Here is a 116,090-nt window from a genome sequence, read left to right as displayed (position 1 = left end):
TTTCTCCATTCTGCATAATCCCATGAAATCCAAGAATAAAGCTGTGGACTTCATAACTGAACATGGGTGATTTTTATCATGATCAAGTCCTAAACCATTGACAGAAATCTCAGCAACAACAATGCAAGTGCCGTTTACAAGAAACCCGTTTTTGCGGTTAAGAACTAGTTCTGAATGTACTTTGAAGTAAACAGGTTCAACTCCTTTTTTGAGCCGATGAATATTGATATTCTCACTCTCTGGCAAAATCACAAATCATAGGTCAAAATAAAGTTTGATCAGAAAAAATGACGCTAAATGATTAATCAAAAGGACAGAGGATATCCATCAAAGAATATAATGATACCATTTATTATTGTGGATTTGCCTTGAAACTGATCAACTAAAGAGAGCTTGAAGTTAAGAGATCTCCATCCAACAATGTCCACAGCATACAATCGATCTACCAATAAGCCTCGTAAAATAATGTCGGTGACACTTGGAAGTATAGCTATCTGCCTAAGAGAATCCAAAGGTAACAGAATTTATATAAATAAGTAAACATGCAAAATCACTCATATTCGTTCGTCCATTATTATATTGTAAGCAGTTAAAGTTTTGAACTTTGTGGAGTCAAGGTCCAGAATATTTTTGACAAATCGAAAACATTAAAAATAAAATGAAACGAAAAGTTAAAAGTAATATTTTGAAAGAATGAGAAATGCTTAGAAGAAAAAGGTATCGCTGTAAGTACATACCAGGAATAGGGGCCGACGAAGAAGGTGTCGGAGTAGAAGAATCTGGTACTAGAAAAGAAGTTGTTAATGGTCCATGTGAACTTGCTAGTTGTTAAAACCTTTACGTCTTCTTTCTCCTTTTCCATTCTCCTTCCACCCGCCAAGTATTAGTGAAACCCCAAAGTAATCAACACAATGCTCGGAGTTCTACTTATATATCAGCAAATATTTAAAGTAAAAATTAGAAATCAGAAAAAAAACCTTACCAACAATCTTCTCTTTTTCTTAGCCTACTCTTTCTTACTACCAAACTTTTTTTTTCCTTTTAAGTTGACGGGGTGAGACCCCAATGGGCGGGAGAGATAGATTACTTATATTATAAATAAATTTTAATAAATGTTATATTAAAAATATTTTAGAGAATATAATATAAATAGATTTTGAATTTTTTTTGAAAAAGATATAGATTATTTATATTAGAGTTATATAAAATTATATTTTTTTTATTTGTATTAATTGTTTTTTTTTTCATTTTTAGATTTGTATTAATTGCTACGCTTTGTTTTTTTTTTTGCGTTTTTTTGTAAATAATTAAAAAATGAATGAATGAGAATGAAAAACATACAAAAATGTTAAATTAAATTTAAGAAATTTTTGACAATTAGAATGAGAGATTAAGAAATGAAGAGTAGTAAGAGTCTTAATATGTATAAGTTATAGAATTTGAATATTTGTAACTGAAATTTTTTATAATTATTATTATTAAGACACTTTTAATGTATGTTTATTACATTTAATTAGTATTTGATGTTTCAATTGAATAATAATAGATAAGAATTTTTTGTTTTAAATTTTTTAAAATATTTTACTAAATAGTGATTGGTTGATTTTCATCTTTTGCCAAGTCATTAGAATTGCTGATGTGGCACCATTAGCAAAGAAAAGATGGCGTAAACTCATTGTGGAGAAAGTTAGTATCAGCTTTTATATATTATAAAAATGTTAAATTAAATTTAAGAAATTTTTGACAATTAGTATGAGAGATTAAGAAATGAAGAGTAATAAGAGTCTTAATATGTATAAGTTGTAGAATTTGAATATTTGTAACTGAAATTTTTTATAATAATTATTATTATGACACTTTTAATGTATGTTTATTGCATTTAATTAGTACTTGAATAATAATAGATAAGAATTTTTTATTTTAATTTTTTAAAAATATTTTACTAAATAGTGATTGGTTGATTTTCATCTTTTGCCAAGTCATTAGAATTGTTGATGTGACATCATTAGTAAAGAAAAGATGGTTTAAATTCCTTGTGGAAAAGGTTAGTATCAGCTTTTATATATTATAAATAGATAGATAGATTTAGCAAGATTTGAGTGGTGGATTCTAAAATTTTGCCAAGTAAGCGATGGTGCTGACATGGCGTTAGTAGAAGAAGATAAATAACTTAGAAGTAATGTGGGTAAACCTAATTTTGGTTGTGGCTGTTGAATAGAACAGTTTAAAAAAAGAGGAATATATAAACCTGTGCTACTTGCAATGAGTTCACAATTAAAATGTTCTTATTTATAACAAATAAATAGGGCTATTAAAAATGATATTGAACAACAGAATGAGAAGAGTAAACGACAAAGTTGAAAATTTTTAGGAAGATACTTGGGACGAATTTCCTACGTTGGCTACGCCGAATGGTAACGTTGGTCTGAGACCCAGAATCGAGTTCCGACAGAAAAACCGCAACAGAAGGAATGGAGTTTGCCCTAGTTTCTGCAATTTATGCAATGCGGCTCCGCTGGAGATGGACATCGTGATGGACAATTTATTTTGAGGAAAAAAAAATGGCTCATGGGACCGGAAGAGAATGGAGGAAATAGGATCTTGATACGGAAAGGTGCTAAAAAGAAGAGAGTTTCGAGAAGTATGAAAAAGGTAATAAGCTCTTTGGTTTTCAGAGCTTTTTTTGGGGTAAATGTTAACTTGTGTTTTTTTTTTTAGAAATAAGGATTAATTTGAAAAAAGTTAAGTTGTTGGTTTTTATTGTATTTTTTAGTTGTTTTTTGAGTTTTTTTTATTTGAAAATAAAAGTTGATTTGGCAAGATTTGAATAGTGGATTCTAAAATTTGTCAAGTAAGCGTTAATACTGACATAACGTTAGTAAAAGAAAAATAACTTAAAAATAATATGGATAAACTTATATACCTACTTTTATATATTAAGAATAGATGACTCAATGTCTTTTAAATAAACTATTATTAATAGAGATCAATAATAGCCACTTCCACTTATTGTTTTGAAGTACTTGTTAATTAATTATAGTTTTTTTTAAATATTATTTTCAATTTTTCATTGCATCACATTTATTTCAATGCCCTAAAAATTAATTTAACTTAATCTTACTATAAATAAAGATTTATATTCTTAAATTAATTAATTAACTTAATTTTACTGCCTTAAACCCTTTTTAAGAACAATAAAAGTCTGATTATTATTATTTGGGAATAAAAAAAGCACACATGCATGAGTATATGAAGAAATGCCCTTTTTGTTTTATAATAAATTGAAAATTTATATCATCAATAGAAGTGGCTAATAATTAAGTAGAGTAATTTTTCCGTGGTTCAAAACTGAGATCTTAATCATGGTCCATGCATTAGAAACTACACTACAGCACAACTTGTGAATTGTGATTAATTAATTATTAATCTATACAAATTCCTACCCAACTAGTCATTGAACATTGGAAATATACAGGTCAAATGTATTGAAAGAATAATCCAGAATTGGGTCAAATTCAATGTTTAAGTTTGAACTCAATACTAGCTAGCTACTTCAATATAACAACATATTAATTAATAATAACAATTGAAAGGGAATAAAGAAATTAAACCCCATGTTATTATAGTTGTGAATTTCGAAGAGGTTATGACTTATGAACGTCTTTAATACCATTTTGACACAAGTTTACGATATGCGAGAATTACTTCCCAATATGTCTGACGTGATAATTTCTATCTTTATTATTATTAGATGGTTTATCAAAAGTATTAATAAATCATCAAAAGCAGAAATTCACTGTGATTTCGAATGCATTCAATTCAATACATTGAAATTCCAATTATTTTTTTTCAAAGATAATAGAGTGGTATTATTACAATTTGACAAAATTACCACTGATCCAAATAGTTTAATGCATATAGACGTAAAGGTAAATTGGGCCTCTACTGAAGAAGATATGAATAAAAGACAAAACACCAACAAAAAAGTTAAAATTAGACGAAAGAGTGGAAAGACCTAATTCTTCTCAATTAATTAGCAAAGTTCAATAAATTTAATTGTTAACAAAAGTTTGTATTTTTTAATTAATTTCTTTCCAATATTACACTCTACTTAATTAGATTATTAACAAAAACTCATTATTTAAGAAACTCAAGATAAAAAATAAAAATATAAACCAATGTCAAAAAAAAATTTGATCAAAACAGTCCATCCTACTAAGAAACCAACTAGAAAGCTAAAACAGAATTAACTAGTTAAAAGATAAGTATATTATAAAAAAAAAAACAACCCTCTTTATCCTAATTTTTTAAATTTTAAAATTAAGAATAAAAACTATTTTTAACTAATTGATTTTAAATTGGCTATATATCCTAATTAGTTTTTTAGACTTTTATTATAGTAAGAAAATTTTAAAAAAATTGATTCAATTATAATTTTAAAAATTATTGAGTTTAATTTTAAATTTTGGGGACAGAATTGTAATTTAACTCAACAGAAAAGAAAAAAAATAATAAAACCTATAGAAAGTCAAAAATGGAAAAGAAAAAAATAATGGAACCTATAGAAGGTCGTTCATAAGGTAGGGACATTAAAAAATAAATGAATAATATAATTCAGAAAGACAAAATCACAATAAGGAAATTAAAGGATGAAATAGCAAGTTGTTTAATTTCATTAGAAGAACATACATTAGAAGCTAGAAATAGCAATGTTCTAATTTCGTTTCAACCAAGATAGTAAGCCAAAAAAGTCCATAATTTGTGTCATACATTACAGATAGGATATTCCATGAGCTAATGCATCATTCAAATCTCTCTTATCAAAGTCTTTCTCAGCAATTTCCAATTCCCTTTTTGCCCTCTTTAACCTGTCTTCAAGATCAACCACATTTCCCTTCAGCTTTGTCACTATCTCTTCTCTCTGAATATAATCTTTCATACTCAATGCTGATCTAACATGAGGCTCAAGCCATGTCAAATCATCAAATCCAACTTTCTCAACTTCATCCCATAAATCTTGAAGCTCTTTACGAGCAGCATCGTCATTCATCATATCCTTCATTTTCTTAGTCTTGAGAAAATGCAGAACTCTTCCCAAAGCTGTGAATCCCCCTTCAATGAACCTTTGGCTACTCTTTATAAGGCTTTCAATAAGAGAAGGGTGCTTTGAACATGCTTTATCGAGCAATTCAAGATGAACTTTTCCGATTTTCCCTCCACCATTTAAATCTATTAACCTGCTCCCAAGCGAGGCATTGTTATTCACAGAAGCTTCGGCAACAATGACGCACGAGTCGTTTACAAGAAACCCATTTTTGGAGTCGAGAAATTTGTCAAAAGTTATGAACGATGAATAACCCATTCTAACATGGCTTTTTAAGAAATCAATACAGATATCATCACCTGGAAAAATGACAAAACAAATTAAAGGTAAGAAATTCTTTTGATGACGATAAATTGTATTAAGATTATTGAATACTATCTCTTCATAATGTAGTAATGAAAATGACATTATGAATTAATGGGAATGCATGCTATGGAGTTCGGTAGGTGACAATGTGAATTAGGAAGAATAATATAAAATTGAATGTAGGTTATGAGAATAAATACTAGATTAATCAATATTATTTGTGTAACTAAGCTTAAGTAGATTAATGACTTAGTCTTGTAGTATTTAATGTATTATCAGTGTGGCTGATAGGGTTTAAAGAAAACTAAAGTCATATCTTAACACAATATATCACAATTTCAAGCAATATGATTTTTAACTGGGCCAAATATAGATATATTAAAATTAGTCATTGATAAAATATAAAAATATAAAATACATATTAAAAATAAATTAAATATAATATGACTGATTTTAGTGATTAATTTTTAAAATATAAATAAAATTTTTGTATAATTTATATTATTTATTAACAAATAGTTAGTTCTCCGGCTATAAGGTGACCTTTTTAGTTTGAAATTTTTGATAATGAAAAAAGAATAATAAGATATGATTTTTTGAATGATCATCGTCGGAGCATCTATATCGGTGCATGATTCCACGATATTCTTATAAGCAAATTTTCATACAAGTTTTTTACACTCAATCAAATAAACATGCCCTTCATAACAATAAGGAAAAGTATATGGATGATGTGTTTTTAAAAAGGAAAAGTTTAGGAGGCGCTAACTTTTGTGTTTTGTTGTCAACATTTAACCATCAAAAGAAAGATGAGTGATCTTCCACCATTGGATGTAATCTCTCACCGATGACCAATTGATGATTACAAAATATAAAAGTTGCTGGCTAAAAAAAATAAATTGACAATCACAAAATTAAAAAAAAAAATGTTGGTCACTTACTAGTTGTCTTGGTTCTCGTCATTTTGCAATCAACTTGATTAATTAAAGACAACTTGAATCTTGAACAATATAGGATCCGCTCAACATGAATAGCAGAATCCACAGCAACAAAATAAATTGACAATCCTTTTTCTTCTTCTTCTTCGTAATCTTCGTCCTCGTCGTCGTCACCTTCACGGTATAACAATAGCCTCCTAAACATGATTAAAAAAAAAGTAAAAAAATTAAAGCACTCCAAATATTAAAGTAGGAGTTAATTATTCAGTTGCAAGCACCGTACCATGGATTAGCACCAGCGAAGAACGTCTGAGAATAGAGCATCTTGCAGTTCTTCAGTTCTTGAGAGAAGTTGTTTATAGTCCATGTGAACTTCACAACTGTTTCCAGGTTTGCTTCTTGATTCAACATTTCCTTATAATTAAGTAAAGACTTTTGTTAAGAAGCGAAGCTTCGGGGTTATCTTGTTTTATATATGTGAGTGGAACAACCTAATAAGCTGCGTAACTTGATACTTGAAATGTAACGTTTTTTTAGGTAAACTTTTAATTTCTTGTTCCTTTAATTAATGGCAATGCCTTTTAGATAAACCATTATTAAAAGAGAATAATTGCCACCCCCATTGATTTTTTAAACATTTTTCAACTAATCATCAAATTTTCTTTTTCCTTTAAAAAAAAATGAAATTATGATTTCCGTTGCATCTTATTTAATTTATTGCCTTGAAAAATTAATAAATTTAATTTATTTTAATTTTACTATAAATATTTATACTCTTAACTATTAATAATTCTATTGAAAATATGACTCTTGTTTTTTTTTTAAAAAAAATCTGATGAATACAGGAAGCAATTATCTTTGGTTTCATCGTAATTGAAAACTTGTAATAAATGAAAATGCCTTCAATAGTTAAGTAGAGTAATTTTCTCGTAGTTCAAAATTGAGATGTTCATTTCCCATGCATCGAAAACAACTACACTACGGCACTACTTGTGAATTGTGATTAATTATTAATCTTACATATTCCTATCAGATCTAAACATTTGAAATATATATAGAATGTTGTTTTATATATATATATGAAAAGTAATCCAGAATTGGGTAAAATCCAGAGTTTATTTGATGTTTGAACTCCGTATATATATATACGATTACGAGCTGCTTCAATGAAACGACATATAATAATTAATTGGCCGCTAGGGAGACAAAATAAACTGATTTTTGGGGTGGGTTCACCAAGAATCGAACTCTTGACTTTTCGGATCTAGCGCTCTAATACTATATTATGATACCACTCATCCCAAAAGCTTCAGTTAATGGTAAAAGGTAACACTAATATCTCTAATATTCTATAAACCTCCATTGTGCATATTGTATAAATATTCCATTAGCTCCTCATACTTTCCCTAATTAATAACAATAATAGAAAGTTTTTCTCTTGGCACTTCAAAATAAAGTAAGAATAGTAATATTTTTATATGGAAAAGTTTATATTGGCTCCTTATAAGTGATTCTTTTTATATATAGGGGCTAGTGTGTATAAACTAATGAAAATAATGTGATCAAAACTGAAAAAAGAAACAAAAAAAAAGAAGATGCGGCCAGTTGTTTACTATGAGAGGAAAAAATAAGGGACATAAAATAGTGGAGGACATGGGAATAGATATATTATATGCGATTAGAGTATTTCACATGCATGCTAGTTCATCATTCAAATCTCTAGCTACAAAGCCTTCTTCCTCTTTCACTAATTCACTTCTTGCTTTTTCAAGATCTCTCTCTGCAACAATCATTTTTTCTTTGAGGCTCTTCACCTCACCCTCTAGAGCAACTACATTACCCTTAAGCCTTTTCACCTTCATCCCTCTCTCCATATGATTCTTCATACCCAATGCAGATTCAACATGTTCCTTCAACCAACTCAAATCATCAAACTTAGCTATCTCAAGTTCCTCCCACAAATCTTGAAGCTCTTTACAAGCATCATCATTCATCATGTCCTTTACTTTCTTAGTCTTAAGAAATTGTAACACTTTCCCTAATATTGTGAATGACCATTCATTGAACTTTTGACTCATGTTCCTCTTCCTATGGCTTTCAACAAGATTTGGACGCTTTGAACATACTTTTTCCAACAATTGAACAAACTCTTTCTCTATTCTGCATAGACCCTTGAATTCCACTAACACAGTATCCTTAGGAGAGTCATCATCATCATCTTCTTCTTCATCATCATCATCATCATCATCATCATCATCATCATCATCATTAGTATCTGTATTTTCATCATCATGTTCGTCGTCATCATCATTAGTATCTGTATTTTGATCATCATATCCAAAAACCTCAGCAACAATTGTGCATGTGTTATCCACAAGAAACCCATTGTTAGGACTTAGAAATTCATCTGAAGATATAAACGATTTGTAACCAAATTTAACGTTCTCTGAGCTGAACAAGTGCTTGTTCTCTGCAAAAATAAAATCATACGTTAAAAGTAGTAAAAATAATGGTATAAAATAATGACAATAAATTTGGAGAAAATTAAATTAAATTCTATAAACGCACGGTGTCTAATATATGAATCCTCTGGTAATAAATGCTAGTATTTGCAAATTAAATCATGTAGAAATATAATTATTTATACTTCAAATGAAAACCCTATATTCATAAGAATAGTACACATAATTGAAGCTGAACAGCAACATGATACCACATATTTCAAGCAATTGAAAGTGAAGAGGAAAAAAAAATTAAAAATCAGCAATTTTTAGTATATTTAACTATTATTTAATCAAAATAAATATTAAATTATCTTTAACAAATAAATTTAATAATTTATGCATATAAATTCTAAAAAAATATAGCCATAAACAATATCGATTTATGCCTGCAAAATTTTGATAAATATAAATATAAACTACATCTCTTTCGTGTAAAAAATAATAATAATAATTACTTAGCATTGCTAAAAAAAATTAAGAAAGATACTTGTCCTAGTTTTGGTCTTTTTGCGACAGAATTCATTAATTAGAGACAACTTGAAACCAGCATATCTGGTTTTGGCATTAGCAATGTCCACAGCATCCAAATAAATTGACAAGCCTTTTCCGGTGTTGGCAGCTTTTGGGGTTATCATAATCCGCCTACAATAATCAGATTTAAAGGAATCGTTAAAAATGGTTATTGATAGATTAAAAAAAAAATGAATGAAAACTTTGAAAGTGCATGCATGCATATAAATTGAAATAATATATACCATGCATAGGACCCAGTGAAGAAGGTTTCGGAGTGGAGCTCCCTGCATTCTACTAACTCGTAGAAATTTTCTATGGTCCATGTGAACTTCACAATTGTTTCAACCCGAAAGTAAACCTCCATTTCTAGAACCTAACTGTATTTCTCATTTGCTGATTCAGTAACTTAAAGCGACAAGGTAGAACTTCGGTCTTATAAAACATGCTTAATTACCCAAATCGTTATCTTAAGTGGGACATTTTAGTTATCCAGATTTTAAAATAGGGTTTATTTATTACCTGTCTTAAGTTTAAGGCGCATGTTAAATTTATAAATTAATTTTTTTTGAAAATATAAAAAATTTAAATTTTTAATATAATTTTTTTTGTATTTATTAAATGAAATTATTTAAATTTTTTTATTAATAATAAAGATACATGTTAGATAAATCCTTTAAAATACCAAATTTTTAATATTTATTTTTGTCTGATATTATTGTTTTTTTAGATTTGATTTATTTAATTGAAATTACTGTTTTAAAAATTTTAAAATTTTAAAATTTTTTAAAGATTGATTTATATATCACTTTTTGAATTAGATTAGAGAAAGACAAAATTGTAACGAAAATAAATATTAAAGGTAAACTTATTTTGTGTATTCTAAAATATAAGAGATCAAACTGTCTAATTTTAAAAATTTTAAGGGTGAACTTAAATAATTACTCTTTATCTAAAGTATTTGTCAATTAATAATCTATTTTTAAAAAATAATAGAAAATAGAAATCATTATTTCCATTGCATAAGTTAATTCACAGCCTTGAAAACAATAAATTTAATTTAATTTAACTTTATTATAAAGATTTATTTATATTCTTTAATGACTTAATTTATTGAAAATATGACACTTGTTAAAAACAATAAGACTGTGTTTGTTTCCAAGAATAGGACAAGACATTGAGAACAAGACAAGACAAGATATTGATGGATAGAGACACAAAATTTTGTGTTTTTGTATTCTGTTTGGTAATAAACTAGAACAAATTATGAAAATTCAATTTATTCTTATTTTTTTCCATAAAAAAATTTGAGATGAAAAATATAATAATAAAAAATATAATTATGAAAAATTAACAAAAATAATGAAAGAAAAATAAAAAATAAGTTGTGTCCCTTGTTAGTGTTTCTGTGTTCTTCCTGTTAGGATGGACACAAAATATACTAATTCAGTGTCTCTGGACATATTATCTCTGTCTATGTCTCTTCTACCAAACACAATTTTGTGTCTCAATATCCCTATTTTAATGTCCTGTTTCTGTAAACAAACATAGCTTTTTAGGCTGATTATTATTTGAGGATGAAAAGGCACACATGATGATGAACTTGGTTTCATCGTAAATTGGAAATTTGTAATCAACGAAAACGGCCAATAATTAAGTAGACTAGTAGAGTAATTTTATCTCGTAGTTCAAAATTAAACTGAGATTTTCATCGTCCATGCATTTAACACTACACTAGTCACAACGCGTCAACGCGTACAGCACTACACGCATGTGAATTGTGATTAATTATTAATTATTAATCTCCACGTATACATATATTCCTACCCTCATTGAACATTGGAAATACATAGGCCAATGTATTGAAAGAATAATCCAGAATTGGGGTAAAATTCAAAGTTTAAAGTTTGAACTCTATGAAGAGATAAATTAAACGGGCATGAATGATATTTTATATAGTAAAATTGAGTAGAAGTGATTAGTAAAAAGAGAGAATAATCAGATTGGCAATACATCTTAATTACACATGTTAAAAATAAAAAACATTTAACATTAGAGAAAATATATAGTAAAACTCAGTAAAAGAGATAAAAATGTCAAGAGTAGTAGATAGAAAAGTGAGAATCAATTTAAATTTTATGAGAATCAAATCTTAAATTTCTCTCTTATTATTAATTAGTTTATTACATCTACAATTATATAATTTTTATTTTAAATTAAAATTTTAAATTTTTATATCATTAACTCTAAAAAATATTTTTAAATTATCACATACAATACATTTTATAAAAAAATCTAAAATCTCAAATTTGTTAGTCTCAGCTTATTAAAAATAAAAAATATAAAAATATTGTTGGTTTATGACTTACAAAATAAATAATAACAAATCAATTTCAATTTATAGATTATGAATGTTATAAGTTTAAAGTTATAAATGTTATACATATAAAATTATGCATGTTAAATTAAATATAGTTTAATAACTTTTACTATACAATTTATATATATATATATATATATATATATATATATTATGTATTATAAAATAATAAAATATGAAAGAAAATTATGAAATGAATTATTAAATATAATTATTAATTGATTAGATTAAAATCAATAAATAAATATACATACAAATATCAAGTAAAAAATTTTAAAATTATGATCTATTAACGCACATATAAAATAATTTTAAAAATACATATCTTAAAATTGGGTAATATTAATACTAAAAATTTATTGTTATAGACATTGTATATATAAAAATATGAATATTATGAGTATGAAATTATAGATGTTTGTTACGGCCCGGCCCAAAACCAGCTTTGGGCCGACCCGACCCATGTAACACCCGACCCGGGCACGCGCCCTACAACCGACCCGGACACACTTCCTGTACGGACCGCACACGTGCTGCAGGACAGCGTCCTTGGGAATATGGGCCTGTCACGTAAGGGGCCCACTACTGACATGTATATAAGGGGAAGATTGGCTCTTCCCCCGAGGTACGTCACTTTCTACATCACTCCCCCTGCTTGTACGATTTCTGACTTGAGCGTCGGAGTGTCTTTGCAGGTGGCACCCCCCCTCGTCCGTTCACCAACTCAAGTGCTCGCCAGCTCGGCAGACCCTCGATCAGCGCACCCAGGACTAAGACACCCTCATCTATCCACCTTTGCATCTTCTGTCCACCCGACCTGTTCAGGAGCCGACCAACGAACATTGGCGCCGTCTGTGGGGAAGTCTAAATGGAAGCTGTACTGGGTCTTGGCGACCAAGGCCGGGCTGCCGGAGCGGAGGGGGCAGCCTCCGTCGCCTCGCAAGGGGGGCGGCGAAGGTCCCCCCATCGACGCACGGGGACACGACCATTTGGAGGAACAGGCGGCGATAGCGCCATAATAATGCAAGAGCTGCGCCACCGAGTCCAGAACCTGGAGCGGCAGCTTGCCGACAGGGAGCGGGACGGACGCTCTACCGATCCGAGCTATACCCCGTCTCCCGGAAGCGAGGAGGAAGACTCTTACCGAAGCCGCCCGCGGACGGAGGCAGAGAGTTCGCGGGAGGAGTCACCCATAATGAGGAGACGAAATGACACGATCATCTACTCTCGAGGCAGACCGACCCATCGAGCGACAAGAGGTCGCGAAGACGGAAGAACACGACAACCTGTGATAATGGGCGCCACCCCGTTCCACCGATCTATCCTCGAGGTCCGGCTGCCGAAACACTTCGACAAGCCAACGGACATAAGGTACGACGGAACTCAAGACCCTCTAGAACACCTGACGGCCTTCGAGGCCAGGATGAATCTAGAGGGAGTAGGCGACGAAGTGAGATGCCGTGCCTTCCCGGTGACCTTAGCAGGACCAGCGATCAAATGGTTTAACGGCCTCCCTCAAGGTTCTATCTACAATTTCTCAGACATCAGCCGCGCATTCCTGGCTCAATTCACAACGCGAATAGCAAAGGCCAAGCATCCTATCAACCTTCTCGGGGTAACCCAAAGACAGGGAGAGCCGACCAGGAGGTACTTAGATCGGTTCAACGACGAATGCTTGGAAATCGACGGCTTAACCGATTCGGTGGCCAGTCTCTGCCTGACGAACGGCCTCCTTAACGAGAACTTCCGAAAGCACCTTACAACGAAACCGGTTTGGACGATGCATGAAATCCAAACGGTGGCCAAAGAATACATAAACGATGAAGAAGTCAGCCGAGTCGTGGCTGCCAATAAGCGGCAGTCCGGTTACGGCCAGGCTCGTCAGTTCGGTGGCGACGGGGAGAGGGCGAAAGAAAAGGCCAGGGAGGAGGTGCCAAACAAAGCACCTAGACCGTTCCCTCGAGTGGGGAAATTTACTAACTACACTCCACTCACCCTCCCCATCATGGAAGTCTACCAACAAATTGCGGAGAAAGGAATTCTCCCGAAGCCCCGACCACTCAAGGACCGCACAGGCGGAAACAAGAACCTTTATTGTGATTACCATAAGGGATATGGCCACCAAACGCAGGACTGTTTCGACTTGAAGGATGCATTAGAGCAAGCGATAAGGGAAGGAAAGCTGGCAGCGTTCTCCCATCTCATCAGGGAGCCGAGAAGGCGTTATCGCGACCAGGACGAGGAAGGCAAGACACGCCCGGTCAAGCGGCGACAAGAGCCTGAAGACAGAGACCACGGCCTCACGGTGATAAACGTGGTAACGGCAAAGAACACTGCACCAAAATCCCGGTCGGCACACAAGAAAGACGCCAAGGTTCTGGCGATCTCATCTTCACCAGTGCAGAGTACCAAAAAACCCCCGTCCATTTCTTTCGGCCCAGAAGATCAATGGTTCAGCGACGCCCCGGAAAACCCTCCCATGGTCATCACGGCCAGAGTAGGAACCGGCCTCGTCAAACGGATCCTTGTCGACACTGGGGCCGACTCAAACATCATGTTCCGAAACGTGTTCGACGCACTGGGGCTGAAGGATGCCGACCTGACGACCCACCAGCACGGGGTTATCGGGTTAGGCGACCACTTCATCAAACCAGACGGAGTCATTTCCCTACCGATCTCGGTAGGACAGATGCAAGGCCGAAGATCGGCGATGGCCGAATTCGTGATCCTCCGAGACTCCACAGCCTACAATATCATCTTGGGAAGGAAGACAATCAATGATTTTGAGGCCATAATCAACACCAAGCTACTAGTTATGAAGTTCGTCACCGATGATGGATCCATAGGGACCATAAGAGGAGACCTCGAAACGGCGGTCGCCTGCGACAACGCCAGCCTTTCCCTCAGAAAGAAGTCCAAGGAAGCATCCGGCGTATTCCTAGCCGACCTCGATGCCAGAGTAGAGGACAACCCGAGGCCGAAACCAGAAGGGGACCTGGAGAAATTTAGCATCGGTGACGAAGGGGAAAGATTCACATTCGTTAACAAGAACCTCCCGCATGAGTTGAAGGAGCCTTTGATTGAAATGATAAGGGCCAACAAGGACCTGTTCGCATGGACGCCAGCCGACATGCCGGGCATTGATCCACAAATCATTTCACACCACCTAGCCGTCAAGCCGGAAGCACGCCCAGTGGCTCAACGAAGGAGAAAGATGTCGGCGGAAAGAGCAGAGGAGGTAGCCAAGCAAACGGCCGGCCTCCTAGAAGCAGGCTTCATACGAGAAGTGGACTACTCGACGTGGCTCTCAAACGTGGTATTGGTGAAAAACACAATGGCAGATGGAGAATGTGCGTGGACTACTCTGACCTCAACAAAGCATGCCCCAAAGATTGCTTCCCCCTCCCCAACATAGATGCACTCGTCGACGCCGCGGCGGGGTACCGGTATCTGAGTTTCATGGACGCCTACTCCGGTTACAACCAGATACCGATGCACCGACCAGACGAAGACAAAACGGCGTTCATAACGCCAGGAGGAACTTTCTGCTACAAGGTAATGCCGTTTGGCTTGAAAAATGCAGGGGCGACATATCAAAGGCTGATGAACAGGATATTCCACGACCTCATAGGGAAAACGGTCGAAGTCTACGTGGACGACATCCTGACAAAAACAACACGACCTGACGATCTCCTAAACGACCTGGCAAGTGTGTTTGCGTCCCTTCGTCAACATGGTATGAGGCTGAACCCCCTCAAGTGCGCCTTCGCCATGGAAGCCGGCAAATTCCTGGGATTTATGATAACTCAGAGAGGGGTAGAAGCCAACCCGGAGAAATGCCAGGCAATACTTCAGATGAAGAGCCCAGGCTGTGTCAAGGATGTCCAGAGGTTGGCAGGGCGATTGACATCACTTTCCCGGTTTCTCGGAGCCTCGGCGACCAAGGCCCTGCCATTCTTCAACCTCATGAAGAAAGGGATGGCGTTTGAGTGGACACCCGCGTGCGAAGAAGCCTTTCAACACTTCAAGGAAATCCTAGCGGCACCTCCCGTTCTCGGGAAGCCAAGGGATGGGGAACCACTGTACCTGTACCTCGCTATAACAAGCGACGCCCTGGCCGCAGTACTAGTGCGGGAAGACGGGAGGACCCAACAACCAGTCTACTTCATAAGCAGGGCCCTACAAGGAGCAGAGTTAAGATATAGCAAATTGGAAAAGCTAGCCTTAGCACTCCTGACTTCCTCGAGGAGATTAAAACAGTACTTCCAGAGTCACCAAGTGGTCGTCAGAATGGACCAAGGGATCCGGCAAGTTCTCCAAAAACCCGACCTGGCGGGAAGAATGATGACTTGGTCCATCGAACTCTCCCAATATGACATACGGTACGAACCCCGGCAAGCCATCAAGGCGCAGGCCATGGCGGATTTTTTGGTTGAAATAACAGGAGACCCAGGCGAAGACATGGGTACACGGTGGAAGCTCCATGTAGACGGAGCCTCCAACCAGACCTTCGGAGGAGCCGGGATCATCCTAGAAAGTCCAAACGGGGTCGTATACGAACAGTCGGTCAGATTCGAGTTTCCCATCTCGAACAACCAAGCAGAATACGAAGCCCTCATAGGAGGCTTGACCCTAGCAGCAGAGGTCGGCGCAAAAAGGCTGGAAGTATGCAGCGATTCCCAAGTCGTCACTTCCCAAGTAAACGGCAGCTACCAAGCCAAGGACCCCTTGTTGCAGAAGTACTTGGAAAAGGTCAAGAGCTTGAGCCAAAAGTTCGACGAGGTCACGGTCCAGCATGTACCCAGAGAAAGGAACACACGAGCAGACCTCCTATCAAAGTTAGCCAGCACGAAGCCAGGGGAGGGAAACCGGTCTCTCATCCAAGGCATGACAAGGGAACCTGCAATTGTACTACACACAACAACCCTAAGTTCTTCATGGCTAGACCCCATCACAAACTACCTAGAACACGGCCAAGTCCCTGCTGACGAAAAGGAAGCGGTGAAATTAAGGAGGGAAGCGGCCAAATACGCCGTCATCCAAGGACAGCTATTCAGAAAGGGGCTCAGCCAACCCCTACTGAAGTGCCTGCACCCCGACCAAACGGACTACGTCCTCAGGGAAGTCCACGAGGGCTGCTGTGGGCACCACATCGGAGGAAAAGCCCTAGCAAGAAAGTTGATCCGAGCTGGGTACTACTGGCCGTCGATGATGGCAGATTCCAAAGAGTTTGTCAAAAAGTGCATAAAGTGCCAACAGAACGCCAACTTTGCCAAGGCACCGGCAAACGAGTTGAGCTTGCTGACGACCTCCCGGCCGTTCGCACAGTGGGGAATCGACCTCTTGGGGCCCTTTCCCGTCGGCCCTGGGCAGGTCAAATATCTCATAGTGGCAATTGATTACTATACCAAATGGATAGAAGCCGAACCATTGGCTAGCATATCCTCTGCCAATTGCAGAAAATTCATGTGGAGGCAGGTGATAACACGGTTCGGGATACCAGAAGTCGTCATCTCGGACAACGGCACACAATTTGCCGACAAAAAGTTCACAGAATTTCTCAACGGCCTAGGTATAAGGCAAAAGTTCTCTTTGGTAGAACACCCTCGGACGAACGGACAAGTGGAGTCCGCCAACAAGGTTATCCTTTCAGGGCTAAAGAAGAGGTTGGACAACAAAAAGGGTGCTTGGGCCGACGAGCTGGCATCAGTTCTCTGGTCTTACCGAACGACCGAGCAGTCCTCCACCAAGGAAACCCCTTTCCGGTTAACGTACGGGGTGGACGCGGTAATACCCGTAGAAATCGGAGAACCGAGCCCACGACTTCTTTTGAAAGGGGTGGAGGAAGCCGTAGAAAAGGACCTGATAGAAGAAGCCCGAGAAATGGCCCACTTGACAGAAACGGCGCTAAAACAAAGAGTTGCGCTCCGCTACAACACCAAAGTGCTCAAAAGGGAATTCGAGCCAAACGACCTCGTCCTGAGGCGAAATGATATCGGCCTGCCGACCCCCGGAGAAGGCAAGCTGGCGGCTAACTGGGAAGGCCCATATAGAGTCAAGAAAGTGATGGGAAAAGGAGCATTCAAACTAGAAAGGCTCGACGGCAAGGAAGTCCCGAGAACTTGGAATGCGGACAACCTTAGAAGATTCTACTCCTAGAGGACGGAGCGACCTGCCGACTAATCTAGCTAAGTAGTTAATTTGTCGTTTGAACTTCATAGTAACTTGCAAGTCTTTTATGTGGATACCGAATAAGATACACTTGTGCAAATTCTCCATTCTATTTTACCTCCATTTTTTCAGATAAATCACCTTGTCACGACTGACAACGACGTGCGACCCGGGACTGATCACCCCGGGAAGCCGTCAAACACCGTTGTAACAAACAACTACACGAAAGGCCATGGGCCGCCGGTCTAAGCGACTTCAAACCAAAAACGGTTAATAGGAACGATAACGCAAGCATGCCGGAAAACGACAAATATAAACCAAAACGGTTAAAAATGATAACGCACTCAGATAAGTAAGATTTATATCGACAACACGGGCAAACGACCAAAAAGGTCATTGTTCACGAGCCAAAAGTAAAACGGCTAACATCAAATAGTTCACAAAAGCCAAAAACGGCAAAGACTAAAATAGTTTACAAGTCAAAAGAAAGCGGCTAAACAGGAACTGAAGGGTCATTTCGTGGAGGCATCAACAACCTTGCCGTCATGGATGACCTTGCGGACACCAATCGCCGACGTATCGAACTCAGGGGCAATAATTTTGACTTGTGCTTTAAGGGCTTCCTCGGTAGCCAGGATCGCGCCCCTGCCCTGTTTGACGACGTCCTTGTACTTAGCCTTCCATGTCGACAGTTCGGCCTCCACGGCCTGCTTCTCTTTCTCAACTTCGGCCACGCGCTTTTGCGCCTCGCCGACCTGACCCTCCAGAGCCATTTCGCGCTCGGTTAAACGTTCAACCGTCGCGACCGACTCTTTCAGCTTCTTCTCGGCATCCGTTGCCTTCTGTTCGGCGGCAGTAGCTTTCTGCTCGGCAGTGGTGGCCTTCTTCTCGGCAGCATCCAGTTTTTCCGAAGATTGAGTCAATTGCTGCCGGAGAGTTTCAACTTCACCTTTTAGTTCATTATTTGCTCTCCCAGCAGATTCCAACCTTCGGCGGAGGGACTCCATCCCGGTTAGCTCAAACTCGGCCTTCCGGGCTATCACGGCACCGCGCAAAAGGGTACGGTACATCCACCTCGCCTGCGCGGCAAGAGAAGACTCCTGGAAGTACTCCTCGGTACCAGGGATCAACTGGGAATCTATGAAGTCGCTTGCATTAAAATTCCTCTCCATAACAGTAAGGGCTCCCTCAGGGCTAGACGACGCCGTGGAAGCCTTCTTTCTTTTTCTTGGGTTGGGGACCTCTTCCACCTCAACGTCCGGACCAGGAACAGAACCTTCAGTTCCTACCACCTCGTGGACAGGGGAGGCATGGACGGCCTTACCACTCTCGACCGCGGCACCCTGAGACGAGGTACCGATCCCATCGGTTGCGGATTTCTGCTCGGGAACGTCTTTGTCCTCCGGAGCATCAGGTCCCTCGGGGGCAGGTTGCTCGTCACTCTCCTCATCACCGCCGCCGAGGAAAGTCTGGAACAAGTCGGGAAGACCCGTCACGGACGCAGACATATCCACTGCAGGAAAACACGGAAGGTCGGTTAGTCGTCACATAATACCAACAAGAAGGAAAAAGAATAAAGGGTAAAGTAAAAAGCTTCTCACAAATGTAATTACGACCGGAATCCCGATCACCCATGAGGAGGTGGGGGTTTACTGGGTTCTTCCCAAAAACTGCGTTTAGCACCTTGGCAATCTGCTGATCTTCTGCCGACATGTTTTTATAAACTACCTTAATAAAACTATTGGCTCCTGCCCCGAAGCTCCAATAAGTCGGGATGAGCCGTACCCCTTCCAGGGACAACCAAAAGGGGTGACGACCTTTGGCCGGACGGACCTTAAAATACTTGTCCTTAAACCCGTGGTAAGAATCTTCGAACAAGCCGAAAATCTTCCGACCCTGAGCAGCCCGGAAGGACATGAACCCTTTCCTATGTTTCCCCTGCTTGGTAGGGTTTGTAAGGGTGAAGAAAAAGAGGAAGACATCTACGGAGACCGGCAGGTCGAGATATTCACAAACCATCTCGAAACAGCGGATCGAAGCCCAACTGTTCGGATGCAACTGCGACGGTGACACAGAAATTCGGTTTAAGAGCGCCATCTGAAAGGCTGAGAACGGGATACGAACTCCGACTTGAGTGAACATGGCCTTGTAGAACCAAATCCAGTCGGCGACCTGGCGGGGTTGGAAGTTGATTTCATACAACCGCTCGTGAGCAGCCGGGACGAAGGCGTCATAATTGGCCTCCTCGTCAGTCCCGCCACACAAGTACCCGGCTTGTCGGAACTCGGTGAGCTCCTCTTCGCTCATTTGGTTGGGTGAATCCCTTACATATGAGACGACCCAAGCATACTGGTCGTAAGCCGCCGGGTTAACGGATGCTCGGGAGACCGTGCGGGCCATACCTACATGGGGGTACCATCCAGTTAGTCTAAGAGATCGGTTGCTCAGGCCGAAAACAAACACCACCCCCCACGACTTCCCGACTAACGACAAACAAGACTAAAAGACTAAAGGAACGAGAAAAAGCCTACCCTAGAATGGTACTTTCCCCCCTAACACGTCTACTCGCAACTAAGGCTATGCAGTAACATCAAAAGAACCAAATAACAAGCATGCAGAAGTAATGCATAAAAGGGAGGATGATCAGAAAAAATTACCTGAATTGGTGAGAGGAAGATGGGGTTGAATCTGGCAAAATGCAAGAAACCCGAACGGAGGCACCACAGCAAAGCCTTGTAGCAAGGAGGGAGAAGGGAGAATAGAGGGTGCGAAAAAAGTACATAAAATGAAGAAATACCAAAACCGCTCGTTTAAAAGCTGCCTCCAGAGCGCGAAACGCCTGGGGGCAAAATGGTCTTTTCAAACGGGGTTTTTCACCCCATTATGAGCATTCAATGCCCGGCGCAGGAAACGAGGCGATGAAACGGTTGTTTGAACAACCAAGAGACGCGCCTTGGGGGCACGTCCTCCCCACGAGCAACCGACTAGACGAGATACGAGACGACACGCCATTGGTAGCTCCCACGACCACCATTGGCGCGTGGGGGCACTGTTACGGCCCGGCCCAGAACCAGCTTTGGGCCGACCCGACCCATGTAACACCCGACCCGGGCACGCGCCCTACAACCGACCCGGACACACTTCCTGTACGGACCGCACACGTGCTGCAGGACAGCGTCCTTGGGAATATGGGCCTGTCACGTAAGGGGCCCACTACTGACATGTATATAAGGGGAAGATTGGCTCTTCCCCCGAGGTACGTCACTTTCTACATCACTCCCCCTGCTTGTACGATTTCTGACTTGAGCGTCGGAGTGTCTTTGCAGGTGGCACCCCCCCTCGTCCGTTCACCAACTCAAGTGCTCGCCAGCTCGGCAGACCCTCGATCAGCGCACCCAGGACTAAGACACCCTCATCTATCCACCTTTGCATCTTCTGTCCACCCGACCTGTTCAGGAGCCGACCAACGAACAATGTTATATGTGAAATTATAAATATTAAATTAAGAGTAAAATATCGTTTTTGTCTTCAACATTTGGGGTAAGTCTCAACGTTGTCCTTAATGTTTCAATCGTCCTATTTAAGTCCCTAACGTTTCAAAATTGACTAAATGTTGTCCTGTCGTTAGGGATCGGTTAATAGAATTGACGACGAGACAAAATTGAGACGATTTTAAAACGTTAGAAACTTAAATAGGACAAAAACGTTGGGGACAAAAATGATAAATAGAAATAAATTTTAATTTTATCCTTCAATAATATCAATTTTTTTACATAATATTTAATTTTTTTTAATCACATCTAAGTAAATTACACTTCACATTACTTTTATTCTAAATAAATTTATATTTTTATAATTTTACACTTAAAGTAATGTATTTTTTTTATAAATAAATAAATTTTACACTTTCATTCTAAATAATATAATTTTACTTTCATCATTACTTAATCACATTATTTATCATTTTTTTATAATTTTATACTTTTATTTTAAATAAATTAATTTTTGTAATTTTACACTTAAAGTAATGTAATTTTTTTATAAATAAATAATATTTACACTTTTATTCTAAATAATGTAATTTTACTTTCATTACTTAATCACATTACTTATATTTTTTTATAATTTTACACTTTCATTCTCAATAAATTAATTTTTTTTATAAATTTATGTTTAAAGTAATGTGATTTTTTTATAAATAAATAAATTTTATAATTTTATTTTAAATAATATAATTTTACTTTCATTACTTAATCACATTACTTATAATTTGTTTTATAATTTTACACTTTCATTCTAAATAAATTAATTTTTTTATAATTTTACACTTAAAGTAATGTAATTTTTTTATAAATAAATAAATTTTATACTTTCATTCTAAATAATGTAATTTTACTTTCATTGCTTAATCACGTTACTTATATTTTTTTTATAATTTTACACTTTTATTCTAATCACATTACATTATTTATTTAGAATGAAAGTATAAAATTATAAAAAAATAAATTTATTTAGAATGAAAGTAATTTGATTAAGTGTAATTTGTTTAGATGTGGTTAAAAAATAATTGAATACTATGTACAGAAAAAATTGATATTATTAAAGAATAAAATTAAAATTTATTTCTATGTATCGTTTTTATCCTCAACGTTTTCGTCTTATTTAAGTTCTTAACGTTTCAAAATCATCTCAATTTTATTTCGCCGTCAATTCTATTAACAGTTATCTAACGGCAGGACAATATTGAGTCAATTTTAAAACGTTAGAAACTTAAATAGGACGATTGAAACGTTAGAAACAACTTAAGAACTTACCACAAACGTTAAGGACAAAAATAATACTTTATTCTTAAATTAAAAATATTTTAACTATTTTTACTACATAGAACAAAAAAATAAAAAAATAAAAAGAATTATGTGTATAATAGACTGAAAATTGGTAAAGATATGATACTAGAGAATAACAGATAATATATATCTTTGCCTTAATAGTTAGTAAAATAATTTGAATATTATTAATATACTTTTTACTATTATTAATTTATTATTATACAATTAATGGATATCTTATTCAATTATTATTATTTGTCGTCATGGTATATCAATAACAAAAATTAGTCTATTTTTGATTAATTTTTTTTATCAAACATTTGTAATATTTATATGACACACATTTCTTGAATTATAAACTTAAATAGCATTTATTAACATTATATATTATTCTAGAAGCTTTTTGAAGAAGGTTTAGCAGGGTTGCGTGGTACTGAAACAAAACAAAATCACTTTCCTCTACACTGAGTCACTAATAACCCACTTGGCGCCACTTTTCTCACTTCTTGTTGACTTTCTTTATTTCCTCTTATCATACCATCTTTAATTTAATACTTCTGAATTAGTATTCTCTTATTTAGAATTTTTAAAATATAATGGTAATTTTATGAAAAGAATATAATGTACTAACATATATTGTAGAGAACCTTTTTGTGGAAAAAATTTGAGAGATCAATATATATTCAATGAATTGATCTTGGTAGCCAAGACATTTTAAACGTGAAGAATCACTCTTGCCGACAAAGTCAAGTCAAACCCAAAGGCTTCAAGTTTCTTTTCCAATGTAGGAAAGAAATTTCCCTGAATGTCCATTCGAAAGATCAAAGATAAATATATTTATATTACGAAAAATAAAAGCTGAAATTTAACTTGAATCTAAAAAACCTAGAATCGATAAAGGAAATAAGTTTTACGATTTAAAAAAAAAAACGGTGAGTATTTTCGATAGAGATATAATTATTTAATTTATGTGTTTTATATTAGTTTAAATTTTAAAAAAATAATTTTATAATATAATATTAAAATTTTTATGATCTAAACATTTAGATTTTAATTTTTGTTAATTTAAAAAAAATTAACATAATTCAAAAGTTTAAGCTAATCATAAGAGATAGATGAATAATTATATTTCTAAGGTATTTTTAGTTGACACTTTTAACAATAGAATGTTATAGATTGTGGAGGCAAGTATTTTTAGAAAAATATAAGTATATGTACAAATATATGTGTCCCATCAAAAGATTATATTTGTCTCATATTAAAAAAATATTAAATTTTGTGTTAAAATATTTATTTTATATATATATTTTTTTAGAATTAAATTTTGATATATTTTTAGTGTAAAATAATTTTACACATACATTTAATTACGTATAATCTTATATCATAAAAATTAATTACCTTTTATACTAATTACGTACATTCGCGTAAATAATCATCCAAAAAAAATATAATGTAATTAGATAATTGTGTAAAATATGTTATATTGTCAATACATTAAAATTAAGTTTTAATTTATATTTAAAAATATAAGATAAAAATATATATTAAATTAATTTAATAAAAAACAAAATATTATTGTAACATTATTTAATTAATGAATTCATTTAGTTGAAGTTTATATGCTTACATTTTTTTACTCAACTTTAATATTTACTGATAAATTAAAAAATTTATACTGAACATCTATTTTGATAATTAATTCTCAAACATAAATTGAAATAAAAACTAATAGAAATAATAACACATTTTATACTTTTATCTATCTAAATAACTAACTTTATTATTATTATTATTATTATTATTATTATTATTATTATTATTTAAAATTAACTTTTATTAAATAATTAAATAATTATTAAGTAATTTATAAAATATATAATAAAGATATGAAAAATTTGGTGCATAATTTTTTTCTTAAAATACTATTTATCGTACATAATCCATAAAAAATATGTTTCACTTTTATTATTGATTAAAAAAATAATATATTTATCATCTTGATTAATCTCATATTATTATTATTATTATTATTATTATTATTATTATTATTATTATTATTATTATTATTATTATTATTATATATATTTAATTTATAAAAAAATGAATTAATAATCACATTATTACTTATCAATATATCATTATTGATAATAAATAAATAAAAAATTATTTAATATGTTTACATTATTTATTTTTCATATGCTTTTAGTTGATATGTTTATAAGATTTTTTTTTGTTCTTTTATATATTATATGTTTGCCCTTATTGCTTAAAATTTTTGAATTTATTATTGACTATCAACTCATTTTTTTTAGTTTAATAATCTAATAACATATTTAATTTATATTTTTAAACATAATTAACTTATTACTAACAAAAAATATAACATTTTCTATCTCTCGCACTCTTGTTCGTTGTTATATCTCTAACAATTTCTGTATGCATATGTATTATTGTTTCTTTAAATGTTACTAGATAACATCTTGTTTTTGATATATATTAACTGATGACCACTAGTCAACCAAATCCATTTTATAATCTCCATGAGCCAAACAAATTAATTATCATCTGACTTTTCTCATTTTGGCAGCAAGTTATATACTACATGCGAGATGCGACAATTACTTCTCCATATGTCGGATGTGATAAAATTAAAAAAACTATATTGTAGCGAATTAAAACTAAGAAATCAGTACTAGCTAGCTTCCGTTATTGATCCTTAATTTGTTGTACATGAATCGTTAATTGCCTTGTTGCATTGTCACATCTCTAAAGTCTAAACCTCTTTCTATGAACATTGAATAGTTTCATGCCACGTATTCAATGTGAAAATGTCGGTGCAAACTAGCAAGCCTAGTTGGGTTTAACACTCTTGTCTTTTTCACAACATGCATAATGAGTTATTTGATTGTACGGATTTAATAACTAACCTATGCTCTAAGTATACAAATTAAAGTTGTTAGTAATATAAAACTTTAAATTTTATATTATTTTTTATAAAGAATTTTTTTAACTGATAACTTTGTCATATGTGCTAAACTCTAAAAAAAATAAATATATTATTTTATATCACTAAACTTTTTCCGTAGATATTATAAATTAATTCATTTTTATTATAAAAAAAAGTGAGATATTCATAATATAACATAGATAAAAAATGAGTCTATTCATCATTAGTATAGAAAAATAAGTTAAAAAATGTTTTCACCATGAATTATTTAATTATTTTCATCAAGATTAGAATTCATCAAAGTATCTTACAGGTATAAGTTGCTGCACTAATTAAGACATACAATAATTGGTTTTGGAATCAAAATTGGATTCTCTTCAATTAGGATGGGTGGTGGCACCCCATGAATCCATGATTGAGAGCGAGGCTAACAAATAAGTCAATAACTAACTCATGCAGAAGAAATTAAAACATTATTAGAATGAAAATTCAAACCTTGCTCTGGACGGACCAAGTCATTAACCTTATCACAATATTGATCTCATTATTATTATATATATCTTATGTACCATGATATATTAATATTTTATCATCTCCCCATTTTTTTCCACATCAAATGGGGAAAATTTAATGTAAAATGTATATATTTTTAACATGAAGGTGTGTACTATATATAGGGGATATCTTTTTCGTCTATTTTTTTTTTCTACTTTACCCTTATTTTTAATTTTCATATATCAAAATTACTTAATAAGAGAGTAAAATACTCATTAATTTGATTAATATCATATTGATTATAATTACTGACATTTTTCAAGAATAAGTTAATCTAGATAAAATAAATACATTATAAATTTTTTTATAAGATAAATTAAAGTTAATATCTATCATTACAATAATAAAGTACCAAAAGTACTGTACCTTACATATATTAGCTATGAACATGAAGTAATCATATGTTGCAATTTCTAAGATCAATAACTCTAGGTATGTTAAAAATGTTACAAGAGAAATGACATATGATTAATAATAACAAATTCATTAACCACATGTTAATATATAATAACAAATTCATCATCATTATTATTATTGATTAGAACATGGCATAACCAATAGTAGCATTCACATCCATCTTTTGAAACCCTTTTCTCACTTGAGACAAGTCTTTTCTTGCAATCTCAAACTCAGCCTCAGCAGCAGCAAGTTCCCCTCTCAATTTCTTCATCTTAATTTCCAAACCAACAACATGATCCACCAATTTCTTCAATTTCTTTGTTTTTTGCAAGTGAGCCTTCACACTCAATGCAGCTTCAACACAAGGCTGAAGCCAAGCCAATTCAAACCCTGAAGACTTCTCAAGTTCATCCCACAAACCTTGAAGGGTTTTTATGTCATTGTCATCAATGTCCTTAACCTTCTTTGTCTTAAGAAAGTGAAGAACTTGGCCTAATGATGTGAATGCCCATAACCTAAAAGCTTGAGTCCTATTCTTTTGGCTTTGTAAAAGTGAAGGGTGCCATGTGCAAACTTCTTCTAACAATGGAATGTAATCTTTTAAGAATGTTTGCAAATCTATTAGGTCTCTTAGTCTTAGTTGTTTTTTTGATGATGAAGGTTGGATTTCACTATTGTTATTACCTAACGATTCATTTGGACTAGACCTTGATGATGATTGTGATGATGATGTTGAGGGGCTATTTGTAATTTCATCACATGAGGATCGAAGATTATTAGCATGATTTGTTGTTGGAGGTGATGGATTATTATTAGTGTTATTATTTTCTAAGATGGAATCATCATTGATTGGGTTAATAATGTTGGTGTCTAGAGGTGGTGGAAAATTGGAGACACAAATGTGTGCTTCAATGATGCATGTGTTCCTCACAAGGTAACCTTGTCTATGGTCATGGAAGTCTTTTAGATTCATGAAGAATGAACCCCAACATCTATGTCCTCCATTGAATTTCTGTTGTGTCTCTGCAATTCATAGGTAAAGGAAAAAAAAAAACCTCCAATATAAGATATTTTATTTACTGTACTACTAACAGATCAGTATATTTTATGATTTATAATTATTAATTAATTAATATTAATATTTTTAATAGTGTAAAATTATATCTGATGGTATAAAATTACACACTCTTTTTTTAATGATTAAATTCTAATTAGATTTTAATAAAAGTGTTGACCCTTAAAATTTTTTTTATTTATTTATATATAAAAACATTATTTTAAAATTTTCACAATATCATTATTCTATTGTTCAACATCATTAAAATAATATTTTAATATATATTTTGTGTTAGTATCTAATTTTGATATATATATATTTAACATGATTATATTATAATACATATAATAATTTCATATGACAAAATCAATAAAAAAATTAAGTATGTTTAATTGTTTATCTATGTTATTTTTTTGAACAATCTAGCACACTTGTTTGAGAATATTAACTGTTTGTTTTATCACTCTAAATCTTATGATTATTTTTATTGGAAGAATAAAAATCACTCTAAATTTTATGTTTTGCAATTTTAAATAATGTTACACATTTGCTATGCTAATACTATATATACAATAAAATCAACAACAAATTAAGAAAATTAAACAACTAATAAATAAGATTAGACATGGGTAGGTGGCTTACCCTTTACAATTGACTTTCTTCTATCAACTTGATTGATTAGAGCCAACTTGAAGAAAGTGTTTCTTGTCCATCCATAAGGAGGTAAATTATCAGCAACCATTAAATACAATGAAAAATGATTCACATCGTTCCTCAGTGGATGCACAAGAAGCTTCCTATATCACATAAAAATCCAGACACATACATACTTTAAGTTAAGATATTAATTAATTAAATTTCACAAATTCAATAGAAAATAAAGAATAAAAATTTGATACATGTTTTTAATTTACTAGTAATTATATAATTACCATGTATAGCCACGTATTTTGAAAGCCTTGGAGCTTAATTTGGTGATATCTTTCTTCGTGAAATCTTCAATTTTCCAAGTGAATATCTCAAAATCAACACTACTATTTCCCACCTTATTTCTCATTCCGTTTGGTGCATCTGGCGGCTACTATGACAAACTAATTTATGACAAATAAAAAAAACACAAGAAATTAATTAGTTCAAACTAATTTAAGAAAAATAATTAAAAAACACATGAAAAATTGAAAATTACTTAATTAATTTTCCCAAAAAATAAAAGAAATAAAAAAAATTTGGGGGGAGAGGTGTTACCAGATGTTGGAATGAACATGAAGATGAAGGTAGAGCTTTGAGTTTTAGGTGGTGATGATGAACATGAATATGATAGTTTGGAATGAAGGAAACTGTTGAGAGAATAATGAAAGAGATCAGAAAGAAGTGATTGTTTAATGCTAGAGTGGTAATATATTGTGAATCAATTAGTCAAGTCAACGAACAAGATTCTTATTATGCAAGGAAGCATGTTAGCTAGCTTAGCTTGTACTATATTTAAATTAATTAATTAATTAATTAATTCAAGGTGTTATTAGAAATATCAAGGAAAGAGCATGAGCAGAATTTGGACGTTAGGGGTCACTTCTACTGTTCCACAATAGTATATTCTGACCCTTTTATATATTAAAAAGTACAAAATAAATTTTTAATAATTAATGAGTGATTTGTGAGAATCCTAATAGGTAATTAAAAATTAAAAAATATTCAGAACTTGTCTTCATAAAATAACTAATATTAAATCTACTTAAACTTGTTTAACAGATAAATACTTCAGGGATGTTTTAATTATTTGATGTGTAATCTAGAATTTGAATAAGCTAAGCTTAGGTATACCTCCTTACCTGGATAATAATAACTTTTTTTAACAGAATGAAAATAAGTCAACAATAAAATATGTAGGTTATTTAATTTTTAATAAGTCCACACACCTAGCTAAATAAGATAAGAGTAGGGATACTATTATATATTTAATTTTAATGTATTGATTTTATAAAATTATTTAATTATATTTATTTTTTACAAATATTTACATAATAAATATAAAAAATAATTATTTTTATTAACATAATGTTATATAATTAGACATTTATTTAAAATTATTTTACACGAATTGTACACCAAAATTAAGTTCATTATTATATTATTCTTTTTCGTTTGATCGGTTCCCATTTCAATAAACAGGTATCCGATATGAATCTTTATATGTATATTTTTATTAGCAAATTTATATTTTCCAAATAAAATACAATTATATTCTTTAACTACTTGATGCGGCTGTTCTGTTTTATATGCATTAAATCTTTATCATTAATTTGTGTGCTAACAATGACATACAAACAGATCGCAAATTATAATAGTTGTGGTCCATTATTTCGTGTTAGATAGTGACCATTATAGCCTATATTCAATTCTCTTTTCTGTTTTTCAAAATAAAATAAATTATTTTCGATTTATTATGTGGTGATGTGTATTATACACAAACACTGATTTAAATAGGCATTAGAACTGGTCATAAGTATATATATAAATTCCAGAAGAATGCGAAGTTAGAACTGGTCACATCGAAAAGTAGACATTCTAATTCGCATAATAATCATGTCATTTGTTTAAGGTTTTGCATATGTACGTCATGCATTATATCATATAAATCATTTAATTTAGATTATTCATGAACTTCATCATAATTAACGATCAAACTGCAAGTAGTAATAAATTTACATAAATAATGTGCCCATGAAATCAAGCAAATTAAATACTAAGTTCAGTCTGTTGTTAAATTTAATTTGACTTGAAATCTGATAAAATACTTGATATATATAATTTTTACCAAAATAAAAAATATTTAAAAAATATTTTTTTAAATATTTATATGCAATATACTAAATTCAATTTTTATAATAATATTTAAATTTTTAAAGTATTTAAAATATAAAAAAATATTTATAATAAAGTATAACAAATTTAAAATTTTTAATAATTATTTTAATTATAAAAAATTATTTTTATATTTATTTATATTTTAACAGATTTATAACAGAACGTGATTTATTAATAAATTAAATCAGTTTAAAACTAAAATTATTTTATAACAAATCAGACAAAACCAAATATAAACCAAATTATAAATCCTAACAGGCTGCCTCACCTATTTCTACTCTTAACCATAAGTCCATAACTACGCATGAACCCTAATAACCTTAATTGCTTATTTCTATAAATACTTGAAAAATAATTGCCTAAGATCAATTATTAGTCGAAGTATCTTTATAGGTATCACCCAACTTTTCATTTTGGAGCTTGTTGCAACTTATGATTTCCAAATTCTTAATTACGGAACAAATATTCATTTGTAACTTTTTTGGTGACTACGTCCATATAGAATTTGTGATAGCAGTTCGGAATCTTCGTATTCATGTAGTAGTTGTCACGAATCGCGATTAATATATATTACGTAATAATTAATATTATAATATATTTATTGTTGTGGAATATACCAGCATCGTTGCTTATAGTATTCCTTCAATTTCGGATAATATTCAAAGTAAACTAAATTCAGTCTACATATAACACTTGCACCAATTTATGGTTGTATGTCTCAATATTTAATATAACTAGTCAAGGTAAAGAATACATATCTTCATATAATGACCAGGATCCTTCTCTTAGGGGTAAGTATGGTTTTGGTCCCTAAAGTTTAACGCCAGAATCGAAACCGTCCCTCATCTAATTTTCGTATTAAAATCATCCTTAACGTTTTTTTTCGTATTAAAATAGTCTTTTTTAATAACTTTTTTATATTATTCTTAAACTACCTCTATTTTAATAAAAAATTGTAAAATTTAAAAAAAAAATAAAAAAAAACGTGTTGTGGAGAGGGGAGGGGAAACGCATCCGGGAAGGGGGAGGGGAGGGGAGGGTGACGGGGTGGGGGGAAGGGGGAGAACGAGGAGGGGGGAGGGGGGAAGGGGAGACGGGGACGGGGAGGGGGTGGGGGTGGGGGGGAAGGGGAGAACGGGGAGGGGGGAAGGGGTGGAGGTGGGGGGTGAGGGGAAGGGAAGAATGGGAGGAGGAGGGGAGAAGGGAACCGGGGTTGGGGGTGGGGGTGGAGAAAAGGAGAAAGGTATTTTTGTCCAAAAAAATAAAAAGGACGATTTTAATACGAAAAAAATAATAAAGACAATTTTAAATCTAAAAATACAAGAGGAACGATTTCGATTCTGACACTAAATTTTAGAGACCAAAATCGTACTTATCCCCTTCTCTTATGTTGAATATTGTTACAAAATTGAGAATTTAAGGATTTAATTAATTAACTTAACTAATCTTTGTCGGTTAATTAAATTCATAAAAATAAATAAATAAGTATTTATACAAGCTTTTGGGGGGTCCTTATATATACTCATTGAGTCCACAAACCAACTCTTAAGTATTTTTTAAAAGGATATATTTGGGTTGCGTCATATAGACATGGCAAATAAAGGATGTATTTTAATATCAATTATTATTATATGTTTTTTAACGTTTGTTCTGTTGTGGAACGCCATTATTGGCAACACTTTTCTTCAATGTCTTACACGTGGTGAATCTTCATGCATGCATATGCCTTTGCTGCTGCCAGGTATCAAACAGTCTTCAGTAAAGAGACACACACAAACAAACAGAGTCTTAAGTTTATATCTTTTATTTATTTGGAGCTACACAGTTCTCCAATTATATTCATGAACCTGGATATGTTTGTTTTGAGTTTGGGGATAATTATTTTCTAAAAGCATTAAATTTTATTTGAAAGACAATAACTAAGAAAACATATCATATCATTTATGAATAATAATAATAATGTTAGGGGTGATTATGGATCAAATCATTTCAGGAGATTTGCAGTAAATATTCGCATCTGATCTAAAAATTGCGGATATGATCCGATTCACAGAATAGTTGAATCGGATCGCGGATATCTGCTCTACATCTGCATATTCGATCCGCGGATCCGCACAATAATAATTAAAAATAAATAAATATACATATATTTATTATATTTACTTGTTTGTATGTTTTAGTTAGTAATTATTATTCATATATTGTATTATTTTATTTTTGTTTTTTAGAAAAAAGTTTGATAAAAAATATTTTAGGAATAAATAAGTTTAAAAGTGTGAAAGAAATATTTTTATTGAATTGTTTACATAGAAATATGATTAAAAAGAGAATGTTCAATTATGCGGATATATCCGATATCCAATTCGATCTGCACATTTACAGATCGAATTCGACACTAAAAAACGTGGATATTATATCCAAGGAAAAGTCTAGGGGGCCAGCAGTTTTATTGAATTTTGGCCAGCATGTAACCAGCAGAGGAAGGTGAGCCATTGGATGAAATCTCACACCAATCTCACACCATCAAATCATCATTGATGGCTAGTTGATGGCTAACAATCACAAAAATTGCTGGCCCCTAGCATTGCTCTATATCCAATCCTATCCGATGGAAATGGTGCAGATTGGATCGAATTTTCGGCCATATCTGATTTGATTTGATGTGCGTACACCCCTAAATAATGTAGAACCATTATATTATTTTTTTTCTTTTACATGGGATCTAAAAGAGGGGAAAAACTGTCACAATAGCATATGAAATAAAAGAGTTGTAGTAGTGTTATTATTGTTCACATATGACATACACAAATTAAAGAAAATGTGGTGGAGAAGAGAGGAGGATGAAGATGAAGGCGATGGTGGCCATAGATGAGTGAGGGAAGCTTCTATGATCTAAAATGGGCCCTTGATAACTTCTTCAGCAACATATCCATTGACAATAATAACAACAATGAAGAAGGCAGCATAATGGTGTATCTTGTTAATGTTCAACCCAAATTCCAACAACATATCTACCCTGTTGGAGTTGCTGGAGCTGGTTTCTACCCTAATCCTTATCTCAATCCTTTTCATTAGTTTAAAAAAAATGTAGCATAACTTGTGTTGAGATATATTAATTAAACTTGGTTTTTCATTATGTGTATTATAATTAGGAAACATAAGTATCAGAGCCAAAAGAAAATGGAAAATCGGAATCAACTTTATTATGCTAAAAGGAGTAATCACATGGAGATGCACAAAGAGGCATTACTGAATGCAAGAAACACCATCATATTAGTTGCTGTTTGATTGCAACTGTGACCTTTGCTGCTGGTAATTGGTAATTTGGTATTGCTCCTCCTGGTGGTGTATACCAAGAAGGGCCAATGAAGGGGAAGTAAATGGTGAGTAATACAACAGCTTTTAAGGTCTTTGCAATAAGCAACAACATAGCACTATTCACTTCTCTATCTATAGTCATTGTTCTTGTTATGAGACTATTGAGTATAGCCCACAAGGTTATGTGGGTGGCTATTGCATTTATGGCAAGTGATTATGTTACAGCAACATGGGTGATCTTGCCACATAGTGAAGGGATGCAATGGTTATCTGTTATGCTGATAGCACTTGGTTGTGGCTCTTTTGGGACAATCTTCATTGGTCTTAGTGAGATGCTGGTTGAACATTGGCCGAGGAAATCCAAGTGGAAAAATACAAGAAAGGAAGGTGCAAACTCTGATGGAGAGAGTCAAAACTCAGATGTTGAGAGCACTTATTTACATGGCTACCATTCATACTGATTAATTTAATTTGGTTCATAATGAAAATAATGTGTCACCATCCCTACAATAGTGGTCAGTTATGTATACATTTCATACAAGAATTCCTAGAAAGCTACTTGATCAGCTGATCTTTAATCTATGGGTGAATACTCCATCCCGGCCCTTGATCATTTTTTCGAAGGGCTACGAGGCCCCAAACACATAAAAAAAATATCCATTTCATCCCCTGATCATGATATAGGACTGTGTTGTTTGCCATGACAAGGAGGTGAAAAGGAACTCTCAATAAACTAATACAATGCATTTTTGTATTTGGTCTATGCAGGGCTTCAGTTTTACTCCTTCCTAGTCTTCAAATTTATTTGCTTAAAACTTTCTTTGTTTTGAGTCACATATATAATTATATACTGATATACACCTCAAGCAGTGGAATATTCTGTGATTGGAAGCACCAAGTAAAGTCGAAAGCTGAATGTTCTAATTAACCAGCAGTGTCTAAGCTAATAAAATAGTTCAGCACAAAGAGGAAAAAAGAAACTTGAATGAGAGAAACTCGAGGCATGATCATAAATAAATAATTAAATACAATACAAAATCCATATAACTTGAATGAGTCACTTGCATCGCAGTGAAAGTAGTCCCATTTCTCCACACCTAGAACTGACTCAACTGAGTCATTCTCATACTCAAATACTGCAAAAAACAAAGCAAATTAACATTCAGAAGTTGCATAAGTCTATGTGCAAATTAAATGCCATAGATACTCCCTCGCAGCTGTGGTACACAGCATGATGAACAGAATCACACACTTAAATAGATGTGACATGCTTTATTAAGAATGGATGTTGAAGAACCATAAAGTGGTGGTAAATCAATGCGAAGTGTACTAACGTGCGGTCATTATTGGCGGTTGAGTTAAGTTGGTCAAAGAATGGTCGACAATCAACACATCTTTGCCGGTTTTCGAATATGGCCGCTGCTATAGCTAACGTTCCTTGCTAGTATAAATAATAATGAAAAAGGTATTAATTATACGATGTTTCTTGTCTGATTTTATTTTTGTGACAGATTCTTCTGTCTGATTATGCTGAAACCTTCAAATTATATTTCCTACGAAATTTAGATTTTAGAATATGAAACTAGAACTAGAGCAATTAAAAATGGATGCAGCATCTATAATGGGTTTTCGGAAGCCATATCCTGTTGACAGAAGTGAGAAGTATCCATGCAAAACAAGCGCAAAAGATTTTAACCAAAAGAGAAAAAAAAAAAAAACAGCTCCAAAGATTATCTAAGTACACTTTCCATATTCTGTTGACAAAAGTATTCGACTCAAAAGGATCACAGAAATAATGAAACAGGCTCACATACAGCATCCTCTTTGATTTTAGAGGCTACAATTTTCATTCCTTTTACCATTTAACAGGACCACCGTAATCTCAAATACCTAGAGTATGGCCAGCTTTACAGAACCATTGATGAACCTGTAGTTAATATATGATATTCCAAAAACATAGCTACAAAGACTTTGACCTATAGTTATCCAATAAGAATGAAACATTATGAAGAAATAAATTCCAATCACTAGCATCTAAAGAGTAAACATTCCAACTCAAATCCAGAATCCATGCCAAACTTCTTAACAACATTTGTATAGCCGAAAGAGTCACCCATTGCTAAAAACAAAACAGAATGATATAGTATGATCCACCATTACAGCTCATCTAGACTCCAAACATCAAATCCATGATCTTGGACACCAATGATTTTGTTGGAGAAGCAATGGCTCCTCCAGTTTGCCGGGCACTTGAGTTGCCATTCTGCAGATAGTAGGGTCGAGAGGGAGCTTTCAGCGTACTTGACTCTGAATTTCTAGCAGACGGTAGAGGTAAGGGCATAAATCCCTGATGGTTAAGCCGTTCATCCAATGCTTGACGTTGCATGGGATCCAAGGGTTTCACACCAACTATTAGGACTCCATTGAGCTGCACTCCATTCTTGTTAAGGGCTTTCTGGGAATCAGAACGATTCTGCATATGCATTGATCTCATCAAAACCGTATGTATGCATAGTTTTGATTGATTGATGCACAACTATTGCTATTTAATCAATAAGTTCAAGTAAGGGAAAGATTGCAAACCTGATATAAAATATGCATCCAATTAGCATCTCTAGGACCAGGAACATGTTTCAAAATTTCACCACATTTTTCAAACTCCCTTAAAACCAAATTAGTATCACCTGGAGAAAATCTGCAGGAGGAACTTGTTAACAAAATGATATCAGTATATACAATATAGAAACTAGATCTCATCATATAAATGAAATGACATCCAAAACATAGTTGCAAATTTGACAGGCCTCGTTGAAAGGTGCAAGAGCATATTCATTCTTTACACCGAAAGCATGGTCATTTTGTGGAAGGTATATTTCTTACACAGAAATAGCTGCACATCTTACTTCTTACATTGTTCAAAACTCTTTCCCACTCAGTAAGCTTTCTTTGTGTGTCATAGGAAAATTTATGTTATTTTATTCACGCTTTCTTTGCATACATGGCAACAGCATAAGGTGCATAATCACAATGCAATATATATAGTGGAATAGGATTAAGGTTAATAACTCAATGCAGTACTACAATCAATAGTCAAAACTTAAATGCTGAAGTAAGATAGGCCATTACCCATAAACAGTCACCCACTCTTCCTCATTGAGATTCCCAGCTGGCAAAGAATTCCGTTGAACCTCTGGCCTTGCTACTTCCAGCTGCGGAGGGAGAGTTATAAGAGCACCAGGCTGAACCACACCCTCAACTGGTGAACTCCTTCCCTTTTCATCTTGTTCTCCGGCACTCTTTGCAGTTGTGGGTGACCACCAACTCAACCCTGGTGAGCTCTGCTGGCTTTGTTGCACCCCTCTTAACACATAAGATGTGCTAGCCTCGGATTTGCTTTTCAATGGAGTTGAAAATTCTCTATTTGAAGCTTGAACTGGAGTCCTAATATTGGATTTAGACTCCGGAGATATTTGGTAATCCGGTAAGCCTGATTCAGGAGAAAAATCTGACCTGTCTTCCAAGGTGAAAACAGGAGGAGGTGGAAGGTCCGAACCACCAAAATTCTCACGCCACAGAGCAGATACTGCAGCTGCCTGTCCCGGACTTGAAAACTTTCCTCTCCTGGCAGAAACGGGCGAAGCTAAATCCTGGAAAAACAAAGTCTGTCTACCAGACTTTGGAGTTTTGTGCACTGTGGTGCTCATGTTATATTCTTAATCTAGCAGAATCAAATTACTAGCTGCAAAAGCAAACAAAGAAAACGGCTGCATTAAAACAAAATTCGCTGAGAAATTCATGATAAGGATATGGATTCCCAGAATTCAATATAACTAGTAGATTTACCTTGCACCTAAGGTAGCTAAAATCATAATTTATGAAGGTACAGGCAAGGGCTTAGTATTTGAAAACCCTATTATTAAAGTACGTATCAAAATTTGGTTCATTTTCATCAGAGAGCTAGAATTCTTGAAGAAGAAAGAAGCATCCAAATGCAAATGACACAATAAAAGTGTCATGTAAAGTGTAAGAAATCAGAGAATAAAAGGAGGAAAGAATTGTGTTGAAATTAAAATTTTCAGCTAAGAATCAGAGACGAACACTTTGACTTGAATGAGCTATCTGGAGCTGCAATTAGGCATATAAAAGGATCGAAACCGCGACAATAAAGAGATGGAGATGAATTCAGAACAAATAAAAAGTAGTTGCAATGAAAAAGGATCTACGAGGAAACGAACAAAGGATTCTTAATCCAAGTTTGTGCTGAGAGAAAGAAAGAAAGAGTACCTGGAAATATGGGAGCGAAGGTTGAAGAGCGATGCAATGGATTCAGATTTCAGAAGCGACGAGATTTTGAGTCCAATTTTTGGGGGGTTTTAGAAAATTTCCCTCCCAAAATCAAACCAAAGCGCTCCTTAGCTCAACTCAGCTGCTCCGTTGCAATAACGTCTCAACTCTTTTCTATTATACTGTTTTGTAGTATTCATTATTCAATTCAAAACCCTAATCCACCTCTCTTTCTTTTTCTTTCCACTTTTAATTAACTTGCCGACAAAACAGATTCAAATCATAGTTGTTAAAACCGGTTCAGTGATTGAACCGGTCAAATTATTAAATTTCTGATTCAATTGGTAAATCACGAATTGAACCGGTTAATTCAATTTTATTTAAATAAAAATATAAAATAATCAACAACTTAAAATTAAAATTGAAATACATATTTTCAGTGATATTTAAACAACAATTAAATCTCAAACTCTAAAAATAACTAATATAAAAATAGACATAAAATTAGTTAGTATTGTTAGAATAATATTTTAATTTGACACAATAAGATTAACAACCCTAAATTAGAAAATATATTATCTCAATTTTTTTTAATAATTGAGAGAATAAAGTATGATCTCTCACCATTAATTTTATAAGTGGGACTAAGAATAAATATGAAAGAGAGAGAATAATAAAAAGTTAAAAATTATATTTTACACTCTCAATTTTTTTTAACAATGAGAGGATCCATTCCCTATAAACTATGTCCAAGAAGTAGTATCTATCTTCATATGATGTTTTTGGGATGACAGTGTTTCTAATGAAGCCATCTTAAAATCTTATAAAAAAAATTCAATCAACTAATAACAAAACAAACCAACATCATTACAGCAACAACAATAAACAATCAACAAAATTTATAATCAGTGAAACTAATTCATAAACCGATTCAGCAATTAACAAAACCATTGTATATTTAACAATCAAACCACATTCATAATTAGCAAAATTTCTGCATATTCATATTCATAAACTAATTCAATATTTCAATTTAACCATGGCCAAATTTATTTCTAATCAATTCATAAACTAATTAACAATAAAATTCACAACAATAACATCAATGAAGCAAACCTAAAACAAAAACTAAATCATCACTTGTTGCAAGGACAGAAGGTAGACGACGAGCAGCTGCTCAGGAAACAAACAACCACGAAAGAGAGACGAGAGAGAGATGAAGGCGTGGCACGACGAAACGCGAGCACTCACCAGAAAGCATAACTGCAAGAAGAAAGGCAAGATACAAGCAGTGGAGCACATTAGACATTGGTGCTGTAATGGCAGACGACGACATGCTACATGGCTACAGGAAACACAGCTCGAGCATTCAACAGCAGAAGCGCAGCGATATGCAAGCGACTGAGCACACAGCAAAGACGGAAGAGAAAGACGAGACACGACTCGTGAGCACACAATGCTGAGGATCCGACGAGAAACGCAGCGAAGACGGCAAGTATGCAGTGGCGATAAACCAAAGTGAGCGGCCAGCGCCGTCCATATTTCTCAAACTCGCCGGTTTACCGAATTTTTACAAAACGTAACCGAGTCAAAAGGGTTCTCACGAGTTTGTTCCTTATCCACTCCAATGTCCAGACCGGACCGACCTAGAATAGGGTCCGTTCGAAATTTTTTCAACTACGATTCAAATTGCAAGTTTGCAACATTATCATATATTAATTACCCAACATGGTTTTTTATTTAATCCCCAATCTTTTATTTTTTGGACATGAAAAATATGGAATCCTAGTCTCTTCTTTTTTTTTTCTATATAGACACGGGTGTGGCTAATCACAAATTATTGGGCTCAAAACATATCCATCACCTGTTTGGATTTAATTGGACCATTACATTTGGGCCCATTCAATTTCGTGATACACAACTCTATAACACATCAAAACACACGCTCTTCTCCACTATTTCAAATAAAAAGCGCCGTGTGGCCGAGGCATTGCACCAATGGCCAATATGTTGGCCTCACAGAAGCCACATCTCAGGTTCAAATCCCAGCTACAGCTGGGTAGTGATGGAACCTTTAGTGTGTGTGTGTTATGTAACCTAGAATTGGGAATTGTCCAATCCATTGACCAAAGAAAAAAAAAATAAAAATAAAAATAAAAAGCACCGTTAAAACCCGTCAATACACTTTTTTTCCACAATACTGAAACAGAAAATAATAACGATAAAAAAAATAAATCAATCAAACTAAATATACCCTAATTTTCTTCAACCCCAATCTTGGATAAGCTGGTCTGAAAACATTATCATCGATAGACCATACCTGGAGTCACAATCTATATATTATGTAAACAAATAAAAGCAAAATAAGAAATTCGTAAAGTACAATCATCGATATTCAGATAGCAATACATCTGTACAAACTAGAGTTACAAGATTAACTACCACACTAGCAGTTATCCGAAACCACATGCACTAACAAAAATATAAGAGAGTTCACCTGCATTATGAGATGGGATAAAAATGGTCAAAAATGAAAATTTAGGTCTATCATCCTTGGATGCAATAGCCCAAAATTGACACCTTTCATCCCAAAGTTCAAAATTATAATACTAAATCAATAAAGGGCTCAAGCGTCCAAATTTAGCATCCTATCCAAACTCCATTTCCTAGTGATGCAACTTGTTACTGGCCTGCAAAATTGTGTTCCAATAAGCAACGCTACATCTACTTCACTTGCTACTCCTGAGCCCTGAGAATGATAATTACTCCTTTGCCTACCACTGTTTTATGCGTGTTCCTTAATCCAAGACAAAAAAAAAAGAAAGAAAAGAAAAGTGAGTTTGTCACTATTACTACCAAAATTGCCACCAAACCAACAAGCAGAAGTTAATAAAGATAAAAAAAAATGTTGTCACTATTACTACCAAAAAACCGAAGCATTGTCATTCAAATTTGCCGCTTGAGTGCTTAACAAAACTGTTAAGGATATAGAGATTTCATAAGGTTCAGAGCAAACACGCAAAAGAATATTCAAATAAAAGGGTTCAATACGAGAGTATGACGATGACATTTTCGTAAGGGGGATGATGAGGCTACTTCTATTAAATATGCCATGACCCAATAACCAAATACTCCCTTTCATTGTCTGGAAACATTGATCTTCTAAATGTACCGCTCCAAATCGACAGTATTTTGTAATATTTTGTACATTAATCTTCTCATGTACCACTCAAACAGACAATTTAATTGTGAAAGAGAGAGATAAGCAGTTAATACTACTTGTAAAACACACATGGCATTAGAATATCGTACTATTTCAGCAGTATGCATTAATTTAACTAATCCAAGTGACATCCACAAACCTAATTAATTAGAACCTCTCAACAAAACAAAACAACACACACACATCAACTCCTGACATCTGGCAAGATATTGTTGACAAGTGTTTTATCAAATAAGATGATCCCATCAAACATTCAACTAGAAGTTTAGCATATGGCAAAGGGAAAAGCAATCTACCTCTTCATTCTCTACTGCTATCTAAATCAGCAGCCCCTGCTGGTTTGACATCAATGGAAAAAGCATACTCCTGATCACAGCCCAGGTATGAATCGCACATGAAGTAAAGGGTATAGGATTTCTTTCCAGCATCAGCAGGAGCAGCAAACTCCAGTTTGGCTTTTAGCTTCCGCTGAAGCGAAACCCGTTTAATGGCAAGCAACAAGTTGTTTTTGGTGTCACCAACAACAAGCCACCATCCCTCCTCCTTGGATTTTGGATACCTGGGAGCATCAACAGGTCCTACTTCTGCCTGATCCCGTTCGAGAGCGACTTGTATTGTGACATCTTCCCCAGCCCGCACGTCGTCACTGTCTATCACCTCATATGACAAATCAATATTGGGGAAACGATTACAAAATCTGGCAATATCAAACAACTGGGAATCTGACATGCCCAACAACTCCCGCCTTTCATCATCGTCCATCTCTAATAAATCAAACACAGTTTCTATACTCTTCCCTGGGTTCTCCTGGCATTTCTTAGCCAGATCCTTAGTAAAGTGAGGAAGTTGTAATAGCATGGAGTCACGTTCCCACATTCCTTGAGTAACCATTTGACTAACTTCCATGGCCAGAAGAGCCAAACTTAGCCAACCATTACTTGATATTACATCTACCATTGACTGAAGCAATCTATTTGCACAAAGAAGAACCTCCCTCTGGTCCAGTGCAAGATTTCCCCCGACAAATTGCCTTGAGAAGTGGGCCTGCAGCAAAGCATTAGCTTTAACATGTGGGTCTGTGACTCTCGGGTTTTCAAAGGAAAACCTTTGGTGATTAATTAATCTGCGAACCACCTCTTCCTCCCCGGGTCGTATTGGAAGCTGAGCATACTCAGAAGCTGAAGACAGAACCTCCAAAAGACCCTTCATTTTTGTCTTTGAAGTCAATGATGACGAGAACCGCTCAATTGTTGTGTAACTGATGTAATAATATGAAGCAATCATACCAAGATTGAGTGGAGAAAGATCCATGTCATCCTCGATGAGAACACACTTGCTCGCTTCCAAATCACTTAATGTATTTTCCACAAGCTCTGAAAGGTGATCAGAAAGATGTCTGTGACTAACTCCTTGTAGATTGTAATAGTTGGGATTTTGTGTGAGACGCCTGTACATGAATGTCCATGTGAGATAATCTACAGCATCTTGCTTATTCTCAATAACCCCAGCAACAATTTCAGCATTCAGGTTATCATGCAAGAAGTGATGAAGGTGGCTCTCAACAGGGAAAGCTTCATATAAAAATTTCTTGTAGTATTCTTTCCGGGGTGCATGACACAAGATGACACATTTCCCAGAATTATCTACCAAAGGCCGGCTGGCATGACCCATCATCTGCAGAAGATCAGTAACAGGGTAATCTGACTGTGCATTTTCACGCCCATCGTAATACTGTGTACCCATCACAACTACCAAGTGAGCCGACAATGTCACTCCCCAACACATAGAACTACTCAAAACACACACCTGAATCCAGCCAGCTTCAAACAGTTGGGTCACAATATCATAATCCAGATTGTTTAAGCCCTCATGCAAGTATCCCACTCCGCCTTGTAAAGTTTCTTTCAACATTGCATCACTAATCTTGTCAAGAAAAGGTTCAAGCTCTTCTTTGGACCGCAATAAGAATGGCTTCTCTGCACCGTCTGCACTCGAGTATGTAATCAGATCCACAGCTGTCAGCTGCACATGCTTCCTTGTAGGCACAAATACAAGAGCAGGTTTTGCATTCTTGGCGTGCTGAACAATTGCAGTATAAGTTGGTTTTGTCATTGCTTGCATCCTTGCCTCAAAATTAGCAATGTCTACACCTTGAATGTGTATTTCCAAAGGTACAGGACGAACGCCGGGGGGAAAATTGAAGAGACCATGGGAAGTAGCTCCAATCCATTCTCCTAGATCCTTGGCATTTGCAAGAGAGGTAGACAAGGCCACAATACGAATCTTGTTTTCAACCTGACTAGCAATATATCTCATCCTCGAAACAATGACTTCTAAAACAGGACCACCTTGACCTCCAATTAAGTGGAGTTCATCAATGATGAAAAGGCTAACCTGCTGCACATGTTTCCTTTGTTTCCAGCGGCGGGATAAAGCATCCCACTTCTCTGGGGTGCTAATGATAATCTGACCTTTCTCAAGTAGCTTCAAGTCAGCTGCTGTTTCTCCAGTCAATTGAACCACCTTCAATTTAAGACCACCTCCAAATTTCCTCTCCCAATCACGATACCGTTCCTTGGCCAGTGCTTCAATAGGTGCAATATAAACAACACGCATGACACTATCAGGCCCTTTTTGATGATTCCTCAAAATAGCGAATTCTGCACAGATGGTCTTGCCACTTCCTGTCGGTGCAGCAACTAATACATTGTCATCAGAATTATACAGAACTGTAAATACTTGGGTCTGGACAGGATTGAAATGCTTGAAATCCTGATAAAGTGCTTCATACGATGGATTTCTCAATGCAGTCACAGGCAGTGGTTGCAGGTCCAAGAGTTCAGTTGGGGGAGGGTACTTTTCAGGTAAGATAAGGTGCCTGAAGGAAACAGGTAGAACAGTTTGTGATCCAAGCCATCTATCTGAAACAACATGGATGAAGTATTGAGGAGGAAGAGGTTCGTAGATTGGAACTGTGAAATTCAGCGTATGATCCTCATCAATAAACTGCTTTTTCAGCATAAAATTCTCATGATGAAGGATATATTCCCCATCATTGTCCTCAACAATCACCCAAAAAGGCTCAACATAACCATGAATTCTGTCATCCCATGCAAAATCCGGAGTTATCGTGAGTTCAACCCTCAGAACTGTCCGAGTAATAGGCTGCACATGAGCTGCAAGGTTCAGTTTTGGAAACTGATGGATATATTTATGAAGCATCCTTCCCATCTTTGGAGCACGAATGAGTTCACCTATCTCTTGTGATGATAGGTCATAATACCTCTCCCAAGCCAAATCTTTCTTCTCCAACTTCGTTAATACATCACTAGGGATACCATTGAACTGACGAAGGGGTGTTTGGACACTCCACATCCTCTTGGTCACCATCTTGCACAAGTTCAGAGCCTTTTCAGCCAACTGTGCCCATCCACGTTTCAATACAATCTCAAAAAGAGCCCGCAAAAGGCGTCCAGCACTCTGAAAGAACAAATAATAAAAATCAGTAAAATACTTGCAAATTACAGAAGTCAGCAAGACAGGGAAATTTGGCGTTTTTTGCTGTGTTTTTCTGTTTTCATTTATAAGAATTTTAGAAAACAATTTTCAAAATTAAATTTTGGAAAACATGGAATTTGCATTCTTTTTAAGTGTTCTCTAAGAAAATTGACAAGAACTGAGATATGAAAACATGGTGGCATGCCCCATAATTAAGCTGAACTTCTTTCTTTTTCTTTTCAACCTTTCTTTTAAATAGTCCCCGACCCAAAACCCCTTTATCACTTCATCCTCACAACTGCAAATGTTGCCCACTTTGCCTCACTGCTTCCAACCCTTGCTGGCACTGCCTCCTGCTCCGTCGCCAGCACCACACATGCCCCAAGCGACCACTGTCAAGCATTGTTGCAACAGTTCCCTTCTTCCTTTTATTCTTCATATGCATTAACAGTAATTTCATGAAATTGTAATTTTGAGCCTTTTGGTATTTTTGTCATTTCCTCCCTTTCAACTACTTGTAGTTGCATTCATAATGAGGTTAATTTTCTGTTAGGGAATTAATAATGGATATGAAAAGAAAAATCAGTTTGTATCTGGGTTTGCATTCAAAAAAAAAAAAGAAAAAAGAAAAAAGAGATCAACTTAACTGTACTCAGTTATAAAATACAGGCATGTACATACAGGGAAAATTAAACGTATTCTAATATCACAATTTATTTTGAAGTTCATATAAAATATTTTTTAGTTCATAATTTTTTAAAACAATGACACGTAATATGATGCATAATAAAATTAAGTTACTTTTTTAGTTACTTTAAGATATTTCACGTTTAAATTATTTTTAAATTGACATTTACTTTTATTTTAAAAGTTTTAACAGATTGAAAATTGGCAAATCAAACAGATTTTCAACGTTCCCAAGTTTTTAAAGACAACAAAATATAGTCAAACCAAACATGTTTCCTAGAACTTGAGAATATGAAAATAAATCTGTTTCAGAAAATGAAAAAAGAAAATGTTCTTATTTCTTTAACAAAACTGACCATTAATATCTCAATAGTATAGAACACATTCTCACCTGAGTTATGAAAACCATATCAGATGTTAGTGAAAGCCCTTCAAGCTTTAACTGTGAAATGTATGCTTGAAGCAAAACATTGATTTTCGCACTTGGCTCTTCCAAACTCTCCTTGATGGGAATGGGAACACGGTCCAAAAGCTTTGCTAGCTCCATCTTCTCATCCTGCCGTACCGTCACATACTTGAATTCTTCACTCAGTGAGAACAATCGGCATAGCTCTATGTCTCCCATCGTAGGCTTCAAATGCTCGTTATATGTGGAGATGGTTCCATGTGTTATGTAGTAGTAACTCGCAATGCGACCCAAATCAGTGACCTGAAAATACCCAGTCTTCCTGTCATACTTCACCAAATTATTCCTATCCAAGATGGTTGCAGCTGTATGAATCTGCAAGATTTCAATCAGAGATTAAGATTAGCCAATAAACCAGTAAAATATTGGAATGGGCAATACAAGGATACACATCCAAAACATCTGCATTAATATCACCCAAATTCATCCACCATATTATCGAAAGAGAAAATCCCAATTCCAGGTAAAGGAAACAGGAAATTTTAGTAGTGAAAACAACAAATTTTTCCTCTAAGTGAAAAATAGAATGGAAACCATGTGCCGTCTTTGTAACTAATTCTGGACGCATGAAATAAAGTAGAAAGCATCTTCTGAAAGTAAACAAACCTTAAGTTTCTCAGCCAATAATGAACTAGTAACCACTTTAAACAATTCTACACAAACCATTAATTGACAAGCATAAATATGACTAGAGACACAGTCCATACATTTCACACACAAAAAAAACAGATATACAATTAATCGGAAGAAAAAGAAAACCCATAATAAATAAACTAGTGTTGGGTTAAAAGATAAAAAATAGCTAAATAAAACAAACCAAATAAAGTCAAAGAAATCAGTTTGGTTCAGGTAAATGATGCATAACGACACAATGAAAGCATATATTGCAGCGCGAACTTCAAGTTTTTCTTGGCCGATGAAGATCTAGTACCCTTTAAATAATTCTAACATGACTACAACGCCCATCCATATATATGTCGCATGCACGCGCTCACACAAACAAATGAAAAACCGGGGGGTTTTTTTTTGTTGTTTTTTTTTGGGGGGGGGGGGGGGGGGGTCCTTAATAAATAAACATAAAAAGGAAGTGTCAAGTCAAAACTTATAAAAACAAACCAAATAATGACATCCATCTTTTTGGTTCATGTAATAATGCATTATGATACAATTAAAATTTATATTGCAGTGATACTTACCAAATCAGCTCTTCTTTCCTCCAATAATACATCTCTTGTCAGCGCATCAGGTTCTAAACCATAAAGTGAAGGATTCCGCACCATGCGGACATACAAGTAAGTATATCCAAGCCAATGACAGGCTTCTCTAGCATTTTGGACAGTACCAAGTACAATTTCTGCATTCAGCTGATCAGCCAACTTGGACACAAACTGGCTCTCAATAGGAAGTTGCTGATTCATAAGTGAGAGGTAATACTGCAACTCACTGTGGCCAGTAACAATTATTCCTTCACCATACGAGTCATACTGGGGCCTTCCAGCACGACCCAGCATCTGCATCACATCAAGAGGGCTCAGTTCAGTCCATGCTCCCTTCTCCGGACTGTAAATCTGTGTTCCCTTAATTATCACCGTGTGAGCTGGAAGATTCACACCCCAGGCAAGGGTTGCGGTGGATACCAAAACTTGCACATGCCCATCAGCAAAGAGATCCTCAACAAGCTGACGATCTGTCCTGTTCATACCGGCATGATGAATTGCAAAACCGTATGGCAGAAGATCCTTAAGATCATTGCTCTTCACAAGGTCCGTATGAGTATGAAGAATCTCCCGACTTGCACTATCTTCTTTAAGGAATCTAGCAAGAGTATCTTTTGCAAGAGCAGTATCTCTGATGGCTTTAGCTGTTTTAGCAGTTTCTTTCCTTGAATGTACAAATATAAGAACTTGATGTTTTCCTGCCACAGCCATAACTTTCTCATAGCAAATATCATTCATCAACTGGAACCTCTGAAGTGGCTTCTTTACTGTGATTCCAACATACTGTTGAGAAAGGGGAACAGGCCTATAACTATTATCAAAATAGAACAACCCCTTATCCAGTTTAACTCGTAAGAATAGTGCCACATCTTCATAATTAGGAAGGGTAGCAGACAAACCCACCAACCGAATATGCTCTTCTGTGGCTTCAATCTGCCTCACTGTTCTAGCAACAATGCTTTCAAGAACAGGACCTCTATTATCATGAAGAAGATGGATCTCATCAATGATAACTAGTTTCACAAGCTGTGTGTAAGTGCGATCTCCTGACTTCCGAGTGATAATATCCCACTTCTCAGGTGTTGTTACAATAATTTGAGTCTCCTCTATCTGTTGTCGGGTTAGCGATTGATCTCCACTGAGCTCCCTAACTTTAACATCATAACTCTGCAGCCGATTGGATAAATTCCCAACAACCTCAGCTACAAGGGCTTTCATAGGTGCAACATAAACAATTTTGTATGCACTATGATCAATTGAACCATCATTTGGATTTCTATGCAGGGCAATCTGCCGGAGAATTGTGAGGACCGCCACATTAGTTTTACCAGCCCCAGTTGGAGCACAAAGAAGAAGATTGTCAGGCTTGAAAAGAGCAGTCTCGTAAACCTGGCTCTGAACCCTATTCAACTGTGTCATTCCTTTAAAGGCTGGTTGTGCCCAGTCAGGCATAGAAGATATCTTAACAAGCTTCTCATTCTCCTTAAGTGGTTTAGCCTTCAAAGCTGGCACATGAATTTCTTCATAACCCTTGCTGAGATGCCTATAAGACCCATCTGGAAGGTCACACTTCTTTTTTGCCATAAACAAACCACCTTGAGCAAAAGCAAGGTTATCTAGATCAATCATCTGACGCTGACCTTTCAACCATCCACTCTCTGCATCTCTATCAGCAAGCCCCCTCCTGCTCCTCTCCCTGTCCGTGTTCCCCTCACCACCAGTATCGTCCCTCAACCGACGTGCCTCTTCCCTTATACTCTTCTCCAAGTTCTTCTGCCTCTCCTTCGCAGAGGCCCTTGTTGCGTGCAACTGTTCCAAAATAGGCTGCAAATCTGTCCCCTTCATTTCCTCCTCAATCTTCTCTCTTTCCTCCTGGTCCTGTGCCCTTGCCAACTTGGTACACCACACTATCTTCAGTCTGTTCCTTAAAAGGAACTTAATGAGACTGAACTTATCAAACTCAAGATGGATCAACAGCTTGTTCTCAACTTCTCTGTCATCACCTTCAGCCAGAATCTTTAGAACCTCTTCAGCGAGTTTCTGGCACTGCTGTGGATCAATCTGCTGCTCAAATGCCTGTGAAATCTTCCTCTGCAGCCAATAGGCATCTATATCCTGTACATTGAGACTCATTCCCTCATTTGCATCCTCCATATCTTCATCGTCAATACCACCACCCATTTGCATACCACCTGATCCATTCGGTTCGGCAACATCATCCTCATCCTCTTCCTCCTCTTGCACCTGATCAAGATCACTCTCATCATCGTCATCCTCATTCTCCTCAAATTCCACTGCCACACCAACATCATCATCAAGGCCATCATCGCCATCCATAGCCGAGGTACCATTGGCAGCATCAGACCCCTCCTGAAAGTCTGTAATAAGCTTCCCAATAGAAACCAGCTGGTCAAATACTTGATTAGGAATAGGATTCAAAAGCTTCTCAATTTCCTTCTTCTTGTCCGGATTCTTAACAGCATCATTCTTGAGCACTGCAAGAATCTCATCAGCCGCACCGCTAACAATGCTGAGCGGCTGCCCGCCAAGCTGCTGTTGAATGACACTCAGCATGGCCTCATAGGCAGCCCTAGTCTCTTTGGTCTTGGGCTGATACACGCCTTCCTCCGTGGCAGTGAGGACACTCTCTTCCTGGAGGCGGCGGCGCTTGCCCTGTCGAGGCAGGGGCTCGGTCAAAGGGTCACGCTCCTTTTTCTTCTTCTGCTTAGCCTTCTCAAGTTTCTCATCCAGCTCGGCGGGCCTGCCACGGTAGGCCCGGTCACCAAAGCTCCTCGGGTCGATCTTCCCCCACAGTGACTCGGGTTCACCAGTGGGCTCGTGGGTTTCCCGGGGACGCGAGTCGGTGGTGAGGACCAAGCTCGAGTTGGCACGGTACTCATACTGCTTGAACCGTGCGTGTGCCTCCGCACCACCACCAAGGTGCGACATTTTTCTCTACTCTCTTTAAATCCAAGTTAAGAGAGAGAGAGAGAGAGAGAGAGAGAGAGAGAGAGAGAGAGAGAGACCCTAACCCTGCAAAATCAAAATTGAAGGCAAAAATGGATCAGAAAAGTCTTAGATACGACCAATTGAAACAAAACCAGGCAACATAAGAAAGACAATAAGATTGAAGTAATCGAAAGAACAAAAAAGTAATAACAAAAGTGTCCGACTATGGAAACGGTAAAACCCTAATGCTGAAAAGGTTGAAGAGAATAGAAAAATGTAATACCTATATTGGAAGAGTGAATATCACAGATCAGCAGAGAGATATGACCGGCAGCGAGAGAGTACAGAGGTAGCCACCGAGACCCGGTGAGTAGAAAGCAAAGCAGCAACAGAGAGAGGGACAGAAAACCAGAGGAGATTAGAGCAGATAGCTCAAAGGTAGTAGCCTTGTTGGAGAAGGATGGAGGAGAGAGAACACATAGAAGTAGCCGCAGTGAAGAGAGGGTCGAATTGGTAGAGGGCTGTATGTGTGCGTGACAGAGCGAGAGACGGGACTTTGGAAAATTAGGGCTTTGGCAATGGCAAGTAAGTGAATGGGGTGGTGCGGTCGTGTTTGCACGAAGATGGTGATGGAGTAAACAGTGAAAAGAGTCGGTTTATTTGGATGGTCGGTCGTGAGCAGTGTAGAAGCAGAACGGGTTAAAAAAATCTAGTGTGTTTGAGAAATAATAATAATAATAATAATAATAATTAATTGGGAGATGCTAGTGTGCTGAAAGAAAGATCCTTCAGCAGGTGTGGGTGTTGCATGTCTGAAGATGGTGAAAACACGTGTCCCGTTAGAAGAATTACTTCTTTTGCATGTGTTGAAGTGGAAGGCATGTGGTGCAGCAGAAGGTCCCACAGTCAGTGATAGTATGGGAATCGAAGTTGACTAATTAAATAGATTATATAACAGTATGGAAGTTAATTGGAGATTAACTCCTATAAAACGGAATTGGTTTTATGTTTTTTTATGATGAGGCCTCAGTTAGATGGAAGAAGTGATGGGCTTGGGTAAATATTATACCCAAAGGAACAAAAAAGAAAATGGCCCAACCCGTCAGTTTTCCCCCACTTCTCCGTCACCTGTGAAGTGCCCCCAACCGTTCTGCATGAAACTAATGAAATTTAATAAGAGGAATGCTAGGGGCAGCAACTTTTAGAATTTATAGCCATCAAATAGTCATCAATGAGACTTTTAATGGTGTGAGATTAATGTGAGATTTCATCCAATGGCTCACTCTTCTTTGATGGTTACATGCTGGCCAGAATTTGATAAAATTGCTGGCCTCCTAGACTTTTTCATTTAATAATTTATAACAAAATTGAAACCCTAGCCGTAGCTCTCGTGGAGGTTATAGTGCGCCGGCGTTCTGCATATGTAGCTTCGGTGGTGATCGAGGTGTCGAAAACGTCTAGGATCGCAACTCTGAATTGTAGCTCGTGCTCCGACGTACTTGTCTCCTCAGCCACGTTGAAGCCGTCGTGCGATTGCCGATCTTGTTCGCGTCTTCTGTCGGAGCTCTACGTCGTGCACGTCTCGTCCGGTGACGCCCGGTGGCTGTATTTTAAACGACTTCGCATTCCCTGGTTGCCCTGAAGCCAACCCTTTCTGTCGCCTCCCAACGTTGGGACCTAAGCGAGAGCCACACCCGGCGGAGAAACCGGTGTATTGTGTCGCCTGGTTGAGTTTCCCAACGCCCGCCAGAAGAGAATACACCCAGACTAGAAGAGTGCTCTGATTCAAAGTCTGCCACGTCTTGAGTTCTATTAAAACAAGTAAGTCTTTGAATCAGTAGTTGGTTGGATATTTTGAATACAATGAAATAAAGTATACCAAAGATATTGTGTCTCCTGTTTGAGGTGGTTGTTTAGCTGTGAAGTATGTTATTATAGTTATAATTTTACTGCACTCGACATGCATGATGAAGTGGTATTACCATGTGACCGGGTGGCTTCATAATTGCTAGCAGTTGGATAGTTAGTAAGTTAATTGTGTGAGAAATTAAAGTAAGTGAATGTTACTAGTTACGAAAGTTAACCTGCACAAATAGCATGCTTGCAGAGAAGTTAATACCCTTGCAAGATGACTCCACTGGCATTAGTATGTTCTAGAAGATGTACCACTGTTTTTGGGAAGTTCTGGATTTGGTAGTTGTCATGTTGTTGTTGTTAGTAGGTTAATTTCCAAATTTTTATCTTTTGTTTTGATTTTCTTTTTGTGAAGTTGCTAAGTTGAAACTTTGGTAGATTGTAGGGTTGATGAGATGTAATTTGCTAAGTTAAAACTTTTGTTAACTTCGGACTGCTACTTAACTTTCTTATAACCCTAGAGCCTTTTATCAGCTACATTCGGTCTATCAGTAAGTTCATATTACAAGAGACTCTAAACATTGTGCAACCAACCACACATTCACAATCGACCACTGTCCCGCCGATTTCCACCAACACAAACCATTATCAGCGTCGGATTCTTGACATAACCTCTTTGTGATTTTTCCAGGGTCTAACAACCGCAAGGAAACCACGATCTTTGGGTTTGGTCTATTATTTGATGAGAGTGTCAGTTCTTACAAGTGGATGTTAGAAAATCTGCTTGAGGTGATGTGCAAGAAGAAACCGTCTGTGGTTGTGTAAATGAAAGCAATTTGGGTCATGCCTTGGGCCTATGGTTGTTTTTTTGTTATGAACATTGATGATTGAAGTTGTTTGTGAACTTTTAATATTAAATTATGGATAATTTATGATGTGAAAGTGTGAAATTTATATATTCAAAGTTATATAAAGATTTTTTAATTATTTTATTTAATATTTAATTAAATCTGTTGAATTTCGGTTAAACTCCAGGCGAACCAATAAACCATTGAACAAGTAATTTCATCGATTTATTGATCGGTCCGGTTATCGCAACCTTAACATAAACTATAAATTCCAAAATGTAACTTACAAAACCTACTAACTCTAAATCATAACTCCTAAATCGTACACCGTCAAAGTTTAACCATGTTTGTCCAACTCTATACCATAAACCCTTTCTCATCAACCCTAAACTCCAACCGTATCTCTAGTTGGTTTACTAATTTATAGTTTTTGAAAAGTAAGTAATTTGAGTGCATGCGATAGTAGAATAATTCGATCTTAGTAATCAGGATAATATAGCTACACAAATAGCATTTTTGCGAAAAACATATTATCATGATGATTCTACTTACATCAGTTTCTACTGATAAAGTTCAACTGTCATCCGTTTACAAAAATATTTAACTTAACTTTATTACGTAAATAAATTTTATTAACTATAATTTAACTTAACACTAACAAAAATATTTAATTTTGATATAGTATTAATTATGTATATTAATTATTATTTAAATAATGAATATACGTCATTAATATAAATTTTTTCTTAAATAAAGATATACATATTTATAATAATTAATTGTTATAATTATTAATAAGTTAAACATGAATCAATTATTCAATATCTTCAATAGATAATTAAATTATTTAATCATGTCCATCGTTTAAAATAATAACATAAATTATTAATTAAGTATACACATAATTAGTGTTTATAATTATTAATAAATTACTTGAAACTTAATTATTTCACATAATAATTTCTTTTTTTTTTTTTGGTTGCAACTCACATAAGAATTTCAATCCCATTGTTTTTTCCTACTAAGGCCCATTAGTTTTGTTAGGGTAATGTAACCTCCATAAATTTTGCGGAGCCCATGATTATATCCATGGCGTTTTTATCACTTCCCATAACCCACCAAAAATCCAACTTCCAAGGCCCAGCGGACCAATAACACAACTCCACCAAAAACCAAATATTACATTAAAAAAAAATTTACTTTTGTAAACTTAATTAATTAGCCTTTCTTAATGATTATCTACACATCTATCAAGTTGCGACAATTTCTGAAAAGCAACATCCCCAGTGCTGCAGTTGCCAGCACCAAATGCAACGGTTCAGGCCATGCCATCATTCTTGAGGGACACGCGTTTTCCTTCATCTTTTGACACATAAGCTTCAGCATGTGTTGAGGAATCTTTCTTCAGCATCACAGAATTTTCCTAATTAATTTTGTTATACTAGCTCATAAATATTATAGTATCAATTTTTCGATTAAATAATAAAAATTATTGAATAATTGCTAAACAGGAAGAAAGATAATAATTTCATTTACCTATATATAAAGATATAAAGAGAATTGTAATGGTTGGAGTGAAATTTTTGTCCAAATAACATCACAATTTTTATTTTATTTTATATTATTTATTTTATTTATTTTTTTTATCTTTTATACAATTATAATACAAAATCGAACTTGGTTCACACAAAGTTTATAATCTATATAGATTTTTAACTATTGAGCTATAATTATTTTATGTTTTATTTAAAAAATAATTAATAAAAGGGTAAAGTATATTTTTTGTTCCTGATATTTGATAAAAATTTTAAAAATATCTCTAAGTTTTATTTTTGTTTCAATTTTGTTCTATAAATTTTCGATTTACATCAAATATATCCCTAACGATTAATTTTTTAAAAGTTTTAACTTTTAAGACAAATTCAACAACAATTTCATAAAAATAATTCTTAACTCAAACAAATTAAGCATAATTTTTATGTATTATTATTAGATTGTTCTTAAATATTTTAAAAATTTAACCGTTAATGATATATTTGATATAAATTAAAAACTTAAAACAAAATTAAAATAAAATAAAATTTAAAGATATTTTTAAAACTTTTATCAACTTTAAAAACAAAAAGTATACTTTATCCTGAAAATTGTAAGTCCTTAATATGATTCTTAAATTGTTTGGAATTTACGAAACTCGAGAATTACAGTTTACTTCTTTTTAACTAGACAGACCCATATCAAAAAAAGGTTTTTATTAAAATATTTATTTAAATGTATCGAATAAAAAACTTTTACTTATATTTTTTATCCGTTTAACTTCATCAAAATATTTTAAAGTTAAGATAATATATAATACCAATATTATTTATACTGATATAATTATTTACTTGTTCTGATAAAGTACAAAATAAATAATCAAGTAATTACTATTTACTATTTTTGGCAATTATCCTTCGTTTTCTTGCCTTAATTTCTTCTATGTTGTTACCGTGTGCCTCGAATTTTCATGTAGGATTCATGTTGTCTCCTTTTTTTTTTTTCCGTGTAAATTATTTTTTAGTCAACAATTGGATATTGCCACTTTGAATTTAATCATCCTTTCCTTTGTCGTTTTTTTTAAATGTGTTATGTTTCAATTTATTCATTGTTCTTCCTCGGTTAATGAATTTGCGCTATATACTTCTATTTTCTTTGATTTCTGTCTAGTGGTGCTTGAAATATGTAAAAAAAAAATATTGTGTTGGATTTCAGTTTCGAAGACTACAACAAATAAAAGTTTTCGTAACGGTCAAAAATCATTTTCATAAATCAAAAAATCGTTCCTAAAATTTTAGGTAACAAATTGACGATAGTTTTTGACCTGTAATATATGCGGTCATTGTCAATACTTAAGGCAACAGCAACAAAAAAAATCATTGCCATAATTACTAATATAAACAATGATTTTCGACAATCATCTTTAAAGAACGATTTAGAATCGTTATTATATAGAAAACGGTTTAGAACCGTTCTCTTTCATGACGTAAAAATTTAAAACCATAACTGGATAGGCAACGATTTTAAACTGTTATAGTTTTGTTGTTCACAAAAGCAACGGTTTTAAGTTATTGTCTTCGGTGTTATTTTTTGTAACGGTTTTAATACCATTATCATTTTGTAGTTGCCTTTAGCAACGATTTTAACACTATTACCTTTTGTAACTTTTGACAATGTTTTTTTATAATTGTATAATTCTTTATTTACAATAATTTTTTTATGTTGCATTGAAATTAGTTCCAACTATTTTTTTTTTTTCATTTAGTGTCAATAAATAACCTTAATCATTTGAATCAAATTACTAAAAAAAACTAATTGAACATTTACCATCAAATTTTATATATAAAGTATTATGTAAGATCCACAATCTCACATTACATCATCATTGCAAAATATTATAATACTATTCTAAGACATAAATACTTCTAATTATATCATTATTATTTTTCTAACTACCATAATACTAATCTAAGTCATAACAACCTCAAACTATAGCATTTAATTTTGCAAAAAATACAATAATAAAAGAGAGTTAAAATAGCTAAATAACAAGTAGATTTATCATCATCATGTCCATAAATTCATAACTTTTACTTTCTAACATTTGCTCTTTAAATTGAAAACTCTAAAATTTAATTAAAAAAGTACTTTATCTAACTTTTGAAAAGAATCACTCTAATAGGGAGCCATCCATGAAGAGCTTCACCAGCAGTAACTGTGAGCCAACTTGAAAAAATCTCCTCCTCTTACTTGTACTGATATTGTTTCAAGGGAAAGTATGATGCTACCTACTTCTAGTGACATAAGTCAGAGTCATCCCTTACTTCCTATGATGCAAAATTCTGGACCCAATTATGATATAGAATAATCATATGCATTCACATTTTTAACTTATATATATCTAGATTGGAGGAGTGGGTTATTTTCTAACTAAAAACATTGATATAAATAGATTCTATTAACAAAAGAGAACACTGTTATAAAATCATGCTATAAAAGAGAACATAGATAAATTCTAATTTAAAATCATGCTATCAATATTATATTTTTATATATAAATATAAAAATAACACACATACAGGGATATGACTACTACTTTCCCTTTAATCTTGATTTGAAAGTGAGAGCTCATGAAAGCTCGTAGAGGACCCTTAAAACTTAGAACTTACAAAATCAAAATTCTTAATCCCTTGCTTCCATTTGGGTTATGGTGGTCCTCTAAGATATCAAGTTGGGATTGGGACATTTATTTCAGATCCAGCGAATTACAAGGTTAGTTATTAATAAGAAGAGACTTAAGTTACCTAAACTGAGGTTGAGTCACAACGAGCTGAGGAGGCAGAGGATTGCGAGACAGGGCGCAATTCAAAAGCAGCAACAACGATAGGGGCAGACCACACATTGCGAGGAGCGGCTTTAGCAATGATGGCCAGAAGAAAACCAGCAACAACCACGCACGCTGAGAAGAAGAGAAGGGTAGACACGACCCATGTCATGTACGCGGCAAGAATAGCAGCAAAGATGACCCACGTATGCGCGGCGAAGATAGAGGCAGAGACGTAGCGATGGCACACCACGAACTGCTTCCTTCAACGGTGGGTTGGGGCTCGATGGTACAGTGAGGGTTGCGTAAAGTTCTGCGACGATGGCTAACGTACGATGATGAATGACGGGTTATGGTGGTGGGTTAGGGCTCGCTAGTAGAGGAAGGGAAGATGATGAATGGTGGGAGGAACGAGCGGAAAGTCTGTTGGGCTCTGATTATTTTTTTGGATTTTTCTTTTAAGTGTCAAAACAATATTATATGTTAAATTTTAGAGGAAATTGAATGAAACAAAAATTAATATTTGTTTTAAATTTATTTTGTTCATAAATAATATTTGTTAAATTATTTAAAGAATATTAAAAATTTAGTTTTTAATAAAAAAATTGATGTAATGATTGTAAAACCGTTTTTTAAAATAGTCAAAGAGAACGGTTTATTTTGTTACTATAACGTAGTGAAAAATTGAACTTCAACAAATGGAGTCGCTAAGAAATAAATTGACAAAGAAACGGATTCCTTTAAAATTATAAAAGGCCACAATCGACGGCTAAAAAAAATCGAGATCGAGTACAATTAGAGTCAAAGATAGGCACAACTTTTGTTTGCTTTCAAACCCAACCTCCATCTTGTCGGTTAGAACATCATCTGAATTGGTGCGAACTAACACAAAACAAAGATAAAAAAATGAATGGATTAATAATTAATGATAGAAACTAATCCAGAGGAAAAAAAATCCAAAAATATAATTTAGAAACAAAAACAATGAATTTAAAGAAAATATTTTTATTGAAAATCTAAAAATTATATTTAACTATCTAAAAATCACCAAATATGAGCACACACAGGAGATGATAACCTGAAACTAAAACCCAACACAGTATTTTTCTACATATTTCAAGCACCAACAAACAGCGATAAAGAAGAATAGAAATATATAGTGCAAACTCATTAACCGAGGAATAGGGCTGGAAGTGAGCCGAGTTGAGCCGAGCTAGACCAAGTTCAAGTTCGGCTCACAAAAATTGAGCTTGATTCACGGCTCGGCTCATTAATAATTGAGTCTATTTCTTAAGTTTAAGTTCGACTCACCGAAAGCTCACGAACTGGCTCAAATAATAGAAATATAAATACATAATTTATAATTTTATATTAATAAATTATTATAACATCCGAGTTTTTAAAATTAAATTTTACGCTTTGAATTTAAAAATAAAATTTAATTTAATTATGATTTATTTTATTATTTTAAATTATTTATCAGAAACTATATTGATGGTTACCGTCTAAATTAATTTTATAATTATTATTATTATTATTATTATTATTAATGTTTAAAAGAAAAAGAAGAAGTGGCCGAAGCCATTTAGAGAAAAAGAAAGGAAATGAAACATAGCTTTTATATATATATAACCAATGCCACCAAATCACCATTTATTATATTCATTACCTTAGTTCTATATATATATATAACCGTGAGCCTTTAAGGGAAACAAAGAAAAGAGATTGAAACGTGGCTTATATGCTGTTCGGTTGTCGGGTTCCGGACAGATCGGGTAAGCAAGTGTGGGAGTAAGGACGCCTTAGCTTTGGTCGCGCTGTTTGTGGGTTGTCGAGTAGTCGAGCACTTGTCTTGGAGAGATGATGAGGGGGGGTGCCATCTGCAAAGACACTCCGACGCTCAAGTCAGCAATGTGTAGGCGGGCAGAATAAAGAGGTGAAAGGATATGACGTACCTCGGGGAAAGAGCCAGCTTTCCCTTTATATACATGTCAGTCATGGGCCCCTCATGGAGTCAGGCCCGTATCCCAAAGGACGCTGTCCCACAGCCGCGTGTGAGCCGTACAGGACGCGTGTCCGGGTCGGTTGGAGGGCGTGCAACCGGGTCGGGTAGAGCTTGAGCCGGGTCGACCCGTGCGAATGCCGGGCCAGGCCGTAACATATGCGTACATCTACACATATAACAATGACAATTCACCATCCTCACTAATCAAAATATCTACCTATCTCCTTTCGTTAATTCATTATCGCCACGGACAGGGAGAAGAAAGAAAGGCCGAGAGAGACCGTGGGTGAGGGAGGAAACCATGACTCCCTTTGATCTTTCGGTTTTGATTTCTTGAGATCCGTAACTCCAATAAAAGTGTTCGTATCTTTCTTCTCTACATGTTGATGTTATTTTTATCCGGTAGAAGTCGACAGTGACATAACTCCCCTTCTTCTTGAGTTCGGCCAATTGGAGTTCTAGGAGGCACAGACGATTCTTGACGTTTTTCTCTTCAGCAGTTCGGTCAGAAAGTTTTTCCGAAACTTTTGTTGATTTTGATTTCATACGGAGGTAGGGGATTTTGTTTTGAAATTAACTGTTTTTAAACTATGAATGCCATGGAAGTCTAGTGGATATTTGTAAATAATTTATGATTGTTTGAAATGATTGAATGATGAGTTTGAGTTGTGTTTGTGACTGAATTTGATGAATATGTATTTAATTTCTCGATTGAAAAGAGGTTGAAAATTGTTCAGTTGGGACCTGAAAAAGGATGGCTAGCTCCGAATTTTAGGGGAAGTGCTGCCGAAATTTTATAAAAATCTGAGGTTTTATTTGAAAAGTTATTTTAAAAGATTTGGTTTTCGAAAATTAAATTATTTGAGATTTATTTAGTTGAGAAAAGGTGTATTCTATTTTTAAACTAGATTTATTAAGAAAAACATAATGTTTTAAATCCAATTTTGTAAAGAGAGATTTTGTTCTAAGTGTTGTTTTGAGTTTGGTTTTTTTTAAGAAAATGAATCTCTGTCACAGGAGAGCAGAAAATAAAGATTAAAGGAATATATTAATTAATGAAGCGTCTGCCACAGGAGAGCAGATGTGACATTGTTCGGGCCTTAGTGCCAAATGTAAAGTGGGGACGCCCACACACTGAGAACTGTTTTCCAGATGTACGCTTATTGATTTGGAAAGTCACACTGATGCGGCCTAGCCGTACGACTTATAAGCACACTGATGCATCTGGAAAGCCATATCTGGGACTTGTGCCCGGGTAATATCGGGAGCGGGTAGGCAACCGACACATGAGCTCATGGCCTGCGTTAGGGATAGACATGCATCATGTTGTTTGCACATTTGTATTTGGTTGTGTTTGCTTGTATTACTTCTCTGTGATTGTGCTGTTTGACTTGTTTGTATGTTGGTTTGAATCTCTTGCTTGCACTATTTGTTTGTGAGTGTATTAAAGTGATTACGAGTTGATATTTGACTGAGGATTAACTATGTGGCTGAGAGACAGAAAATGTGACTAGTTTTATATTTAAAATTTGTTTTGAGTTTAGAAATTTAAAGAAAAGTAATTATTTATCTAAAGTAGAAATAAAAGTATTTCCAAAAGGGTTAACAAAATAGTTTTACTAAGTAAGTTAATTATTTGCATTAAATTCATTACTTTTACGGCATTCCCATTCCCTACTGAGAACGTGTGGTTTGTTCTCACCCCAAAATCTTCCACCCTTTCAGTGACACAGGTTCGAAGATTCAGTTAGAAGATGCAGACGACTAATAGATTTACTTGTGATTCCTGTTATTTTTATAGAGTCACATCGCCCTTGTTGCTTTAAGTTTTATTTTATCCAATAGGTATTGTATTTGAGTTTTATATTGAATTCATTTGTATAGCATTTATTATTATTAATAATTGTGTGATTTTAATTACTACAAACAATTTTCTGGTATTTTCTTATAAACTGAAACGCGATATCGACCTAAAGGCTCAATATTAAATAGTAAATAAGGAGAACAGGTTAGTAACTCCTTACTTTTGGCACGATCATGACGTGCTAAAGGTTAGGGTGTTACAATTATAACTTATATATTTTAAAAATATTTAAAAAGATCAATTTTATATATTGTTATCTATCAATAAATTATAAATTTTTTATTTATGTCCTACATCAAAATTATATGTAAAAAATAATATAAAATTTTAAATAATTAAGATAATTAATATATATATATATAGGGTAATTTACTTAAATAAATAGAATAGAAAAAACGTTTACCCAAATGTGAAAAACTGATTCTTGTTACCTGCATGTGCAAAAAGCCATTTCTATGTAATCCGTGGCAACCTACCACGGTTTCAAAACGTGCATAAACCGTGGCAGGTCCTAGCGGATTATAGCCAAAAGATATAGAGTGTAAACCGTGGTAGGTCACCACGGTTTACTAAGGAGAGATGGCGTGCATAAACCGTGGAGAGTCACCACGGTTTATGAAAAAACTTGTTTGCACATAAAACCTTGTGGGTCACCACGGTTTATGTGTGGTAAATAATGGCCAGAAAACCTTGTTAATTTTATGTCCAAGAGACACAACTTATTTTTTATTTTTTTTATTATTCTTGTTAATTTTTTATAATTATATTTTTTATTATTATATTTTTCATCTCAATTTTTTTTAATGAAAAAAATGATAATAAATTAGATTTTCATAATTTATTCTAGTTTATCACCAAGCAGAATTACATGAACACAAAATTTTGTGTCTCTATCCATCAGTGTCTTGTCCTGTCCTATTTTCAGTGTCTTATCCTATTTTGTTGTTGAAAACAAAGGCAGCCTAATAAATACACACTATATAGTACATTTTATAAAGAAAAAAAATCATCTATTTCTATTGAATATTTATAATAAAATTTTTTCGTTCTCTTTATGTATTATTGAGTAATATATACTATAAAATTTTTACATGTATTATCAATTAGTTTTTCATTATGTTTATCCCTATTTTTTATTTTACACTATATTTAAATATTTATTATACTATAAAAAATATTAATGAACATAATAAAATAATTACTTATTAATATTTTTTAGAGTACTCATTAATATTTTTATAATATAATAAATATTTTTTATTTTAAATTTAACAAATACTAATGTATCAATATACACTTATATGTGAAAATTTAACAAATACTAATGTATCAATATACACTTATATGTGAATTTATTAAATCTATATAAAAAATTTAATCAATAAGCATGTTAATGAATATTAATATACCAATATTAACAAGTAATTATTTTATTGTACTCATTAATATGTTATAGTGTAATAAATCTTTATTTTATAAATGAAAAAATAAAGATGAATATAATGAGAGAGGTCACCTTAAGCTTAAACGAACTTTTGAGTAGTTTTTATAAGTTCGCCTAAGATTTTGAAAACTTCATAAAAACTCAAAATAAAAAATAAAAACACAGATTCCAAACATTAATGTTAGTGTAATTTATTTTTAAAAATATTTTTTTATTTTTTAATAGAAAAAAATCCAAAAATTTCATGGTGTTTATTATTGGAGTCTAATTTTTTTCTAATTTATTTTACATAACAAATTTTAAATATTTTAAATTTATTAAATTTCATCATTTTAAATTAAATATTAATTTTTTATTTTTTAGTAAATAGACATCAATTTTTTAAGCACTATAAAAACCATTTTCTTAGTATTATCTGATTTTTTTTATTGTACTCTTTCTATTATAAAAAGCTGTTGTTGATAAGACATAATTTAAGATTCTGTAAATAAATTTATTGTGCTAATAAATTCATTTTCTATTGGACATTTCTGGCCATTATTTACCACACATAAACCGTGGTGACCCACAAGGTTTTATGTGCAAACAAGTTTCTTTATAAACCGTGGTGACTCTCCACGGTTTATGCACGCCATCTCTCCTTAGTAAACCGTGGTGACCTACCACGATTTACACTCTATATCTTTTGGCTATAATCCGCTAGGACCTGCCACGGTTTATGCACGTTTTGAAACCGTGGTGGGTTGCCACGGATTACATAGAAATGACTTTTTGCACATATAGGTAACAAGAATCAGTTTTGCACATTTGGGTAAACGTTTTCTCTATTCTATTTATTTAAGTAACTTGCCCATATATATATATAATCGAGTCAGCTCACGAGCTAATGAGCTGAGCTTATCCAAGCTCAAGTTCGGCTCATTTAATTTATGAGCTCAATTTCAAGCTCAAGCTTGGCTCACTAGCTCACGAACTTAACTTATCGAGCTATTAACGAGTCGAACTCGAGCTAGCTCATGAGCTGGCTTGACTCACTTCCAGCCCTACCGAAGAAGAATATCGAATAAATAGAAAGATAACATATTAAAAAGACCAACAAAGGAAAGGGTGATTAAATTCAAAGTGCCAATATTCAATTGTTGATAGAAAAATAATTTATACCAAAAAAAGAAAAAGAGACAACAAAAATCCTACATGAAAATTCGAGCCACACGGTGACAACATAGAAGAAATTAAGGCAAGAAAATGAAACAACAAATAGATGTGATGAAAATAACAAGGCACAAAATGGATTTGAGATCAAAGAGAACCCATAATATATCATCAAACTTAAGAGTTTAATATTAAAAAGTAAAAACACAACTTCCGTAAACATTGGCCAAAGTAGATACTCAATCAAGGTTATCGTGTATATAAATATAGACAAACATAAGACAAACTTGGGAAAAAATATTACACTACGAAAAACAAGTATAAGTCACACAATTCGGGTTCAACAAAAGGCAGAAGAGGATAAAAACATGGGTCAGTTATACACGCAGAAAACCAAGATACAAAACCAATCGCTCAGAAGTACCGTAGAAAATATTTGAATACGTCATTATTTTCGATTTATATGGTGACGTGTCTTATACACATACACTGATTTAAATAGACATTAGAACAGGTCTTAAGTATATATGTAATTCGAGAAGAAAGCGAAGTTAGAATGATTCTAATTCGCATAATCATGTCATTTGTTTAAGGTTTCGTATATGTCATAGGGAGGATATATCATATAAAATCGTTTAGATTATTCATGAACTTCATCATAATGTCAAACTGCAAGTAATAAAGGTACACAAATAATGTGCCCATGAAATCAAGCAAATTAAGAAAAATGCAAACATGCACTAAATATTAATAACAATACATTGTTAAAAGATTTTTTAAACGTAAATAATTAGTTTTTTTAAACATAAAATATAACCTTTATAAGTTAAAGAATAGAAATTTGGATTAATTCTATCTTGCATTCTTGCACACAATAACCTTAATTGCTTATTTCTATAAATACTTGAAACTATTATATATAAAGATCGGGCCTTGGGCCCGTCACTGATAAAAAAAATTATATATAAAGATCAAACTCCAAATTAAAAAACGAGGAGTGCTATACATATAAGTCATTTTGGCTTACAAATCTTACAAGTTGGGCTAAATCTAACACGCGCGTCACTGAACCATATTCGCGTGTTTCATCTTCGTTTCCTTTTTTGAGTTTTTTGTCAAATTTGTTTGATCACCGTCGTGCGTTCTCTCTTTGCCTTCGATCTTTTCCTTTTTTTTTTTTCGATTTTCATGATTTCTGAAATCAAGTTTTGAAATTGTTTTGAAGATGATGGAACTTCAGAAATACATCCGAACGATTACAAAAATACACACAAACAGTTACAGCAATAAACCAAACGATTACAGAAATACACCAAAAGAATTACAGAAATATACCCAATATAGGAGAGAGACAATATATTTTTTCTTGAAATCTTTTAATGTTTTGCTGGTTAAGGATGAGGCACATGACAGAGACAATCTAAAAAAAAAATATAGAATAATAGTAAAACATTATATTGAATAATGTTCTTCGTTTTTTCTGGTGATTTTGATGAAGGAAAAAGAGAAAACGAAAAGAGGAGAAGAAATTTCAATAAAAAAAGGAGGAAGAGCTGGTGTTGATGACGACGATAATGAAAGATAAAAATTACGAAAAAGAAAAAGAAAATACACGGAGAAAGAAAAAGAAGAAGAAGAAGAGGAGGAGAAAGAAAAAGAGGAGGAGAAAATACGAAAAAAAAAGAGATATAAAAAAAATGAAGATATAAATATAAATGACTTGTATAAAAAAAATTTATATGTGAAAAATAATCTTTAAAAAATAATTGTCTAAGATCAATTAAGTATTTGGGGTATGACCCATTTTTTTTTTGGGAGCTTATTGCGATTTTGATTTCCAAATTCTTAGTTACCGAACCAATATGCATATGTAACTTTTTGGGTGGGTAAAAATAAAAAATAATTAATTTGATGTGAAGTTAATAAATAAAAATTATTAAAAAATAATTTAATTAAATTTATTAAATTATTTAACCAATTATTACTTATAGATTTCTGCCTTATTGGTGACTACGTTCATATAGAATTTGTGATAGCGGTTCGAAATCTTCGTATTTATGTCACTTTTTAATTTGAATATGGAAGAAAAAGTGGTGTTAGACTCAGATGTGGGGAATACAGCTGCTTTACAGCCATGTGGTGTCAGTGAATAGAACTCGGATCATGCGAGTTCTTCCTTTCATAAAAAAATTGATAACAACAAACAACTCGGAGGGTCCGTTTTCTAACTTCTGAAATTCATATTTGCCTATCCACAAGTCGGACCATGCGATTTATTAAGCAAAATTTTAAAATCAAACAACTCGCATGGTCCGATTTGTGTACTCTGAATTTTTTTAACTTTTTAAACACAAATCGGAGGGTCCGATTTGTGTACTCCCACAATTTTAAAAAACATAAAAAATTACCATGTTAAAGTATATCACTTATTTTATTTCCATATCAAAATTTTTTAACCTATTTATGTACTTGTCTCGATGAATACTACCTAATAATTAATATTTTATATAATATGATTATGAAAAAGTATATGGAACTAACTAATAATCAGCTAAGAATAGAACAACATAATTAATTATAATTAGTTTTATTAATTTATAATTTAATTTGTTTTTTAAATTATTGTTGACTACGTTTAAAACATGAGGGAAGATATGCTAGTTATAGGAGAGAATTATGGAACAGATGCTTTGATCATTAATTAGTTGGATCCATATAATTAATTATGTTTTATTAATGCGTAACACATGAAATATAGAAATCATATCCAAAACTATCCAATTTACAAAAAAAAAAATATCCGTGTGCCTATCAGTAGTAACATCTGGTTAAAATCACCGATGCCTCTAATTTATCAGTTAGCTGGCTTATATAGAGTTGGTTCCTAGCATTGTTGTATAATTATTTGTTTTGGAATAATATACTAGCATCCTTGCTTAAAGACATGGATAAATTTAACAATGGATAAATTTCTAATGGCCGCCTAATAAATTTTTGTTGAAAGGATATATTTTGGTTGCGTCATATAGATATGGCAAATAAAGGATGTATTTTAATATGAATTATTATTATTTGTCTTTTAAAGTTTGTTCTGTTGTGCAAAGCCATTACTGGCAACATTTTTCTTCGATGTCTTACACGTATTCAATCTTCATGCATGCATATGCCTTTGCTGCTGCCAGGTATCAAAACAGTTTTCAGTAAAGAGACACACAAAAACAGAGTCTTAAGTTTATATCTTTTATTTATTTGGAGCTACACAGTTATCCAATATATATTCATGAACCTGGATATGTTTTTTTTGAGTTTGGGGATAATTATTTTCTAAAAGCATTAAATTTTATTTGAAAGACAATAATTAAGAAAATAGATAATATCATTTATGAATAGTAATAATAATGCGTAGAACCATTATATTATTTTTTTCTTTTACATGGGCTATAAAAGAGAGACAAAAGTGTCATAATAGCATATGAAATAAAAGAGTTGTAGTAGTGTTATTATTGTTCACATATGATATACCCATACAAATTAAAGAAAATAATGGAGGAAGGTGGTGGTGGAGAAGAGAGGAGGATGAAGATGAAGGCGATGGTGGCCATAGATGAGAGTGAGGGAAGCTTTTATGCTCTAAAATGGGCCCTTGATAACTTCTTCATTGACAATAATAATAACAATGAAAAAGGCATGTGGTGTCAGTGAATAGAACTCGGACCATGCGAGTTCTTCCTTTCATAAAAAAATTGATAACAACAAATAACTCGGAGGGTCCGTTTTCTAGCTTCTGAAATTCATATTTGCCTACCCACAAGTCGGACCATGCGATTTATTAAGCAAAATTTTAAAATCAAACAACTCGCATGGTCCGATTTGTGTACTCTGAATTTTTTCAAATTTTTTAACACAAATCAGACCCTCCGATTTGTGTACTCTGAATTTTTTTAACTTTTTAAACACAAATCGGAGGATCCGATTTGTGTACTCCCACAATTTTAAAAAACACCAAAAATTACCATGTTAAAGTATATCACTCATTTTATTTCCATATCAAAATTTTTTAACCTATTTATGTAGTTGTCGCGATGAATACTACCTAATAATTAATATTTTATATAATATGATTATGAAAAAGTATATGGAACTAACTAATAATCAGCTAAGAATAGAATAACATAATTAATTATAATTAGTTTTATTAATTTATAATTTAATTTGTTTTTTAAATTATTGTTGACTACGTTTAAAACATGAGGGGAGATATGCTAGTTATAGGAGAGAATTATGGAACAGATGCTTTGATCATTAATTAGTTGGGTCCATATAATTAATTATGTTTTATTAATGCGTAACACATGAAATATAGAAATCATATCCAAAACTATCCAATTTACAAGAAAAAAAAATATCCGTGTGCCTATCAGTAGCAACATCTGGTTAAAATCACCGATGCCTCTAATTTATCAGTTGACTGGCTTATATAGAGTTGATTCCTAGCATTGTTGTATAATTATTTGTTTTGGAATAATATACTAGCATCCTTGCTTAAAGACATGGATAAATTCAACAATGGATAAATTTCTAATGGCCGCCTAATAAGTTTTTGTTGAAAGGATATATTTTGGTTGCGTCATATAGATATGGCAAATAAAGGATGTATTTTAATATGAATTATTATTATTTGTCTTTTAAAGTTTGTTCTGTTGTGCAAAGTCATTACTGGCAACACTTTTTTTCGATGTCTTACACGTATTCAATCTTCATGCATGCATATGCCTTTGCTGCTGCCAGGTATCAAAACAGTTTTCAGTAAAGAGACACACAAAAACAGAGTCTTAAGTTTATATCTTTTATTTATTTGGAGCTACACAGTTATCCAATATATATTCATGAATCTGGATATGTTTTTTTTGAGTTTGGGGATAATTATTTTCTAAAAGCATTAAATTTTATTTGAAAGACAATAATTAAGAAAATAGATAATATCATTTATGAATAGTAATAATAATGCGTAGAACCATTATATTATTTTTTTTCTTTTACATGGGCTATAAAAGAGGGACAAAAGTGTCATAATAGCATATGAAATAAAAGAGTTGTAGTAGTGTTATTATTGTTCACATATGATATACCCATACAAATTAAAGAAAATAATGGAGGAAGGTGGTGGTGGAGAAGAGAGGAGGATGAAGATGAAGGCGATGGTGGCCATAGATGAGAGTGAGGGAAGCTTCTATGCTCTAAAATGGGCCCTTGATAACTTCTTCATTGACAATAATAATAACAATGAAGAAGGCAGCATAATGGTGTATCTTGTTAATGTTCAACCCAAATTCCAACAACATATCTACCCTGTTGGAGTCGCTGGAGCTGGTTAGTACCCTAATCCGAAGTTTAAAAAAAATTGCTAAGTTTAACTTGTGTTTAGATGAATTAATTAAACTTAGTTTTTATTATAATTAAATCGCTAGAGGAAGGGCTTGAACCTTCGACCTTGTGATTAACAGCCACACGCTCTAACCAACTGAGCTACTTCAGCTGCTTGAAAATAATTGAATACAGATAATATTAATCGTTATTTTATAAGCATTTATTCAATGTTTTTTATTTTCTTTTCCTTCAACAGCATTTTATCCTGCAACTGCTGTTATGGAATCTGTTAGGAAAGCCCAGGAAGAAAGTTCCGCAGCTATTCTCTCTAAAGCCTCCAAGATGTGCAAGGATAAGTTGGTAAAATTCTCACTCAGGTCTATCATAGCCATAACAATAGAAAGAGATAAAACTAAATATAAGAAATTAAAAGGTGCACTATTAGAATGAAAAAGTTACACTAAGGTGCCAATATTATTATTAGGATAAAGGATTATTTTTGGTTCTTGAGTTAAACTCTAATTTGGACTTAACGATTTAAGCATTTTATTTTAGTTTTAAAAAGTTTTAAATAGGTTGAATGTTATTCCACAAATAAATTTAATATGAATCATTAGTATATTTAAGAGTCAATATAATGTTCGATTTCAATACGTAAATAAAATCGACCTATTAATAATTACAATTACTAATGTATAAGTTTTTCGTTAATTATTTGAGTCAAATTTAATTGTAAGACATTCAATTTTTTAGAACTGAAATAGAACCTTTAAAATACTAGGGATCAAATTAGGATTTGTCTAAAACTTTGAGGGCTAAAATAATTCTTTATTATTATTATTATTATGAATGAAAATGCAAACAGGTGAAAGCAGAAAGTATAATTTTGAATGGAGACCCAAGGGAAATGATTTGTCAAGCCGCAGAGCAAATGAATGTTAATCTTCTGGTCATAGGTAGCCGTGGCCTTGGCACAATCAAAAGGTTAGTATCGTTGCTCTTAATTAGTTAATTAATTATGTTATTTAATATAATAATTATTTTGATTTCAATTATATCATTATGTATGGTTTTAATTAATTTTGTTACATTATGGTGTGGCAGGGCATTCCTTGGAAGTGTAAGCGATTATTGTGCTCATCATGTCAAAATCCCAATCGTTATTGTGAAGCCACCACCAGAGGATCAAACTAAAAAGCAACACTAATGCCATTTTCTGCTTATGTTTCAGTCATGTTATATATTTTTATGCATGTCTTCAAGTCTTAGTATATGACTTTTTTTTTTTTTTTAAAAGACTTTCTCTTTCGGTTGTGTTTGGATTCGCTTCATGCCTACTCCATATATAAGCAGTGTAACTAGTTTCATTTTCAATAATTTGTAATAATTAATAAGGGATGCAGATATATGAAAATTTGTTGTACTGTGTTGTGGTTTATTTTGCTACTTTTTCTTTTTTATTTGTTGTTATGATTTAGGGTGTTTAATTTGGCTTAGTTTCTGAATTAAAAAAGTTTTTTTGGGTCATTTTGTTGCTAGTTTATTTTAAAATTTTTTTTATTAATGTTATATCTAAGAATTCTTAAAAACTTCATATATTTTTTTTAAAATAGTTTTCTCTTCTATAAATTATATAAATTATATTCTGAAGTTTGAAATAAGAGCTTATGGAAGTGAATGACAACTCTATACATATGCATTCAACATAAATATAAAAAGAAAAAAGAATTGAATAAGAATGATGATCTCAACATCTATAAATAAATTAAATAACAACAACGTATAAGACCTCAGAATTTTTTGTTCCATGAAAATTAAGGTCCGTTAACCTTCGTTTTATCTAGGAAAATACGTGTCAAATATCTGGTAATTTATATTGAACAATTGAAATACAGTCACGAATGAAATTCTATCAAACTTATGGCAAAAAAAAAAATGAATAAACAAAAATAGTGCTTATCCCTGTGCCATTTTTTGCATGCAACATTATTGTTAACACGCATGGTAGCAACATTACACGTATTCTCAATTTTCTACGTGCATACAACATTTGCACACAGCAGAAGCTGCCAGGTCTGAAAAACATTTACAAAATGAAATGACACAAAAGCCCTTGGCAAGAGATAGGGGCAAAATGATCATTACAAGCTGGCATGTTTTTATCACCTTATTAGTGTGCATTATATGTTACATATATGTGCATAGTGTTAATAGCATACATAGAAAATAACGTAGGCATAACAAAGAAAGAAGCAAAGAGTGTGTGAATTGAATTAGTATGATGGAGAAAACGAGTGCTACTACTACCAAAGTTGTTGAAGAAGGTGGTGGTGGTGGTGGTAGGGAAGTGAGGAGGATGAAGATGAAGGTGATGGTGGCAATTGATGAGAGTGAGGGAAGCTTCTATGCACTTAAATGGGCCCTAGAAAACCTATTTGAGAACATGGCTTCTAAGTGTTATGCTTCAACAGCAGAAGAAGCACATGCAGGGATGGTTGAGAATGAAGGAGGAATGGTGTTTCTTGTTCATGTTCAACCAAGATTTGCTGAGTATGGTTACCCTATCATTGGTCCTAATGGTTTGTCATACATAATCTACTTCTAATTGCATACTTATTATCATTAGAGGAAGACTCAGTTATTTTCACATGAAGTTGAGAATTGAACTTATTAAATCGTCGATTCTCAAGTATAATTTCACATGAAAATAACTGTACGTGAATTTTTATACTTAGTGTATATTTAATGACAATAATTATAATGAGAATTATATTATTGACAACAATTTTTGCAATATCAGTTGAGGATTACGTGAGGAAATCACAAGAAGAAGCATCTGCAGCCATACTCTCACGTGGGTTGCACATGTGCAAAGACAAGAAGGTAAATATCTAAATCATGCATTTCTAATTAACATATATTGCTGTATTACACATAAATCTGTGGAATAAATAGGTGAAAGCAGAAACAATAATTCTAAGGGGAGATCCAAGAGAAATGATATGTCAAGCTGCAGAGCAAGTGCATGTGGATCTTCTTGTTGTTGGTAGCAGGGGTCTTGGCACTATTTCAAGGTACTAATATTCTAATCAACGTACTAAATCATCTCATGCAAGAAATATTTAAATAGTTATGATTTGTGCTGAGATGAAATGAAAGACAAAACACATGAATCATGCTTGTTGTCTGTGGTTGCAGATTGTTTATAGGAAGTGTAAGTGACTATTGTGCTCATAATGCAAAAGTTCCAATTCTTATTGTGAAACCACCTATCAAGAAGGATACCAAAGAGACGCAAACAAGTGCAGGTACTGCATGATCAGTCATCACTTTCTGAATCAAGAGTGTAAATCATCAAAACTGGTTGTTTCAACTATATACTTAATATGTAACAACAATAAGTTTGATGTATGTGAACCATATATATGTGCTACAATCCTAAAATGAATTGCAGATGTTGCAATGTTGCATACTACAATTAATGTTGTAACATAAGAGCAGTTAGTTACTCAATAATGTGTATGTGAAGAAATTAGAAAGTAAATCCTGTATGTTTTCTTCTAGGTTTGTATTATTGCATTAAAATTAATGTGCAATCTTTGTATCATTACTCTGGTGTCAAAGATATATATCCATGTATCCTTAACATTTTTTTTACCATCAATAATTAAAGACTAGAACTGAATTATAACCTTTCCTAATTAAAATTGATAGTTTAGTTAGGACTTGACAACTAAGGGCTGAATCAAGTTACACTAAGCATCGAAGTAAAAGAAATTTGTAACTGGTACTCAAACTTCTCCAACATACAATTATAACTTCAAAGACTGTCTGGTAAATGTATATATAATGGTAAATGTGCAACATTTTTTTTTTATTATTTTGAAATTTCTACTAAATTGTGAATTTGATATAATGTATCTTTTGGCGTGAATTGTTGGGATAAGTCAATAATACATATTTATGAGAAACTCAATTGTTTCTTTTTAATTATTTTTCTAAAATAATATGGATGGCTTAATTTGAAGAGCATTAATAGGAAGTGTAAGTGATTATTGTGCACATCATGCAAAGAGCATAAGGACATTTGTTTCTTTTATGTAAATACTTAAACCCTTTGTCTATAAGGAATATAAACCTGATTCTTAGTCTCTTAGGCATGTACAAATAATAGAGAGAAGCAAAAAAAAAAAAAAACAGGGCTCTAAATGGTTTATAAAGTTGATTACATATGCCGATAATGATTCAATAATGTGATAAATCGGTGAAAGAAGAACATATATTTAGCATTTCTAACAACAAATCTGTGTCATGCAACTGTACATATCTCATTTCAACAATCTTGTCACGAAGGTTAAGTATCATTAAAATCATTTGCAAGCAACAAAGTATGTAAACTGAGATTAGATTGGTTAGCTCAAAGATTTATCTCAACCTTCCACTAACAGAAGAAGAGTGGAAGTTTGGCTATAAAGAAACCATTGTCTCACAATCTAATACAACTAACTGTTCAAAACATGAACAAAACTAAGATTCTTGGGAAGCATTGGTACAATAGCTTAACCAGCAAAGTCAAAATTATGCTCCTTGTTCAAGATACTCAGGCAACATTCACGTCACAACAGAAAATATTGGTTTGTATTTGATCATCATTCCAAGAAAACCAGCTTCATTGGTGCCAAACAATGTGAAATCGGCAAACTGAAGCATTGTGAACCAGATTCCAACTCTTTCATCTTCCTAGTGCATAACCAGGAACTTACCACAACTATATCAAGACAAAATCTATAGCATACATGAGATAATTCAGTATGTGAGAAGCTACTGGGACATAAATACCTATCTTTCCCACCCTCCTAGTCTTGTTCCAGGGTCATAGTTTGTGAATAGCCTAAACTCATTTCCAAGTTTGCTTGAGTGCTGAGGTCTGAAACCACAAGGATGCAATCCCAATATCTCGGCTGCCCTTTCTCTCTGCACTTCACCTGCAATTAATTGAAGTACAAGAATTAATCTATCTTCAAAAGGGGGTCAAAAATGGGTGGAAATTTTCATGGATGAACTCCACGAATAAACTATGGGTTCGAGTGCTTTGATACGAAAGATAACAGGATTAAATCTGTTGATACCTGTGAGTAGAAGCAAAAATGATTCTCCAGGTTGTATGAGCACAGAAATTGTTTCAGCAACTTTCTGCAAGCACTCTTTGCTCTGTTACCAAACAATGAACTCAAAAAGATCATCAACCAGCACAAGGTTTTCAAAACTGAAATAACTTGTATTACATATATATACACACACACACACACACAATGGATCCTCATTCATTTTTCAGCCAAAAAAATTTCAGCAATCAATTTAACTCTCACCAAGTAAGGAGGATCTGCCACTACTATTTTGAAGGAATGCTTCAACTCCGGTGGCAACTCCTCAGGGTGATTGTAGTCATAAAATGTGTAATCACTTCCGTACTGCTCAAAACGTTTGTCATACTCAAGAAGTTGTGCAGGAACATTAGGATCCATGTTCTGAAGATTCAAGAAAGGAAAATTTTTTAAATATCTGACAAAGCAAAAACAAGAACTCAGAAATGGCATCAAACAAATTAAAACAACTCAACAAACCACATCAACATACATTTTATCATTATTACAACTGAGGCATTGCTCATTGATTTCTTCACTCAAAAGGGGTTTGAAGTTGTAACTATCATCTTCAATTCTTCACCAAGATAATCAATCCTCTACACTACACTTACACTAATCTTAATATTGAAGATAAAGCAATGCAGAACTTGAAGATTAACACATCGCATATTTCCAAACTATTTCCCAATGAAAGTGACTAATAATAATAATAAAAATCTATATTCACCGAAAAATTTAAACATTTGATTAAAAACATTAGCTTTGAACTTTTATCACAAATCAGTAACATTTGAACCCAAATGAACATTGAAAAAAAAAATCAACTGAAATTCTAAAATTCAAAATAAAAAAGGAAAACAAGAGAAATAATGAATTACCTTGAGATAAGCATAGAGGGTAGGGCAAGCGATGCAGGCAACGGGAGAATTGACGCTGCCATTGCAGAGCTTGAGGACCTCTTCAGCTACGGTCTTCGCGGTCTCCGCGCTGTACCAGAACTGACTCAACCTCCAATCCTCCGAAACCAGAGAAACCTTGGATTCTTCGACGGCGGTTGCGGTTTCTCCTTCTGCAGAGGCGGAGTGGTGGCTCTGCTGCTCGGAGAGGAACTCCTTGAGTGCGGCGAGGGCATGCGAGCTGAGAACAGGCGCGTCGTCATCGTCGTCGACTTCTTTTAACGAGTGCGGTAGCGCGCTGGACTCAGTGAGTCCATTGAGCGAGTTAGGGTTCAGCTCGAGTTGGTCCTCCATTTCACGTTGATCTTCTGCGCGTCAGCGCGTGTTAATACTCAAGGTAGTGTTTGCCTGTTTGGTTGATCGTAAGTGACATGGTGACACGCGTCTCTGTTTGATTTATTAAGACACAATTTTTTTATAAACACAAAAAAGGACCGATAGACATAGAGATACTAAATTTGTGTACCTCCCAATAATTGAGACATTAATACATTATGAGACACTACTCTTTTACAATTTTACTCTTATTTAATTTTTAAAATTCCAAATTCATCCCCTATCCTCCCAAATCTATCTCCAGTTCATCTCTCATGCATGCTTTCCTCTCTGCAATTTCTCATTGTTCTTAGCATCTCCATCTTCTATCCTTTCTCACCGCCGGCTGTTGATCGCCTCTATCCTTTCTCATGCTACAAATTAAAATTTTTGTTGATTTTATTAAATTTAATTTAAATTGCCATATTCTTTTTGTATTTGGTTAAAGATTATAGTGATATTAATGTTGATGATAACTGTGAAAGAAGAATTGGACAAAAATAGTGATAGAAAAAAATGGTGAGAATAAAATTGATATTTTAGTAAAATTGAATGGTATATTTTATTGTGTCTAAATTATCAAACAAAATAAAAAATTAAGTGTTTTTCTGTGTCTATAAAGGTTCTGAAAACCGAACCGGTCATCGAATCGCTCTAGCTACTAGTTCACTGGTTTAGAGGTTCAACCGGTTCGACCGTGGTTGAACCAAAAAAACCGTTTTATAATAAAATAAATAAATAAAGTGGTGGTACTACATTTGTACCGGCCTTGTTGTCTTGTTGGTAGTAAGACATACATAAACTTCAAATCTCTCTACATAGTAGTACTACATAGTTTTACATAATCATTTTGACTCTCATGCAATGAAATCCTGGACTAGGATGAGTTATTAATGAAGGTAAAATTGACACAAAGAAAGTGTGTTGTATCTTTGATTTCTTTGATCTACTTTGTTTTGATTTTCTTAATCAAATGATTGTCTTAAACCAATGGCCTGAACCCATGCTTGATATGCAGTAAATAACTTCTTTCAAATAGACATAACCCTGGTAATAATTTTAGTTGAAACTATGATCTACCTACCATACAGAACAACAAAAAAAGCAATAACAAAACTGCTGACCAAAAATAAAAATACATATTAAGAACTGATTAATGAAAGTATGAAACCAAATACATGTTGATCCAACAAACTAAACCAAACAAAAAGGAGAAAAACTATGAAGAAAAAGATACAAACTAAACCAGACAAAAAGGAGAGAGAACAAACAGTATATACAGGTATACACAAACACACACACACACACACACACACAAAATCAAAGAATCAACCAGCCATTTTATGCAGAACAGGAGAACATTAGGCCCACAAGAGAAAAGAGATGGCCATTGGTGTACATGTTTAGTCTCAGAGACTGAGAGACAGAATAATGTAAAATACTACCAGAACAATTCTAAGCAAACTTCATTATTCAATGTGTATATCCTGCAGTAAACCATTATACAACTAATGTGTATTAGAAGCGGGTGATACATATTCAACTATTAATTGTTTTCTTATTAGTGTAAACTCTAAGAGTTCAAACTACAGGTCCCTCTATAGGTGAGCCATAAATACTTTGAAACTTGAAAGCAAAGTTTTAGAATAAAATTAATTTTGGTGTGTTGCTCTTACTCTTCTGCAAACCTTTTTCTAATTTGTTACCTTAGACATCTACGCTGAAGTCTGCAATTAACCTTAAAATTCAAAGTGCAACTCAATAACCCCTCTTGTATATTCAATATTTACTCTTCTCTTTGTTCCAATTTTACAAAAACTTCCAACAATTTTGAGATTTCACTTAAGAAAAAAGAGACTGAGAGACAGAGAATATTGATGTGCATGTTATGTGACAGTGTGACACTATTGGTTGGGAAGTTTTGGTGAATGCAAAGTTACAGCGACAAACACTGCACAACAAACTGTGAAGAAAATTTATACCTAGGGTTAGTGGAAGGGTCGAACAGAGTTGGCGGTGGCGGGAAAACACTGCGCGACGGCACGTGGAGCTGGCGGTGGCTGCGATTTCGACGGCTGACCGCGACGGAGAGTTGCTGCCCGAACAGATTTGGCTAACGTTTGCTCCACGGACGTTGTAACGGCGGCGGTGGCTGGACAGAAGTTGCACCGGAAGCTCGCGGTGGAAACTGGAGACTTGAGAATTGAGAGCGAGAAGTTAGAGTGGAAGGCTGGAGGCTCGAGAGGAGAGGGCCACAGGAGTGAGTGGGTGGGTGACTAATTAGGTAGGGTTCCTTTCAGCATGGAAACGCAAAACGCAACGTTTTGGGCAAAATTTAGAAAACCGACCGGGTCATGGTTCGGTTTGACCGACCGGTTTCTGGCCGGTTCAACGGTTTAATTCCGGTTCTTAAATTAGACGGTTTTACCTTCTGTTCGAACCGTATTTGTTAACGGTTCCCGGTTCGAACCGGTTTTCCCTCTATATATTTACATGTATCTGTGTCTATATTTTTATTATTTTGAGAAAACCAAACACAGCCATTAGAACTAGATAAGGACGTTTTATTTTAAAAAAACAAAAAAAAATTTATTATTTTCTTAAACATGATTTTTAAATTTTAATTTTTTAAATGCAATTTTTTTTTTGTATAGCAAGTTCGCATTACTTTTCCTTAAATTTTTCTTAAAGTTTTCAAAATGCACGTTTTTAAATTCATATATAGACTTACAAACCGTATATAAAAGCATATAAATATAAATAGACAATAAATATGATTTTTTTAATATTTTTTAATTATAAATTAAGAAAAAACAATCTATATTTAATAATGACAATCATTATTATCGTCTCTAAAAATACACAAATACATCAAAATAAGCTATATTTAATAAAAAAAAATTTAATTAAAAAAAGAACTATTTCCTAAAAATAAATTACAATGGCAACTGTCTTTTTCTTTCTTTTTCCCATTTTTTGCTATTTTTTTTACTAATTTTTTAATGAAGCAATTTTCCGGATTTTTTAAATAAAATACAGTTTAAGATTTAAATTATCTAATCTTTTTTTAAGGTGAATCTCTCTGTGAAAACGAACGTAGCCCGTAGTCGTAGAGTTGTATAGAGGGTTTTCTTTTTTTTTTTTTTTTGTCAGGAGAGTTTTCTTTTTTTCGGTTTTTGTCAAAATTTGAACAAAGCATTTTTTTTAAAATATCTGAAACCGTTTTTTTTTCCCCACAGAAACCCCTTCTCATGGTAAACTACTCTTAACAAAAATGCAAAATGTCACTAGTTAACAAATTTTATATGGATTCAATTCCTTATCATCTTTCCTGTTTCTATAATGATATTCAACACCTTTTCTGGTCGGAAATCATATTCAACACGTACACATTTAAATTTCAGTGTTATTTGAAATGGATAACTCTATCAATTTAAGAGTTTATACAAAAAATAACCTGGCATTTTACACAGATGCATACATAGATCATGAATGACACTATGACAGCAAGCCATTAGGTTAAATTGGTAATCCTAACCTACATATACAAAAATGTGTACAACAAATGCAAGACCTATTGCAAGAATTGCTTATCATTGCTGCATCTGTATTCCTTGGCTTTTGAAACTACATTTGTTTGTTTACGTGAATCTCCAAAGAACACATCAATTACATGCACATTTGATTCAACATCCTTAATCCAATTCATCAACTTCTTGTGAACGTCAAGGGAGACAAGATCCTTGCTCCTAAGTAACCGTACCAACTCCTCTACTTCCTTCATATCTCCTTTACTTTTCAAGTATTCAAAAATGGCAGCCAAAGATTCCCAAAATTGCATCCAGTGAGGCCCCACTTCACAGACAGAAATGGCTTCTTTGATATATTCAATAGCCATTGAAAAATTACCTTGTTCAATATACCCACATGAGAGATAGGACCAAGTCTTTGAATTTGGCTCTCCGTTGTTTATGATTGTCCAATCAACAACAGATTCAGCTGCCTCCATATTGCCCTTCTTGCTGTAAGCTCCAATAATCAAGTTTGGAATCCGAATATCAAAACCCAGATTTTTAGATTCCCAATTCTTAAATATATTCTCAGCACTTTCAAAGTCATCAAACTTAAGAACTGAAGCAATTACAGCTAAATAAGCTCTACTGTATAACTTCCCATCTGTTGTTAAAATTTTCCATAACCTCATCACTTCTTCTTTCTTGCCTATCGCTGCATATCGAGTCATAAGGAAAGTAAGGGCCACTCTCCTCTTTTTGTTAGTTATGAGCCTCTCTGATTTCTTTAAGACATTAAAAGCTTTATCAAAGAGTCCTTGTTTCCTATAACAATTGGCTGCAATAGCATAAACAGTCCAATCTAAATGCCAGTACTGAATCCAATTATGCTCTAACTGTGCGAGAAGCTTGTCAATTCCCTCCGTATTAGAAGTGGCAGCGTAAGCACTTATCAGGGTACCAAATGTATAGCTATTGAAATTAATACCCTCTTCTTGCATTTCACATACCAAATTTTCCAATTTGTCATAGTTCTGTGTTTGATAGTAGAGATTAAGCAAAACATTTCTTGACAAAATCGACCTTGCAAAACCCAAAGCTCTCATCTTCTCCATGATGCGCTCTGCACTACCCACATCCCTAGCATGAGCACAGCAATTAAGAAGAGAGCTGTAACATTCTCCAGTTCGTAAGTACTTTGGAATGCTATTAAAATAGAATTCTGCTTCTTCTAGTCCATTAACTTTCCCAATCAAGTCCAATCTTATCGCAAGATCTCCAGATTTATGTTTGAAAAACCCTTTCTCAAACATCCATGACGATACCTGTAGAGATGATTCATGTTACTCAATAGAAGGTAAATGAAAAGGCATAAAAAAGCCAACACACCTACTGACATGCAAAGTTTGTTGCTGTAATAGCAGAAGAATAAAGATAAGGCTATAGAAAGATCCCAAAACTTGAGAGAAAGAAGCATTATTTTGAATCTTAGTCACACAATCAAATCAACCCACAACTTCCAGGGAATCAAAACAGAGATATACCATTCTTCTAACGTTGAACAAAATTGTCAACTGAACACTGAGAAATGACACCCTAAAATGCAATTCATTAGTCATTTTTAACAAAGGTTAGACCTTCAAAACACATCCCAGTGAAACACTTTCAAAATTGTAATGTCTAATTCTTCTAATACAAATCTCACTAATAATGCTCAAATTTCTTGTATATTCGCACCAATTGGATATGCAGCTAGATCAAAATTTATCCTATACTATGATTGAATAGAAGGGGGAAAAAACCACAAATTTAAATAATTTAATTAACTATTAAAAGTAATTAGTAGTAGCAAAAACAATACCTCGAGGGCGTTTCTATATCTTCTGCGTGATCTGAGTTTCCTGATAACAGATAGGAGTCTGTTGTAGTTAACAGTTCCGCCATCTCTAATCCACTTCTCGATTATCGGAACCACCAAGGACGGCGATTCAGGAGCCGTGAAGATCCGACGGTATAAGTCGCGCAAAGGAAGCTTCTGGAAAAATGGTGTCCTCGGAACTGAAACGACGCTGCTTTGTTCCTTCTTGACTGTTAATAGGTTGGAGGTGGCGGAGGACTGTGAAGGAAGCTTAGGGGTTGCAAAAAATGAAAACCGTTTTATAAATTGAAATGATTTATGTGAAATGCTGAGGATTTGTGTAGCAAAACTCATCTAATCTAAGAGCCTAGGAAGAAGGGTTATAGTGGAGAATTAGAAACATCTGCAAAAGCTTGAGGAAGATGAGAGAGAGAGAGAGAGGAATAAGAAAGAGAACATGTTGGTACAGTTTAAAGGAACACTGAAGAACCGATGTGGCTGAGCAGAGGCTAATATTGACGCCGGAGCTGGAGGAGGCGGTGTTGCGACGGCTGCGGCTGCAACCACGTTGATAAGCTTGGGTTTAGTTGAAAAACTCATCCAAGTTGTTCAAGCTTCTCACTGATCTTGAATTTTTATTCATCGTTTAACAATTTCCAAATGCTCCATTCCTTCATATCAAAATAATCATTTCAGTCAAAATAAGCATAAATAATCAATTAACTCTACTGAAAATATAATTTATAACACTCATACAATGCACCCATCAATGGTTATGTCATTGCTATCATCTATGTGAAAAATAAAATACAATACAATGAAACATCAACTAAAAAATAATATAGCAGGGGTAGCTGGACATATTATTCATAGCAGCAGCAAATAGCAAATAGCAAGCATTTGTGTAACAGATTTAACTCGAATTGAAGTCCACCCAAATTGAGAATACTCAAACACACTCAAATATACAATTAATCACATACTCAAATACAGAGAACACAAATGCGAAAGAGAAGACAAGCTGCGAAAGAGAAGACAAGCTGCAGAACACGCTGAAATATACCAAAAACTTCATCAGAGCAGCAGAACTTTTCAATAAAAATTCATATAAGTCCATACAACTTCATATAAAACTGCAACAAAAAAAAAACACGAACGCAAAAGAGAAGACAAGCTGCGAAAGAGAAGAGAAGAGATGACAACACAAACGTGAACATGGAGAAGAAAAGAGAAGAGAAACATTGGCTTGACAAGGATACATGAACTGAAAAACGTGCCTACGAAGATGAAGGTGTGACGGCGATTAACCTTGGTCACAGTGGTCCGACGACGGCGACGCGGTGGTGGTACTGGCGGCGATGACAGGGGCTTGGCTTCAACTGGAGCTCTTCGATGGTGACCAGTGATTGAGAGGAGAGGGAGGTGAGAAGAACAGAGGATGCCCTGATTAGAAATAGCAAAAGGGTAAAGGTTCTGAAAACCGAACCGGTCATCGGACCACTTTAGCTACTGGTTCCCTGATTTATTGGTTCAACCGAAATAACTGTTTTATAATAAAATAATAAATAAAATACAAATAAACACATTAAAACATAATTATAATTTACTTTATATATATATATCAACAAAATGTTGGTGATAGCTAAATTCATTGTTTGCCTTCTCTTAAAAGATTATATAACTTGGTTTATTGTACAAACAAGAAAACCTCATTTTGAAACATATATGCACAGAATAACTGAAGGATAGGACCATGCTAATACAAACTGGAATTTTTGCACTAAAAGGCCTCTTCAAACCAACACATTCAACAAATTATTAAAAAAAAGCACATACCTTGCATTAAATCAAGCAAACATTACAATTTGTCTTGATATTAGTTCACTCAGTCCTAAGAATACATAAGTTAAGCACTTTAATCAAACAAACAGAAAGAAATAAGCATGCAAGAGAGTTACAGCTCATTTGGTTTCCATTTATAAGCTGTGACATATACTATGATAAAGTCTTTACAAAGATATTCTTCAGGAACATAAAGTTTTTAACAAAAGAAACATAAACCAAATAAGCTCTCTTACAAAATTAGCATAAACTCACAAGCTCTAATTTAAGAAGATGATCACATGGGTGAAACCCACGACACTTCAAATTCACTGTAGACAACAAAAACAATAAAAGAGTGCATAAAAGATATCATCTTAGTCCAATTTGCTTCATACCAAAGAATAAAATGTAACAAGCATGACTTTGACATTAATCTGGAGACGGTCTAAAGAAATATGCCAGGACGTACTGGATGCGACTTCCTTCCTGTCACACTCACCTGATTATAATGAAAGGTATACATGTTATGTCGCTATAATTTGCATTCATGCATAAAACTTAGGGTGAGTATGTTAACAGAATCAAGATGGGGGAGAATGTTTCATAGATGAGATTTGTGTATAAAATTTTATATAAGTTCTCACGCAGGAAAAGAGAAATGATTTATTTTCCTAAAGAATTTGCTAAAGGTCCCCCCTAACAACTAAATGACAGAAGAAAAGGAGCACATTGATATGCTGCGTGTAATATATTTATTGCCTAAAATTTGCATAACACTGTGTTCTCCTCCATCTTAGGCTTTTCTACCCCATTTTTAATTTTTACTTCTTACCACTCACACTTAACATACTCCAGTTAAGTAATACATTTGCCGATTCAACTTACCCTTTCAGCATTTCCTTCATCAACATTACCAGCATTGTCATCACCTTCATCTTTTCCTTGCATTACATTTCTTATCATGCCAAGCACAGTATCTCCGGGTTTCAAAGCCACCAGTTTGGCTAAGAAGTTCACCTGCACTGACAAAAATTTTAAAAATGCATATATGAAGGTTTTTTTTAAACAAACAAAATGTAGTACACTTTTAGGTTTCTGTATAGATGAAGTAAGACAAAAGTAGAGTATTTTAAATAATATTGCCCTTCAAATGAGCACCACGTTAAAATCAAAATAGGGAAACTACATATCAAGCACACCTCCGGCTCAGGAAGAGTATATAATCCGAAGGGCTGACCGGTGGAACAGAGTTGGCGCCGGCGGGGCAGTAGCTGCGGGACGGAGGCAGGAGGCGAGACCGGTGACGGTGGTTTCGAAGCACAAACGGTGGCTGCACGATCGAGGGAAAGGAAGTTGCGACAGTGACTCCGAAGCTTGATGTTGCGACAGTGACTCCGAAGCTCGATGTTGCGACAGCGGCGGTAGCAGGCCGGTGGCTGGACAGAAGTCAGGGAGTGAGGGAGGAGCTCGGTGACGATGAGAAGAAGGAGCAGCTCAAGGTCGAGGGTGATGGGAGGAGTGCTGCGCGTTTCGCCGTTTTGGAGTGAGGGTTGGGGAATGGTTAGGGTTCCTCAATCCAAGCAGCGCGGTTTTTGGAAAAATTCAGAAAACGGCCGGGTCCCGGTTTGGTTCGCCGGACCGATTCCCGGCCGATTTGACGGTCTAATACCGGTTTTCAAACTTCCAGTTTTAGCATCTGTTCAAATCGTTTTCTCCATCGATTTGCGATTCAATCGATTCGACGGCTTTCAAAATCTTAAACTTAGAGAATCATAAATTCAGAATAATATTTTGGACAGAAATTTATTTAAATTTTAATATTTTTATCTCAATGCCTTGCAACAAATGCTATTTAAGTGCTTTTAAGCTTTAAAAAAATTGAAATGATTTTTAAATTTTTAAAAATATTTTAAAAAGGATAAAAGTAATTTAATATTTAAATATTTTATATAAAAACATTTTTTTTATTAATTATATTTAAATAAAACAATATAATTTTTTTAATAATCTAATAACACTCAAACAAACTCTAATATATATTACCATTTTGTGTGTGCATACTATTAAGTATTAACATATTCTTTTCTTTTTTGGTGACTAAACTATTACCAATTTGCCATGAATCAACCATCAAATATTTCAAACTCAAATTTCCTCAACCAAAAGTAATTACATAATACTGATTTCCCATCCTTTTACTTTCTTTCTATCAAATTAAATTTGAACTGAAACATCTTAGAAAATTTAACAGTGATACATAGATCATAAATGTAAACCAAATGTTGGTCCTAAACTTTATTGTTGAAAAGATGTGTACACCAAGTGTAAACCCTAATTCATGATCTGACAAATTGAGACTTGAGAGTCATCCCTTAACATTTTATTGTTGGCCATGGCAGAAGTCAGGGTTGTTCCCATCTTCCTCTGGCTCTGAAATTTCACCAATTTGTTTATGTGAATCGCCTTCCAGCACATCAGTTGCAGGCACATTTGATTCCACATCCTTAATCCAACTCATCAGCTTGTTATGAACATCAAGGGAGATAAAATTCTTGCTACTGAGTAACCTTATCAAATCCTCTGCCTCCTCTATATCCCCATTAAATTTCAAGTACTGAAAAATGGCAGCTAAGGATTCTGGTAGTGGCCTCCACTTACACCCTTCACAGATAGAAACTGCCTCTTTCATACATCGAACAGCCCTAGCAAAATTTCTTTGTGAAATATATCCAAGCAAGAGCCCTGACCAAGTCCATTCATTTGGCTTTCCTCCCTTCGAGATTGTCCTATTAACAATGGCTTCAGCTTCCTCCATTTTGCCCTTTCTGCTGTAAGCTGCTATCATCAAGTTTGGAATAAAGAAATTTTTTAAATACCGGTTTCTAGATTCCCACTCGTCAAAGATAATCTTAGCAAGTTCGATGTCATCCAACTTGAGAAATGAATTTATTACAGCTGAATAATAGTCACTTTTGAGTAACTTCCCATCCATCTTGTAAATATTCCACAACCTCATCACTTCTTCTTTCTTCCCTATTGTTGCATATTGAGTCATAAGGTAAGGAAAGGCCTCTTTCCAGATTGTAGAACTCGCACGCTCCTCTGATTTCTTTAAAGCATTAAAAGCTTTATCATGAAGCCCGAGTTTGCCATAAGAATTGGCTGCCACAGCATAAACACTCCACCAATCTGCATGTTGGGAATACGATGAATCATCTTCTAACTGTGCAAGATGTTTGTCGATTCCCTCAATATCAGATTTGGCCGCATATGTATTAATCAAGGTGGCTAATGTATATCTATCGAATTTAATACCCTCTTCTTTCATTTCAAGCAACAAATTTTCCACTTTGTCATAGTTTTGTCTTTGATAGTAGAGGTTAAGCAAAGAATTTCTTGCCATAGTAGACCGTGCAAAACCCAAATGTTTCATCTGCAGCATGATTCTTTCAGCTTTATCCACATCTCTAACTTGAGCATAGCAATTAAGAAGAGAGCTGTAACATTCCGCAGCTCTTAAGTCTGTCGGAATGCTATCAAAATAGGATTCAGCTTCTTCTATTCCCTTAACCTTTGCAATCAAGTCCAGTCTTATACTAAAATCTCCAGATCTAGGTTCAGAGTATCCTTTCTCGGACATCCAAAATGATACCTGCAAACACGGTTCATTTTAACAAAGATCCCAAAACTCAACCCAGAAAAACATAGTGTCTTTAACATTTGAATCGCATTTCGCAGCTAGATCATGATTCAACCTAAAGTTCGAATAAATAATATTTTTATTAATTAATTAACGACTAATTAGTAATTAACGATGATGAAGATACCTCGAGGGCGTCTTTATATCTTTTGCGTGACCTAAGTTGCTTGATAACGAATAGCAGTTTATCGTGGCTAAGAGTTTGGTCATCCTGAACCCACTGCTCGAGAATCGTAACAACCGGGTGAGTTTGATCTTTCGCATGGAAGATCCGACCGTACAAATGCTGCGGGAGACGAACGACGGCGCTTTGGTTCTCCTTCGCCGTTGAGAGGTTGGAGGTGGAAGGGGCAGAGGTTGCGTAGGTCACGGAAGAACGAGGAAGAAGACGTAATGCGGATTTCAGACGGCTGAGTACTATCATTTCTTATTCGGAATTCAGAGAGAGAGACGAAGAAGGGTTGCAAGATGCAAGTTTTGTTCTTCAGCAATGGAGTTGCAGTGTGAGCGTTTGGAATAGTAGTGAAATATTGTTTGCGAATACTGCGGAGTGAGCTGTGAGCAACAGCATTTGGTCTCAGTGGCAAAGTGGTAATTCGATGTAACTTCACAAGGAGAGGTGAATGATTTCGGAAAGGAAAAGTCTAGGGGCCAGCAACTTTGTATTTTGTGGCCAGCACTTAACCATCAAAATAAAAGTGAGTGATCTCTCACCATTGGATGGCCAATTGATGTAATCTCACACTATCAAATCATCATTGATGGCTAATTGATGGCTAACAATCACAAAAATTGCTGGCCCCCTAGAATTGCTCTAGATTTTTATCTATTCTATTATATAAAAATCGGATGTCTGCACTTAATGATGGAGTTGACGTGGCATGTTTTGGAGAGTGTTTCCCGATTTAATTATTTTAACTCATTCAATACAATTTATTACCATGACTTAATTATATCATCTAATTGATTTGATTAGATATTTAAATATTAATATAATTTATTATAAATATATATTACTTAATTAATTTTACTACATTAATTATAATTTGTTATATTAGTTAATTAATTTATTTCATTTATAAAGTCTAAAATAAAATAAATAATTTATTGTTTATTCTAATTGAATTCATTAAATTTAGGGTTAACCACCAATTATACCCCCGGATTTTGCAAACGCTGACAATAATGCCCTTCACTTTCATTATCGACAAAAACATCGTTGGATAATTTAAAAACGTGCACGAAATGCCCGTCCGGCAAGTCATGCTTTCTCCGATGATGAAAGTGTGTGATGTGGCAAACGGAGAAGCTTGTGTGGCAAATGCAGAGGCTTGTGTGGCAAACGGAAAGCTTAGCTGGATCCTTTCCCAAATTTCATAATTCAATAACCCTAATCCCCCATTGCAAAATGAGAACGTGATGCATCTGAAGAGCCGTGTAACCATGGATGCAGCAGGTATGAAGCGAAGGTCTGCGTCAATGGTAGAAGGCGGCAACGATAGGTGCGAAGAGTCTGGTATGAAGAAGTACGACGGTATGTGTCGCTGTTCTCTTGCTGTTGTTGCTCTGAGATCGAAGACGAATGCTAACCCAGGGAGGTGGTTCTTTCGGTGCCCACTATGGAAGGTAAGCATGACTGGGTTTTGTCCTCCAATGGGTCTTTTTATTATTCCTGTTTTAATATGTGTTTCGCATGTTATGATTGATCTGTTCTTCATGGTTTTCAATTTTTGTTTTGACAGAATAAAAACCAGGATTGCAAATATTTTCATGGATTGATGAGTTGGAAGAGCAAGACATGGTTGAAGAGGAGGAATGTTCTTGGAACAACAAACCCATGCTATCTTCAGGTGGAAACTCAAACAGAAGAGCACTAGGAAGCTTTCCGAATCAGTGCAGTATGAGGACATTGACCCCATGGTGCTACCTGTTCTTACAAAAGAATTGAAGGAGAATTGAGGAGGATTGAAATTCTTCTAACCATGATGTGCATTGGGGTTGCAATTGGTGTCTTCATCGATTTCTTGCTCTGCTTAAGAACTGAGTTGGAGTAATGTTAAATAGTGGATGAAGAGTAAATGTGAATAATTAGTGTGTATTTTGATAACTGTGAATGTGCCAAATTTGGTTAAAATAGGGAATAACAACTCTTGTATTTTGTTTTCATGGAACCTGATTTGTATTAACAGTGTACCAAATTATTGGACTATAAATTTGATGAGAACCTGTATGTGTTGTTTTTTGCAAAGTGCAATAAAACCAAATAGAGTACTTGCAGCACAAACTTGGTAATTAACATTTATATGTACTAGTAAATTTGATCACATTGACCATAACAGGTTACATAACATTTATAGCAATCCCCAAAAAGTAAATAAACATTTCTTGTAATTGAAGCATAACCTGTGATCAAGTGACAATCACACTGAAAACAACTTAAACAAGACAACAGAGTTCAATAACTCTGAGAACAAAAGGCACTAAACAGAGTCAAACACAAGGCTAGTTCAATAACTCTGAAAACAACTTAAACAAGTCAGCCAAAAAGCTAATTAACACTCAAAACAAAGGTTTCCTAAATCAGTTTTACAATGTCAACAGACCACATAACAAGACATTCATCATGGCTTCTTATTTGGTTTTTGAGAAGGCTTTGAAGGTGCAGATGTGGGCATAAACTCCATGAATCTCTTTGTGGTACCCTTGCTTGCTGCATTCATTGTTTGGTGAGAAACCAATGAGGGAGCACTGGAGCTAGAATTTGGCACAGGCACTTGGGCTGAAGTATTGGGCTTCACAGGAATATTGGCCTTCCAGCCACATTGGCCTGACTTGTGGTGGTCTACAAGGTACATTGGGCCTCACTGAGCTAGCCCTTGGAGTTGGAGCAGCAGCCACACTAGGCCTGACCTGTGGTGGCCTAATTGGATCATGTGCTTGTGTAGTAGTGCATGGTGGCCTCATGATGGGGATCTTTGCCCTAGCACTAGATGCACCCTCTTCTGGAGTCTTGGAGCAGCAGCTACAGCACCAGCAGCCTTTGTGGAGCTGACTTGTTGATAGCAGTGGTTGAACCAGATGCTGCTGCAGGATTTGATTCCAACCCTTGGGCTTGCTACAAAATCAGAACACAAATTCCAGAAGTCTGTGTATGTTGCAGAAAAACCAATTACAAATGTTTAACTATGAAGCTAACCTCACTATCAGTTTGAGATTGGGGGTGCCCCTGTGTAACTTGTTGTTCATCGGCTGCCTCAAGAGTCTCTTCATAGTACATTTCTTGCTCTCTGTCTGATAGATCAGCAACATCTTCTTGTTCATTTGCTGCTCCAGATGCAGTTTCGGCTGCTTTACTAGTTTGTCCCCTAAGAAATTTTTTCTTCTCTTCACATGTCCTTGCATTGTGTCCTTGCTGCAGCATATACAAAAGGTTAGTTCACATTTAGAATACAAATGTGACATGTATACAATGATTTAGATAACAAAACCAATGGGTTAATATCAAGTGAGGTGTTTACCTTTTTGCACCAATTACAAGTTGTTTGACCATACTTTCGTGGCATTTTGTATTGGCTATTACCCTGACGCTCAGATTCATGTCGTGCTCTCTTTTTTGTAGGTCTTCCGATTGGTCTTTTGTATGGAGGAGGTAGACAAGGATAACCTTCATAGTCAACCCAATACTCTTCACTGGGTACAGAGTTAATGTGGAACTGATATGCCCTATTGTAGTGCTCCATACACAACCAGTGATGAACATAGTCTTCAGGTCGGTGATTCTTCCTTTGGATGGCAGCCACTCCATGACAACAGGGCAATCAAGTCAGTTGCCACTTTCTGCAGGTACATGTTCTTTCTAGAGTGTTAACAGTAACCCTGTGTCCATGTCTCCTCACCTCAAATATGTTATGCTCATCGTCCCCAACCCACTGGGCTTCCCAGTAATTACCCTCTTTTTTCTCCTTTTCCAGCCTACTCATCTGAATAGGTGCCAACTTTCCTGTGTATGATGCTAAAGCATCTTTGTGCTGTGCCATAACCCTCATGATGTAGAACCTCATCTCTTCTAGCATTGTTAGGATACTTTTTCCCCTCATGCCCACTATTGTTGCATTAAATGATTCAGCATTGTTGTTAGTAACGTTATCCACTTTAGGCCATTCAGAAAATCCTGATTTCGACCATGATGATTGTTCATAACTTGAGAGGTACTCCCAAGCTCCTACATTGATCCGCTTGACATATGCCATTGCATTCTTGAACTCCAAGTCTGTCATTGCCCGAGCACACTGCCATAGAGCTCCTTTTAGCTCTTTGTCCTTCTATCTCTTGTTCAAGTTCTGCCACATGTGCATCACACAAAATCTATGTGAAACTCTTGGCATGACTTCTTGGAGTGCTGGAACCAGTCCCTAAACCACATGGCGAAAAGACAACATTCAATAGCACAATATTCAACAGTACAACATAGGTGCATAAATACAAATAAGTAAGTTGGACAAGATTTATAAATTACCTTTTGCTTGTCACTCATGAAGTTCCACCCAAATTCCTTGTAATCCCCGATATCTTCATGTAGTAAATGCAAGAACCATTTCCAATTTTCCTTTGTTTCAGCATCAACCACAGCATATGCTATAGGAAATAGATGATTATTCGCGTCTTGTCCTACAGCTGTGAGTAGTTGACCCCCAAAGTACCCCTTAAGAAAGGTTCCATCAAGACAAATGAAGGGCCTACAACCATGTTTAAATCCTCTCTTACATGCCTCTAAGCATATATATAAACTTCTGAACTTAGGCAAACCCTCTGGCTGTGGATGTGTGCTCATAGTACATGTAGAACCAGGATTAGCCTTAAGCAGCTCTGATAAATAATTGCGTAGCTTCCCATACTGTTCCTTCTCTGTCCCCTCAATGATGTCCTTTGCCATCTCCATTGCCCTATACATCATTCGCTCACCTACACTTATGTCATATTCTACCTTGAACCACTCTTCTGCCTCCCTTTGTATCAAATTAGGAGTAATTCTAAGCTTGTTAACTAATTCTCCAGCCACCCATTTACAGGTTACTGATCTAGATTTGTTACTCCTTGGACATGTGTGCTCATCAACTAGCGTCTTGATTTGAAAACTTGGTGGGAAATTTCTCCTTGAACAGTACACCTCCCACGGACAGTCTTGATTATAACAAATAACTCTGCATCTTAAAGGCTCCACCTTTAAAAAGAACACTTCCCTCCCCATTTGGATATTAAACTTCTTAACAGCATCCTTGAACTCTTGCATCGTTGCAAACTCCATGCCCAGCTCGAGTCTTACTTGGCCAAAGCGTGCTTCAGGATTGTGTTGTGGAAATACTGGAACCCCGTTTTCATCATCTGATTTAGGTAAACTGTGAAGATCCTCAGACTCATACTGGAACTCATTTTCCCCACCCTTATCAACTCCATCAGCATTACCTTCATGTACAGGCACAATCACTGTTGGGGCCTCATTGTCCCTGGGAGGAATAATTCTCTGACCTGATGGTTGTGGCCTTGAGTGTCTCTTCCTTCTCCCTGATTGTCTTAAATTACCGTCTCCCTCCTCATTATGATTCTCTTCTACAATAACATAAAATAAAATAATTCATTGTTAATAAAATCACAATTTAGTATTTTTATGAAACCTAAATTGCATAATTTTCTACTGCAGGTTAGTATCATAATTATCTAAATGAAATTACCTTCTACTGCAGGTTCAACATGTGAATTCACTTGTTCATTTGATACATTATGCGCAGATTCCGCTTCTTCTCTAGCTTCTTCAAGTGGTGGTTCCCCTACTACTTTGGTGGTTCTCGATGGTGGTGGCCTTGCATGTTTCTTTCTAATTCTCTTTCTACCATATCTACCGACATGCTCGGTGGTTGAGTCACCAACTGCTGCCTCTTGGCTCTCCCAATTTTGCTCCTCAGTGGTTTCATGTGCAGCAGTGGTCTTAACACTACTGTTAGCTTCATCATGCATCTTAGAATCAACATTACCCTTGTCTTGACCCACTTCTCTATTACCATTATACTGATCTTCCATCACCTCATCTTCTCCCTGCCTTTCTTCATCACGATACACATCCTCATCGTCTACCTCTACAACTTCTACCTCATCATCAGATACCTCGACTTCATCTACATATTCAGGATTTTCTTGAACAGGATGCTCAAAATACAAGTGAACCCTCTTACCATTTTTCATAGCAGCATCACACATACTAACAACATCAGCATCCCTCTTAAGCGGCCTTAAACCATTTGATAAGTCAAAACCAGGCTCCAACCAATGAACATCCTTAAACCCTGTGTAACCTAAATCGAGAAACAACCCCTCTACCAGAAATAAATTACAAGTATCCACACATACCCTGTCAATGTTGCTAACAGTACCCCCAGAATATTGCATTCCACCCTTCTCATTGCTTTCTAACCTACCCATGTGGTGCATCACAAATGTTATGAGTACTGACATCTGAAATTTCAAACAGAAAAATACACATTTTAATACTAGTACCGCACCAATCAACTACTACAATTTTTCATCCAAAACAGAAAAAAAAAACCTGACTAAACCCTAAACCAATGCAATGCAGCAAGCAACGCATGCATCAAGTGACAAAATTTTAAAGCCCGAAAGTTCAAATTGTTACAAACTTACTTGTCATTTTTTTCCCATCAAAGACCATATAGCCACAGCAACATGAACGAAAACAAGGTTGCTAATGGCAAAGAGGCAAAGATATTATGCGTACCTTGTCAGATGAACAACCACCAACATGCAACAATGTCCCTCCAAACCAGCGTTGCAGCGACGATAGACTGCCGATCGTCTTCGACGGTGACTTGAAGAGGAGAATATGGAGAGTCTACTATGACTCCAGTGTCAAACTCTTTTACTCTTTCTCACCCTCTTTCACAGTTAAACTCTTTTAACTTCTTAATAAATTAGTTGAAATTAGGTTATTAATTAGAAATTAGGGTTATTGAATTAGGAAATTTGGGAAAGGATCCAGCTAAGCTTTTCGTTTGCCACACAAGCTTCTCCGTTTGCCACATCACACATTTCCGTCATCGGAGAAAGCCTGACTTGCCGGACGGGCATTTCGTGCACGTTTTTAAATTATCCAACGATGTTTTTGTCGATAATAAAAGTGAAGGGCATTATTGTCAGCGTTTGCAAAATCCGGGGGTATAATTGGTGGTTAACCCTTAAATTTAATTATACATTATATACGAATTAATAATAATTTGTAAATCACTTTATATTATATATGTATTAACAAAATATTATATATGTCTTAATATGTTAATTAAATATTATATACACATAAAAAAATAAATACAAAGATGATTTATATAATATTAATAATATTATATTAGCACGGTGATTTTTTTTATTTTGATATCATATAGTATTAATAATGATAATATTATTATATAGTATTATATAAACTTTCTAATATTAGTATAGAAAATTGAAAAATTATTCCTTATGGCAATCATTCTTAGTAGAATAGTGTGTCTTTTATATAGTATTGATAATTGTTGCTTAATTTAAAGTAATTGTATGTTAGTATCTTAAATTTATTTTCAATAATAACCTAAATAGATAAATCTAATTGAATTGAATGATTATATAAAATATTTTATATTATTAATATACTAAAATTAAATTTATTTTTTGGTACAGAATTTTATAGGTAAATTTTATACAAGATTAAGTAATTTTTTATTTTTTTATTTGTTTTATCTATATTACTTTATTTAATTTTAAGTAACGTCATATTTACAATTACCGCCAGTATGATATTTTATAAAATATGAAAATCAATTTTTTTATAATTTAAATATCAATGTTTGATTAGAATAACTTAACAGACTCACAATGAGAGAGAGAAAGAGAGAAAGTTACATAGAGAAAAGAAACTCGGTATGAGAATGGTAGCGACGGGCTCAACAACGACGGTAACGGGATGAGCAGCGATGATGACATAAGCTGTGAACAGTGATGGACCCAGAAAAATTTAGTAATGGGGACAAAAATATAATAAAATTTAGGTATAGATATTTTTTTTGCTTCCCACGATATTCAATAAGTTAAGGACTAATCCGTCATGAATTTAAATTCCATTTAAGAATCTACAATTGGCCGGCAACGAGTTGCTATACATACGAGACAGAATTCGAACCCTCAATACTTATTTAAGCGGACGACTAAGTTGATCACTTGATCAATCTAAATTGGTTTAGATATATTCAAAATTTAAAATTAAAACTATCTAATACATATTGATAAGAACTAGAAATATACACACAATCATTATTATAATATTTAAAATAATAAAAATATAATTTCATACACATAGTATAATATTTAAAATAATAAAAAAATATTTATAAGGACTTTTTTTATTTTTAACATGATTAAATATGATTTTTTATATATATTTTTAAACAATTATTTTACTTAATTGTCAAAACTACTTATTATAATTTTTATAGTATAAATAAATTTTTTAACCAAAATAATTACAGTATATTAATACATAGATAATATATTTTTTTATCTTAAAATTTTTTTAAAAAAATCACTAATAATTTAACTTGTATTTAATTAGAAAACTAAGTTTTAATTTAATTATTAATTAATTAACTAATATAATATAATTAATTATCACTAATTTTTTAGTGTATTTATTTATTTTTCATACTAAATCAAATTTAACAATATAATTATTATTATGTGTTAAGTTTAACAAAATATTTTTTAACATAAAATACAAAAGAAGTATTTATGTTTTATTTTGAGACAAATATAATATAATAAGTGGTATATATGTATATAAGTATTAATTTTTTTCAAAAAAATTTGTGGGGGCAAATGCCCCCTCTATATTAAACGTGGGTTCGTCTCTGGCTGTGAAGGAAGATTGGAGTTGTGAATAGGTAAGCGGCGATGGACTCAGCAACAACATGACAGGAGCTATGCGGTTTTTTTGTGAAGAAGTCGAGAAGAAGAAGATTTTAGGTGAGGATGATTGAGTTTATCTTGTATGGCTATAGAGTATAGACCGAAGCTATGAATCATGTGTGATGTGAGACAAATCCTAATTATTAAAAAGTGTTTATATGTATATATTCGGGGTGGGTACACCCTAAACTTGACGATACCTGTCTTAAGCAAAATCTGTTCCGACTCGAGTCAAGTTATTACCCTTTTCATCCGGGTATAGACAGGTCGGGTACCTACGTATTCGAAAACTCCTGCTAAGTCTAACCACGTATTGATACTCCTTTTATTAAGGATTTATCGCTAGCCAATGGATTGCTATATACACAAAGCGAGATTCTAACTTCTAATAGTTATTTAAGCAGACGAGTGAGATGATCACTTAACAAACTCAAATTGATTAAGATAAATACTAATTATTTTTAATATTTTAATATTAAAAATTTTAAGAATTTAATTTTAATTATAACTTTATAAAATATTTATAATAATAATTATTATATATATTATTTAATTTTTTAATAAAATTTTTAATATAATTTTATGTATTATCCCGTACAAGGTACGGAACATACACTAGTAAATCTAAAAACATTCTTAGTATTCGTTAGATTCCCTATCTGAACATTATTACTTCCACAGTCCACACAATTAGTAGCTAAACAAAAATGATTAATATTCTTGGCGACATTTCGTACATAGCATTTAAATAGGGTAAAATTTCAAATCTTTAATTTGGTACCGCAACACGTAAATAGATTGCTTTATGTAAACCAACATACAAAAACAGAGAATTATTGATCGCATTTGTTAATACCTCTAATTCTGAATTCAGTCAATATGTGATTATGGATCAATTTTATATTTTGGCAAATAAACCACTTTGAGTACGAAAACATCTTCATAGAACCGCTGAATATCAACAAAGTACTTATAAACCTATTTTAACCCCCTGTTTTTGTGACTAATTCAAGTTCCTCATAGCCAAAATTGTAGACTCAGCATTTACTCTGCAGTGGAAATGCTTTTACCTAGTTGAATAATGACAAAAATCCTCACATGTGCAATCAAGAAAGGAATAACTTCTTTTAGTGCCCTAGAAAAATCCTCTTACTACATGTGAAATATTGAATTATGTTTATAATATACTAGAAAATAAGAAAAATAAGGAAATAGCATCATGATGTTAGATGCATGCACGTTGGAAGATTTTTTTAGCTAGGGAAAATGGGCTCAGGATTCGGTGGTCCAGGAACCTTTGGACCACTTAGTGGTCCAAGTAGAAAACATGTTTATTAAGATTTTTTAACAACTGCTACATAGTTCTTTAACTAATTTTAATTATAAATTGACCCATATATTTTATATAATTATAAAAATAATTTTTTATTTTATAAATAATTAATTTATCATAAATCTATCATGTTCATTAACAATCAAATACAAAAACAATTTTTTGGCCATTACAATCGATTAAAATATTAAATTTGATTCGTGTCGTTCGCGAGGAATCATAAAATTGTGTTTTCTGCGAAAACCAATCGATTGGAATAATGAATCAATCGATTGAATTATATCTCAATCGATTGGATTACAGTTTACCACTAAACAATCGATTGAAAATTGCCAAAAGCATGGTTTTCGCATAACTCAATCGATTGGTCATACGATCTAATCGATTGAACGATGCATAAAAATTGGATTTTTGTAATTCAATCGATTGTTTAGAATTTCCAATCGATTGAATGCTTCAAAACAACCTGAGTCTCACCAAATTCAATCGATTGCTTTTGTGACTCAATCGATTGAATTTACCCAAACAATATAAATTTGCCAATTTCAATCGATTGTAGTGTGTGTGAGTTCAAATTCAATCGATTGAAATGATAATTCAATCCATTGGAACACGATGTATTACGTCAGTCTTGTTTTCGTTTTTAAAAATTATCTTCTTATTCATCTATCTCATCTTTAAAATTCTATCTTCCTTTTTTAAGGTTTTATTTTGATTTAGATACTCTAATCTTATCTTTTCCTTAATATTAATATTATAAATTGGTGAATAATCCATCACCAATTATTCAATCCCACCATTAAAATCGTGTATCATTCTCTTTATAAAAAATTTCATTGTTTTTCTTTCGAACATCCATCCATCTACTGAATATCTAATTTTTTTATTTTTTATCCGTCTATTTAATATCCACTTTTTGTTCATCGTTAATTGACAATCACCGTTGCAGCAATCAGTAAAGGTCCAATCAATTTTTTTCATTGTTCAGAAAATAATCCATCGTTTTGATTACAAATCGAGGTAAGTGGATAGAATCTCTAATTTTCCAATTATTCGTTTCGATATTTTATTCGTAAAATTGATTGTGTAATGAAAAATGTTTTTTTATCTTTTATTAACTGACAAGACATTGAGAATTACTAAAAAGAAAATAGATGTTATTATTTTTTATTACTAATTAGCTAGCAATCAGGGACGGACCTAGAGGGGGCGAGTAGTGGCCTGGACCCCCCAAAATTTTAAGAAATTATACTTATATATACGATTTGTGTTTAAAAAATAAAAACAAATATTAGGTAATTTAATAGTTTTATATGTATTATTTTTCACTATGTAATAGATTTATGTCTTAATTGTTAATTCATTAATATTTTTACCTAACTAATTTAATATCATACCCTCAAGTCTTTGTACCTTTCAAATTAGTTTTTATATAATAATTTTTATATTTATTTTTTTAAAAATCATTTATTTTTTTATATTAATATATTTAACATTCATATTTTTATATTAATAATAACTTAAGTAGTTATGCTTTGGTAATCACATTATATACTGTAGATATTATTTTCTTGTAAAAAATATTAATTCTTCTTCTAAATTCACATTGGTAAAAGAAAAATTTTATAAAAATATCGTATATCTTGTATTCTACAATGGTACCGTGTCTTTCAATTAATTAATAATTTATAATTTATTTTCAAATTTTTTTAAAACTTTTGAAAGAATGAATTTTAATTAATAAGATATGGGATCATTTTTAGCAAATCCCGTTATAAATTATATGGTATTTTATAAATTTGTAATGTACAATTGTTAAAGTTATATTTTATTTATGTAATTATCATATTAAAAATAAAATTATTGGAAAAAATTATAATTATATGTATCTTAATAAATCTATTAAAAAACTAACTCCAATAACTATATGTTAATTATTTTTATAGATTAAAAAAAATTATATAAAAATTGGCACCTCAACATTAAAATCTCTGGATCCGTCCCTGCTAGCAATATACGAATCTATCTATTTTATGTAATGTTATAAGATGGAGTGTATTGATTTTTTTTTCATTGGACATTTTAAGATGTCAGGTATATTTACGGACACTGAGATGAATGAGCAATACCAGGAGGACAATGACTTTAACCAACAAGAAGAGCTAGTAAGTGACCAATATATGATGGATGAACAGAATGAATTCGAACAAGATTTCAGAGATGAATTTATTGAGGGAGCGTTTTTTCTGAATCTGATATGTCAGAAGATATCCTTGAAGCCGCTTATGCGGTTGACTCCGTGCAAGACATTACAACTTTGAAATTTAGTGAGAATTTTGCGGAGAAAATTGGCAAATACCACTTTTCTACTTTGCAGCTTGCATTTGATTTTTATATGAAGTACTCAAAGTCGAAGAGCTTTAGTGCAAGGAAGAGCAAGACCTTCAAGAATAGTACTGGCGAGATATACAAACAAAAGTTTGTATGTCATAGGCAAGGATTCAGGATGGAGAAATATTACACGATGGAAAAAAAGGAAGAAGGAGCCTAGATTGGAAACAAAAACTGGATGTGAAGCCCGAATGGATGTTAAATTTGTACCAGAAACTGGAAGGTGGCATATCTTTTATTTCTCTGACAAACACAACAATGATCTATTGGATACACAATTCAGTGCTATGTTGCCTGCCCACAGAAAAATGTCAGAGGCAGATATTATGCAAATGATGAACATGCTAAAGTCAGGGATTAGCACTTCACAGATATTTGGTCTTCTAGCTAGTCAAGCAGGCGGGTATGAATTTGTTGGCTATGGTCCCAGAGATATGTACAATGAGATTGCTCAGCAAAGGCGTCAAATTCCTGGTGATGCAGCACGAGTGTTGAAGAAGTTGGAGGCTATGCGGTTGAAGGATCCACAATTATATTTCAAGGCATGTCATGATTCAAGAGGTTTGTTACGTAACTTGTTCTGGTCTGATGGGATTAGCCAACTAGACTACCGACTCTTCGAGGATGTTATTGCTTTGATGCTACGTACAAGAAGAACAAGTATAGTTGTCCATTAGTCATATTCAGCGGGGTTAACCACCACAACCAAACAATTATTTTGCTGCTGCGTTAGTTGTGGACGAAACTACTGATACATATATTTGGCTCCTGCGTCAGCTCATGTTTGCAATGAAGGACAAGACCCCGACCTCAATAATAACTGATAGGGCCATGGCGATTAGGAATGCAGTCAGAGTTGTATTTCCCGAAGTCAGACATAGATTATGCGCTTGGCACCTTATTCGAAATGCAACTAGCAATGTTGGAAGTCCATCGTTTACATCTATATTCCAAAAAATTATGTTGGGAGACTACGAGATTTCCGTGTTTAAGCGTAAGTGGGTTCAGCTTATTGAAGAATTTGGCCTTGAGGATAAGCCGTGGGTGATCAACATGTACGAAGAGAAGCATATGTGGGCTACTGCATATATAAGAGGAAAATTCTTTGCTGGCTTTAGAACTACCTCAAGATGTGAAGGTTTACACTCAGTTGTTGCAAGGTATGTGGGGTCGCGGCATGATTTGACAAGTTTCGTAGAGCATTTTCAAAGGTGTGTTGCACACTTGCGCTTTAAAGAATTTAATGCTGATTATGAATCTACACGTGGGGTGCCCGTTATGCAGACTTGTATAGAGCTGCTAGAGAGATATGCTGCTGAGTTATACACTCATGAGATATTTCGTTTCTTTCGGCCATTTTTTTCTAGAGCTGGATCAATGCGGGTGCTAAACATAGAGAATAACGATGATTGCATAAAGTACATTATGTGTAAGCATGGGAGGCCCGATTTTATGTGGACTGTTGATTTTCGTCAAGAAGAAATGATCTTCATGTGTACCTGTTTAAGAATGGAGTCATTTGGAATTCCCTACGAACATATTGTGAAAGTTATGGTTGACAAAGACATTTGTGAGATTCCCCGGTCATTGGTATTGGATAGATGGACAAAAAAGGTTAAGTCAGCACTCATTGATCCAAGTGGGTTCACGAGGGATGCTGTTATTATTAGTCGCCAAAGTGCCTTGATAGAATTTTCTAAAAAATTGGCTGCTGTTGCTGCTAAAGTACCAGGGAGATATGAAGAGACACGTGACCTAATTATGGGATTGTACTCATCTTACAAGGCTGCAAACGAAGGCACTAATCAACCTCATTCAGGTGTAGCTAAAAGTAGCAATCCGTATGCTCATCAAATTGGTGTAGGCTCAGGACAACCATCTAGGAAGAAGCGGCAACGTTGTAGTGTTTGTCAAATGGAAGGACATAAGAAGACAACATGTCCTTGGCAAAAGGACATTGACAACAATGTTATTGAAGATGAAGCTAATGGTTCAGATGATGGCGACGTATATTCAGTACCGACGGCTGAGTTAGATAGTGATAATTAGCCACCTCCATATACTTAATATTTTTGCGGAATGAATCAGTTCCATAGTTGTGTTTATTTATTTTATTGCACTATATTAATGAAATTATATATAATTCTTACAATAGTCGTGCGTATGCTCTTTAGATGAAATAATTGCCAACTGAATATCGGTTTGCGAAAAAGGGTAAAAAAATCGCTCAAACCGGCAATGTAAACGGTCTGGTTCAGTATTTAAAATCGTCAGATTGAAAACCATTGAAAATTGTTGAACCGGCCGGTTTGATCGGATTGTGCTCTCTGACCGGTTCAACAATAGGACGCCGGTCTGATTAAAAACAACACCAAACGCGTAACGCGTCAACCCCCTTCCCCTAAAACCTTCCCCCCTTCGTTCCTCATTCAGAATCAGAATCAGAAAAACTAGGGGTGTTCAAAACCGATCCGGACCGAACTAAACCGACCAACCGATATGAAAAAATCGAAAACCGAAAACAAAAAAACCGAAAAAATGTGTTTTGCAGTTTTTTGCGGTTCGGTTCGATTTTCGGTTCTGAACAGGAAAATCTTAACCGAACCAAACCGAACCGGTTTAGTAAAAAAACCCTTAAAAACCAACCCACTCCCCCCACCCCCACCCCCACCCCACCCCACCCCCAAACGGCCAAACCCAATTCCCTTGAGCGCGATTACTGAGCAGAAGTGAGCCCTAACCCCACGCCTCCCACCCCCAATCCAAAGCTCTCAGTCTCAGCCTCTCACCGTCGCACTCTCCTCTCACCGTCGCGCTCTCCTCTCTGCAGTGGCGCATGACACTCGCACCACAGCCTGAACGACGCTCGCACACAGCGCACGACCCTCGTCCCTCGCAGGCTCGCACCCAGCGCCAGCAATAGCAGAGCACGAGCCTCCTTCCTCGCACCCAGCAGTAGCAGAGCCCGAACCTCGCAACCTCGCACCCAGCAGTAACAGAGCCACAACCCTCGCCAGTCGCCACCCACAACACAGCACCCACCAGTCACCGATTCAAGTCAGATATGGAGCCCGAGCCACCGAGTCAGGTATGTGATTTGGTTAAATCGTTGATTCATTGATATTGTTTACTTTATTGCTGACTTACTGACTTGTTAATTCATTGTTAATTTGATTCATTGTTGCTGGTTATTGATTTATTTTGTTAGGTATTGTTGCTGGTTAGGATTCGGATTAGGATAATTTTGATTTCCCATTGTCTCTTTCAGGTTAGACTAGGCACTGCAAGAGGCGCAGAGGTAGTGAAAGTGGCAGTCATGGCACTCTATGCTCTTTTGATTGCTTTCGGTCTGTGCAAGGCGCTTCCCCTAGCCAGTATTGTATGCAACTCTAAACACTTAATTTCTGATATCTTCTCATCTCATTATGAGCTTATGATTTGTTTGTCTTCTCTCTTGCTATGACTATGGTGGTTCTAGTTCCTTTGTGCCTTGACCTTACCAATTGGAAACTTGGTAGTGAGATTTGTGCAAGAAAATCATAAGGCACGTCCAAGACTTTGTGTTACCCTTTTATGATTCCTGAAGTTTGGTATTAAGCCTTGGTTATGTTATTTACTTACAAGACAAAAGCAATGTCTTCATGGCAAAGTACTTCTGTGTGAGGTTACATGCTTTGTTTGGAGCAGCTCTGGCTTGTGGGCTGGTAGCGGCTAGAGTGGTTTAACAACAGTTCTATGCATGCAAGAGACCATATCTCTGAAGATGGAAGCTGTCTCAGAATTTTATACTGATTCTTTGCATTCTTCATTTCAAGTGTTTTTCATTTGCCTCCACTTCTTATGGCCAACTAAATAGTGGAGAAAATTTATATCTTATATGTTGAGATACCAATCTAGTTAGGAGTCTCACTTAGGCTTTTTTGATAGTTTAACATTTTTTGGTGTTACATACAAGGACACATACCTTTGTTTGTTTTCAAATCTGATTGCTCCTTGTCCAGTTGTCCCTAATGATGTAATTGCATAGTTTGTAGTCCAAGTGAATATATGCACGGTTGATTTTTCTATGTTACCTAAGAAACTCTAGAATGGAAATCCAATTTACCACATGTTCTCTACAATTAAAATATGTGTAATGAATTTTTCATTCCCCTCGGAATTTTTTCATTATGTGGTCTCACCTTGATTTTTCTAGCCGAACCAAGAATTTCTATATCTCATATCATACAGTATTAAAATTAAAAGGTATTTAGTAAGTCCCTATGAAATATGAAGGGTTAAGAACGATTTTGGTTCTTAAGGTATAGGCTAAAAATTTTTTCGTTTCTAATCTTTTTTTTGTATACGAAATTATCTTTTTTACTTAGATGTTAAAATTTTGGATTAAATTACCCATAATAAAAAATTATAAAATGAAAAAAAAAAGAGAAAGAGTGTCTCTGTTCGTCTGAAAGGGGAAGGGAAGAAAAAGAAGGGGGAAGGAAAGAAGAAGAAGCTGTTCTTTATGTAATTTGAATTTCTGGTTTGCTATTCTAATTTATTGCTTCTTGATTTTTCGTTATGTTGTTTTAAAAAAGTCTCTCTTTCTAAATGCAATATATAATAATCATGATTGATTGTTCTTATGGTTACTCTTATCAAGATTTTTTTATCTATTAGCAATATATATAAAATTAATTAAAATAGAGAGGTCAAATTTTATAAGATGCAAAAATCCAAAATAGAATGCAAACAAATAAAAAGACATGAAATTTTTTTATTTATAAATTAATTAAATAATATAAAATATAATTCACAAGACATAATATTTGTATGCAATTGTTGTTGAAATAATAAACGAAAATAACATTACTACATCAAAATAATATGAGTTTTTTAAACTAAAGTATCTATAAATTGCATAGAAATAGAGAAAAAATTGTAGAAGCCACAAAACGATAAATATCTATTTAAGAAGTCATTGAAAAATAACTAAAGAAGTACATCCACCAAACATAACAAATAAATTGACAATAACCAAAGTATTAAGTTTTATCTAGATTACTACTATAATCTTTACATCTTATGGTTAGTGTGTAATTTCCAAAAATCATCGGCCGACGCTATAATTTGTGCCTTCTTATGGTTGATCCGATTTCAGAGTAATACGAATATCGTGATCCTCAAGCTGCAATTTATTCACTATAAATTAGTACAAAAAAATGGTAAGTGAATAATTTTTTTTGTAAATTTTTTTTGTTAAAAAAATAGTAAGCTGCAACTTATTCACTATAAATTTTTTTTGTTAAAAAAATGGTAAGCTGCAACTTATTCACTATAAATTAGAGATTCTATCACTTACCTCGATTTTGTAATCAAAACGATGGATTGTTTTCTGAACACTACAATGAAAAAAATTGATTGGACTTTTGCTGATTGCTGCAACGGGTGATTGTGAATTAACGATGAACAAAAAGTGGATATTAAATAGACGGATAAAAAATAAAAAAAAATTAGATATTCAGTAGATGGATGAATGTTCGAAAGAAAAACAATAAAATTTTTTATAAAGAGAATGATACACGATTTTAATGGTGGGATTGAATAATTGGTGATGGATTATTCACTAATTTATAATATTAATATTAAGGAAAAGATAAGATTAGAGTATCTAAATCAAAATAAAACCTTAAAAAAGGAAGATAGAATTTTAAAGATGAGATAGATGAATAAGAAGATGTAAGACTGACGTAATACATCGCGTTCCAATCGATTGAATTATCATTTCAATCGATTGAATTTGAACTCACACATACTACAATCGATTGAAATTGGGGCAAATTCATATTGTTTGGGTAAATTCAATCGATTGAGTCACAAAAGCAATCGATTGAATTTGGTGAGACTCAGGTTGTTTTGAAACATTCAATCGATTGGAAATTCTAAACAATCGATTGAATTACAAAAATCCAATTTTTATTCATCGTTCAATCGATTGGATCGTATGACCAATCGATTGAGTTATGCGAAAACCATGCTTTTGGCAATTTTCAATCGATTGTTTAGTGGTAAACTGTAATCCAATCGATTGATTCATTATTCCAATCGATTGGTTTTCGCAGAAAACACAATTTTATGATTCCTCGCGAACGACACGAATCAAATTTAATATTTTAATCGATTGTAATGGCCAAAAAATTGTTTTTGTATTTGATTGTTAATGAACATGATAGATTTATGATAAATTAATTATTTATAAAATAAAAAATTATTTTTATAATTATATAAAATATATGGGTCAATTTATAATTAAAATTAGTTAAAGGACTATGTAGCAGTTGTTAAAAAATCTTAAAAAACATGTTTTTCTACTTGGACCACTAAGTGGTCCAAAGGTTCCTGGACCACCAAATCCTGAGCCGGGAAAATGACCCTCTTTATTATCAAACATTAAGTATTGATTTGCAACTCAATTTAGAACAAATAAATCAAGGTGAACCTTAACACAATCCAGATATCTTCAAAAAAATCAAGTACACTATTTGAAGTCAAAATACAGAGACTCACTTGTTTTGCTACAAATTGGTTAAAAGAAAAAAGCAACACAGAAAATGCTGAAAGAATTGCTTGGAATGAGATAAACAACTTTTTCAGTTATATGCTTGTAAAATGTTTTAAACAGAATAAAAATTTTCATTTGGTGAAATACCATAAAGGGCACATCAACTATCAACTATGCACCTTAAAGCATTTCAAGTTAGGAAACAACCGAAGCAATTCTTCGCAGCTCCGTCTCTGCAAAGAGGTAAACTGTTAGGAAAAAGGGTCCAACTAATACTTGTAATTTGTATATATGGAGCTACTTCCAAGCAGAAATTTACCTTGATTCCTATACATCCATTCACATCAAGAGTTGTAATTTTGTCAGAACAGGACTTTGAGAGTTCCTCCAGGCATTTATCAGTCACACCAGTTATTCCAAACAAGCTGCAAACATTTCCTTTCAAGTTTCAACACATTAGCAAGATAAGAGTTTTTTAAGGTAAAAAATAAATATAAAGAGGCTCAATTTACATTGTTGTAGCAAGGACATATATATGTGTAAGCAACAGCAAGTGTGTGTATATGTCACTGCATTACTTTAGACATTGCACCACCAATACCATATATACAAGTTCCACAAATTTCTCAAGTTGACATACCTTAGAAATTCAAGAGAGGTACAAATTTCTCAAGTTGATATGTTTCTGCCTAGAAATCTCAGTAATCTGAAGATTTTACCTGTGCACCACAGAGATCCAAAAACTTGAGATGCTCTAGAAGGCATATTTTCTTGTAAGCTTCATCTGTGAAACTAAATCAGAGTAATGATGTGAATTAATCCAATTCAAGGTCAAGACAACATTAACAATGCCAACCTAGACAATGCATAGATATTCAAACTCTGAAGAGATAGGCATTTGTGCAATAATTGCTTCAACCCAGAGATATAAAGTACCATCATAGAGGTATAAAATTATAATTTACTCCAATGTTAATTTTAATCATCTAAGGTACAGCTGCTTGATATATTATTAATATGAAATGTATTTTGAGCCAAAATGTTTGCATCTTGCATGGAACAGGAGTTACAAACAAACACAGGTAGGGGTGGCAAACGGGCCTAAACCCGCCGGGCCGGCCCGCGTAACCCGCCAAAAAAGGCGGGCTGGGCTGGAAAATCGGGACCGCCAAATAGTAAAAGCCCGCCTAACCCGCACCGCTTAAACCGCGGGTTTTGGCGGGCTTTGGCGGGGTGGGGCGGGCTTCCCCGCCGGGCTAAGGTTTTTATTAGTAAGGGGGTATTTTTGCAATTTTTTTGTCAATACCTAACTTTTCCCAACCTAACTTACAAAAGTATGAAGATAAAAATTGAGTATTTTGAATTATGTTTATGTTATTTTGGAGACAATATTTATAATTATGTTTTGGATTATATTTATTTTGCTTTGGAGAGAATATTTATACTTATATTTTGAATGAAAATTTGGTTTATAATTATATTTATTAGATATTTATAATTACAAAGACTTTAATGTTTGTGAATATAAAAAATATAATTTTTTATGCCATTAGAAATTATAAATTTATTAATATGGTTGTGAAATTATATATTACTTAGTAGTTAATAGTAAAAAAAAAAAAAAAAAAGAGGAGCTTTGGCGGGCTTAGCCCGCCAGCCCGCCAGCCCGCAGTTAGGCGGGGCGGGCTAGGATTCTAGGACCGCCTCACTAGGCGGGGCGGGGCGGGCCAGCCCGCCAAAGGGCAGGCTTCTGGCGGGGCGGGGCGGGCTTCCCCGCTTGCCACCCCTAAACACAGGCATCTAACATGCCAGCATACATTTTCAAACTATGCATAAACGTTTTGAAAGACATCTACAAATTTTCATAATATGAAAATTGTTCTTTATAATCGCATAATGTGTTTGATGATACAGAAGCTGTTATAAATCAATGCAAATACCTAGTCAGATTCAGTGACACTAGTTCTGGATAATTCTCAGCAACACATTGTAAGCCACGGTCTAATATATTCTGCAATTATTAGATCCAGGTAACTTGTTCAGAAACAATTGTTGAAGATATGATTACAAATTCTCAACACCTCAGTTTAGTTCAACACATAACTGTAATTACAAAACTGCACTAAGACAATAAGCTTCAACTCTTCATCAGTCACAACAAAGAGGCTGAAATCACAGTTCCAAATAACTCACTGTCATTCATTTAAATAATAGCTTTGCTGACTCCATTTAAATAACTCACTCTCCTTGGATTGAACTTTGAGTTCAAAATTAAGGATATAAACAGTTAATTTAAATGTCATAAGAAAATATTAAATCACCTCACATTCCAGTAGATGGAAAAGTTTTTCAGCTGAGGGCAGCAACTGGTTATTGCTTCAATTCCTGTATCTGAGATTTTTTGGCAGCCATTGAGATTTAAAGACTCCAAGCATTGAAGAGATTCAAAGCACTAGAAATGCTTGAAAACTTTGGTTAGAATGGAAGTCAGAACATAATTTACATCGTAAGGTAGTTGTGCAAATATTGTTAATTAAGGTTATCTTCTTTCTTTTAAAATGAAAAGAAGTAACTGATTGTTATTTCAGAACTGAAAATATCAACTTAGCAAGCATAACAGATAGACATAGTATTCACTTTAGATGAAAAAGAATCTGTTACCTTTTGCTTAATAAGGATGAGATGCGAGTCTTCAACGTCTCGCGCAAATTCGAGGTCAATCTTCTTTACATGGTGATATCTAGGCTACAACAACCAAGCAAATTTCATCCCAAAAGTCCAAAACACCATTAACTAAAATATGCTGAAAAAACAATTACAAAGGGGAAACTAAAAAAAAAGGTTCAGGAAAGTCCTTCATAGTATCTCTAATCTTTACTTTGAAAATCTAAAGTTTACAACAGTTACTAACTGCAGCATCATCAATATAATCATCACACTTCACAGGACAAAAAGAGTTTAACTTGGACACATTTTTAGTATCATTTCATCTATCCTACATATTCATCAATCATATATTGCCAAATCCCTAAAAGCTTTATCAAAGAGTCCTTGTTTCCTATAACAATTGGCTGCAATAGCATAAACAGTACAATCTAAATGCCAGTACTGAATCCGATTATGTTCTAACTGTGTGAGAAGCTTGTCAATTCCCTCTGCTTTAGAAGTGGCAGCGAAAGCACTAATCAGAGTACCAAATGTATAGCTATTGAAATTAATACCCTCTTGCATTTCACATACCAAATTTTCCAATTTGTCATAGTTCTGTGTTTGATAGTAGAGATTAAGCAAAACATTTCTTGACAAAATCGACCTTGCAAAACCCAAAGCTCTCATCTTCTCCATGATGCTTTCTGCTCTATCCACATCCCTAGCATGGACATAGCAATTAAGAAGAGAGCTGTAACATTCTCCAGTTCTTAAGTACTTTGGAATGTTCTGCTTCTTCTAGTCCATTAACCTTCCCAATCAAATCTACTCTTAACAATTTGAATAGGAAGTGCAATTTTCCCTTCCCTTTGTTTTTGATTGAATCAGAACTTTGCATCAAATATAACAAAACCATATCATATGTTTAATTTTTTCTTAACAATGCTGCATAATTTGGCACCCCCCAGAAAGTGTATTCTTGCTGATGATGAGTCAACTGGAACAATTGGCAAGTGTCTATCCAGCATCGATGTTGAGAAAGTTGAAACTAACAGGCGAGCTCTCAGGAAGCTCCTCTTCACTCCTGGAGCTCTTCAGTATCTCAGTGAAATTATCCTCTTTGAGAAAACCATGTCTTGTTAGCTTAATATGTGTTAAAATAGTTTGTTATGATGATGACTTGATTTCACTTTGTCATGCTTAGTTTCTGTGTTTTCCTGTTGCATGTCTGTCTGACTTTTCAGCTAATGATCATGAATAGAACCAGCTAGGCTTGGTAATAATTAGTCATGTAGTTCCACCTATTTAGTGTTTTATTTCCTGACATTTATGACTGTGTTTTATGTGATTATCTGATTGATGGATCTTATGTAAAACTAACTGTATTATGCTGGTTCTTGTTCAATAAAGTGTTAGATAATTAGCATATCTTAAATTCTTAACTGGATTAAAAGTAACTAGGAATTAAATATTTAAATCAGGCTTGGCTGCTTTTTTTATTCCTTGACTTATTTTTTATGTGAATCAAGCAGTTCTGATACACCACTTATCGAAGAAGCTTACACAAAAACTTCCATTCAAGTTACATGGACTTGCTGTTAGATCAACTTTCCATCCATCTCATTCTATTTTCTTTATTTGTACAAAGCAGAGTGTTCGTGTGTATGATTTATTGAAGATTAAGCTCATAAAGAAGCTAGATACTGGGCTCCGTGAAGCCTCATCTATTGCAGTTCATCCTGGAGGTATGATTGTTTATTTTTATTTATTGATAACAAAAGAGAGAATTTCATTAGTTAATAGAACAAACAGTACACAGGAGTCAAGGAAAAGATATCTTCCCTAAGCCATAAAAATAAAATAAAAAAGAAAACCATAGAAATCAGTGAACTGTAGCTTCCCAATCTCATAATGTCTAAGAGGGAAAGTTCTCTGAAAAGTCATTAATATGCTTTGCACCAGATAGACACTAAACGCCTAATTCTATCCCAAACAATAACATTTCCTAAGGATCTAGGAGGTGTGATTATTGTTGTTATGCAGATGTTGCATAATCAATTAGTTTTTCATAAAAATGAAATTATTTCTTCATAATTACTTGTCTGTATGCTCTGTTTATAGGTGATAATTTAATTGTTGGGAGCAAAGAAGGGAAGCTGTGTTGGTTTGATATGGACCTTTCATCTAAACCTTATAAAACTCTCAAGTAAGCTTTGTTATTAGCTAGTGAATGAGCTAAATATTACTTCACTGCATTGGCATTCATCTTACCCCCTTTGTTTGTTCTTTTGTTTGCAGGAAAGAAGTTTTGCATCTTTATAAGTGCAAGATGAAAGCAAGAGTTATTATTAACAATAAATTATTGTATTCTAAATATAAAGCTCTAGAGTATTTCAAGTAAAATGGTCTTGAAAAATAAATTTATTCATAATTGCTTTATGAACTTGAAGCTGACCGGCACAGAATGATTTTTACTATGTTGGTTGCCTAAAATTGGAAGTGGTAGAAATGCTCTAGACATTGAAGTAGAAGGGAAATGTGCAACTGGTTCTCAAAAATTGGAGTAATATCCTGATGTAATAATTGTGAGACTTTATTTTATGATTGATGTTGTACTTTGTAGCTTTATATGATTATTTGTATTAAGTTATATTGTATTATATAACTTAAGATAGATCAATTATATTTTATAAATTCAGGATATGTTTGAACTTTGCTATTGCTCATTCTTTGGATTAAGTTATATTGTATCTATCATATCTAGCAATAATTAGTTACGATAATGTATAGGTCACTAATAACTTATATTAACTGACAAAGTAAAGAAAATTAGTAATATAGAATTGTAACATGTAGAAGAAGAATAAATTAGTGTATCAACTGATGAAAAATAACTCAGTAACCACTAAATCATTTACTTGCACAATTTCGTACTATTAAACTACTATCACTCAGACAATCAAACCAAATCAATGAAAAATATAACTAGCCACATTACTAAGCACATTAATCAACCATAACTACACAAGTATATGCAAATAATTTGAGTTTTATAGTTAATGGAATTGGAAACAAAACAGGAATTTGTTGCTTCTAATTAGCCCAAACAAATAAGTAGAGCCTAGAATTGGCGCAATGAAACAGAGCACTATATAGTTGTAATTGTAGCTGTAATATATAGTTCAACCTGAATATTATCATGCTGCCACTCCACAAACTTTTACCACGAAATCCAATGCCACTCCACAAACTTTTACTACGAAATCCAATGCAATGTATAAGATCAAAACTCAGAATGCCATTATTGGAATTAGTCATTTAGACAGCTCATGCAAATATCAATTAAATCAAGAACCAAAATTATAAGCCTTCAATATAACCTTCACGCAATTAAATTGCCATGCTAAACTCAGCAGTCAGCAGGGATCCAAGAATGATTCATGATGCAATCAGCATTCCGAAACGTGTCTTTGTAGGTTTTCAATTATTTAATGTACACTTAAGTGCCATTTGTTGAGCTTAAATGAAAAGAACAATTAACACTTAATTCGTGGCTTTTTTATACACTTTACTTAAAATAATTCTACCATATTTAAAAAGAAAAAAGAAAATCGAACTGAATGATACAAAAATAAATTACAGGTATTGATTGTGTTCCTAAAGGTCATATATTTATACTCAAAACATCGTACATTTCCTAGAGCTACAATTTCTACTTCTTGCTTCTTCCTGTTTACACATGCAATCTGGCATGGGAAACGTATAAAGAGAAGCACCAGGCTTTTTCAACTCGATGCCCTTTTGATCACTGTGATAAAGCATGTCTTTCATTTGTTGTTTGAAAACTTCCCACCTGCATAATTATGCATAAATTAAAACATCAAGTTATGAGAATGGAAGTTATCGATATTGAAATAAAAGTAACTTAAGGATGGTTGGCAGCCTGGAATAACAGTAACATCAACATTTATAGAAATAAGTGATAAATAACATCGAATTCATTTTGAGACAAGCATCCAAATCATAAAAAGGGTGAAATATTATCTTCTAAACTGTGCCATTGGTCATAATAAGTTAATAGCCACTGGCTAAGCATTAGTTTGTCTTGAGAAAGGAGTTCTAATCTGCCTGAAAAGGATAAAATCAACCAAATGTGTATGCAGCAATTATTTTTAATAAATATTAATAAACCTCAACAAAAACATAAACATAACATTATCTATCTATAAAGCATTGCAGGAAAAAGCCAAGAATGAAGAACAAAGATTGCCCAATGTCTTCACATATCCAGAATAAAAGACAACCAGAAGCATTATCCTAACCCATGGCAAGGTTGCATAAAATCAATGATAAACATTTAAAGATTACTACCATCATTGAAGTTAAAGAATGTATCTTTATCTAACAGTTTAAATTTTTGAAGAAAAATTCATTGTGTTTGTTGCCAATTGCAATGCTCAGTTAAGGCAATACATTTTCTTGTCCACCCTTAATCTGCCATTGAAATGAAGTAGTTGTTTTATTTTCTTAAGCTCCAACTATTCAACCGAACTAAGTAAATGTCTTACAGTCATCTACCTTCCTAATCTAGGGGTAACTTATTTATCTACTGAAGTTTTATTTTATTGAAAATTTCATGCATTTAAGATAAATGGCACATTTAAGAACGGAGTGATTTTATGTTTTTTCCTTAAAATTTTCATAGAAAAGGAAATAAGTCAAATAAAAATAAAATGGAACCTTAAAGGAGTAGGTCGCAAAGGCAGAGGTGAAGGAAGAAGGACAAAGATCAGAGTCGCTGGTGAAGAACAGGGACAGAGGGGCGACAAAAACCAGGGAAGTGGTGGACCCGAGTGTTGCGGTGCGGCTGAGGAACCGTGTTGCGGTGGCGAGGATCAGAGAAAGAGCGAGACCGCGGATGAAGAGGAACATAGAGCAAGCAACAGTGAGTGAAAGACGGAACCGTGTTGCGGTGGCGAGGATTAGAGAAAGAGCAAGACCGGGGATGAAGAGGAACATAGAGCAAGCAACAGTGAGTGAAAGAGGGGCGAAAACCCTAGTAGAGCAAGCACGGTGTAGGAGAGAACGAGTAACCGAGGAGGTAGCGAAAGAAAGAACGACGACGGTGATTGAAAGAGAATCTGCTAGATTTTCCTATCCCTTCTGTGAATCTGGAATCAAAAGGAAAAGGAGAAGAAATGCCTAATACAAATAAATTGAGGGGTCAATATTTAATTATGAATATTTTCAAAAATAAAAAAACGGGATTCAATTTGTAAATATTTTTAAGTGGGTTAATGATACTCCCGCATAAAAGTGGGAGTAAGGAATCCATTCACCTACACCAATTGGTCCTAAACTTCATTGTTGAAAAGATGTGTACACCAGATGTAAACCCTAATACATGATTTGCCTAATTGACAGTCACCCCTTAACATTTTATTGATGGCTAAGGCAGAAGTCAGGGCTGTTCCTATCTTCCTCTGGCTTTGAAATTTCACCTGTTTGTTTATGTGAATCGCCTCCCAGCACAGCAATTGCAGGCACATTTGACTCCACATCCTTAATCCAACTCATCAGCTTGTTATGAATATCAAGGGAGATAACATTCTTGCTACTGAGTAACCTTATCAAACCCTCTGCCTCCTCCATATCTCCATTAAATTTCAAGTACTGAAAAATGGCAGCTAAGGATTCTGGTAATGGCCTCCACTTACACCCCACTTCACAGATAGAAACTGCCTCTTTCATACATTGAACAGCCCTCGGAAAATTTCTTTGTGGAATATATCCAAGCAAGAGCCATGACCAAGTCCATGAATTTGGCTTTCCTCCCTTCATGATTGTCCTATTAACAATGGCTTCAGCTTCCTCCATATTGCCCTTTCTGCTGTAAGCTGCTATCATCTTGTTTGGAATAAAGAAATTTATGAAATACCGGTTTCTAGATTCCCACTCCTCAAAGATACTCTTAGCAAGTTCAATGTCATCCAACTTGAGAAACGAACTTATTACAGCTGAATAATAGTCTCTTTTGAGTAATTTCCCATCCATCATGTAAATATTCCACAACCTCATCACTTCTTCTCTCTTCCCTATTGCTGCATATTGAGTCATAAGGTAAGGAAAGGCCTCATTCCAGATTGTATAACTCAGGCGCTTCTCTGATTTCTTTAAAGCGTTAAAAGCTTTATCATGAAGCCCAAGTTTGCCATACCAATTGGCTGCCACAGCATAAACACTCCACCAATCTACATGTTGGGAATACGATGGATCATCTTCTAACTGTGCAAGAAGTTTGTCGATTCCTTCTATATCAGATTGGGCCGCATATGTATTAATCAAGGTGGCTAATGTAAATCTATCGAATTTAATATCCTCTTCTTTCATTTCAAGCAACAAATTTTCCACTTTGTCATAGTTTTGTGTTTGATAGTAGAGGTTAAGCAAAGAATTTCTTGCCAAAGTAGACCTTGCAAAACCCAAATGTTTCATCTGCAGCATGATCCTTTCAGCTTTATCCACATCCCTAACTTGAGCATAGCAATTAAGAAGAGAGCTGTAACATTCTGCAGCTCTTGAGTATTTCGGAATGCTATCAAAATAGGATTCAGCTTCTTCTATTCCCTTAGCCTTTGCAATCAAGTCCAGTCTTAAACTAAAATCAGCAGAACTAGGTTCAGAGTATCCTTTCTCAGACATCCAAAATGATACCTGCAAACACGATTCATTTTCACAGAGATCCCAAAAATCAACACAGAAAAACATAGTATCTTTAACATTTGAATGGCATTGTGCAGTTAGATCATGATTCAACCTAAAGTTCGAATAAATAATATTTTTATGAATTAATTAACGACTAATTAGTAATTAATGATGATGACGATACCTCGAGGGCGTTTTTATATCTTTTGCGTGACCTAAGTTGCTTGATAAGGAATAGCAGTTTATCGTAGCTAAGAGTTCGGCCATCCTGAACCCACTGCTCGAGAATCGTAACAACCGGGAGAGTTGGATCGGTCACAGTGAAGATCCGACGATACAAATCCTGCGGGACGTAAACGGCGGCGATTTGATTCCTCTTCGCCGGTGAGAGGTTGGAGGTGGAAGAGGCAGAGGTTGCGTAGGTCACGGAAGAACGAGGAAGAAGACGTAAAGCGGATTTCAGACGAGTGAGTACTACCATTTCTTATTCGGAATTCAGAGATGCAAGATGCAAGTTTTGTTGTTCAACAATGGAGTTGCAGAGTGAGCGTTTGGAAGAGTAGCGGAATATTGTGAATACTGAATACTGAATACTGCGAAGTGCGAAGTGCGAAGTGAGCTGGGAGCAACAGCATTTGGTCACAGTGGCAAAGTTGTAATTCGATGTAACTTCACAAGGAAAAGGTGAATGATTTTGGAAAATAAATCTAAAATAAAAAGTTAAAAACACTCTTGATGAGCGGATAATTTGTATGCTTTTTGGCATTATTTTTAGTATGTTTTTAGTATCTTTTAGTTAGTTTTTAGTATATTTTTATTAGTTTTTAATTAAAATTCACTTTTCTGGACTTTACTATGAGTTTGTGTGTTTTTCTGTGATTTCAGGTATTTTCTGACTGAAATTGAGGGTCCTGAGCAAAAATCTGATCCAGAGACTGAAAAGGACTGCAGATGCTGTTGGATTCTGACCTCCCTGCACTCGAAGTGGATTTTCTGGAGCTACAGAAGCCCAATTTGCGCGCTCTCAACGGCGTTGGAAAGTAGACATCCTG

General features: G+C 34.4%; 16 protein-coding genes, 1 non-coding gene and 1 pseudogene across 27 annotated transcripts; 6 read left to right on the top strand and 12 right to left on the bottom strand.

Annotated features, from left to right (window-relative positions):
• Window positions 1-4,771: 4,771 nt before the first annotated feature.
• Window positions 4,772-6,759, bottom strand: LOC130963573 (MATH domain and coiled-coil domain-containing protein At3g27040-like). The gene is made up of 3 exons (XM_057889675.1): window positions 6,632-6,759; window positions 6,352-6,545; window positions 4,772-5,403 (listed from the first exon to the last, which is right to left on the bottom strand). The coding sequence occupies exons 1-3, from the start codon at window positions 6,757-6,759 to the stop codon at window positions 4,772-4,774; spliced, it is 954 nt and encodes a 317-aa protein (XP_057745658.1).
• A 1,277-nt stretch (window positions 6,760-8,036) lies between these two features.
• On the bottom strand, window positions 8,037-9,729 carry LOC130963572 (uncharacterized). Its single transcript, XM_057889674.1, has 4 exons — window positions 9,608-9,729; window positions 9,340-9,494; window positions 8,694-8,818; window positions 8,037-8,519 (listed from the first exon to the last, which is right to left on the bottom strand). Exons 1-4 carry the CDS (start codon window positions 9,727-9,729, stop codon window positions 8,037-8,039), a joined length of 885 nt encoding a protein of 294 aa, XP_057745657.1.
• A 2,881-nt stretch (window positions 9,730-12,610) lies between these two features.
• Window positions 12,611-15,196, top strand: LOC130963571 (uncharacterized). The gene is made up of 2 exons (XM_057889673.1): window positions 12,611-15,058; window positions 15,158-15,196. Exons 1-2 carry the CDS (start codon window positions 12,611-12,613, stop codon window positions 15,194-15,196), a joined length of 2,487 nt encoding a protein of 828 aa, XP_057745656.1.
• Window positions 15,197-16,158: 962 nt separating this feature from the next.
• LOC130963570 (uncharacterized) lies at window positions 16,159-17,901 on the top strand. Its single transcript, XM_057889672.1, has 3 exons — window positions 16,159-16,494; window positions 16,582-17,115; window positions 17,221-17,901. The coding sequence occupies exons 1-3, from the start codon at window positions 16,159-16,161 to the stop codon at window positions 17,899-17,901; spliced, it is 1,551 nt and encodes a 516-aa protein (XP_057745655.1).
• Window positions 17,902-26,535: 8,634 nt separating this feature from the next.
• Window positions 26,536-29,143, bottom strand: LOC130960569 (MATH domain and coiled-coil domain-containing protein At3g58270-like). Its single transcript, XM_057885998.1, has 4 exons — window positions 28,949-29,143; window positions 28,636-28,794; window positions 28,346-28,500; window positions 26,536-27,669 (listed from the first exon to the last, which is right to left on the bottom strand). Exons 2-4 carry the CDS (start codon window positions 28,758-28,760, stop codon window positions 26,786-26,788), a joined length of 1,164 nt encoding a protein of 387 aa, XP_057741981.1. The 5' UTR covers window positions 28,761-28,794; window positions 28,949-29,143; the 3' UTR covers window positions 26,536-26,785.
• A 6,536-nt stretch (window positions 29,144-35,679) lies between these two features.
• LOC130962320 (nuclear pore complex protein NUP35) lies at window positions 35,680-38,404 on the bottom strand. Of its 2 annotated transcripts, none has more exons than XM_057888535.1 (4): window positions 38,171-38,404; window positions 37,013-37,625; window positions 36,470-36,593; window positions 35,680-36,359 (listed from the first exon to the last, which is right to left on the bottom strand). In XM_057888535.1, exons 2-4 carry the CDS (start codon window positions 37,588-37,590, stop codon window positions 36,054-36,056), a joined length of 1,008 nt encoding a protein of 335 aa, XP_057744518.1. In that variant the 5' UTR covers window positions 37,591-37,625; window positions 38,171-38,404; the 3' UTR covers window positions 35,680-36,053. The 2 variants fall into 2 exon arrangements, with proteins under 2 accessions (XP_057744518.1, XP_057744520.1); XM_057888537.1 differs by having other exon boundaries at window positions 36,470-36,581; window positions 38,171-38,403.
• Window positions 38,405-40,546: 2,142 nt separating this feature from the next.
• LOC130961102 (DExH-box ATP-dependent RNA helicase DExH12-like) lies at window positions 40,547-50,834 on the bottom strand. The gene is made up of 5 exons (XM_057886779.1): window positions 50,494-50,834; window positions 47,241-50,294; window positions 45,970-46,359; window positions 41,690-44,873; window positions 40,547-40,967 (listed from the first exon to the last, which is right to left on the bottom strand). The coding sequence occupies exons 2-4, from the start codon at window positions 50,208-50,210 to the stop codon at window positions 41,694-41,696; spliced, it is 6,540 nt and encodes a 2,179-aa protein (XP_057742762.1). The 5' UTR covers window positions 50,211-50,294; window positions 50,494-50,834; the 3' UTR covers window positions 40,547-40,967; window positions 41,690-41,693.
• Window positions 50,835-68,832: 17,998 nt separating this feature from the next.
• Window positions 68,833-70,526, top strand: LOC130962172 (universal stress protein PHOS34-like). The gene is made up of 4 exons (XM_057888295.1): window positions 68,833-69,104; window positions 69,358-69,461; window positions 69,967-70,085; window positions 70,206-70,526. Exons 1-4 carry the CDS (start codon window positions 68,855-68,857, stop codon window positions 70,306-70,308), a joined length of 576 nt encoding a protein of 191 aa, XP_057744278.1. The 5' UTR covers window positions 68,833-68,854; the 3' UTR covers window positions 70,309-70,526.
• Window positions 69,197-69,270, bottom strand: TRNAN-GUU (transfer RNA asparagine (anticodon GUU)). The gene has a single exon. It is a non-coding gene; the product is annotated as a tRNA-Asn (tRNA).
• Window positions 70,527-71,457: 931 nt separating the features above from the next.
• On the top strand, window positions 71,458-72,526 carry LOC130963569 (universal stress protein PHOS34-like). The gene is made up of 4 exons (XM_057889671.1): window positions 71,458-71,684; window positions 71,837-71,984; window positions 72,057-72,175; window positions 72,300-72,526. The coding sequence occupies exons 1-4, from the start codon at window positions 71,458-71,460 to the stop codon at window positions 72,418-72,420; spliced, it is 615 nt and encodes a 204-aa protein (XP_057745654.1). The 3' UTR covers window positions 72,421-72,526.
• A 901-nt stretch (window positions 72,527-73,427) lies between these two features.
• On the bottom strand, window positions 73,428-77,763 carry LOC130962066 (uncharacterized). Of its 3 annotated transcripts, none has more exons than XM_057888153.1 (5): window positions 77,502-77,763; window positions 75,127-75,893; window positions 74,471-74,629; window positions 74,231-74,312; window positions 73,428-74,086 (listed from the first exon to the last, which is right to left on the bottom strand). In XM_057888153.1, the coding sequence occupies exons 2-5, from the start codon at window positions 75,496-75,498 to the stop codon at window positions 73,941-73,943; spliced, it is 759 nt and encodes a 252-aa protein (XP_057744136.1). In that variant the 5' UTR covers window positions 75,499-75,893; window positions 77,502-77,763; the 3' UTR covers window positions 73,428-73,940. The 3 variants fall into 3 exon arrangements, with proteins under 3 accessions (XP_057744136.1, XP_057744137.1, XP_057744138.1); XM_057888154.1 differs by having other exon boundaries at window positions 75,127-75,591; XM_057888155.1 differs by having other exon boundaries at window positions 75,127-75,552.
• A 1,077-nt stretch (window positions 77,764-78,840) lies between these two features.
• LOC130960180 (pentatricopeptide repeat-containing protein At2g20710, mitochondrial-like) lies at window positions 78,841-84,383 on the bottom strand. 7 transcript variants are annotated; one of them, XM_057885504.1, is made up of 6 exons: window positions 83,913-84,383; window positions 83,599-83,735; window positions 82,726-83,212; window positions 82,198-82,332; window positions 80,893-81,560; window positions 78,841-80,356 (listed from the first exon to the last, which is right to left on the bottom strand). In XM_057885504.1, exons 5-6 carry the CDS (start codon window positions 81,241-81,243, stop codon window positions 79,094-79,096), a joined length of 1,614 nt encoding a protein of 537 aa, XP_057741487.1. In that variant the 5' UTR covers window positions 81,244-81,560; window positions 82,198-82,332; window positions 82,726-83,212; window positions 83,599-83,735; window positions 83,913-84,383; the 3' UTR covers window positions 78,841-79,093. The 7 variants fall into 7 exon arrangements, with proteins under 7 accessions (XP_057741487.1, XP_057741483.1, XP_057741484.1 ...); XM_057885500.1 differs by having other exon boundaries at window positions 83,599-83,730; XM_057885501.1 differs by having other exon boundaries at window positions 83,109-83,212; window positions 83,599-83,730.
• A 453-nt stretch (window positions 84,384-84,836) lies between these two features.
• Window positions 84,837-86,969, bottom strand: LOC130960644 (pentatricopeptide repeat-containing protein At2g20710, mitochondrial-like). The gene is made up of 2 exons (XM_057886092.1): window positions 86,541-86,969; window positions 84,837-86,365 (listed from the first exon to the last, which is right to left on the bottom strand). Exons 1-2 carry the CDS (start codon window positions 86,835-86,837, stop codon window positions 85,094-85,096), a joined length of 1,569 nt encoding a protein of 522 aa, XP_057742075.1. The 5' UTR covers window positions 86,838-86,969; the 3' UTR covers window positions 84,837-85,093.
• A 12,365-nt stretch (window positions 86,970-99,334) lies between these two features.
• On the top strand, window positions 99,335-99,820 carry LOC130963568 (protein FAR1-RELATED SEQUENCE 11-like). Its single transcript, XM_057889670.1, has one exon. The coding sequence runs from the start codon at window positions 99,335-99,337 to the stop codon at window positions 99,818-99,820; it is 486 nt and encodes a 161-aa protein (XP_057745653.1).
• A 154-nt stretch (window positions 99,821-99,974) lies between these two features.
• Window positions 99,975-101,192, top strand: LOC130963567 (protein FAR1-RELATED SEQUENCE 5-like). Its single transcript, XM_057889669.1, has one exon. It carries the CDS (start codon window positions 99,975-99,977, stop codon window positions 101,190-101,192), a length of 1,218 nt encoding a protein of 405 aa, XP_057745652.1.
• A 4,659-nt stretch (window positions 101,193-105,851) lies between these two features.
• Window positions 105,852-106,623, bottom strand: LOC130963566 (F-box protein At3g58530-like; annotated as a pseudogene).
• Window positions 106,624-108,690: 2,067 nt separating this feature from the next.
• Window positions 108,691-109,029, bottom strand: LOC130963565 (pentatricopeptide repeat-containing protein At2g20710, mitochondrial-like). The gene has a single exon (XM_057889667.1). It carries the CDS (start codon window positions 109,027-109,029, stop codon window positions 108,691-108,693), a length of 339 nt encoding a protein of 112 aa, XP_057745650.1.
• A 2,551-nt stretch (window positions 109,030-111,580) lies between these two features.
• LOC130960421 (pentatricopeptide repeat-containing protein At2g20710, mitochondrial-like) lies at window positions 111,581-115,647 on the bottom strand. Of its 2 annotated transcripts, none has more exons than XM_057885812.1 (3): window positions 115,223-115,647; window positions 113,835-115,047; window positions 111,581-112,186 (listed from the first exon to the last, which is right to left on the bottom strand). In XM_057885812.1, the coding sequence occupies exons 1-3, from the start codon at window positions 115,517-115,519 to the stop codon at window positions 112,161-112,163; spliced, it is 1,536 nt and encodes a 511-aa protein (XP_057741795.1). In that variant the 5' UTR covers window positions 115,520-115,647; the 3' UTR covers window positions 111,581-112,160. The 2 variants fall into 2 exon arrangements, 1 of the variants encoding a protein (XP_057741795.1); XR_009079096.1 differs by having other exon boundaries at window positions 111,584-112,186; window positions 113,074-115,047.
• Window positions 115,648-116,090: the final 443 nt, after the last annotated feature.

The sequence above is a fragment of the Arachis stenosperma genome, chromosome 2 (genome assembly GCF_014773155.1).
Source record: "Arachis stenosperma cultivar V10309 chromosome 2, arast.V10309.gnm1.PFL2, whole genome shotgun sequence".
Taxonomy (NCBI): domain Eukaryota; kingdom Viridiplantae; phylum Streptophyta; class Magnoliopsida; order Fabales; family Fabaceae; genus Arachis; species Arachis stenosperma.
Note: the sequence above shows the minus strand (reverse complement) of the source record. Positions and strands in the feature narration are given on the sequence as shown.

Coding starts and splice junctions, on each gene's coding strand:
- LOC130963573 (XM_057889675.1), bottom strand. CDS start 6,759: ATGTTGAATCAAGAAGCAAACCTGGAAACAGTTGTGAAGTTCACATGG. Junction 6,546..6,631: donor TTCGCTGGTGCTAATCCATG/GTACGGTGCTTG, acceptor AATCATGTTTAG/GAGGCTATTGTTATACCGTG. Junction 5,404..6,351: donor GACGAGAACCAAGACAACTA/GTAAGTGACCAA, acceptor TCATTTTTCCAG/GTGATGATATCTGTATTGAT.
- LOC130963572 (XM_057889674.1), bottom strand. CDS start 9,729: ATGGAGGTTTACTTTCGGGTTGAAACAATTGTGAAGTTCACATGGACC. Junction 9,495..9,607: donor TTCACTGGGTCCTATGCATG/GTATATATTATT, acceptor TGATTATTGTAG/GCGGATTATGATAACCCCAA. Junction 8,819..9,339: donor AAAGACCAAAACTAGGACAA/GTATCTTTCTTA, acceptor TTATTTTTGCAG/AGAACAAGCACTTGTTCAGC.
- LOC130963571 (XM_057889673.1), top strand. CDS start 12,611: ATGGAAGCTGTACTGGGTCTTGGCGACCAAGGCCGGGCTGCCGGAGCG. Junction 15,059..15,157: donor CGACGTGGCTCTCAAACGTG/GTATTGGTGAAA, acceptor TCCCCAACATAG/ATGCACTCGTCGACGCCGCG.
- LOC130963570 (XM_057889672.1), top strand. CDS start 16,159: ATGGCGGATTTTTTGGTTGAAATAACAGGAGACCCAGGCGAAGACATG. Junction 16,495..16,581: donor TGCAGAAGTACTTGGAAAAG/GTCAAGAGCTTG, acceptor CTCCTATCAAAG/TTAGCCAGCACGAAGCCAGG. Junction 17,116..17,220: donor TTCCCGTCGGCCCTGGGCAG/GTCAAATATCTC, acceptor ATGTGGAGGCAG/GTGATAACACGGTTCGGGAT.
- LOC130960569 (XM_057885998.1), bottom strand. CDS start 28,760: ATGAGAAATAAGGTGGGAAATAGTAGTGTTGATTTTGAGATATTCACT. Junction 28,501..28,635: donor AAAATACGTGGCTATACATG/GTAATTATATAA, acceptor TATGTGATATAG/GAAGCTTCTTGTGCATCCAC. Junction 27,670..28,345: donor AAGAAAGTCAATTGTAAAGG/GTAAGCCACCTA, acceptor TATGAATTGCAG/AGACACAACAGAAATTCAAT.
- LOC130962320 (XM_057888535.1), bottom strand. CDS start 37,590: ATGAGCACCACAGTGCACAAAACTCCAAAGTCTGGTAGACAGACTTTG. Junction 36,594..37,012: donor GAGTGGGTGACTGTTTATGG/GTAATGGCCTAT, acceptor TTTGTTAACAAG/TTCCTCCTGCAGATTTTCTC. Junction 36,360..36,469: donor GGATGCATATTTTATATCAG/GTTTGCAATCTT, acceptor ATGCATATGCAG/AATCGTTCTGATTCCCAGAA.
- LOC130961102 (XM_057886779.1), bottom strand. CDS start 50,210: ATGTCGCACCTTGGTGGTGGTGCGGAGGCACACGCACGGTTCAAGCAG. Junction 46,360..47,240: donor AGGAAAGAAGAGCTGATTTG/GTAAGTATCACT, acceptor GAAATCTTGCAG/ATTCATACAGCTGCAACCAT. Junction 44,874..45,969: donor ATATGGTTTTCATAACTCAG/GTGAGAATGTGT, acceptor TTGTTCTTTCAG/AGTGCTGGACGCCTTTTGCG.
- LOC130962172 (XM_057888295.1), top strand. CDS start 68,855: ATGATATACCCATACAAATTAAAGAAAATAATGGAGGAAGGTGGTGGT. Junction 69,105..69,357: donor TGTTGGAGTCGCTGGAGCTG/GTTAGTACCCTA, acceptor TTCCTTCAACAG/CATTTTATCCTGCAACTGCT. Junction 70,086..70,205: donor GGCCTTGGCACAATCAAAAG/GTTAGTATCGTT, acceptor ATGGTGTGGCAG/GGCATTCCTTGGAAGTGTAA.
- LOC130963569 (XM_057889671.1), top strand. CDS start 71,458: ATGAAGATGAAGGTGATGGTGGCAATTGATGAGAGTGAGGGAAGCTTC. Junction 71,985..72,056: donor ACATGTGCAAAGACAAGAAG/GTAAATATCTAA, acceptor TGGAATAAATAG/GTGAAAGCAGAAACAATAAT. Junction 72,176..72,299: donor GGTCTTGGCACTATTTCAAG/GTACTAATATTC, acceptor CTGTGGTTGCAG/ATTGTTTATAGGAAGTGTAA.
- LOC130962066 (XM_057888153.1), bottom strand. CDS start 75,498: ATGGAGGACCAACTCGAGCTGAACCCTAACTCGCTCAATGGACTCACT. Junction 74,630..75,126: donor CCCTCTATGCTTATCTCAAG/GTAATTCATTAT, acceptor TTGAATCTTCAG/AACATGGATCCTAATGTTCC. Junction 74,313..74,470: donor TGGCAGATCCTCCTTACTTG/GTGAGAGTTAAA, acceptor GTTTGGTAACAG/AGCAAAGAGTGCTTGCAGAA.
- LOC130960180 (XM_057885504.1), bottom strand. CDS start 81,243: ATGAGTTTTGCTACACAAATCCTCAGCATTTCACATAAATCATTTCAA. Junction 80,357..80,892: donor GATATAGAAACGCCCTCGAG/GTATTGTTTTTG, acceptor TCATCTCTACAG/GTATCGTCATGGATGTTTGA.
- LOC130960644 (XM_057886092.1), bottom strand. CDS start 86,837: ATGATAGTACTCAGCCGTCTGAAATCCGCATTACGTCTTCTTCCTCGT. Junction 86,366..86,540: donor GATATAAAGACGCCCTCGAG/GTATCTTCATCA, acceptor CCGTGTTTGCAG/GTATCATTTTGGATGTCCGA.
- LOC130963568 (XM_057889670.1), top strand. CDS start 99,335: ATGGATGTTAAATTTGTACCAGAAACTGGAAGGTGGCATATCTTTTAT.
- LOC130963567 (XM_057889669.1), top strand. CDS start 99,975: ATGGCGATTAGGAATGCAGTCAGAGTTGTATTTCCCGAAGTCAGACAT.
- LOC130963565 (XM_057889667.1), bottom strand. CDS start 109,029: ATGGAGAAGATGAGAGCTTTGGGTTTTGCAAGGTCGATTTTGTCAAGA.
- LOC130960421 (XM_057885812.1), bottom strand. CDS start 115,519: ATGGTAGTACTCACTCGTCTGAAATCCGCTTTACGTCTTCTTCCTCGT. Junction 115,048..115,222: donor GATATAAAAACGCCCTCGAG/GTATCGTCATCA, acceptor TCGTGTTTGCAG/GTATCATTTTGGATGTCTGA. Junction 112,187..113,834: donor CGATTCACATAAACAAACAG/GTGAAATTTCAA, acceptor ATAATTATGCAG/GTGGGAAGTTTTCAAACAAC.